The sequence below is a fragment of the Ascaphus truei genome, chromosome 2 (assembly GCF_040206685.1).
Source record: "Ascaphus truei isolate aAscTru1 chromosome 2, aAscTru1.hap1, whole genome shotgun sequence".
Taxonomy (NCBI): Eukaryota; Metazoa; Chordata; class Amphibia; order Anura; family Ascaphidae; genus Ascaphus; species Ascaphus truei.
In genome coordinates, this window is record NC_134484.1 from 489,238,450 (window position 1) to 489,346,945 (window position 108,496).

The 108,496-nt window shown below is 44.8% G+C and overlaps 1 protein-coding gene across 1 annotated transcript; it reads right to left on the reverse strand.

The window, feature by feature from the left end:
- Positions 1–4,875: 4,875 nt before the first annotated feature.
- Positions 4,876–60,335, reverse strand: LOC142488443 (uncharacterized). The gene is made up of 5 exons (XM_075588960.1): positions 60,081–60,335; positions 44,856–45,269; positions 24,504–24,617; positions 24,011–24,124; positions 4,876–9,314 (listed from the first exon to the last, which is right to left on the reverse strand). Exons 2-5 carry the CDS (start codon positions 44,872–44,874, stop codon positions 7,798–7,800), a joined length of 1,764 nt encoding a protein of 587 aa, XP_075445075.1. The 5' UTR covers positions 44,875–45,269; positions 60,081–60,335; the 3' UTR covers positions 4,876–7,797.
- Positions 60,336–108,496: the final 48,161 nt, after the last annotated feature.

A 108,496-nucleotide genomic window follows, 5' to 3' on the forward strand; every position in this document is an offset into this window, starting at 1 on the left:
CTGCGGCCCGCACGTTATGTGGGACGGAGGAGGAAGTACCAGCTCCTACTGCGGCTCGCTTCCCCCCGCGGCCAGCTTCCCAAGCTCACCTCCCGTGGCACCCCCTCCCGAGCCCACCTCCCGTGCCCCCAAGCCCATCTCCCGCAGCAGGAGATATCGGGGGCAGCAGGGGAAAGCGTCCGGCGGCAAGGTAAGTCACCCCACCCAGTCACTGTCACCCACTCACCCAGTCACTGTCACCCAGTGACTCTCTCCCACCCAGTCACTGTCACCCACCCACCATCTCCCACACACACACCCAGTCACTGCCTCCCACCCAAGTGTCCCTGACCCCCCCTCCCTCCCAGTCCCCCCCCCTCCCAGTCCCCCCCTCCCTCCCAGTCCCTGTCCCCCAGTCTCCTCTCCCTCCCAATCCCCCCCTCCCACCCACCCAGTCCCTGGCCCCCCTCCCACCCACCCAGAACCCAGTACCCCCCACCCACCCCCCCATCCAGTCACGAACTAGAAGTTAAAAAATAACCGGGTCACGGAAAAAAAAAGTTCGGGAAACCCTGTTCTAGAAGATGCTTACTCTAAAACAAGCAAACTAAACAGGAAAGATTTATTAACAAAGAAAGATAAACCATCAAGTGTAAATACCAATGCTGTAGTTCAGCTAGATGTCCCTTTCATTACCCAATATAACCCTCTCTCCGCCAAAATCAAACGTGTCATAAACAAACATTGGCACTTGGTTTTGCAAGATCCAATTCTTAATCCATATCTTCCGTCTAATTCAAAAGTTATTTTTAAAAAAGCCTAATCACTTAAAAAATCCATTGCCCCTAGTTGCCTCAAATCTACTAAACAAAAAAAAACACACAACAATCATTCTTTAATCTTAAAGGATTCCGCAAATGTTTAAAAAACAAAATGTGCAAATTGAATCTGCAGGAATCCAAAAATGTCAGAAGCTTCTCATCTACTCACACAAAAAAAGAAGTTGTCATCAGTCACTTTATTAATTGTGAATCTGTTAATGCAGTATATTTAATTCAATGTCCATGTCCGTAAACTCAAACTCAGATTTGCAGAACATATTACTAATATTCAGAAAGGATTCACATAACATAGTCTTTCAAGACACTTTAAAGAAGTACATAATCAGAATCCATCATTGTCTGTATAGGTGTAGCCAGGTCCCCTTTGCGCTCCCCGGTTCCCCGTTCCTCTTCCCCTTACCTTCACCAGTGAGAAGACAGTTGCGGGGGCGAGCGCGTCTCCCGGTGGCGTCGGAGGCAGGGTACCGCCATCTGTGTTATGCCTGTATGGGCGCGGAGGCTCGTGCATGCGCAGACGCGACGCGGCAGCCATTTTAGTGCGAAAGAACTGGCATGAAAGGCGCTCCATAGTGCAGGGACCCCTAGAAGTCGCATATGCGCAGTTAGGGCGATGCGGCGGCCATTACAGAATTGTGCATGCTCAGTGGAGAGTAGCGGTCGCCATTACAGTTCGGGCACGCGGCCCCAATGTTAAAGAGGGCCATAACGGACAACAACTCCCAGCAGCCTCTGGGGACTGCCCTTTCACCCCTATCACCTGCTGCATTGAAGCCAATAGTTTACAAATTCTCCTGCAGCAAAGGAGATACAATGTTGCGTGCTGAAGCCAGGAAGCTGACAGCGGAGCACGAGTGTGAGAGTGTCAGTAGGAGCTGGGACACAGAGAGGGGAGGGTGTGCTTGTGCAGGAAGGAAAGTAGCCTTCTACACCTGCCAGAAGTCTCCCCCAGGCCCCAGCTTGTGGTTTGCTGCAGGGACTCCCCTTAGGATAGGGACTGGGTCCTGTAGAACCAGCATAGTGAGGGTTACAGCCAGGAAGCGTTAAATCCTGACCCTTGGTGGCAAGAGTAAATCACTCTCTGCGGCTGCAGAGATAAGAGACTTTCCAAAGGTGGATCACTCCATGTGGGAGCCACCCACCGCCAGGCAGAGTTTCAGGACGCCGCAGAGGATATCGCAGAGTGCTGGATCCTTTGTGAAGAATCTACAGCCTCAGGTGCTGGAGCACTGGGGCAGGTATCGTATTATATGTGCACCAACCTGCCGGTACATCAAGCGCTGATCCCGCCTATAGGTTCTGGGTCTCTTAGTGGACTCGTGGGACTTTGGGTACACGGTGTTGGGGGAGGTATGTGTGGGGGTTAAGGCACAGTGAGAAGGCGGGTAGTTGTCCCTGTGAGTGTCATAGAAGGACACTGTCACTGCTATTATTGCTGATGTGTATTGTGTTATGTTTGATGCTGCATATAGTAAACTGTTATACTTATACTCCTGTGTATGTGGTTACTATATATGGGTCCTGTGTGGGGTACAATCTACACTCCTAGAATCCTACATAGGTGGAGGCGCTGTAAGTAAGATCGTTCCATAGGATTCACCCCAGGCTCTCACTAGCGGAGGCTCAGGCCTCCTGTGAGCCTAACAGGTACTCCACCACACCTGGTAACATATAGGTTCCCCCTCACATGCACTCTATCTGCGATTGGGGTAGGGGGAATACCCGTTACATTGGTATAGATATACTTGAACCTAATTGGAGAGGAGGAGACCTTGTAAACCAGATCTCTAGATTAGAAACTAAATGAATTCATCTGGTCAAAACATTAATTCCAATTGGACATAACGTAGATATAGATTTATGAGCATTTCTACAAGATTAACTCTATAGATCAATTCCTCTCCAGTTCTGTCCATTCCTATTCACTGTAAGAATATCTGTCTAAGAATGTACCACACCTGGTATCATATAGGTTCCTACTCACATGCACTCTGTGATTGCGCTAGGGGGAATACCCGTTACATTTGGAGGCGCTACTGAGATCAGATCTGGGGTGCCCTATTCTATTTTTGTGTCAAATTGTCCAATTTAATTCTTCACCATGGTTGTAAAGTCCGGACAAGTCTGTAAAGTCTTCACCATGATTGAGGTCCTCGCCTGGGCCTTGAGGTAATATCTTAACCCCTGCCGTGTGGTGGCCGTAGGAGGCCGTCCCGCAACTATGCCCATAGCAAAGGTCAGGGATTATATGTGTAAAATTCCTGGGTGGCCGTCCACACTGTTTATGCCAGGGGGCCCATCTGAGGGTTACTCCTTAGTCTAACGCTGACCTAGTAAAATGGCGTCTCCCGCCAAAGCAGGAGAGCGCACGTGCTGCTGATTACCAGGCTGCACCAAAATGTGTTGCAAAAATCTGTCCGGGACTGGCGGGAAAACCAGGGCCCCGCCCCCGCAATATGAGTGACTCAGTGCAGATCCAGAAACAATTTTTGAAAGAGTGTGCCGCCCGTCCTTTAAATTCCACCAGGGGGAGCAGGCACATTGAGCAGCAATCAGCAACTTCTGTTCACCTTACAAGATGCAGAAAACCCCACCCCCAGTTGTATGTATCCTGGCAATTACAAGGAATGACTGTACCCTTTCTTTTGTATCCGTGCTTACAGCAAAGTGAAGATATGTCTGTTAGCAAGCAGACAGACATCCCTGAGCTACCAATTAGATGCCATATGACAACCGTGAGCGGGGAGACGTGTGTACAATGCTACGATCTCATGTGTAACTGCCCAGTTGGACAGTTGACCTGGGGACCAGATTGTGCTCACTGCGGAGCACAGTTCCTGAGGCCTGTGTGGCAGCGGCCTACGGAACCTGCCAAGAAAGAAGAGGTCGACTTCAAAAGTGGACTGGTCAATGCAGGTAACCAATCTACCCGTCTCACAGAAATTTCGGAGGGCTTGAACACTCTAGCCACGGTTCCGGACCCGGTGCTAGAGTCGGTTCTTCCTACCAACCAATTTCATTGTAAGCTCTTTTGGAGCAGGGACTCCTTTTCCTAAATGTTACTTTTATGTCTGAAGCACTTCTTCCCACTATGTATTATTTGTTATTTATATGATTATAATGTGTATTACTGCTGTGAAGTGCTATGTACATTAATGGCACTATATAAATAAAGAGAAGGTGAATGATCCAGGGCAACTTCGGATTTATTTAAAGAAATTTAATCAGTACAAAACACAACGTTTCATCCTTCAAGAGGACTTTTTCAAGTGACTGGCTTGCAGATAGTATGGAAATGTCCAGTATATATAATTAAAACACCCATGTGAAAAGACTTTAGCACCAATTACCCCCAGTTATCACATGATAGTCAGCAGCTGGCTTCTTGATTTCCTTTGTGGTCTGACTCCCATTCCGGTCGCGCTGACGTCATCAGATGGCACCTGCGCGCTGACGTCATCAGATGGCTCCTCCATGCAGTGTGTTCCGGCTGCCTGGTCAGGCACAAAGTCGCGCTGTCATCTTCCTCATACTCCTTCTGTAGTTGTTCCCCCGTCGTACCGTAATCTCGCGATATCTCCTCTGCATGTGATGATGCCATCTTTGTTGTTGGCAGGCTCAGACCTTCTCCTCCAATGTGCTTGCCATTTCGCACATGCGCAGTGTAAGCGCTCTTCTGTGTGATACTACTGGCTTAAGTACCAGGGGGAAAGGGTTCATTCTGTCTTATCATGGGGACATCATTCCAGGGGGAGCAATAGAAATAAGGAGAGATGAAGAGATTTAATCAGTGAGAGTACATATATACATAGTGCCTGTAAGAGACGTGTTGAGAGGTACGCAATGGAGACTGTTTTAAGGTGAAATTAAAATAAGGCTTAATTGCGCCTGTCACTTTAAACACAGCAAACATGTAAATCAGCAAACAAAATCCGCTCCACTTTGGAGTATATATACTGTACACTTGTACAGTAGTACAGCTCTCTTTAACTGCGTGGTTACGATTCACCGGCCCAAATCATAGGGACATTTAGATATATTTATATATATATAAAGATATAGATAACAGTCTTATAAGAAAAGTCTTATCTGTCTCTTGTAGGGGAAGGCTTCTTTGTTCTCCTGGTGTCCACACCTTTGTGCGATAAGGCAATGTCAGGATCCAGGTTTAGAAGTACTTTCCCCTGTGTCTTGCTGGCAGCGTGCAGTCTCTTTTGGCAGGCTCAAGACGTCTGTGTGACTCAGGAACCTCTCCTCTGTCTCCTTGTTCAGGTCACGTGTGCACAGGAGTCTCACTTCCTGTCTCAAAGGCAGGCTTTTCTTTTTTTGTTTCAATTTTTTTATTGGCTTGTTTACATGTCATCACAGTTTACATTCTTATCCGTTTCACACGGTTGGTGTATCTCTATTTACATCTGTGATATTCCTCTTAACATAACTATAATTTTCCACAACACTTTTTTGCATCTGTAAATCTTTATACATTATTTTGTAGTGGATTACATTTATTCCCTTAGTTTTCTCATCTTTGGGTTTAGTCTTACTTGATGATAAAGGATAGGTCAAGACTAGGGATAGAAAAGAGAGGGGGTTCACAGGGAAAGATGGGAGGAGGGAGGGAGGAAGGGGGGGGGGGATTGAGGCCCATGTGGACTGAGCCCCGACATTTGATCGCCTATCTTCAGGGTAGAGAACATAGGTCCAAAACTTTATGATATTCCTCTAATTTTTGGTTGAGCTGGGCCATTAGTCGTTCCATTAATTTAATCGCTTTCAACCTTTTAATTACTGTCTGCTTAGACGGCACATTTATATTCTTCCAGGCAGCTGCTATTGAGCATCTAGCAGCAGTGAGAACAAAATTAATCATCTTCCTCATTGGGGTGGGTGCCTCTTCAACGGGCTTGGACAACAAGTATATCAGAGGATCCAGAGGGATTTCTGCCCCAGACATTTCAACTAGCATATTTTGGATCATAGCCAAAACTTTTGTATCTGTGGACACGTCCACTATATGTGTACCATATCTCCTCTCAGGCCGCACCCCCTCCAGCATAAATCCGGTGTGCCTGGGAAGATCTGGCTCAGCCTACTCAGGGTTAAGTACCATTGGAATAGAATTTTGTATATATTCTCTTTCGTTGTTGTGCAAATTGAGGTTTTGGCTGCCGATTCCCAGATATCCTCCCAGTCTTCCCTGTCTATCTCTATATTGAGGTCTTCAGCCCATTTCAACATATACTTATGGTTTTGGGGGGTTGTTTTTAAAGTTAGTTCCGTGTATATTCTCAAGATCAGTCCCTTCTGGTATATACCTGTTTTATATAATCTTTCAAATTTTGTTAAATTTGGAAAGCTCTTGTTCTGCGATATTATTAGCAGAAAGTGTCTGATCTGGAGGAAGCTGAAAATTTGGATGTCCTGCGTTTGGTATTTTGTTTGTACCTCTTGCAGTGTCATGAGTTTCCCTCCTATCACCAAGTCAAATATCCAAACCCACCAAACAGGGTGTCACGGTAGACCAGACTTAATTCACGCCGAATATACTGGGAACTGATTGAACAGGACAAAATTATAAAATAAACTGAAGATTTATTCCCTTTCGGGCAAACACAAACACTGTAACACATAACAATTGACAATAACACGTACGGGTAAATAACAGGGTGAAGTATCCAAGAATAACTGGCTAGCAATTCTCCCTTGCTGGATCAGAGTCACGAACGCCACAATCCTTCCCAGAGTGTCTCTCTGGAAGTAGAACTGATTCTCTGATCAGCAGCACTCCTTTATATATCCCTCTGTGGCTATAATTTACATGGGAGGGGGCTGCTGGACATTGATTAAGTTTGGGCCACAACAGCCAGGGGGCATGAAGAACCCATCCCTGATTAAATCAGAGTCTGTGAAATACAATGTGCTTACTCCCAGATCTGAATATCAGCCTTTCACCCCCCCCCCCCCCTCGGGAGTCCCGACACCTAGCTGTCCCTAATCCTATCAATTCTATAGAAAGCTTCAATTTAAGTGGCTTTCCTTCTCCATAGAAATGATAGTAAGAATGGAATATCTAATTTGCTTTCTGGCAGGGCTGACACCCAAGCACATTTACAGAAGAATAGTGATTCACTAAACTGTGGGATTGTATTTACAGGTAATAACAAATACAGACTTTGAAATACATTCTTACACACATAGAAATATATTTACACATCCCCTGTTCTTCCCCAGAGGTTAAATACATTTGGCCAAAATAAGCCTTACAAAGGTGGCCAAGTTAAATAGATTTAGGGGTAGCTAGCTGGAATTCATAACAGTTTGTGATGCCAGCAACCCCTATCGTCACACAGGGTAGACCGCTATTCGGTCACACAAGAGTACAAAAAGTAATAACGTTTTAATAAACAAAATAAAACCCAACAAAACACTAAAATAGTGATAAATATATATGAGATACAGACCCTTATAATTGTGGGGCTAATCCAGTTACCACCTGATTCAGCTTAATACATCACTGCCCCCCCCACCCAGCGCATGGGAATGTTATTATCACTATTTTAAGTGTTTCGTCGGGTTTTATTTTGTTTATTAAAACTTTATTATTTTTTGTACTCGTGTGACCGATTAGCGGTCGACCCTATTTGGTGGGTTTGGCTATTTAAGCCTTTATGGTGGCCATGCAAATCTTAGTGTGACCTATCTTGAGAGCAATTACTAGGGGTTTTGTGATCTCTTATGATCTTTTGTTTGTGTGTTTCTACCAGATTCCTTATAGCTGCAGCATGTGGAAGTCATGGAGCTTCCAAACCCGCGCCCACCTCTTGGTAAGTATTGAATTACCGGTTAGTTTTATTACTGTAGTATTACTATTCTACCGGTATATTGCCAAATCCTCCTCTGAAAAATGAAATGTTTCATCTCATGTATGAATCGTCATGTGTGTAAGGAGGCTGATCATATGTGAAAAGGTTTCCAGGCACTATGTACATGGAAATGGTTTCTTCCCTGTATGAATCCTATGGTGGGTGAGAAGCTCTGTCTTCCGAGAAAAGCTTTTACTACATTCTGCACATGTGAATGGTTTCTCCCCTGTATGAATCCGCTCATGTTTGAGGAGATCTGTCTTCTGAGAAAAGCTTTTACTACACTCTGCACATGTGAATGGTTTCTCTCCTGTATGAATCTGCTCATGTCTGAGGAGATGTGTCTTCAGAGAAAAGCTTTTACTACATTCTGCACATGTGAATGGTTTCTCTCCAGTATGAGTCATATGGTGTCTGAGGAGGTTTGTCTTAATACTGAATTGTTTCCCACACTCTGTACATGTGAATGGTTTCTCCCCTGTATGAATCCGCTCATGGTTGAGCAGCTCCGCCTTCTGAGAAAAGCTTTTACTACACTCTGCACATGTGAATGGTTTCTCCCCTGTATGAATCCGCTCATGGATGAGGAGCGTCGACTTCACAGAAAAGCTTTTACTACACTCTGTACATGTGAATGGTTTCTCCCCTGTATGAATCCGCTCATGTTTGAGGAGATCTCTCTTCTGGGAAAAGCTTTTACTACACTCTGCACATGTGAATGGTTTCTCTCCTGTATGAATCCAGTCATGTTTGAGGAGATCTGTCTTCCGAGAAAAGCTTTTACTACACTCTGCACATGTGAATGGTTTCTGCCCTGTATGAATCCGCTCATGTCTTAGGAGATTTGTCTTCTGAGAAAAGCTTATACTACACTCTGTACATGTGAATGGTTTCTGCCCTGTATGAGTCATCTGGTGCTTGAGGAGGATTGTTTTACTACTGAATTGTTTCCCACACTCTGAACATGTGAATGGTTTCTCCCCTGTATGAGTCATCTGGTGTATGAGAAGATTGAACTTAATTCTGAATTGTTTCCCACACTCTGAACATGTGAATGGTTTCTCCCCTGTATGAATCCGCTCATGGATGAGGAGATCTGTCTTCCGAGAAAAGCTTTTACTACACTCTGCACATGTGAATGGTTTATCCCCTGTATGAGTCATATGGTGTCTGAGGAGGTTTGTCTTAATACTGAATTGTTTCCCACACACTGTACAAGTAAAAGGCATCACTGCTGTCTGAATAATCTGGTGTGGAGGAAGTTTCCCCTTCAGTGAGAAACTGCTCCCACCATCTGTACATGTAAAGGTTTGCTCTTTAGTGGGGACACAAAGGTGTGTGAGCAGGTCCCTGTCCAGTGAGAAGCTTTTGCCACACTGACAACAGAGAAAAGGCTGAGCACCGCGGCTTCTTCTTAAATCTCTCGCATACCTCTTGCTGGACCCATATTTAGAGTCCGTCTCTGCTGTGTGCTGTATAAGGTCTGTAAGTTCACCATCATGTGGCACTGGTTCCTTGCACGTGTCTAAAATGTGGCAGGAATCATTGTTTTTTGGCACTTCTGGCCTGCGAGGAGTCGGGCAGCTTCTGGATGTATCAGAGTTCAAGTTCTGTTCCTCATTCAGGCCGTTCTCTAACAGAAGTAAACAAAAAATACAGAACAAATGTTTTCAATCTGTAAATCAAATTACTGAACGCAAATTACAAATCCAAAAAACACTGAAGAATGTATTTCACCAATACTTAATTAACTAAATGTTCTCTTCACCGAGGGTTTTAAACTTGTAGCACATGGACATCCAGTGACCCTCTATGACTTTGGTGGTGGTCCCGAAGGCCTGAAATGTATTTGTAGCAGCTCCCACAGTGAAATCATTTTGATACATATATAACGTGTATTTATTACTGTATTCATTATTTAACCCTTTGCGGTCCAATTAATTTTCTCTAAGTGCGCCAGCAGGTCTAATTTAATTTTCGGAAAAAAAACCACATACAGCTTTTTCTTTTTTTGCATACACACTGCGCACTGACACTCTCACAGCGCACATACACTCTCACAGCGCACTGCGCACACACTCACAGCGCACTGCGCACACACTCACTACACACTGCGCACACACACTCACGGCACAGTGCGCACACACTCACTACACACTGTGCACACACACGGCACACTGCGCACACACACTCACGGCACACACCTCACTGCGCTGCGCTCAGCACACACCTCACTGCGCACAGCACACACCTCACTGCGCACAGCACACACCTCACTGCGCACAGCACACACCTCACTGCGCACAGCACACACCTCACTGCGCACAGCACACACCTCACTGCGCACAGCACACACCTCACTGCGCACAGCACACACCTCACTGCGCACAGCACACACCTCACTGCGCACAGCACACACCTCACTGCGCACAGCACACACCTCACTGCGCACAGCACACACCTCACTGCGCACAGCACACACCTCACTGCGCACAGCACACACCTCACTGCGCACAGCACACACACCTCACTGAGCACAGCACACACACCTCACTGAGCACAGCACACACACCTCACTGAGCACAGCACACACCTCAATGAGCACAGCACACACTCACAACTCACTGCACACCACACTCAAAGCACCCCCCCCTACCCGCCTACCTACGGTGTCAGCTGCTGAGGCATCGTGGGGCCGCGGATCGGTGCAGGACTGGGGGGGTCAGTGAGACTGCTGGGGTGCGAGGCTGCTGATGGGGATCGGTGCCGGGCTGGGGGGTGGAGGGGTCAGAGAAACTGCTGGGGTGCGGGGCTGCTGATGGGGATCGGTGCCAGGCTTGGTCAGAGAAACTGCTGGGGTGCGGGGCTGCTGATGGGGATCGGTGCCGGGCAGGGGGGGAAGCAGTGAGACTGCTGGGGTGCGGGGCTGCTAATGGGGATCGGTGCTGGGCTGGGGGGCAGGTGCTGGGGTCAGTGAGACTTCTGGGGTGCGGGGCTGCTGATGGGAATCAGTGCCGGGCTAGGGGGAATTGGTGAGACTGCTGGGGTGCGGGGCTGCTAATGGGGATCGTGCCGGGCTGGGGGGAGGAGGGGGGTCAGTCATATTAGTGCGTTAATAATATCAACTAAACCAGACAGCAACCTATAGTGTAAAGATACTGTAGATGCCCATGTATGTATGTCTTTATTTATATAAATTAATTAATTAGTGTTAGGTACCCTTGAGATGTAGTCTGCCGTGTAGTGGCTCAAGGGATTACAACACTTTGGCCAAAATGTTAAACTAAAAGACCATTTTATTCAAAAGATATCTATACATATATATTTAGGCACTGTCCCGTGTATAAGTTTCACTGGATGTGCACTGAGCTCTGTTTGTGTTTCATGTTCTGTCTCTGGTTTTAAATATATATTGCCATGCTCAGTAGCACTCCTCTGTGACACATATATGCTTATATATATGTTGTGGTTATTTTGGGGGTTCAATATGAGCTTGTAGGTGTCCTGTATGTTTTATTTATATAAGGCCCGCAGTGTACTCAGCGCTTCACAGCAGAAACAATACAGTACAGGGAATTATATTACAATAAGTGCAACAACTAGTGGGGTGTGGGGCCGCTGATGGGGATCGGTGCCGGGCTGGGGGGGGGGGGGGGTCAGTGAGACTGCTGGGGTGCGGGGCTGCTGATGGCGATCGGTGCCGGATTCGGGGGGGGGGGGGGAGGTCAGTCATATTAGTACGTTAATAATATCAACTAAACCAGACAGCAATCTATAGTGTAAAGATACTGTAAATGCCCATGTATGTATGTCTTTATTTATATAAGGCCCGCAGTGTACTCAGCGCTTTACAGCAGAAACAATACAGTACAGGGAATTATAATACAATAAGTGCAACAAACAAAATCAGACAATAGGAATGGAAATCCCTGCCCTGGAGAGCTTACAATCTAAGTGATGCAGTGACTACACTGCCCATGTAATCTTCTGCCATAAGACCCACATAAACTAAACTGCTCCATTTTGTGTCATATTTTGTCAGTCACAAATACTATTCATATAATTTCAAAAGCACGCGGCCTTGGTGTAATATTTGACTCCTCTCTTTCCTTCTCTTACGTTCAAAACAAAGAAAAAATGAGCACTGCAGAAAAGAAGAACTGGAGGCAAAAGTAGAAAAAATAAAAGATGTATTGAGACACACAGCCTAAGTTAAAAGAGAAACCTCCAACGCGTTTCTCGCCATGGGCGCTTTATCAAAGAGTGGTTTCCTGAGTCTAGAGAGTGTCACGTTATAGGCGCTCCCCGCCGGAAAGACTGCCTACCTGTATCCCAGGTAAATAAGTCCCATGGGAACAAAACAGTCCGGGGAAAATGTAACCACGGAAAGAAGGCAGTATAACTGTGGGGGAGAAATCCAGCAAAAGGACACAATAAAGAATACAATAACAATAAACTTAAATAGACTCATAAGGACAATAAAAATTAAATGAAAAAGCATTAAATTTAAAAGTGGATAGGATGTGGAGAGAATAGCATTATCTTAGATTAATTCAATTAACTGTAACACCAAATAATATAATATAATAATATACATATAATAAATGTAAACTCAACTACCAAGGCAAAGAACAATTTGAATCTTGATAAGGGGAATATACATAATGAATAAGATGTAAATAAATAAACCGCACTGAGAAAATTGCCACAGTAAGGATACAATACTACTCATCAAATGTGACTAGAGAGAGACACATATGTATCTCAATGATATATATATGAAAAACACACACTACTATATAACCTGAGAATGGGCAAAGGAATAATATAGCTTAGAGAAAATGTTTTATGTCCCATTCTGTATTAATCCCAAAAGGGGATAGAGTATTAAGTGAGTGGATCCAAAACATCTCACGCTGATTAAGCTGTTTAATTCTATAACCCCCTTGTGTAGGAACAGGTATCGATTCAATCCCCTTGTGTAGGAACAGGTATAGATTCAATCCCCTCATGTAGAAACAGGTATAGATTCAATCCCCTCGTGTAGGGACAGGTAAAGATTCAATCCCCTCGTGTAGTAACAGGTATAGATTCAATCCCCTCGTGTAGGAACAGGTATAGATTCAATCCCCTCATGTAGAAACAGGTATAGATTCAATCCCCTCGTGTAGGGACAGGTATAGATTCAATCCCCTCGTGTAGGAACAGGTATAGATTCAATCCCCTCGTGTAGGAACAGGTATAGATTCAATCCCCTCGTGTAGGAACAGGTATAGATTCAATCGCTGAAAAATGAAAGGTGGACAAGTTTCCCAATGTACAATTTGTAAAATGTTTGGAAACTAGGAGAATCTGATCTAGTTTTTTAATAGAACGAATGTGCTCCATAATTCTGACCTTCACTGGTCTGATTGTCCGCCCAGCGAATCCTCGACCACAACCGCAGGTTAAGTAATAAATCACAAAATTACAATTACAATGAATAAAAACTGGAATTGTGTGTGTTTTTTTACTGTGTACAATATCAATAGATTTGATAGGATTGGCATAGCACCAAATACACATTTACCACATTTGAAAAAAAACATGTATTAAATTTGATTCATGAACACTGTCTGACCTAGAGGTAAATAAACTAGGCGAAAGATAGTTTGCCAAAGATATTTAGTCTTTCTAAATGCAAATTTTGGTCCTTGTTCAATGGGCTCTAAGGTCTTCCTCCAAGGTGAGCACTTCCCAATGTTTCTGGATGATTGAGCGGATTTGATCTATGCCGTGTAATAAACAGCGGATTGGACCCTTCAGGAGTGCCCTGGTCTCTCCTTGATTTAAAACCCCTGCCTAGAACCAGTCGAACCATAAGACAGTAACTCAGCATGAGTACAGAGTTTGGTATTCATGTAAGCCTCCTCTGTATCCCGTGTTCTACAGCCCCTGACAGAAAATCTGTTTGCCAATTCGGTGGCATGTTGATGAAAAGAATCCTCGTTAGAGCAAAGTCGCCTTAGGCGGAGGAATTGCCCCTTGGGTATACCACGGATGAGTGACCTGGGGTGATTGCTATCTGCTTTAAGAAAGGTATTTCTGGAATTTTGTTTCCTATAAATGTCAGTCTGTATTTCTCCTGTAATGTCAATAAATAAAGTGATATCTAAATAATTAATGTGATTAATATGGTGTTCATAAGTAAAGTTAAGATTCAACATATTGGAATTAAGTGTATTAATGAAAGTGTCCAGTGAATGTGAATCCTCTTCCCAAATCATAATCAGGTCATCAATATAACGCTTGTAAAAAACTAATATGATGCCGAAAAGGATTAGAATCACCAAAAATAAATGTGGACTACATAGTTACATAGTTACAAAGTAGATGAGGTTGAAAAAAAGACGTAGGTCCATCAAGTTCAACCTATGCTAAATTTAGACAACAGATACTTTATCCTATATCTATACTTACTTATTGATCCAGAGGAAGGCAAACATAAAACCCCATTAAGGGGAAAAATGAATTCCTTCCTGACTCCAATAATTGGCAATCAGATTAATCCCTGGATCAACATCCTTCCCATGTATACTTATTTGGTATATCCCTGTATACCTTTCCCATCTAAAAAGATGTCCAACCTTTTTTTGAACAAATCTATTGTATCTGCCATCACAGTCTCCATGGGTAATGAATTCCACATTTTAACTGCCCTTACTGTAAAGAACCCTTTCCTTTGTTGCTGGTGAAATTTCCTTTCCTCCAACCTAAAGGGATGGCCCGAGTCCTTTGTACTGCCCGTGGGATGAATAGTTCTTTTGAAAGCTCCTTGTATTGTCCCTGAATATATTTGTACATAGTTATCATATCCCCTCTTAGACGCCTCTTTTCTAATGTAAATAAATCTATTTTAGCTAGCCTCAACTCATAAGTTAGAATGTCCATCCCCTTTATTAATTTGGTGGCTCTTCTCTGCACACTCTCTAGTTCCATAATGTCTTTTCTTAGGATTGGTTCCCAAAATTGTACTCCATATTCAAGGTGTGGTCTTACTAATGCTTTGTAAAGGGGCATAATTATGTTTACTTCCCTTCCATCCATTGCCCGTTTGATGCAAGATAAGATCTTGTTTGCCTTTGCAGCTACTGCATGACATTGGGCACTATTGCTAAGCCTGCTGTCTACAAGCACTCCTAAATCCTTCTCCATCAAGGATTCCCCCAATATATCTCCATTTAATTTGTAAGTCGCCTTTTTATTCTTGCATCCCAAATGCATAACCTTACATTTATCTGTATTAAACCTCACCTGCCATTTGCCTGCCCACGTTTCCAGTCTCTCCAAGTCCTTCTGAAGAGAAATTACATCCTGCTCTGATTGTATTACCTTACACAATTTAGTATCATCAGCAAAGATGGAGACTTTGCTCTCGATCCCAATCTCAAGGTCATTAACAAATTAAAAAGCAGGGGTCCCAGTACCGATCCCTGAGGTACTCCACTCACGACTTTAGCCCAACCTGAAAAAGTTCCATTTATGACAACCCTCTCTTGTCTGTCCTTTAACCAGTTTTCAATCCAGGTGCATATATTATTACTGAGTCCAACTTTCTTTATTTTGTACACCAACCTCTTGTGTGAAACCGTATCAAAAGCCTTTGCAAAATCTAAGTAGACCACATCAACTGCATTACCCTGGTCTAAATTCCTACTTACCTCCTCAAAGAAACAAATAAGGTTAGTTTGGCAAGATCTATCCTTCATAAATCCATGCTGACTATTACTAATAATTTTGTTTTCCATTAGGTATTCCTGAATATTATCCCGTATTAAACCTTCAAGTATTTTCCCTACTATTGAAGTCAGGCTTACAGGTCTGTAATTTCCCGGTTGTGATCTAGCTCCCTTTTTAAATATAGGCACCACATTTGCTTTACGCCAATCTTGTGGTACTGAGCCTGTGGAAATGGAGTCCTTGAATATTAAATATAATGGTTTGGCTATTACTGAGCTTAACTCCTTGAGAACTCTTGGATGTATGCCATCGGGACAAAGAAGAAGAAGCAGGCACACGGTCTTACTCAAAAGAAGGTTTAATATGCCATAAAGTCCAACGTTTCGGCAGTCAAATACTGCCTTTCTCAAGGTGAAGGCTACCAAACACATGAAAACAGTCAAAATATATACCACCCCCCCTGATACTCACCCCTCCCCATTCTGCCACATAACCAGGATGTTGACGCCCACCTGATGACATCAGAGCTACCATATGGCGCCCCCTTAGTGACGTCAGACATCTAGGTCTAAATCCCTGGCTATACAGCATAGAGCTGTCTTGGAGGACTGCAGCCACAGCCACACCTCTCCCCAGACTGAACACTCCCCCATGATGACGTCAGCGTGACCCGGCCGTCATGGGGGGGGGGGGGGAAGAGGGGAGGGCGTGCACCAATCAAGACTGTACTCACAGGGCTGGACAAAGATGTATCCGTCGCCATGGGATCAGTGTCAGAGCAGGGAGGAGTGAGACACTCCTATAAATCACCCTGAAAGTGTAAATAAACCACACACCAAAATATTAATCAAGCATATGTGCACAAAACTAATACAGCAATATACTATTAAAAACATGTGACTGTATACTGCTGATGACATCAGTATAATCCTGCAAAGTTACAGTGAAATGCCACATAAGAATATGCAGTACATCAGTATTTAGAATATACTAGTGTGTATACCTAGGTCAGAAATGGGTACACACAGCCGGGGGGGGGGGAGGGAGGGAGGGGAAGGGAGGGAGGGAAAGGGAGGGAAAGGGAGAGGGAGTGAAAGGGAGTGGGAGGGGAAGGGGGAGGGAGAGGGAGGGGGAGGGAGGGGGGGGGGAAAGGGAAGAAAAAAAGGGGAAAAAACACACACAAAAAGGATAATCTTCCCAACAGGTAAGTGCAGAGTCCATGGATGGTGCAAGATCAAATATGCCTGTAGAAAGACAAAAAATGACCTTCTATTAAGGAAGCATTTTAAATTCTGTTGCTCATTAAGACCCATACCGTTGCTGGTATTTAAAGCATGTATCCAGAATGCTTCACGTCTCAATAAGAATGTCTCCCTATCTGGAGTGTCTTGTCTAGGTGCTACTGACTCAATACCCATGATGCGTAAAGAGGCAACATTATGATTGTGTTCCACACAGTGTTGCACAAGAATAGAGGGATCCGTACCTTTTCGAATTACACTTTTATGTTCAATGAACCTTGTTTTTAACATTCTTATGGTCTTACCCACATAAAGAAGACCACATGGACACTTTATTATGTACACTACATATTCAGATCTACATGTGATTCTATTTTTAATTTTTATGATCCTCCCGCTGTGGGGGTGACTGAATTGACTACCGGTAGTCAGACTGTTACAGACCGAGCAGCTCATGCATCTAAAGTTACCCGGTCTGCCGCCCTCCAGAAAATGAGGAGTTCTGTAGTTACCCTCATTATCTGCATGTATCAGGCTATCCGCCAGATTCCTCCCTCTTTTGAATGCCACCATTGATGGTACACAGCAACTTTCAGATAATATATCATCATTTTGCAGAATATGCCAATGTTTAAGAATGGTAGATTTAATAAAACCACCAGCTTGACTGTACGTAGTGGTAAATACAAGCCAAACAATGCAAGAACCAAAGAGAGAGAGCACCCCAGGGAGTCCAAGAAGCCCACACCAGTGACTCTGAAGCCCATTCCTCAACAGAACGTCAGAGAGGCCAAAATCCGGCTCCTTTTTTAGGCCAATCCAAGGACAAGGAGAAAGGAAAATTAGACGCGGGGGCCAGGGGAAAAGGAAGATCACCCTATCCCCTACGTATAACGGAGCAGAAATGAGTATGGACACCTTGGTTGTTAATCTGTCTGATTACACTCTTAATCAATGTGAAATGTCTGTCTTAGCTAGGGGGCCATCATATGTACCTACTACATTGTTTAATGATTTTGATTTGGAGGTTGACCTATTTAAATTCGAACGTGTATTAAACCTTAAATCGTTTTTTTCTAACAGGTCTACAGAATCGGGGCATTCTAATATCCAACCAGGGACAGGTAATCCTCCTATGGAACAACAAGGGACAGTTAGTTTGGCCACTGACCAGCAAGGGACAGATAATTCGGCTTCTTATCAAGGTACCAAAATGTGCAAGCTCAAATCTACTTTTGTCCCGCCCTTTAAAAATCAATCAGTCAGCACATATATACGACTGGTTAAGGCGGACATTGCAAGGTACAAAAAAAACAAACATAGGGCTACATACAATATGTCTGTTCAGGAAAAGGAAGCATTAAAAATTTTGACTAATAATAATGACATTATTATTAAGCGTGCAGATAAGGGGGGTGCCCTAGTAGTGCAGAATTACTCAGATTATAAGGCTGAAGCCATCAGACATGACATTGTGACATGAGTGACATTAAATGCTACATTAAATTGGATAGGGACCCTACTTTTAACTATGCGAGTGAAATTAAGGAAATTATCCAAATGGGGGTTAATAACCGGTGGATAACAGAGCCTGAATCTGAGTTTCTAACTATGTTGCATCCTAAATGCCCTATTTTCTATACCTTGCCCAAAATACACAAGAATTTAAACAATCCCCCGGGGCGGTCTATTATAGCTGCTATTAATTCATTAAATCAACCCCTTGGAAAATTTGTAGACATTTCTACAACCTATAGCACAGACAGCCAAGTCATACATCAAAGACACGTTTGATTTCCTTGATAAATTAAAAAAACTCACCTGGTGATGGGACTAATCATATTCTGGTTAGTTTAGACGTGTCTAGCCTTTATACAATAACCCCCCAATGTTGAAGGTCTTCAGATAATCAAGGCCGCCCTCATTCGCCATTATAGTGATACTGTTCCAATTGAATACATTATGCTAATTTTACATTTCATTCTCTATAAAAATTATTTTAGATTTGAGAGTGATTTCTTCCTGCAGATTAAGGGGACAGCAATGGGCAGTAATATGGCCCCTGCTTACGCCAACATATACATGACATATTTCGAAGAGCAGTACATCTACAAATCAGACTTTTTTGTGCATATTAAAAGCTATTACAGATATATTGATGATCTGTTTTTCATATGGACAGGTACGGAGGATCAGCTGTTATCTTTTTTTGAGTATCTTAATGGTCTCCATTCACCGGTCCGCCTCACTAATACATGGAGTACACAGCAACTCTCTTTTTTAGATGTCCTCATTACACAGACTAATGGGGAGTTACATACTGAACTTTATAGATACAGACAGAAATGCCATTTTAAGGGCAGATAGCCATCATCCTCCTTCTCTTATTGATGCATTACCTTTTTCACAGAAAGTCCAAGTCTGCAAAATCACGAGCAGAAAGGATAATATTGAACCAGCTATTGGAGAACTACGTAGTAGATTACTGGCTAGGGGATATCCTCCTGCTGTGTTAGACCGGGCACTGGATAAAGAGGTAAGTGCTACCAAAAATAAGAAGGAGGACAGGCTTGTATTTACCACTACGTACAGTCAAGCTGGTGGTTTTATTAAATCTACCATTCTTAAACATTGGCATATTCTGCAAAATGATGATATATTATCTGAAAGTTGCTGTGTACCACCAATGGTGGCATTCAAAAGAGGGAGGAATCTGGTGGATAGCCTGATACATGCAGATAATGAGGGTAACTACAGAACTCCTCATTTTCTGGAGAGTGGCAGACCGGGTAACTTTAGATGCATGAGCTGCTCGGTCTGTAACAGTCTGACTACCGGTAGTCAATTCAGTCACCCCCACAGCGGGAGGATCATAAAAATTAAAAATAGAATCACATGTAGATCTGAATATGTAGTGTACATAATAAAGTGTCCATGTGGTCTTCTGTATGTGGGTAAGACCATAAGAATGTTAAAAACAAGGTTCATTGAACATAAAAGTGTAATTCGAAAAGGTACGGATCCCTCTATTCTTGTGCAACACTGTGTGGAACACAATCATAATGTTGCATCTTTACGCATCATGGGTATTGAGTCAGTAGCACCTAGACAAGACACTCCAGATAGGGAGACTTTCTTATTGAGACGTGAAGCATTCTGGATACATGCTTTAAATACCAGCAACGGTATGGGTCTTAATGAGCAACAGAATTTAAAATGCTTCCTTAATAGAAGGTCATTTTTTGTTTTTCTACAGGCATATTTGATCTTGCACCATCCATGGACTCTGCACTTACCTGTTGGGAAGATTATCCTTTTTGTGTGTGTTTTTCCCCCCTCCCTCTTCCACCCCCTTCCCCTCCCTCCCTCTCCCTCCCCCCCCCCCCTGGCTGTGTGTACCCATTTCTGACCTAGGTATACACACTAGTATATGCTAAATACTGATGTACTGCATATTCTTATGTGGCATTTCACTGTAACTTTGCAGCATTATACTGATATCAGCAGTATACAGTCACATGTTTTAATAGTATATTGCTGTATTAGTTTTGTGCACATATGCTTTATTAATATTTTGGTGTGTGGTTTATTTACACTTTCAGGGTGATTTATAGGAGTGTCTCACTCCTCCCTGCTCTGACACTGATCCCATGGCGACGGATACATCTTTGTCCAGCCCTGTGAGTACAGTCTTGATTGGTGCACGTCCTCCCCTCTTCCCCACCCACCCCTGACGGCCGGGTCACGCTGACGTCATCATGGGGGAGTGTTCAGTCTGGGGAGAGGCGTGGCTGTGGCTGCAGTCCTCCAAGACAGCTCTATGCTGTATTGCCAGGGATTTAGACCTAGATGTCTGACGTCACTAGAGGGCGCCATATGGTAGCTCTGATGTCATCAGGTGGGCGTCAACATCCTGGTTATGTGGCAGAATGGGGAGGGGTGAGTATCAGGGGGGTGGTATATATTTTGACTGTTTTCATGTGTTTGGTAGCCTTCACCTTGAGAAAGGCAGTATTTGACTGCCGAAACGTTGGACTTTATGGCATATTAAACCTCCTTTTGAGTAAGACCGTGTGCCTGCTTCTTCTTTGTACTGGTACATTTGGGACTACAGGAGCTCCCCAGGACCAGCGCACCGGCAGCTAAGTACCCCACCTCTATTACCATTGATATTGAGTGCGTGTCTCATCCTCTGTCTATGTATGCCATCGGGGCCAGGTGCCTTATTTACTTTCATTTTTTCAAGTCGCTTATGAACTTCTTCCTCAGTTAACCAATTGTTCATTAATATGGAGGTTGTTGGATTCCCAGAGACCCATAAAAAGATTAGCATATGACGGGGCAAAGGAGGTACCCATAGCCGTACCCAGTGTCTGCAAGTAAAACTGTTAATCAAATAAAAAAATAATTGTGAGTCAATAAAAATGTGATGGAATCTAAAAGAAAAGTGCGAAGTGAAATAGATAATGAGGAGGACTGAAGGAAAAATGGAGTTGCCTTAATACCCTGGTCATGATCAATGATGGAGTATAACGACATAACGTCCATCGTAACCCATCTATAGTTCTTATGCCATTTAACAGCTTTTATAGCACATAACATATCTGTAGAGTCTCTCAAAAAGGATGGTACATTTTTAACTATCGGTTGTAACAAACCATCAACATATCGCGACAAACCATCTCCCAAAGATCCAATGCTAGCCACAATGGGTCGCTTTACTCTTTAATCTCCAGGACAACCACTGGGAAACCTGGCAACAAGAAAAGGAAAATCCATCATGTAAAGCTGGGAGTGGGGGCTCTTCATGTGATTTCACCTCCTCTGATATTGGTATAATATAATACCTCCTGTAAAGAAATGTATTACTAGCCCTTATGGCAGAAAATGATAGCGATTAAGATGTATTGTCTTCTTACCTGCTGATGGTCATGTGCAGTGTTCGACAAACTTATACATTTGCACGCCCCGGGCGAGTGGATTTAACATCGTGGCGAGCTCCTATTGGCCCAAGCAGTACACGTGTGGTACTAGGTGGCGAGTAGATTTTTTTGTTCGGCGAGTAGATTTTTTGGTGATTTGTCGACCACTGGTCATGTGATAGAAAATGGAAAAGGCGCTCCAAAAAGGAGGTGATAACAATAAATGTGTTAAATAATCTCAACTTAATAAAGTGAAAAACGTGATAAATACTGTGACTTAGTCCCAGGATATTAGGCAGCTTTCTGCCTGATTTAGGTCAGAAAGTGCAGTAATAGTGCAAAAGGATCCATCCCACAGCTTCACATTTACTCAGGCTGGTGGATGGAAAGTCCAGGCCACAGTTTACAATGGGTCTAGTTCTCCCTCACCTGCTATCCTAATTACAGAAACAGGTATATATGGCAGCTAGGGGTGCTGCTTCATTCTCTCTTCTAGAGCATGGAGGCTGGGGGCACGCTGCTCCCCTGTATCCAGTTCGGGGAGGACACCCCCATCATCACTTTCCCTGTTCGGAAGAATGGCCTGGACTCTTGGGACGCTGTTCCCATCTATAAGTTAAGCTATGTCTAAAGACTGGATATTATTGCTTATCTAGTGACACTAAATGAGAGGGTACCAGGTTAGTTGGCCCAGCAACCGTTAGAGAGGCTGATGCTACTTTATAGTTAGATCCCTAAAAAAGAGAGAAAGGTGTTACTTTTATGGTTTCTTTTGTTTCTTAAGGTGACGGTGTTTGAAATGTTTAGTGTCACTTATTTATTATTTATTTATAAAAACATTTTACCAGGAAGTAATGCATTGAGAGTTACATCTCGTTTTCAAGTATGTCCTGGGCATAGAGTTGAGACACTAATATGAGTAAACCGCTGAAGGTTAATGGCTGAGCGCCTCCAACATGTATCTATTGAATGTGCAGTCCCTTAGTGGGATGAAATAAAACAGGCAGAAGTCTAAGTTACACACATACTGCTACCTCTTATTCTTGTGTTTTTCCTAAATAAACCCTTGAAGACTGTGTCGGTAAGAGCCCAGACAGACGTCAGCGCTACGCAAGGGTGGCGTTTGTCACTTATGGTGGAGAATGTGGGTCGACACTAAAAAGTCTGTGGGTTTGGAAATAAATGCGGCGGTTTAAAATGGCCGCCAAGCCGAAGTAATGTACAGACTCTGTGAATAAAGTCTGTCTTACTGTGTATGACTGCCAGTTCTGCATACAGCATACACAGGGAAAAGTGTGAAAAGAATTGACGCAATAGCACCTCCAGAGGTCAGGGTGAAGAATACACCAGAGTGCAAAAATAGAGGAAACAAACGTGTTTAATGTGTCACGTGTCTGACCACACAAAGTGGTGTCCTTTCAGGAATGAGTGTCTGAGTACCCAGTGTGTCCGCGCAGAGCAGTATGAGAGGGAGCACAAGAAGGTCCCGAAACTGAAGCAAGAGCTTGAGGAACAGAGAAGTTGCTCCATTCCCAACAGTCAGGAGGACCAAGAGAAAGAAACCTGGGAAAGGCAAGCTGATGGGACCCTAGCAACGAGATTTGTAGAGACCCTAGACGTAATGAAGGCAGAGTTCCTAAACGTAATGAGGGATGCGTTCATGCACACAAAGCCAGCGCCAGAAAGAGATAGAGGCTCTGAGAGCAGAATTGCGAGATGTACGCAAGGAACAGGATTCTCTCACAAGTGGACTAAACGTATTGAAAAGGGAGAAAAACATTAAAATTATTCAGAAGCACTTCCAAGGAAGATGGGAAAAAGAAAATTATCTTCGTATACGCGCCACAACTATCATCCTACAAGCTGCCTACAGAGGAATGAAAACTCGTCAGTTTAATCATCTAGTTCTCCCTGACCTGCTATCCTAATTAAGGAACAGGTATTTATGGCAGCTAGGTTTGCTGCTTCATTTTCTCTCCTAGAGCCTGGAGGCTGGGGGCACGCTGCTCCCCTGTATCCAGTTCGGGGAGGGAAGACGCCCCCATCATGACTTTCACTTTTTGGAAGAATTGCCTGGACTCTTGGAACGCTGTCCCCATCTATCAGTTAAGCTATGTCTAAAGACTGGATATTATTGCGTATCTAATGACCCTAAATGAGAGGGTATTGTTTAAGCTGGGGAACCAGGTTAGTTAGGGAAGGGTCCCTTGAATTTGTTTTCCCAAATGCGTTTTATCGTATCATAACTCTGCATTTCCAACCTTTATACGTGTTTGAGAGCCATATTGCACTTCTAACTCTGCAGCATGTGGCTTGTCCCAGAACACCCAGCAGGCCTGGGGATTTCCTATGAGAGGCAATTAACCATGAATATTCGCTAAATGTGACCATGCTCCTTGTAACAAGATAACACCCCTTTGTGCAGACAAAGGTGAAAAGTTACTCACCAGAGACAGGAAATGGAACAGTTTCACTCTTTATTGTGGTCAGATGTTCCTCAGCGTTCGGTTCTTCCTTCTCTGATTTAATCTCTAAACTCTCCGGTACATCCACTGGGAAACCTGGCAATAAGAAAAGGGAAACCCATCATGTAAAGCTGGGAGTGGGGGCGCTTCTTGTGATATCAGTATATAGAAATACTCTATACTGATTCCTATGGGGGAGGGGTGAAGTGATTGATTTTACTTTGTTATTAACCCTTTCAGTGCTGAAGAAGTTTTTACCCCCGAGTGCTGAAAACATTTTGGAGCTACCAATGTTCAAACCTCAATAACAATAATATCCTCAATATAACCTTAGATAAATCCTTTTTTTTTTCATTAGGAAGGTATCTTATAATTGTATGCACGCTTTAATATTATTTCCCAAAATATTGTACGCATTTCAGTCCATGTTTTAAATATACTGAATAAAGACAAGTGAGGATGTAAGCGTACTTACCACAAACAGGAAATACATCAATTTCTTCCTTTATTGGTGTTAGATGTTCCTCAGTGTCTGTCTCTTCTTTCTCTGACTTAATCTCTAACCTCTCCAGCACAACCACTGGGAAACCTGGCAACCAGAAAAGAAAAATCATTCATGTAAAGCTGGGAGTGGGGGCGCTTCATGTGCTTTCACCTCCTCTGATATTTATTTAATTATAAAATGTGTTACCAGGAAGTAATACATTGAGTTACTTCTCGTTTTCAAGTATGACCTGGGCATAGAGTTAAAATGACAAATAATACATGGTTACCAATATGGTTACATAAATGAACAGGGTATACATTATATAGAAGACATTGCATGCACAGTTAGAGATAATATATATTATAGGCGTATGTAACAGTTACAGACCAGATTAAAATGTGAGACAGCTTTAGTTTTGAAAGTACTTAGACTGGTGGTGGATGTGAGAGTCTGCGGTAGGTTGTTCCAGTTTTGGGGTGCACGGTAAGAGAAAGAGGAGTGGCCGGATACTTTGCTGAACCTTGGGACCATGAACAGTTTTTTGGAGTCAGATCTCAGATGATAAGTGCTGCCTGTGGTAGGGGTGAATAGCTTGTTCAGATAGATGGGTAGCTTGCCCAGAAAGTATTTGAAGGCAAGACAGGAAGGATAAACTTTGCGCCTAGACTCGAGTGATGACCAATCTAGTTCTTTGAGCATTTCGCAGTGATGTGTGTTGTAGTTGCATTGGAGAACAAAACGGCTTATTGAATTGAAGAGGGTGTCAAGTTTGCTAAGGTGAGACTATGTCTCCATAGTCAATAATTGTCATTAGCATCTGCTGTGCGATACGCTTTCTGACCAGCAGGCTTAGGGAGTATTTGTTCCTGTAAAGTACACCTAGTTTGGCATAGATTTTGGAGGTCAGGGTATCAATGTGCATTTCGAATGTTAAGTGGGAGTCAAACCATATGCCCAGGTATTTAAAACAAAAACATTTTTATGTGTCCAAATCTTGCTCAAAGCTTGCACTTTTCTTTTAGAATCTATAAAAATTTTATTAACTCACAATTATTTAATGTTTGATTCACAATTTTATTTACAGTTGTTAGGCACTGCAATGGGCACGAGTTTTGCACCATCATATGCAAACTTATTTATGGGTTTATGGGAAGAACAATATATTTATCACAGTAATAATATTTATCGTTCACAAATAATCTATTTCAAAAGATTCATCGACGATCTCATCATAGTATGGGACGGCGATGAATCATCACTTCTTTCATTTATCAATTTACTTAATACTAATGACAGAAATATCAAATTTACTTATGAGCATAATATTAATTGTATAAATTATCTAGACCTGCTCCTGTACATCGACCATGATCAAAAAATCCAAACGGATATATTCCGTAAACCCAATTCTAGGAACACACTTCTGTCAGCTAAAAGTTGCCACCCCCAATCATTACTCAAAGGCATCCCCAAAGCTCAATTTATACGGTTAAGACGTATATGTTCAAATGATGAGAATTTTTATTCACAATCAAAAACATTGTTTCAAAGATTTCAGGCCAGAGGCTACAATAGTAGGGATATCCAAACGGCATTTGAACATGCAAGATCCTTGGATCGTTCTGTACTTCTGGAAAAATATAAGAAAAAGAAACGTTTTATGGATCAAACAAAACCTGTCCCAGAGTTAAGTGATTTGAGTCCATTTTTTGTTACCACATATAATCGACAATCTAAACAAATATGTGATATCATACATAAACATTGGCATACTCTGTCACTTGACAGGGATATTGAAGAATATATAAGAAATGGGCCAAGATTCACATTTAGGAAGGCTAAAACTTTAGCATCACACCTGGCACCTAGCCATTTTCAGTCAGACTCTAATAAAATAAAAGGGATCCCAAAGGGCTTTTTTGCATGTGGAAATTGCTCTATGTGTAGGTATGTCCACAGTACCAAATATGTAAAATCTGAATTTAATACAAAAAAACATTTTATTAAGAAGTTTCTAAATTGCAATACGTCTTTCACCATATATCTTCTAAGATGTGGTTGTAATAAAATGTATGTAGGACGCACAATTAGACCTGTCAAAACTCGCATAGCAGAGCATGTAAGGCTTATCAAAAGGAATGATACTACCCACCCTGTCCCTAGACACTTCTCTAGATGCCCCAAAGGAGGTATAGATAATTTCTCCTATACTGCTATTGAGCATATACCTTGTCATGCTAGAGGAGGACATAGGGAAGGTGTATTGAATAAACAAGAAATATACTGGGTGTACACCCTGAACACACTCCATCCGGCCGGAATCAACCAAGATTGGAAGCTCAAGCACTTCTTGGTGGGGTGATGGCCCAGTGTGGAGGGGTGTCAGGGTGTGCTTACTGTCTAAATTTTGTCCATTTAGGGATTATTACCCATTATGAAAAAATTACCAATTTAATGTTAATCTAATATCCACATTGTGTATTATAACATTTATTATGTTTTGAGAATATATTTTATGTTACATGAAATTCATTTATGATTATGTAAGTTATAATTCCTATCCACTTTCTTTCAGATCGAATGAATTAATTAATCATTATATAATTTATTTATACCAGTATTTGAACATAAGCCTTGTATGATTTTAATTATATTTTTATACAGCATTAGGCTGTCATTTTAACATTGTTAACAATGTATGCAATATTTGCATGTCTGTATGTCCCTCCATGTACTGAGTGAAGTGATGTAAACAGTCCTATAGTATAGCGAATCACCGAATTGATTTCCACAGTGGTAGATTAATTTGACCTTAGATATGATTGGCTGTTGATCTAGCTCTCTCCCTATATGAACTGGGACATTTTGCATGAATAGCACTCTTTGAAAAAGTCCTGACCCGGACGAAACGCGTCAGAGTGATCATGCTGTTGTACATTGCTGGTTACTAATAAAGTTTTTTACATTCAAACTACTGGCTGAGTGAAGGTGCTGTGAACCTCGGAAGCAATCTACATTTTTTTCACCTGTGACGTCACATCCGGTTGGAGCAAGCAGACGCCAGCAAGCAGAATCCCAGCCCACAGAGCCTCCAGGATCAAGCTTGCAGCCGCAAACAGGAACGGCTTTCAAGGGACCTCCACGCGGTACACAGGGGAGACAGGTGAGGATTTATTGGTAGCCGGGCCGTGATTTACTTGGGGGCGCCCCCTTGTGAGGTGTCCCCTTGTACCTCTAACCGGTTTTCCAGTACCCCACTCCCCTTGTTAGTATCGGAGACACCCTAATATTGCCTTATTACCTGCATCACCTTTATCCCGGCGTCAACCCTCTTTCCTAACACACTCCATAGTGCCTGGTAGTGGCCTCGATAATTGGGGTTACCCTATTTTTTCTACAGTCCCAGAATTAGGTGGTTCTAATTTTCAAGAAATGCTCCTAACTCAAAATCAACATTGAGTCCATTTGGAGAGAGGGTTTTCAGCTCATAGATCCAGTAAGCCTCACGCCTACTGATCTGATTGAGCCTATTACCCCCCCTCCAGTTGCATGATGCAACTTCTATTGCCTGACACTCCAAATCAGCTGGATTCTGGTTATGGTGAGTAAGGAAATCATGTGAAACACTATGTGTGGTAAGCCCCTTCCTGATATTATATACGTGCTCGTATATCCGTCTCTGGAAGGTCCTACCTGTTCTTCCCACATACAGTATTGCAGACAACACGGGCACTGCAACATGTGGAATGGCAATTAATAAAAGATTTTTCCGGATATACTTTAGATGTAACATTTGACTTAAAGGTTTTTCTAGTCACACTGAACGCACGTGCGGTGCAGGCAGTGCAAGTAAAGAAACCTTTAGTGGGATATATATATATATATAAATATATATATATATATATATATACATTTAGAGGTATCAGTACCGTGTTAGCCGAGCTTCAATAATCAAAAAATAAATAGATGATACCGTTCTGTGGCTAACGAAATGCTTTTATTTGTGCGAGCTTTCGAGATACACTGATCTCTTCTTCCGGCGATGTTACAATGAATGAAGCAAGGATAACTTAAAAACAGTGTCTCTTGGAATGTTATCTGTGCTTGTCCTTCCCCCAGTGTGGATGTGTTTTATGGCTAGAGGTGTCAAAGGGTAACTGAAACAAAGCCACCAGAATACCAAGATGTGATCTCCTTGAATACAAACAGAAGGAGACAAGCGACAGGGTTCCTTTGGTGGTCACATATAACCCACACCTAGGAGCCCTACGCAAGATCGCCAGGAAACTACAACCCATCCTCCAGGAAGATACAAGACTGCAACAGGTCTTCCCTGAAGCACCCTTATTATCATACAGACAACCCCATAATCTCAAGAATATTATGGTGAGGAGTAAAGTATTCAGCAGTACAACTGAATGCGGGACAAAACCATGCCAGGACCCAAGATGCAAAACCTGCGCAATGCTCTACACAGCGGACACAATACAAATACCACACAAGAATCGGGAATACAAAATCAGAGGAGGGTTCACCTGTTCCTCCAGCAATGTCGTGTACCTCATCATGTGCATGAAATGCCCAGGGGGCTGCTACTACATAGGTGAGACAGGACAGGGGCTAAACAAGAGAATGAACCTGCATCGCCACAGCATCACACGCGGAACAAGAGACAGTCCTGTTGGCGAACATTTCTCTGACTGGCCATAAGATGAACGATCTGAGGGTTGCCATACTCAAAGGTAATCTTAAAACCCCGAAAGAGAGACGGTTGCATGAATACAAATTTATGCAACTGTTCGGGACACTTAGCAGTGGCCTAAACAGAGATCGAAATTTTATGAGTCATTACTGACACTAGCGAACTCTCTTCCCATGAGCGCTAAAGGCCATGTCTGTACATACTGTGCTATATGTATGCACACACAGCTGTCTCTCACACATACTAATACTCCTTATTTTTCCATCCATATACACCAATAGGGACCACATAGTATCCACACACACTTTTAGTTGTGCTACAAACTCTCACATTTCCACACCCACCCACACCATTTATATCCCTCTCACTCCACACACACCTTGTGTAGAGCACTGTTTATACTGTGGGCTCTCCATTCATTTTTATTCACACTGATACACATACACACTCTTTCTTCACTTGCTTTCAGTTACCCTTTGACACCTCTAGCCATAAAACACATCCACACCGGGGGAAGGACAAGCACAGATAACATTCCAAGAGACACTGTTTTTTAAGTAACCTTTTGCTTCATTCATTGTAACATCGCCGGAAGAAGAGATCAGTGTATCTCGAAAGCTCGCACAAATAAAAGCATTTCGTTAGCCACAGAACGGTATCATCTATTTATTTTTTGATTGTTATATATATATATATATATAAACAAAAAAAGTAATGGGGATTGAGACCATTTCACCGTGTGCTCTAGGTGGCGACCGATTCAAGACTCTCTGCAGGCGGGAAACTTTCTGGATCCACCAATTGGGCACTTTAAGCCCGGATGGACTTAACGAATGCCTAGATGTCAGCACGTTTGTTTAATGGATCCTTGGACGTCTCTTCCTGTGAGACTCCCTCTGCTGTTCTGCGTAATCCATTGTTTGGATCTCCCCTTTCCCTTTCTCCCCCTCTGTCCGGATTTTTAGTTTTTAGTAGTTACTAGTAGTTCATATTAGGTTCTTTGGGTCTCAACACATCACACACTATTAAGCACACCCTCAATCACTCACATATATATCACTATTTTATGTTTACACTATTATAAATGTTAATTATATTATATAAATACCATAGTTAGTTATTAGTGATTGATAGTCTAGATATAGTTGTCATTTTTACACTGATTCATGTACACTCAAAATAAACATCACTGAACACACTACACTTTTTTTTATATATTTTCATATATTTCCCATTACAGGTGATATCATCACTTCACTGTTATTGCGGTACCCTCCAGATATATTTCTCATTACAGGTGATACCATCACCTCACTGTTATTGTGGTAATCATCATCATTTCTCGCCAGACACCTTGCTTTGTTCGTGGCATATAGACTCCCAATATTAATATCCCCAATTATTCCTACAGTCACACTTGGTTATCTATGGACTCATCATGTGTTCTTTCCTATGATTTTGATATCTGCATCAGATAAGAAATTATTGGTTTGATTTTATATCTCATATAAAGGGTTAAGAATTTGGTTTTTGATCATTTAGTTTATTGTGTTATTTTTTTCATCTATATATGTGCATATCCTTTCATTATATTTTCTCACATCTTTTCAGGTTTTCAGTTTTGATATATTTGCAACTGTCTATATATGTACAAGCCTCTTATGGGAATTACACTACTATACATGTATGTTATTAAGGGTTAATAATTTACCCATATTGTTTTATGTTACTAAATAGATATATAATATTTTAATTTCCTTATATGTGTTCAATGTAAGTTTTTTTTGCTTATATTCATTATATATAGGATGCGTATATTCCCCTTAGGTATAGCATTTTATAATCTGTGTTTATCATCTACACTCCATCTCCTCCAATTCAAATAGGTTTCTATTCTTATTACGTGTATTTTATATATATTCATTGGTGGTTATACTTGTATATAGCACGAAGCACTTTCCAGCTGAGTTGGGGCGTTCCATTTAATTAACATCATTGGATTTTGTATATAAATACCGGACCTTCCCCTTCACCACACTTCCCTTTGAAAAAGTTACCATTGAGTGACGAAACGCGTCAGGGAGCGTCATCACGTTGGACGCATTGACATTACGTCATTACTAAGCGCTGGAGTGGACCGATCCATGCGCTAGTGCTACAGAGGCATGAGTACACGGAGCCACTTTCTTGGACTCTTATACAGCATCCACTGGCCCTGGATACCTGCTGGGACGTCGATCCTTCATGCCTTGAGATTGGGATTGCCCCAAGATGATGCAGCAGTAACCGGATGGTGGTGATTATAATTACGCAATGCTCGTTTTTATTGTACTTTTGTAAGTGCATTTTTACCCCCCCTCCTCCCCTTCCCCTCAGTAATATATAATATATACAATATATAATACAATATACAATATACGGATTGCACTCACAGTGAGGAGGACTTCCGGGTCACCACGTGGAGACCTTTCCTGTATCCCCTGCTGGATGTCGGTTCGGAGGAGCTGATACTACATAGACTGAGAGAAGGCACACAATACAGGCACATCGTGGGCGTTTGGCGAATGAATATACTCATTATATGCTTTTATTTATCCTTTGTTTGTGAGTTCGCATTTGTTGGTTCATTTATTTTTATTAAATTGTATTTTTTCATGCTGCACTAGGATCGGGCGCTTTCTTTTCTTGTTGTTCTCATATATATATATATATATATATATATATATATATATAATTTATTACACAATACAACCAGATGGCTCCTAAAAATAGGCAAATTTAAAAAAAAACATTGGTCTATCTTGTTAAGAGATGACACTCTTGCACAAATTCTGTCACCCACTCCTAGTATTATATTCACGAAGGCCACAAATTTAAAATCCAGAGTAGCACCTAGCTGTCCATTTAATAAATCAAGATCGTCCTTGCCCAATCCCACTAAAGATTTCTTTACTTGCACTGCCTGCACCGCATGTGCGTTCAGTGTGACTAGAAAAACCTTTAAGTCAAATGTTACATCTAAAGTATATCCGGAAAAATCTTTTATTAATTGCCATTCCACATATGTGATTTACATGTTGCAGTGCCCATGTGGCCTGCAATATGTGGGAAGAACAGGTAGGACCTTCCAGAGACAGATACGAGCACGTATATAATATCAGGAAGGGGCTTACCACACATAGTGTTTCACATCATTTCCTTACTCACCATAGCTAGAATCCAGCTGGTTTGGAGTGTCAGGCAATAGAACTTGCACCATGCAACTGGAGGGGGGGTATTAGGCTCAATCAGATCAGTAGGTGTGAGGCTTACTGGATCTATGAGCTGAAGACCCTCTCTCCAAATGGACTCAATATTTATTTTGAGTTAGGAGCATTTCTTGAAAATTAGAACCACCTAATTCTGGGACTGGTTTTCTCTCTCCGAATCTCCTGCTGTTTAAGAATATGTTAGCAAATAGGGTTTATAATTGTATTACTATATATGTATATGTTTGTATATATATGCATCTGTTATGCATATGTATGCCCATATGGATTACATGCATATCTCTCTCTACTGGCTCCTGTTTGACATAACCTATAGCTGTTAGCTTTTCAACCAATATAAGATTATATAGTGAGGATATACATACATATGTCTATGGTTTTATATATATGTAGGTGTGTAGCCCTTGTACCCCTGGGGTATGGTATCTACTGATGCTGCTGTCACCTGTGAGGCTAACAAGAGGCCTGAGCCTCCGCCACTGGGAGCCTGGGGTATACTTACACTGGGTGCAGCGCCTCCACTGATGAGGGATCCCAACTTGGTGGGAGTGTTCCCTTATCACAGGGCTGCACAACATACGGCCCGCGGGCAGCATGCGGCCCCCCTGGCCTCTCTGTGTGGCCCGCGGTGACTCCGGCGGGCGCCAGTTAATTAATTAAATAAATTTAAAAAATATATATATATATTTTTTAAAAGTTTAAAAAAATGGCGGCGATTCATCCCCTCCTCCACCGCCCCCCCTCCCCGCCCCCGGGTTTTGCAGTGCGCGGGGGCAGAAGCAGCATGAGGAGGATGCAGGATGCCGGGGAGGTCAGAGCATGCTGGGGGCGGGGCTTAGTGCCGGGGAGAGGATGTGCTGATCTAAAAGAGGTAGAGGTGTGTGTGTGTGTGTCTCTGTGTCTGTGTGTGAGAGAAAAACGGGCTGGTGGGGGGTGGGATGCTGACATGTGAGAGGGGGGGGTGCTGACATGTGAGGGGGAGTGGGCTGCTGACATGTGAGGGGGGGTGGGCTGCTGACATGTGAGGGGGGGGTGGGCTGCTGACATGTGAGGGGGAGTGGGCTGCTGACATGTGAGGGGGAGTGGGCTGCTGACATGTGAGGGGGTGGGCTGCTGACATGTGAGGGGGGGTGGGCTGCTGACATGTGAGGGGGTGGGCTGCTGACATGTGAGGGGGGTGGGCTGCTGACATGTGAGGGGGGGGTGGGCTGCTGGCATGTGAGGGGGGGCTGCTGACATGTGAGGTGCAGGGGGGGGGGAGTGATGTGAGGTGCAGGGGGTGTATGATGTGAGTTGCAGGGGGGGAGAGAGTGTCATATTGAGGAGGGGGAAAGAGTGTCATTGAGAGGAGGGGGAGAGAGTGTCATTTAGGGGAGGGGGAGAGTGTCATATTGAAGAGAGGGAGAGAGAGAGTGTCATATTGAGGAGAGAGAGTGTCATATTGAGGGGAGGGGGAGAGAGTGTTATATTGAGGGGAGGGGGAGAGTGTGTTATATTGAGGGGAGGGGGAGAGTGTGTCATCTTGAGGGGAGGGGGGGAGTGTCATATTGAGGGGAGGGGGAGAGTGTCATATTGAGGGGGGAGGGGGAGTGTGCCATATTGAGGGGGGAGGGGGAGTGTGTCATATTGAGGGGAGGGGGAGAGTGTCATATTGAGGGGAGGGGGAGAGTGTGTCATATTGAGGGGGGAGGGGGAGTGTGTCATATTGAGGGGAGGGAGAGAGTGTCATATTGAGGGGAGGAAGAGAGAGAGTGTCATATTGAGGGGAGGGAGAGAGAGAATGTCATATTGAGGGGAGGGGGAGAGAGTGCCATATTGAGGGGAGGGGAAGAGTGTCATATTGAGGGAAGGGGGAGTGTGTGTCATATTGAGGGGAGGGGGAGTGTCATATTGAGGGGAGGGGGAGAGAGTCATATTGAGAGGAGGGGGAGAGGGTGTGATTTAGGGGAGGGGGAGAGTGTCATATTGAGGGGAGGGGGAGAGTGTTATATTTAGGGGAGGGGGAGAGTGTCATATTGAGTGGAGGGGGAGAGAGTGTCATATTGAGGGGAGGGGGAGAGTGTGTCATATTGAGGGGAGGGGGAGAGTGTCATTGAGAGGAGGGGGAGAGGGTGTGATTTAGGGGAGGGGGAGAGAGTGTTATATTGAGGGAAGAGAGACATGGGGGGGATGCTGACATGGGATGCTGACTTGGGGGGGGGGCTGCTGACATGGAATGGGCTGGGGGGATGTGGAGGGGGTATTGTGTTTTTGATGTGGAGGGTGGTATTGTGTGGGTGAGGGGGAGAGATGGGGGTATGAGAGATAGATGATGATGATGATGATGATGGAGAGGTGCTAGAGGAGAGATGATGATGATGATAATTTAACCCGTGCGGCCCAATTTTTTTTTCCTTGGAGCAGTTCGGCCCTTCTCACTTTACGAGTTGGGCAGGCCTGCCTTATCAGAACCAACATATGCAGTAACCACACGCAGTTGGATAAAACAGTATTTACTTAGCATAATAATAATAACCTCTGCATAACGTTTCCTACATAAACAGCATGACATTCCCCTGCATGAATATCATCACATCACCCCACACATGTAAATGGTTGCACCACTTTAGTGTCAGTCTTTATATCACCCTAGTCCTTGGTGTACCAATGTGCCAGGTCACTTAACCTTAGTGTCCACCAGCTATAGATTGGAGTGTGTGTGTGAGGGACAGCGCTTCCCTGTGTTGGGGCCCGTTGGTGCACTTTAATATAATACCTTCCTGGTTATGGTCCTAACCAGGAGAATCCTTGAGGAGTCTGCAATACCGCAACGTGATCCCACGTAGCACTGCACTGCTCTCTGCAGAAATGAAGGCACACGCTGACTCCACAGGGGAGGGATTCCCAGCCGGATTATCCCTTTGCAAACAGTCTCTGTTATGCAATCAGTCTCTTCCTGCTACACACTGTGCTCACAGCCAGGCTCTGTCCTGCAATCTCTTTCTCACTAGAAGTACAGTGAAGGAGTCCCTGTCTTAAGGCAGTTCCCTACACAATACAGTTACTTCTCTACAGTGACTCAGGGAATTAACTGGGCTCTGGGGTTTAACATTCTGGCCTAATCCTTGGAGCACTGCTCTTTGGATTTAACCTGCAGCTTCAGGCTCCTGGTCTTCACTGGCTGCTTCCTGTTCCAGCATGCAATAGTCTTTCCTGCCATTCAGCAGAATCCTGCAGCCCTACTGGCTCCCTGGTGTCAGGTGGTGTCACTGCCCCTGAGCATCATGGGGATTGTAGTTCTATCTGCAGCTTTTAACATAGGGAGCCTCATGCGCTCCCTCTAATGGCAGCCGCTCTGCAGCTTCCACTCGTGCGCCCCCCTGAAATGGCCGCCGCGGAGTTACCCTGCTTATGCGCAACCTCTAATGGTAAGGAGAGGGGGGGGGGAACCTGGGAGCACGAGGAGACCGGAGGGTACCTGGCTACATCCTCCCCCTGGTGAAAACATCAACGTCCCCGCTTGAACCAAAACAGGCATACAACGTTATATAATAAAAATGCAGGTTTCAGGGTACAACTTACGATCACTTTAAACGAGATTGTACATTTCAACAAACATATTTATAACTGAGGCTAGCTTGGCTTTAGCTTGCTGCTGAGACTCATAGTGAGGTGCCCCTAATGAATCATAAGCCACTCTAGTGGGAGGGCGTCTCACTCGCTGACTCCTGCGCGTCTCAGTCTCCATTTCTTCATCTTGAGAGAGACCATCGTAGGCTTGAGGTCTAGACTCTCTGGCAGAGGGTGAACCAGTTTGGGGAAAGTCTCTTTGTAACTGAACATTGTCTCTTTGAGGCACACAACTTGGAGTGGTAGGATCTAACGGTTGGTTACTTGGTGATTGTCCTGATGAAGGTACTTGAATAGCAGGCCCATTACCCGTTGCTCCTTCGGGAGGTGCCCACCAATCTCTGTTGGATGTTCCCTCCAAAGGATCTTGAATTGTTTCATCTGTGGACCCTGAATTCTCAGAAGACTCTTCAGGCTCACTGTCGTTTATTACTGTTTCTGTTTCTCCCAGTTGTGGGATAGGTAACAAGTGGTTTCGGTGCCAGACCTTTACCCTGCCATTCACGTCATGTATGCGATAAACAGGGAGGCCCGGCATTTGGGACTCTACTTGAAACGGCCCCTGTCTCCAGCGATCAGCTAACTTGTGCTTGCCGGGAATCCCTAAGTTGCGTAGGAGAACTGCGTCTCCCGGTTGGAGCTCTCTATAGCGTACTTTGTGGTCGTACCTTCTTTTATTATTGGCATTCAGTCTAGCGGTGGCTCTTTCAGCTAACTGATAGCCACGGTGCAGACTGTTCTGGAGTCTCTGCACATATCGATAATGAGCCATGTTGGGTACCCCGTCGGTAGATACCCGTAGGCGGATGTCGATTGGCAGTCTGGCTTCTCTCCCGAACATCATGAAGTATGGGGTGTACCCTGTGGACTCGTGCCTAGTGCAGTTGTAGGCATGCACCAAGGCCTCAACATGTTTACTCCATTCTCCTTTTTGTAAATCTTTCAGAGTGCCTAGCATGTCCAGCAATGTCCGATTAAATCTTTCAGAGAGCGCATCTCCCTCTGGATGGTAGGGAGTAGTCCTTGACTTCTGAATATTCAACAGGGTTAGCAACTCTTTGATCAGCTTGCTCTCGAAATCTCGTCCCTGGTCTGAGTGCATCCTGCTGGGCAGACCATAATGCACAAAATACTTCTCCCACAGCACTTTAGCCATGGTGGTAGCCTTCTGGTCTTTTCGTGGGAAAGCCTTGAGCGGATCGAGTGTAGTGATCTGTCACTACTAGCACATTTCTTATACCCTTTGAATCTGGCTCTATGTACAAAAAGTCCATAAAAACTAAATCCATAGGCCCGGAGCTTTTGAGATGGCCCATTGGGGCAGCACGGGTGGGAAGTGTCCGTATGAATGCACCGTAGACATTTCCTGCAGTGTTGTTCAATTGGCTCCCGCATTCTAGGCCAGAAGAACCGGTCTCGCACTAAACCCAAGGTCTTATCCACTCCCAAATGTCCATGATCATCATGTAGTGATCTTAAAACGAGACTTTGCATACGCCGGGGTAGAAATAGTTGTCGACGGTCAGGATGATTGTGGAATTGAACAACCCTATAGAGTAGGCCATTATCCATCTCAAACTTATCCCATTCTCATGAGGAGGCTCACATCATCGGGAGGAGCCCGTTTCACCAGTGAAGAGTCATTTTTGTGTAGAGCCTCTCGGACAGCCTTAGCCGCAGGATCATGTATCTGTGCCAGTACCAGTTCTTTCCAAGAGAAGATAACGTTTTGGGTTAGACCCATGCCATCGGGGTGGCAGTAAGCTTCTGGAAGGGCTTGAGGTCGACACCCTAAAGAATCCGCTACTCGTAGCTCGGAGAATGCCACTCGATCGTTTACAATAGCAGCAGTGGAACACATAGCTCTCATTCCTGGCCCTGGAATTTCTACCCAAAGGACCATCGTCGGCGGTCTCATCCAGTCCCGATCTCCTAGATAGAGCATCGGCCCCTATATTGAGAGGTCCAGGCTTATATTTCAAAGAAAACTGGTAATTGGCGAGGGTGGCCAACCATCTATGACCGGTCGCATCTAACTTGGCCGTGGTTTGTACATAGGTCAGCGGATTGTTGTCTGTTTGGACCTCGAAGGTGACCCCATATAGGTAGTCTCGTAGTTTTTCAGATATGGCCCACTTTAGGGCAAGGAACTCCAATTTGTGAACTGGATAGTTCTTTTCACTGGGAGTCAAACTTCTACTGGCATAGGCCACAGGGCGAAGTCCAGTGGGGTATTTCTGGTGTAGTACAGCTCCCAATCCGTTGAGGCTGGCATCCACGTGCAGAATGTAAGGCTTCTCCGGGTCAGCATAGGCTAGAACGGGAGCCTCCGTCAGACTATTCTTCAGCCCCTTAAACGCTTCTTCACAAGCGGACGTCCACCGATCCCCGAAGGGAGTTCTTGGGTGGTCTTCTTCTGCTTGGGTTCCTCTGGATAGACCTTCAGCAGATTGTTCAGCACAGCCGCCTTCTTGGAGTATCCATCCACAAACCGTCTGTAATATCCACAGAACCCGAGAAAGGACCCCAGCTCCATCACATTCTCTGGTCTTGGCCAATTCACCACCGCCTCCACCTTGGCCGGGTCAGTGGCCACTCCATCTGCAGACACTATATGACCCACATAAGTGACCGATGTTCGACAGAAGCGGCACTTATCCAAGGAGAGCTTCAGGCCTTCTTTCTCTAAGCGATCCAGCACTTTCATCAGCCTAGTCTCGTGTTCTTCAAGTGTGGTTCCGAACACAATTATGTCGTCTAGGTAGACCAGACATTCACGAGGACACATATCTCCAATCGTCTTCTCCATAAGCCGTTGGAAAGTGGCCGGAGCACCGCAGATACCTTGGGGCACATGGGTGAACTGATAAAATCCTAGAGGACAGACGAACGCCGTCTTCTCTTGATCAGCTGGGCTCATAGGAACCTGGTAATACCCAGATCGAAGGTCCAACACGCTAAACCACTGGCTTCCGGATAGTGCGCTGAGGATCTCCTCTATTCGTGGTAGCGTGTATTGGTCAGGCACAGTACGTCTGTTCAATGTTCTGTAGTTCACGCACAATCGAACAGACCCATTTTTCTTTCGTACCACCACAATCGGTGAAGCATAGGGACTTCGAGATTCGGTCACTATACCAGCCGTTTCCATCTTGTTCAGGACACCACGCACATTCTCCACGTCTCTGGGAGCTATACGGCGAGACCTTTCCCTAAACGGTGTGGCATCATTCAGACGAATCGTGTGCTGAGCGCTTCTGCTGCATCCCACGTCCATCTCACTAGTAGAGAACACATCTCGTCTCTCTCTCTCAACTGAGCACGTAGTCTCTCCTTCCATTCTTCCTCTAGGGGGGACTCTCCGAAGTCGAATTGTAGTGCCTCGGGCTCTTCTCCCACACGGGCAGTGTGAACGGTCACTGTGTCGTCCACAGGATCCACAGGATAAATTCTACCTAGCCTTTGTCCTACTTCAAGCGGCACGGTATATAGAGACATGTTCTGGATAGACACGGTAATCTTCCTGGGGACCTTAGATGGCCACTCCTGTACTTCAGGTATCATTCGGTATCCCCAATGACACTCAGACTCGGGAAGAGTCTCCAGCGAAAAGTATCTGTCGTTTTCATGCCGACTGGGGTACTTGATCAGCGCGGTCACATGCCTCGCTCCCCCTGGTGGAATCTCCAATAACCCTCGCTCTTGATTAAAGATTTCACCATACTCTTCTTCATACGCCACCCAATAGCATTCTTCCCGTAGGCCAGGGGCTATATTCAGGGATGACAATGGTAGCTCGCCGGCTTCCTGCAGGAATGAGCGAATCACCGACTTACTATATCTGCATTCGTGCCCAATATGATGGGGGCACTGGGATGTTCGAGCTTCCGGGCAGACCAAGGCTTCCACCAGCATGGGATGTGACTTGTTAGTGTTCAACTGCAAGATATCCAGCTTGACCGCCACTATTCCATCTATGGGGTAATCATCTTTACTCAGTCCCCACAACTTCATCTTTTCGGCTGACTGCAAAGGAAGCTGGCTGAGGTGCTGGTCGTAGAATGGACGGTAGATGATCAAACAAACAAATCAATATAAGCCCTCTAAAAAGCGCTGGCCTACACACTAATTAAAGTGAAGGTGGTTATATCAAAAAATGTGATTGACAATAATGTGATAAAATATAAATATAAAGCAGCCTAAGGAACAAAAAAACAGCAGATTATTCCAAATCTGTACAAACAATGCTAATACACAAATTAATCGTTCCTGGCGCTGTGAATAAAGTCCAAAAATACCGTGAACCAACAAGGCAGTCTCTAGTATAGGCTTCCTTAGGCAGGTTGATGGTCTTGATGGTGATATTTCAGACAGGGGAGTTGTAGTCCTTATGAATGATGTTCAGCTGTTTCTGAAATAACAGAAAAGACAACAGGGCACACCAATTGCGTAGTGTGTTTCTTCAATTGTCTCCCTATCTAAAATCCTAGAATCCTACTTACAGGATATGGGCTAGCAACATTCAGTTGAGAGAATCTGTGACATCCGTCCCTTTCCTTCAGATCATCTCACGGATCCCACGTGGTCTGGTCTGCTGGAATCTCCCTCACTCAGTGTCGATTTTTCACTCCAACACTCCCACAGGTTCAAGAGTGGGAGGGGGGGGAGGGGGTGGAAATTAAACAATACTAGTGTGATATCGTACAGGATTTAATAGCTCAAGAAAAAACGTTAAAATCACACTTACATAAATACAGGGTATCAAATACCGCACAAACTGCCGTCCGCAACCTGCACTGCTCCTATAGACTGCCGAGGAGAGAATCGCCGCACGCTACACTCGATACCGGAACCTCGAGTGACGTCAGCGATGCCGCAAACCGGAAACTGGAAACCGGAACTCTCCTCGCGTCAGGAACTACGGGTGCTCAGACGTTCCAAATCACTAAGCTCCTCCTCCCTACGCGTTTCGTGACCCGTTGTCACTTCGTCAGGGGATAATGGAGCTTAGTGGATAGGTTTTTTATATACAATCCTAAATGGAAGGACCTTCCTATAAAGGGATGGGCTAGGCATTTAAAGCTGTACACTATATGATTCTACAATTGATTGAAAAGTAAAACGGGATCAAATAATGGTGCCTACAACTACTATACCTAAAATTCATCAATAGTATAAACAAAAGGGGGAAGAATATTAAGGAGGGATACCTTAAATTACTCCTGTGGCCTTAAAATAAGTAATTAAAAAGTTGTACTTAATTTGGACAAATATATCAACTAAATTAAAACATTACATATATAGAAAAATTTAAAATTAATTGATAATATTGAATGTAGATATGGAGAATTGTACATTACTGTCAATAACATTTAAACAATTCAAAAACAGTTATATGGAATTGTACACTATTACCTATATGCTAAGACTTTTACAAAGGTTATTGAAAAAGGTTAAAAGACACCAGTAAATCCCAAAAACATTATTAATGGCCTGGTTTTAGGAATCTTTTAAAAAGGCCGCTAAGTCAAAATCGATATTCAGGCCGTGGGGGGACAATGTTTTAAGGACATAAATCCAATAACTTTCTTTTTTGGATACCAGATTTAGTCTGTCTCCCCCACGCCAGCTACCTTTAGGATTGTCGATTCCTACACATACCAGACCTTCTGGATTCTGACCATGGTGTATTTTAAAATGATTAGAGACACTGTGGGTCTCGAGGCCCCTCTTGATGTTATAGACGTGTTCTGCGAACCGTCTTTTGAGGGGTCTCCCTGTCCGGCCTACATATTACATATTTTGTTTATACTATTGATGAATTTTAGGTATAGTAGTTGTAGGCACCATTATTTGATCCCGTTTTACTTTTCAATCAATTGTAGAATCATATAGTGTACAGCTTTAAATGCCTAGCCCATCCCTTTATCTATCTACTATCTATCTATCCCAGTCTACTATCTTCAGATCATCAATAAAGATGCCCTTGTTAAAGATACCCCCACTGTGTGAGTGTGAGATTACTCTACAGTGGCACTCACCACCGAGAAGGAGTTCCTCACCAGGACCATCTCCCTGCAGAAGCATAGATCCTGATGAGGTGGAGGCGCTGCACATGATGTAAGTTGGACTCGCACCCACTACCTCAGCTACCTGTCCTGATGACATCCCCTAATACCATCAAGCGGGAGACTCAGGAGTCCTGTTACTTGCAGGTGCACCACCATACACGATCACGTAATGGGGACCGGTCAGACCACACGGGCCAATGTGAGATTGGGTGGGTCAGACAGGAGGGAATACCCGTTACACATATATCTCGGATCCCTTCCACGAAGTTACAAGGTTGATCTGGATGAACAGGACTGTCCCACAAGGAGCACAGCTCTTGCCAGTGTATCTGGATATTTGTTGGACTTTATTTTCCAAGGCGCCGATCTGTATTTATGTTTTCTTTGTATGTTTCCTGACTTTGTTCAGTCAGTGTTATCAGACTGCCTACCTCGCACATACATGTGAGCTTCTTTGTACTCTTGTTTTAGATTAATGTTATTTTTATCACATTGAGTACTGTATACACATATTTTATGCCTTATATTTGAGCGCTTTTTCCAGCACATTTTCTTTTTTCTGGCCCCAGAACAGAGCCTTGCGGGACCCCACAGGTGATATCTAGGGGATTGGAGTTAGAGCCTGAGATGGACACATGTTGGGATCTTCCTGATAGGTAAGACTGAAACCAGTTTAAAGCATGCTTCCCTATACCAGAGCACTGGAGTTTGTTAAGCAGGATAGCATGATCAACAGTATCAAAAGCCTTTGCAAACTCGAGGAATATTGCACTAGTGAGTTGTCCCCGTTCCATTCCACACTGGATTTCATTGCAAACTTTTAGCAGGGTAGTTACGGTGGAGTGTTTGGGGGGAATGCCAGATTGGAATTGGCTAGGGAAATTTGTCTTGGTATAGTAATGCTTTATTGGGAGTAGACACATTTTTCCATGACTTTGGATAGAATTGGGAGAAGGTAGATTGGTCTGTAGTTTGAGACAGTGTTTTTGTCCCCACTTTTGAAAATTGGGACAACTCTGGCAGTTTTCCAGGTCTTAGGGATATGGCCTGCAGACAGGATAGAGTTGACTATGGAAGCAATTGGTTTGGCAATGGCACCAAGTCTTAGGAACCTAGATTGTAGTAAGCCAGGTCCATATTGGCTGCTTAGTTTTAATTTGAGGAGCGCTTGTATAATCTCCTCTTCGGATACTGGGCTAAATTGAAAATTGTGGGCAGTGCTGGGAGGGGGTGAGGTTATATGGGTACTCCCAGGATGAGATTCAGGTTTGTGGTTTGGGTTGCGTTTCGCTAATAAGTTAGTAGCACACCCCACAAAGTAACCATTGAATGCATTTGCAATGTCAGTGAGGTTTGTCAGAGTAATATCCCCCTTAGTGATATTACTTGGTTGTTGATGGTTAGAAGGCTGGAATATGTTGTTGATAACCTTCCAGAAGTTAGCTGTGTTTGATGTATTCTGGTGGAGATCGTCAGACTAATATTGTGCTTTTGCATGCCTCGTTTGCCTTGGCACATGTTCCGCAAGCATCTGCAGTGATAGAGATCCTTGGTAGTGCCAGTTACTTTGTAGCTTTTCCACAAGGTATCCCTGAACTGGTAGTGCTATAAGGTCAGTTGTAACCCATGGAAGGTGAACCCCCGTACCCTTATTCTGCGTAGTGGAGCATGGGTATCACAGAGTTTTAAGAACGTGGATTGGAAATAGTCGAGCGCAGAATCAGGGTCAGGAATTAAATCGATTCTGTGCCAAGGGCAGTTGGTAAGGTCAGCCAGAAACTTTTGTGGGTTAAAGTTTCTAAATGTTCTAGTGAGGAGAACGTTGGGCTTGATTGGGGCGGTTTAATTTTCCTTACACAGTACACTATTGCATGGTCACTGAAAATGTCAGGAAGGATGCCAGAGGATTTGATTCTGCTGGGATTTGAGGAGAGAATCCAGTCTAGCAAGGAATGGTTGTGCGATTTCAGGTTTGTCCGTGTGGGTTGGTAGATGAGTTGCATTAGGTTAAGTGACTTGATTTGTATCTGGATTTTGTGGTTTTTAGGGTCAAGCCAATTGAAGTTGAAATCCCCAAGAACTAGCAGCTCACTCTTCTCATTCAGAGAGGAAATGGAGCCAAGAAACTGGGTGATATCAGTCAGGGATTGAAGAGGGGCTTTAGGGGGGCGGTAGATGCCAGCAAGCAAGATGGGCTTAGAAAAGGGGAGGCAGATTCTGCCAACTAGGATTTCAAAAGAGGGTGGGCTTGGGGGCAATTTAACAGTGTAAATTGTAAGGTGTCTGCAATATAAAATAACACCCCTCCTCCGCTCTTTGACCTATCTCTCCTAGAAATGGAGTATCCCTTAATGGCAATATTTGCATCGGGAGTTTTAGGGGTTAGCCATGTTTCTGTGAGAACGATGGCTTTTGGTTTATGCTTAAGGCACCATGCCCTTAGTTCATCCAGTTTGGGCAGCAGGCTCCGGATATTTATATTGGTATAATATAATACCTCTTGTAAAGAAATGTATTACTAGTCCTTCTGGCAGAAAATGACAGCGTTTAAGATATATTATCTTCTTACCTGCTGGTGGTTCTATAAGAAAACAAGAATAGTTTGGGTGTTTGACTCACATAACTGCAAAATAACCAGATATTCCCTCCTTGCAGATTTCAAAGACACCAAAATATCTCCTTTACTCACTTAACAAGCGTGGATCCATGCTGGTAGTGGGCAGTGCTGCTCTGGAGGTGCTGGCAGTGGGTAGTGCTGCTCTGGAGGTGCTGACAGTGGGCAGTGCTGCTCTGGAGGTGCTGACAGTGGGTAGTGCTGCTGGCAGTAAGCAGTGGTCCTCCTGGAGGTGCTGGCAGTAGGCAGTGGTCCTCCTGGAGGTGCTGGCAGTAGGCAGTGGTCCTCCTGGAGGTGCTGGCAGTAGGCAGTGGTCCTCCTGGAGGAGCTGGCAGTGGGCAGTGTTGCTCTGGAGGTGCTGGCAGTGGGCAGTGCTGCTCTGGAGGTGCTGGCAGTGGTCCTCTGGGAGGTGCTGGCAGTGGGCAGTGCTGCTCTGGAGGTGCTGACCGGAGGTTACTTAATCTATATGTGTTGGGTTTTAGAATGTGCCTGTATATAAGAGAAAACAGAATTGGAAGGATCAGATTTTGGACAAATATACAGCATTTAGTATCAGCTTTTTCAAACCTAAATCATTAACGCCAAAGGAGTCGGAGAAGACAGGGGCACCAAAAAACACATATGGTCCATCCGCAAACAGCCACTTAATTTCAAACACTGCAAAACTTTAATGGCTCAGGATTGTGTCACAACATAACCATCTAGAAAAGTGTAAAGAGAGTCTTAGATTAAGGCTGCGTCCAGGGTGAGGGGAAGCGCGGAGCAGTGACGTCATGCGCATGTAAGCAGGAGACAAATCTCGTCCTGCTAGAGGAAATTTGCTAGATGTGAATGGGACGCGGGGGGGGTGTCAATGGGACGCGGGGGGGGGAGTGTCAATGGGACGTGGGGGGCGTGTCAATGGGACGCGGGGGCGTGTCAATGGGACGCGGGGGCGTGTCAATGGGACGCGGGGGCGTGTCAAGGGGACGCGGGGGCGTGTCAATGGGACGCGGGGGCGTGTCAATGGGATGCGGGGGCGTGTCAATGGGATGCGGGGGCGTGTCAATGGGATGCGGGGGCGTGCCAATGGGACGCGAGGGCGTGTCAATGGGGCGGGGGCGTGTCAATGGGACGGGGGGCGTGTGACAAAGTGAGAATATGATGTAAGGAGGGGGGAGGTCTGACATAACAGCACTGGGATCTAAGCTGCCATTTTAAGTCAGCATCCATCTTAGGTGCTTGATATTGTCTATTGTCTGTATGAAAGTTGGTATGGAAGTTAGTTTAAAGACACATTTTTTTTCTTTTTCTGCTCCTGAAGTCTTAAATGATATTGAGCTGTTTCATCTAAGCCACAAGACCTTGAAGAGGGGAGTAAAAGCGCAAATGTTATGAAAATAAAAGATAGATAACACCATGTCTCGCATTCCGAGGGAGGTGCCCATGAAGTCCCGAATGTAGAGAAAAGGTCAACGGCTTTTATAAGGAATATTAGCTGAGTCATTTCATTTCTAATATGAATCCCATAATAATGTTATTAACTCGATGTCTATGTTCATATTTTGTTTATCTTATATGCTAACGTAGTGACGCACAAGCAACCTCGTTTAGGGGGTGTGGGCTTAGTATTTTGTGTATAAATAAGGCATGTATGCCACAATGTCGTTGGGGGAGTTTTATTTTGAAACTGCCTCCAGCGTGTGCACCGCACAATTCAATAAACTTATCTGTTATTCTGCAAAATAATCCTCAGATGACTCTTATTTATTCACGCTTTTCACAGTGTCAATGGGACGTGGGGGGGCAGGTCAATGGGACGCGGGGGGCATGTCAATGGGACGCGGGGGGCGTGTCAATGGGACGCGGGGGGCGTGTCAATGGGACGCGGGGGCGTGTCAATGGGACGCGGGGGGTGTGTCAATGGGACGCGGGGGGCGTGTCAATGGGACGCGGGGGCGTGTCAATGGGACGCGGGGGCGTGTCAATGGGACGCGGGGGGCGTGTCAATGGGACGCGGGGGGCGTGTCAATGGGACGCGGGGGGCGTGTCAATGGGACGCGGGGGGCGTGTCAATGGGACACGGGGGGCGTGTCAATGGGACGCGGGGGGCGTGTCAATGGGACGCGGGGGGCGTGTCAATGGGACGCGGGGGCGTGTCAATGGGACGCGGGGGGCGTGTCAATGAGACGCGGGGGGTGTCAATGGGACGCGGGGGGTGTGCCAATGGGACACGGGGGGGAAGGTGCCAAAACGGTGTGTTTGGAGGGGAAAAAAATAGGAGGGTTTTCAAAATGGCTGCGCTGAAGCAGGGAAACTAATAGACAGTTACCCATGAGCGGTACTGATTCTGGACGTAAAGACTGCCAACCACATAGAACTACCAGATGTTATTGGAGTATATGCAGGAAAATTGGTGCGAAGCTGCGCTGAAGCAGAGAAACGAATACAGAGTGTGACCTATGTGAGGTACTGATTCTGGAAGAAAAGGTGGATGAAACGTTTTAACTGATGGTTTGCTGGAGTCCAGGCTGCACAGTGACAGTGAGACGCAAAAGCAAAATGCCAATAGGATGTATGGAGTGCGAGGACCCAGGGCACTCGGAAGAGGCGCGTCCATACGTTCCAGTATGAACAGTACCGGCAGTATGAGGAAGATTGTCTACAGCGACAGCGAGCAACGTGTGGTGGGCGAGGAGAAAATACAGAAGTTTTGAGCAAAGAAAGTGAGTTCAGTACTGCTCATGCCTCAGAGCTACCAAAACAAAGAAAGAAAAGAAAAGAAGTTCGCAACAGACAGCGGAAGTTACGGAAATGGTTAATGATGCGCCTGCGACATCAGGAACTCGCAATTCCGAAGGGAGCCGAGATGTTCTGCAGCCTCTAGGGACTGGCGAATCCTCCTGGGAATGGCAGAATATCCAGTGGTGAAGGCGTGGGTTCAAAAGGAAACAGCAAAGGAAACAGGTGAGTCAGGTTAAAGCTGCATTGCGAGGTGCCAAGCATGACTATGATCTCCTCCACGAACAGTTTGTTAAGGAGCAAGAAGCTACGACAGAGATACAGAGCGTCTGTCCGTAGCGATCGCCAAGTATGTATATCTTTGGAGAAGACAAAGCGTCATTTGCAGAGCGAGTTCCAGGACATGAGGACTAACCTTGAGCGGTCAAATGCAGCTGCTGCCATCAGGGATGAAGAGGCAAAGGCTGAATTGGAAGTCTCTGGGAAGGAGATTCACCGTCTCACCGCAGCGCTGAATTTATATGATTACGCCCTTGAAGAAGAGGTCAGGCAAAGTATAGAGACTGTAAGAGAAGAGAAGAAAAACCTGCAAGAGAAGGTTTCAGAGTTGACTAACCAGGTCAGTGAACGAAATGAGAAGCTTCACCAAGCAGAAAAAAAGTGAAGAAACAATTGGCCCTGGAAAAGCTAGAAGTGCAGCAAGCACTGCAGAATACAGAGAGCATGCTGCAAGGAGAACGTGTCTTCTTGGAACAGTGCACAGAAGCAGAAAACAAGCTTCAGAGCCAACTGCAAGGTCTGTGCTCAAGTCTGCAGGAGGCCAAGGAGAAACAGGCGGATGCTGAGGAGAAGCAGTAAGTGCTACTGGAGGGTCTGAGTACCCAGTTTGTACCAACAGAGCAGCATGAGGAGCTGAAGGCCACACTGAGCAGAACCAGAGCATTGCTGGAGGAGGACCTTAGAGGCCAGGTAACTCTGTATGAGAGGGAGTACGAGGCACTCGAGATATTAGAGCTGGAGCAGCAGAGAGGCTGCTCCATCCCCAATTCAGTAAGCCCAGGAGAAAGAGGCGTAGAAAATTGAAGCTGCTGCGGAAGAAAAAAAAATAAATTGGCAGAACTGCAAAATATGATGGAGGCATTGATGCAAAATCAGAGCAAGCACAGGAAAGAGGTGGAAGATCTAAATGGAAAAATTGCAGGATCAAGCTGAATTTTTCACAAATAAAATGGAGCAAGCTCTGAAGTCATTTGAAGTCAAAGATAGAGATTACAAAACTAAGAGACACTTGGGGGACTCACCACTAGGACATCACCAGGGATGGAAGCCAATCGATGGAGCTCCTGGGACCCTCACAAGAATAATAATAATACAAGTTTTCCACAACAAAAAAAGGCACAAGAAGCATCACAAAACCCCAGAACCAAACCACAATGTCAGTAAAGTATAATAAATCCACAGCAAAGGAACTTACATGCTTCTTTGGAGGCTCTCAGCGTGCAGCCAACCATGAGGGAGTAGATCGGGGGGCAGATAAAGTATGTGAGCAGGAAGATCAGGCTGGGGAGGGTGGCAAATTCACAAAAGGGTCACTTGCAGAGGGTTAATCGAGGAGCTCTTTAAAAAGATAACACAATCATTTCAATCGGAAAAGAAGACATTGCCGTTTTGAGCCAGCGGACCACAGACCTAGAATCCAAAATGGAGGACTCCCTCCAGCTGCAAGCACAAACAGATGACACAATTCTGAAACTGATTTCATAGTTCAAACCCCTCTAAGCCCAAGAAAATAGGGTGGGGAAACAGAATGTTAGAATCTGGAATATACCGGAAACTATCCCAATGGATGACCAACGCCCCTATCTCAACATATTATTTAAAAACATTGATCAATCGCTGGAAGAAAAGGAGATTGAGATGGACAGGGCCCACAGGGCCTTATGCCCTAGATCAGAAGAGCCCAAGATATGCAGGGACGTGATTGTCAAGATGCACCACTACACCACAAAAGAAAGAATCATCAGATGTTGCAGGGAAAGAGCGGACATCCACTTCGAGAACAACCTCCAAATATTCAACGATCTTGCTAAAGAAACAGTGACCAAACTGAGAGACCTAAAACCACTGACTTCCCTCATGAGAGAGAGGGGAATCAAATACAGATGGGGCTTCCCATTCAAACTAAAGGTCATAAAAACGGAAAACAATTCGTCCTGTGATATCCAGAAGTCAAAAATTCCTAAATACACTCGGGAATACATCACCTACGGACAGCACAAGTCCAGGGCCGAAACATCAGAGACCAGAGCGGCAAGTGGTCCCCCACGCGATTAAGAGTTGTTAGCCTCACAGAATCACCAAAGTCCCGCAAGAAATAGGAGCTGACCCCAGCCCCCCATCCCCTGCTCAGCGACCTACCAGACTCCAGCATCAATAAAAGAAAAGAACCAGAACCACAACGAAAGAAGAAACATCCAATAAACCCCCCCACCCCCCACAAACAAGCTAAAGGTCCAAATAGAAACATAAGAACCAAATGCCTACCTATCCACTCAGGCTGACGAGATACCATGGGAGCCACCCGGTCCTGGGGATCAGAAGATCACCGCAGAGTACACCCAGTCCCACAAGCTGTGGGCCTGGCAGAAAGCGCAACAAGGGAGATCCGTCTTGGAGAGAAACACGTGGGCTCCAGAGCTCAGAGCGTGGCTGGAGTCCCAAGTGCTGCAGGAGATCGGGCGCAACACGTGGGTTCCGGGGGGACATTGATGTTGGACATGCTTTCTCCCCCCCCCTTCAGTGCCCTGTGCCAAGAACCCCCCTCCATATTCCGCTCCCCGACCCCCTCATCCATGCCCAAAACTGCGGGAGGAGACTGCAACCGACCAAGGCCTGGACCGAGGGGGATACGGACGGGAGAGAGAGATGGGAGAGACCGGGGTGTCCGTTCAGAGGAGAGCCAGCGATCCAGGAGAGGAAGCGGCGAGGGGGACATGGAAGATCGGGGGTGGGACTGGGAGAGCAGCGCAAGGGCTCTGAAGCTCTGCTAGAGATCCGGATGCTCCCTCCTCCTCCACGCTGGTGCTTGAGCTCTGCAGTAGAGCCGGACGCTTACCCCCCCTCCATGCCCTGCGCCCGACCCCCTCGCCCAGATCTGCGGGAGGGGGCCGCGACCATCCGAAGTCAGGGCGAGGGACCAGAGGAAGGGGTAAGAGACAAGTACCTGGTCTGAGGCTAGCCAGGAGTGGAGGCAGCATAGCACAGACGCCCGACCCAACCAACAACCCCAGCTACAACACCGGATGAAACGCCGCGGACACGCACAACCAGGTTTCATACCCCTGATAGGTATCCAGCCGAGCGCCGATCTGGGGTCCGTGGTGGATAATCGGCGCCGCACAAATGGCTGGGCAGGACTTGATATGGAGCAGAGCTTCGCCCCCCCCCTCCTCGAAAGTTAAGATGGCCAACCAGCTGTATCATTCGCGTTAGCATAAATGAGGACCTAGAGGATCTTCGGAGGGGCCCAAAAGTAAAAATAATGCTAAACAATGTCAAATGCAGTGGAAAATATAATGTGAAACGCGATGCAATTAAACCGATGTTTCCGTCCCCCCCCCCCCCGTGGAGATCGCCCTGTCACCCCGTTAACTAGAAGTAATCTCTATTTTTCGAGGTTAAACGAGTCACTGTTTAACCACGCAGAAATAGTAGACAAAATTAAGTTATCATTGAACGACTATTTAAATTTAAATGGGGGTTCAGTAGAGTCCCCCTCAATGCTGTGGGAAGCACACAAGGCCACGATCAGAGGGGTGTTCATCTCTGTGGCCTCCCACAAGAAGAAAGCCAAACAGAAACTCCACAAGGAATTGGTGGATAAAATTACAAAATAAGAACGAAAGCAAATCTAACCCATCTAAGAATGTATACAAATCTCTCTAATGGTGACCAGACTGGAGCTAAAAAAAAGATACAACTAGAGGAAGTAGAGAAAGCATTAAAATGGTCTAGATTAGGGGAGCGCAATACATAAAAGAGAAAAGAATGCACAGACAATAATCAGTAGCAATTCTGTTATATCAAAATAGTGACAAAGTGCAGGTGCAATGTTACATGCAACTAGGTGCACGGACGTAGGGAAGTGGAATAAATCTGATACTATGTATGTGTAACGGACGTGCTCGCCACAAACCGGGGCCGGACCGCGGGGCTGAGGTGGGGATATATAAGCACCAACCTTAGGCCACGGAGTCAGGTGCGGAGTGCGGTTCCATGGTCAGACATAGCCAGGTCAGGATAGGAGACAGCAGCGTAAACGTTATCCAGGCTGGGGTCAAGGCAGGCGGCACAGGAGCGGTGGTAGAGGATACAAGCGAGGGTCGGCAACGGGAAGACAGGTGCGTGGCACTTCAGTGTAGAAACCAGGAACGGAGCCGCTTCAGCGTAGGAAAACAGGAACTTGGACCAGAGCCGCTACAGCATAGGAAAAGGGCCCCAGTACGGAGGACAGGGGTAGGACAGCACGAAGGCCTCTGCAAGGGGAATATGCAGCAGGCCACAGGAACTAGAAGCTTAGCACTGAGGATCCAGCGCTTCAGCACAGGAACAGAATGGCCAGATAGACTTGCTTGTAGCAAGCACAGTTACATCCAAACAGACTTGGATTATACTTAGCCCTTCCCCCCAGGAAGGGGCTAACTCTAAATAGCATGTATAGCCAATAGGGATAGAGCTGCATAGCAAGCAGCATGAAGGAGACTGCAGAGTGAGTCCAGAACAGGTGATTCTTGATTGCAGCAGCAGGGAGGGGTTGTCTGCAAACTCACCAGCTCTGCAAGGAGGAGTTCCAGCCAAAACCCAGGATCAGATTCCTCACAGTATGGACTTACACGGCCATGTGTAAGCCTGTACAAAACAGGGTTTCTTTGTCCTCTCCGAGTGAATTCCTTGGTGTGACGCGTAGCTCACCACAAATGAGACGTGACCGCGAGGCTGAGGTAGGGAATTATTGCAAGACACCTCCCCCAGCCGCGAAGGCACGTCCAGAGTATAGAGTAATCTTGCAAGCCGGTTCTTGGGGTACAGAGTTCAGAGTAATCGTTATGGTAAGCCAGGTCAGGGTAGGAGAGAGCAGGATCGTTGGGGTACTTAGCTGAAGTCAGGAGTGGAGATATCAACGTAGTCGTATAACGGATAGCCAGGGTCAGCGCAGGAGATTCCAGAGTAGTCGTACAAGCCAGGGTCAGAGCAGGAGAAACAGCGGAGTCCAGGTACAAAGCAAGGGTCAGATACAAGGCAGGCAAACAGACAGGGTCGTGGAGAAGTAAGTGTCACACAAGGAATTATGCTCGGCAAGGAGTGGATGCCGAAGGAAATACTTAAGGGAACCTCCCACCAATGGGAGGCCCACAGACAGCAGCGAGATGCCCTGATAGGCTATTCTATAGGGCCTTACTCAGTAGCCTAATAGGAGGGAGAGGCGGAGTCCCGGAAACGCAAACGCTTGCGGGCCGGCTGCGCGCGCTAAGATTCCCCCGGTATACCGATGACAGAGGTCGGAGGCGAGACCAGAAGAGAGACAGGCAGAGTTCGAGCCAGTGATGCGCTGGGGACTGCCCCTGTGTTGCGCGTCACTTCGATCGGAGAGAGGACCGGCGGCAGGGAAGCGAGGAGCCCGCGCACCACGGAACGGGGGGGGGGAGGGGGTCGAGCGCGCCACCCGCGCACGCACCAGTGCCGCGACACCCGTCCTTTTTGCGGCCAGGCACCAGAGGTGAGCTGCCCTTGGGGGCAGGACGATGGATCCTCACACTTTGGTGGTACTGGTAATGTAGACGTAGTGATCGCAAAACGGTGACCAATATAAAAATATATATAATATATAATGACTCACACGGCCATGTCGTTGCCCGACAAACGTGGAGCTTTCTGGACCTCTCAGGCTTCCGAAGTTATTGGCTTACTTCAACTCCACCTCTGGACGTGGCGAACAGCAGAGTTTCAGACAGCTAAAAGACCGGAATAGCTATTGGACTTGTTCTATCCACAATGTGAGTGGTCAACCTTCCTGTTTTTATTGTGTGTTCAATAAATTCTCGTATTTTAACACTTATTATCCTGGATGTTTGTGGGACACGTGGGTAACCGGCAACCTGCATTTTCTACGAGCCTAAGAATACGCGGGGAGAACCCAGATGACACAGACACCGGAAAAAGATACCTTTTGGGGCAGTGACTCACACACGGCTGTGTGAGTCATTATATATTATATATATTTTTATAATGACCACCGTCACTATTTTGCGATCACTACGTCTACATTACCAGTACCACCCAGGGAATTCACTCGTAGAGGACAAAGAAACCCTGTTTGGTACAGGCGTACACATGGCCGTGTAAGTCCATACTGTACACAGTATCAGATTTATTCCACTTCCCTATGTTAGTGCACCTAGTTGCATGTTACATTGCACCTGCACTGTCACTATTTTGATATAACAGAATTGCTACCTTCTGTGCATTCTTTTCTATGTATTGCGCTCCCCTAATCTGTTTCAACATTTACCTAAGGATCCTGGGAGATTCACTACCGGGTTGAGCTGCTACAGAATACTTCGGGCCAGTATTATAAATTATTTTTACGGCATTCTTGCGTTCAAATAGAACTATTTATTGCTTGGGAAGTGCCCCAGTTCTTTCTTCTATTAAAATGGTCCAACCAACTATATTATGCTAAAGTGAATAAAGCAGACAGGATCCTGGCCAACAAGCTCAGAGGCATAAAAACCAAAGCACAAATCACGCTGACCTATATGACCTAAATCAGTCAGAAGGGCTCCCTCACCTCTCAAACTCTGAGACCATATTAAAATACCGAGACTCCTGTAATCTCCGGCAGATAACCGAAATATAAAGAACTAACCCAAACAGCAAAATAACACAACTCGAATTAGTAAAAGTGATAAAGGACCTTAAATCAGGAAAATCACCAGGACCTGGCGGCCTTTCAAACATATATTACAAACAAATTCTAGAAGGAAAAAAACTGCTATATTAGCTGTAGTCATGTTCTCTGGGATCAAAACATTCATAAACCAGGCCGAGACCCCCTCTAATGTGGCAGTTACCATCCTATATCACTAATAAACTCAGACATTAAAATATACACAAAGATCTTAGCCAATAGCTTAAACCCAATATTACCAAGGCTTAACAGATCAGGTGGGCTTTGTCTCAGGCCGACAGGCTTCGGACAATACAAGAAAAATAGTCAATATCATAGAACATGTCCACTCCACTAAAACAAAGGCAATCCTACTGGGCCTCGACGCAGTGAAGGCGTTCAACAGAATAAAGTGGAAATTCCTGGACAAGACCATGCAGTCCTTTGGTTTCTCTGGACCATTTCTAGAAGGGGGTCTGAGCCCTCTATCACTCCCCTAGAGCCCTAGTTAAAATACCAAGTAATAAATTAGACAATAAATATTCATAATGGCAAAAGGCAGGGCTACCCCCTATCTTATCTCCCCTTCTCTTTGTCCTATCAATTGAGCCTCTGGCCTCAAAGATAAGAACGCACCCAGTTATTCAAGGAATAAACATAGGTGACAATAATTACAAGATATCGCTGTTCGCAGAAGATGTCATCCTAACCTTAGCCAACCCACTGATCTCTCTACCAAATCTGCAGAAGTCACTAGAGAAATTTGATGGGCTATCAGGATACAAAATCAACAAAGGACAAATCAGAAGCCTTGAACCTGTCCCTCCCACACCCAGACATCAAAATTTTACAAAAAAATTTCAAATTTAAATGGCGACCAACTCATTAAATATCTAGGGGTCAACATCTCTAGAAACTACAAATTGCTCTATCAAAACAACTTTATAACCCCCACTGTCACATTATTTGTCAACATTAAAAAAGGACCTATTGAAGTGGAGCAAGCATCAGATATCATAGATCGGTAGGATAAACTCCATAAAAATGAATATCCTCCCCAGACTGCTATATTATTTCCAGACCCTTCCAATTTATGTGCCAAGAAGTGAACTAAGAGTCCTACAGAACCAAATCTTTCAATTCATCTGACAAGGGAAAAGACCAAGGGTGGCTAGGTCCGTGCTGATGGCCTCCAGATCGAGGGGCGGCATGCTGGTCCAGATATACTTCAGTACTTCCATGCAGCACAACTACGCCAAATAGTCGGCTGGAACGCTGTTCTGCTGGGTAGCAATCGAATCGAGCTACTCAGAGGATTGCCCGTTACCAAAATCGCTCTGGACAACAGGGAAAAAAGACCAGGGACATATAAATATATACCGCGGGAAAGGGTTGGGGAGGGAAGAATGAGAAAAACCCTGTTCAGCTAAATAATACCAAGTAATAAATGAGTAGATAAGGTGCTGGACTGAGAAATGTGTCAACAAAAGTACCAAAGAGAAAGAACTCCGTTCAAAATAGCAAAATAGCACTCATTCATCCAAATATGTGAGAATAATTAAAAATAATCTTTATTCAGTTATTTTAATCTACTAAGTGGTGCATCAAAATACTCCAAACAAGGCAATGTACAGAAGGGCGGTGTGGCTCCGTAATTAGAGGCAGTAATTATACTAGTGTACAGGTGTGTACAGTTATAGTCGATATTGATGATAACCTCCATCATTAAGGAGGTATAGGTATAGCTATTGCGTTAGAACAGCTTATTCAGTTCAGTCCTGACATAGTTAGGATTAAATCTGAGTCCCCTTCATACAAATGTAATTCACATGCAAATCCCATTACAAGTCTGCTATTATAGAAATGAGTACATACAGTCACATAATCCAATTAAAACTTTACAGGGCTGACTCCCAAATTACATCACAGTGCTTACACATAGATCACAAAACACTTTACTTCATTTGCCTGCTTAACTAGACTTGGGAATTGAATTCACAGGGAATAAAACTGCTTGGGAATACACATACATAGTTCATTATACAGTAACCCTTTCTCTCCCCACACGAATTAGGGGTAACTAGCTGGGTATAACCCCTTTATTACAGGCCAGATTACCCTTTATCGTCACAGTGCTGTAGTATGGTACTGTGAGGGATTGGATACATTTCGCGCGCTTGGAGCCACGCTAGTCAGTTGAAGCCAGGACAGAAAAGGGGAAGGTAGGGTCTGAATGTCAGTGGCACTCAGACTAGGCCAGAGAATCCACTTAGGTCCCAGATAGGCCCCAATCACGTGTAGCTTGTGGCTGCACCAGGGAAGGCCCTTAGATAGGGACGCTTCCCCATTTTACTGTAGTGTCAGGGACACAAGGAAGACGCTGTGTGGTGATCTAGGCCTGTGGTCTGGGACCAGACCACCGCGGTGTTATCAAAGACTCTTAAAAAGGTGAGACCCACCTACCGGAATCCACCCAACGCAGAGGCAGACGGCCACGTCGCTGGATCAGATGGATCCTCATTGCCAAGTCGGCCGCACCGAGTACTGGAGTACTCGGCAGGACATCCAACAAAGTGCACCAACAGTTCACGGGATAGCGCTACTCCCTACACTTTTGGGTGGGCTGGACACTGAGAAAGGGACATCAGGGTATTGGTGCCTGGCACCCGATGTACTTTGGGACACTCGCTGGTGGTACTGGGCGGGGTGTTCATTATACTGTGCGGTTATGTTATATGTGCTGTCAGTAAAAGTTGTTATTATATACTGTGTGTGTTTACTATTACTATTGGTTCCTGTGAGGGTCTCCTCCCATTACGCTGGGATCCCTCGCAGGTGGAGGCGCTGCACTGAGATGATAATTATACCACCCCATGCTCCCTGTGGTGGAGGCTTGGGCCCTCTGTGAGCCAACAGGTAACGGCAGTATCTTTATTTCGGGGGAAAGAGGGACACGGACACACACACTGTAGCAAATCACATGTCCAGTACATATTAGTGGGTGTATGTTTACATATTTATAGATGTTTGTTTATGTATGTACATGTGCCACTTTACATGCATGTACGGTATATAGCTGTGTATGTACACTGCTTGTTATGTGTATGTATTAATATGTAAGTGCATATGTGTGTACTGTACACATGCACATTTGCACTATTCCCTGATAATATTCTTTATATAGATCACCAGATAAAATAGTTATAGTAGTTTTAATAGTGATAGATATTTTAACACATTCACTGCCTTGTCCCACACACGTCTCCTTAATGTCTAGGCTGCCTTTTCATATCAAAGAGAATACCCTTCTACAGTATGTATCTGCTGTTTATTTTCACACCAGCATACCTGCTTCTACCTCCTTATTTCACACGTCCGATCGACATCTATTGTAACCACATATCCCTCTTACATATGTACCCCCGTGTCTAGGGAGACCACCTGTGCTGCGTTACCTGAGTGGCTTACAGGAGGCCTGATCCTCCGCCGCTGGGAGCCTGGGGTGATCACAATCGTGGTACACAGCGCCTCCACCTGGGAGAGATACTAACGCAGTAGGATAGCCTCTCTCAGGAATCCAATGTAGACAGTAATTACACACAACCGGTATATAACAACAGTATTTACTGACACAAAACAAGACAACAATATATCAATGGTCATACAATATTCTGCCACTCACAGTAACACCTCCCCGGCGGAACCCCCAAAGTACTGGAGGGCCTAGGCACTTAACCCATTTGTGTTCAGAGACCAGTCCATCCCCAAAGAGCGTGTGTGGGATTGCGCTACCCACAGTGTGTATTGCCGTTGGTGCATATGGCTGTAATACCTCCCTGGTCTCAGTCCAGATTAGGCCAACCGAGCAGCTGAGTCCGTGGATCCACGACGTGGTCCCACACCGCGATCTGCCGAATCCTCTTCCGCTCTGATCCACAGGCGGATGCCTCTGGAGGGGTATCCCGCTGAAGTGTGCCCCGTAAAATGGTCTCTAATGGGGTCATTGCAGGCTATACCTCACCACGTGGCGTGATCATTGTGTCCCTGACACTATACAGTAATGGGGAAGCGTCCCTACCTATGGGCCTTCCCTTGCAGCACACACACAACTACAGTCAGTCTGGCCTAGCTGGGACCTGGGGGAAATCTGGCCCAGTCCAGCGGAGCACAGCTCCCTGGACATTACCTTCTTCCTCTCCATCCTGCTCCTGACTGGCGTGATGAGCGCACCAAATGTATCTCTTTTGGGGCTCCGTGGGTCCAGCAGCCTTAATGGCTATGCTGGCCAATGTGACCAGCAGCCCCTGAGGCTGCTGGGATATGTAGTTCCACACGGAGCCTTATTCTAAAAATGGCCGCCGCAACCTTTTCTATTGCGCATGCGCAATTTGCCATCTGCGCATGCACAGGCAATTTAAGATGGCGGTGTCCCGCCGCAGAGCTCCGGATCGCCAGTCTCAACACTCGCGCAGCCTGCCGATGGTGTCCCTACTTCCCGGCGGGTCTGCCAGCCACACCAGCTGCAGCACCCGGTAGCCCAGCGGTATCCTCCCCCGCAGCTGAAACGGAGGTAAGGGGGATCAGGGGGTGAACCCGGTTACACACTATATTATATTGTATTTCTGTATTTCTGCCAGACCTGATGAAGGATCCTGAGAGGTTAGAAAGCTTGTAACATTTCAACTACTCGTTGGTCCAATAAAAGGCATCATATCCCCTCCTCCTTCTCCCTCCTGTTACTGCAAGCAATGTTTCATGGATTCCTACAGCTAATAGTTCTGTATCACTGGATCTTGTACCGTTCTGTTATCTTTGTATATTTGCACCATTTAGAAAATGAGGGGTTAACCCCTTGTATGCTACAGACATGAGGCTACCACATGCTTGGGTTTCTATATGGCGGCGCATACACAGAGACCCAGACACAGCACCCACCTCTATGCCTGGGGTCACCCTGCTCCCCCTCAGCTGTAGTTCTGTGTTTCACTCCTAAATCTCCAGCTATGCCCCTATGTCTGTCTGTGTCTCTCTCTCTTCTGATCTCAGAGCCGGTCATGTTGCTCCCCCAACAACATCCCCCCCAAAATATCTCTCTGATATTTGGGACATCAGAACATACTGTCAGACCACTTCTACATCTCCAGCTCTGCACAGACTGTCCTCCTCCCCCCCTGTACCAGACACGTTCTTTAAAACTGGGACATGAGAGAATGCAGCAGATATTTGGGACATCAGAACGTACTGTCAGACCAGGACTGTCCCCGGGCAAACGTGTCAGCCTCACACAGAGAAGCTATAGCCCATAACACACACATGATGCTGCCCCTGTTGTAATGAAGGAGTTAAACTCCAACCAATACTCCCTCAATCTAATTACTTTCTAACTCTATTTAATAACTTTCCCAATCTTATCCTCACTGATTCCTAATGTTAATTCCCAATGTAAAATAACCCCCATTATCTCCCAGTCCCTGTGATACAGGAGGAGTAACCCCCCCAGTGCCAGAGGCTCCCCCTCACTATCAGAGGCTCAGCCTCTCAGGCTCCTGTGTGTAAGGAAGCTCAGAGCAGCACTGGGATAATGTGCACAGGTCACACAAGGGAGGGGAAGGGAGGAGGAGGAAAGCACTTACCCAATAACACAGGCTGAAGGTCTCTGTGCAGCAGGGGGTGGGCAATGTGAGGGGGGCACAGGAAAAGGGACTTAGAGGCTTCAGAGCCTATTCCTCAGTGTGTCCCCCCCCCCCTCAGTGCCTGAGATGTGCACTTTATCCCCCCCTCACTGTGTGTGTACTTCCTATGGAGGGTGGGGGTAGCCCCTGTGATCTCTCAGTCCTTCCCTGTGGGAGTGACCTGGATTCCCCCCTCAGGATGTGGGACAGTCTGTGCTCAGGGTCAGTGTTTCCTGCCGGAATCAAACCTCACACACCAGGACATCCGGCTGCAGCAGCGGGACCATAGAGAGGGAAGAGGAGGGGCCAGAGCGCCTCCAACCAGCTCCTCCTGAGCTCATATGGAACAGTGACCCCTGGTGGGCTCCCAAGCAAGGTGCGGTGAGTGCCCCCTGGTGAGAGCTGCACGTGGTGCTGGCTGAAGAAAGTCTCCTAAAATGTACGCACCATATGAATGATAATTGCCTGAACCTTAAGTTCACATGTGAATACAGCAAAAGTCAAATTAAGTTTTTAGATCTCGTCATTTTTATGGACAATGGTATGATTAAAACAAAAACGCACTTTAAGGAGGTGAACACAAATAATTACCTGTTGCAATCTAGTTGCCATCATGAGAGATGGATAAGAAATGTGCCCTATGGGCAATTTAGACGGGTAAGAAGAACCTGTGCTAGTCTAGCGGATTATGATGAGCAATCCAAAGTTCTTGAAAAAAGATTTCTTGATTGACAGTATAAAAAAGAAAATGTAAAAGATGCAATGGGAAAGGCCAGAGGTTTAGAAAGAGGTGATCTTTTAAAGGACAATGTGCCAAAACCAGAATCTGAAAAGATCGGATTTAACTTTGCGTTTTTAACTAATTACAACAGACAAGCGGAAAAGATCAAAAGCATTGTCAAAAACATTGGCACATTGTCAAAAATGATCCTATTTCAGGTGATATTGTCCCGGATAAACCATCAATCGTTTTTAGAAGAGCAAATATTTTTTTTAAATAAACTAGCGCCAAGTGCGCTAATGAAAGTCAGAAAAGAATAAAATAGATGGCCCCCACAAATCAAAGGGTTTTTTGGTTGCACAACATGCAAAGCGTGTACATTCAGGAATTCTGACAAATTTACATTTTCTTCTAATGTCACCAAAGAAAAATTTGATATAAAAACGTGGTATAACGTGTAGGACAAACCACGTGATTTACCTAATCGAATGCCCATGTGGGCTACAATACGTGTGTAAAACTACAAGAAGTGTAAAGATAAGGATCCTAGAACATATAGGAAATATCAGAAAAAGGTTGACCACGCATCTACTTTCACATCATTTTATTACACATCACCAAGGAGACCCGTCTGGCCTAAAATTTACGGTAATAGACGAAGTTATGCCTCATTGGAGAGGAGGAAATAGGGACATAGAACACGTGAAACATTTTGGATTTTTATGTTAAAGACAATAGCTCCAGGTAGACTCAATGTAAATATTCAGTTAGGGGTTTTTTTTTGTGATGTCTGTTTTATCAAGTTTCCTTTTATAAAGTGTTTAGAAAGATTGGGATTTTATATAATTATTTATAAATTTAGTACATATATGATGATTGTCTGGTTTCTAACACTAATATCCCTCCTTTTTATCTTCTTCTTTGCAAAACAGCCTTTGCCACTCCCATGGGTTTATACCAATTTGTAACAATGCCATTTGGACTGCATGGAGCCCCAGCCACATTTCAGAGACTCATGGATAAGGTACTGAGGCCCCATAGGACTTATGCCGCAGCCTACCTAGATGACATTGTCATTTATAGTAAACACTGGCGGGCCCCTCTAAATAGGCTGAAAGCGGTCCTCAAATCTCTAAGAGAGGCAGGGCTCACAGCCAACCCTAAGAAACGTGCCCTGGGTAAGGCAGAAACCAAATACTTAGGATATGCAGTGGGAGGTGGAAAAGTAAGGCCACTAGCCGACAAGGTATTTGCCCTGAAAGAAGTTCCGACCCCCCAAACAAAAACGCAGGTACACTCTCTGCTGGGTTTAGCAGGGTACTACCGGTGGTTCATCCCCAACTATTCGAAAGTGGCAGCCCCTTTAACGGACCTCACAAAAAAGTGTGCCCCTACACAAGTGGTATGGTCAAGGGATTGTCAGAGAGCCTTTGAGGACATAAAAAGGTGTCTATCAGAGGGTCCCATCCTTAGAAGCCCGGACTTCAACAGCCCGTTTATAGTGCAAACAGATGCATCAGAGATAGGGCTAGGGGCAGTGTTGTCACAACAGTTTGAGGGAGTTGAACACCCTATCCTTTTCCTGAGTAGGAAATTGTTCCCGAGGGAAAAAAACTACTCAGTGATTGAGAAAGAGTGCCTCGCAGTAAAATGGGCAATCGAGGCTTTGAGGCATTACCTGGCAGGAGTCCATTTTACTTTGGTGACGCACCATGCTCCACTGAAGTGGTTAAATATTATGAAGGATTCCAATGCTAGATTGACTAGGTGGTATATGGCCCTCCAATCCTTCTCATTTGAGATTCAGCACAGGCCGGGAAAAGAGAACGCAAATGCGGACTTCTTTTCTAGAGAAGGGGTGGATGGTCGGGCTTCAGCCGTGCGTAGCCCCAGCCACACACTAACAGGGGAGGAATGTGACAGGGTAAATAAAAGTCACCAGCTATATGCCTGGAAAACCTATGTCTAGTCTGCAGTGCAGCACTGACTAGGTTAACTTCAGCTGGGAACCTCAGGACAATTAGTTAGATCCCAGCTGCCTAATCAAGGTATGTTAAAACCCAGGCTGTAGACACATGGAGGCTGGCTGTTGAGGAGAGAGAAGTAAGCTGCTGAACAGATTACTGATACAAGGTCTGTTAAACAAAGTATATGAATTATAACTGTCTGTCTCCTGCATAGAAGAGGTTAACTGCCTGAGTTATACACTGTCTGCTAAAGAGAAACTGTTTTGTTTTGTCTGCTGAAGAAAAGCCATTTTCTTTTTGTTGCTGAAGAAAAGCTATTTTTGTTTTGTGTGCTGTATATCTTTTAAGGCTTAACCCGCGTGTGTAGTTGCATGTACCCTGCAACAATTCCTATAACAAGAAAAGAAAAGTGCTCAAAAAACTGCACACTAGTACAGTACAGTGCATAAAGCAAAATTATATTTTATATATTTTACCTTCAAAGATGACAATGCATCCTGGTCCACGACTAGAGATGGCACCCCACACATGCAGCTTCACGGGGTGTTTTGGCCACGGCTTCATAGATATGCAACCTTTTTTGTGGAATGCAAAGGTAGCAAATCTCTCCAGCGATACAGTAGACTCGTCAGTGAAGATGCAATCCTGCAAAGTTTCTCCACTGTCGATCCATGCCTGGGCCTGGACCACTCTCTTGATCTTGTTAACGTACCTTATCATAGGGTACGCTCTGTAATGACAAGGAATAATATTATAGCTACAGTACAGTTTCTTAAACAACACTTTTACCTCCTGTACTGTCCAGTACTAACCTCACACGTCCATATTTCCATCCAATGCTGCGTCTCATCTTCTTTATGCTGGCCTCGGATACAGTGAGATTGTGATTTTCCTGCAGAGTGTATTTGACCCATAAGGCACTCTGCTCATCATTCTCCTCACTTATTTTGTCGACCAGAAGAGTTGTCTCCCTACGGGAGAGAGTCAGAGAGGGAGAGGGTCAGAGAGGGAGAGGGTCAGAGAGGGAGAGGGTCAGAGAGGGAGAGAGTCGGAGAGGGAGAGAGTCGGAGAGGGAGAGAGTCGGAGAGGGAGAGAGTCGGAGAGGGAGAGAGTCGGAGAGGGAGAGAGTTGGAGAGGGAGAGAGTCGGAGAGGGAGAGTGTGTGTGAGTCTGTGAATGAATACAGACACCAACCCACTCGTCAGTCACCCACCCAAGTGTCAGTCAGTCACCCACCCAAGTGTCAGTCAGTCACCCACCCAAGTGTCAGTCAGTCACCCACCCAAGTGTCAGTCACCCAAAGAAAAGCAGTTCCAGCCATCACATTAGGGGGGAGTTAATGAAATGTTTGACCGTATATAGCAGGCTAATTTTTAAGTTGATAATTTTGTATGGCCCTCGAATTATATAAATATCCAAATGGCCCTTGGCAGTATAAAGGTTCCCCACCCCTGCCCTACAGTGTACAGAAACAAACAACAATACGGTAAGTAAACAATTATAGATGCAGAAATATAAACAATAAAAGATATACTGTATTATATACTGTCGTTATATAAATATACCGAAATAACTATAAAATTAGATAGGTTTTTCCGTGTGCATGATAGCACACGGTGGTTGATGGCACAACGTGGCCAGAAGTAGCTAACCAGCGTTGGATATCTGCAATTCGTTGTCCGCTCGTGTACATCTCCTTAATTCTCATGCTGAGTGTGGCAGGACGGCCTGTAGCCGAGGTCAGGGAACAGTCCACACGTGTAGTTTCAGGATAAATGAAAACGTTCAGTGGCTTTATTTCTCCACAGCAACATAACATGCGGGTACACTGTCCCTTTAAGCAAATAAATCCTGCTCCTCGTTGGGAGAAAACTGACTAACACAGCATTCCTAGCTAGCAGGCTGGCTGGCTAAACCATAACCAAACCTTAAGAGTCTTTTTAAGCAGTCATGCAAACAAATGAAACAAATCTTACTTTGGCTGCAGTAAGTAGTGTGCTGTATCCTTCTGGCTAGCAGCACATCTATCCATGTGCTCTCATCTGAGACAGGCAGCTACTGCTGGTAACAAGATCCTTATCTACCTTCCTGGCTCTCAGGTGTCAGCTTACTTCCTGATTACCTAACTTCCACCTGAGTTAACCCTTATGAGTACTGGATGAAGCACTCAGACATATGTTTCCCATGCATAATTGATAGGGGTTGACTTCACCCTGTCACATACCTCCCCTGTTTGTGTGTGGCTAGTGTCCCACACGGCTGAAGCCCGACCCTCCACTCCTTCTCTTGACAAAAAATCAGCATTTCCATGGTCCTTTCCAGGTCTATGCTGAATATCAAAAGAGAAGGGTTGGAGGGCCATATACCACCTGGTCAACCTTGGATTTGTGTCTTTCATGGTGTTTAACCACTTCAAGGGCGCATGGTCAGTGACCAGGGTGAAGTGTACTCCGGCGACATAATGTCTCAAGGCCTCAATTGCCCATTTTACAGCGAGGCACTCCTTCTCAATAATGAATTACCTCACTTCCCTTGGGAACAGCTTCCGGCTGATGAACAGTATGGGGTGTTCAACACCATCAAATTGCTGAGACAGCACTGCTCCCAGTCCTACCTCTGAGGCATCCGTCTGGATGATGAAGGGCTCTTTAAAATCTGGGCTCCGAAGAGCGGGGCCCTCTGACAGGCACCTTTTTAGCATGTCAAAGGCGTCTTGGCACTCCCAAGACCATTTAACTTGGGTCGGGGCACTCTTTTTTGTCAGATCTGTTAGGGGTGCAGATATTTCTAAAAAATTGGGGATAAACCGCCGGTAATACCCTGCTAACCCCAAAAGGGAGCGGACCTGTGTCTTTGTCTGTGGGGTGGGGACTTCCTTTATGGCGGCCACCTTGCTAGCTAGTGGCCTTACTATCCCTCCCCCAACGGCATGGCCCAAGTACTTTGTAGTGGATTTACCCAGGGCACATTTTTTGGGATTTGCAGTGAGCCCTGCTTCTCTTAAGGATGTTAGGACTGCCCTTAACCTTTTTATATGAGACTGCCAGTGTCTGCTATAGATGACAATGTCATCCAAGTAGGCCGCGGCATATGCCCTATGGGGTCGTAGTACCTTGTCCATTAACCTTTGGAACGTGGCTGGAGCCCCATGTAACCCAAATGGCATAGTGACGAATTGGTATAACCCGAGAGGGGTGGCGAAGGCAGTTTTGCATTTGGATTCTTCCGCTAGAGGTATCTGCCAATATCTTTTCGTGAGATCTAGGGTAGAGATATACTCTGCTTTACCAAGCGAGTCAAGCAATTCATCCACCCTAGGCATTGGATATGCATCAAATCTGGATACATCATTTACCTTTCGCAGATCCACGCAAAACCTCACCTTCCCAACTGGTTTAGGAACCAACACGATAGGGCTACACCATTCGCTGTGGGACTCCTCGATCACGCTCAATTCCAACATGTCTATTATCTCCCTCTCTACCAGGTCTTTTCGGCCCTCTGGCAATCTATAGGGACGGGACCGTACTTTTACGCCAGGTTCTGTCTCAATCCTATGGGACACTAAATTAGTCTGCCCTGGCAGCTCCGAAAAAACATCTGGGAACTGGTCACATAATTCTAGTAGGTCTGACCTTTGTTCCGTTGTTAACTGCCCCCCATGGGAACCTGATGGTCATTGTACGTACTACCCTTTGGAAGCTGCGGACCCAAATCCGTCTCTCCTTCCCGAGGGTGGATGAACAGCGATCTCATCGTTTTCCAGGGTTTCAGGAGGTTCACGTGGTAGATTTGTTTACCCTTCCTGGACCCTGGTTGAGAGATCTCATAGTTCACCTCCCCGGTGCGGCAGAGAACTTGGAAAGGACCCTGCCACTTCGCAAGGAGTTTACTCTCTGATGTCGGTAGTAGTAGCATCACTTGGTCCCCAGGTTGGAAGACCCTCAAGCGAGCATTTTGGTTATACTGCCTTTCTTGACGTTCTTGAGCAGATTTGAGGTTTTCCTTAGCAAACCGACCTATCATGTCTAGGCGATTTCTAAGGTCTATGACATACTGAAGGGTATTCTTGGAGGGGGAGGGCTCCTCCTCCCAGGATTCCTTCAGTAGGTCGAGAATACCCCGAGGTTGGCGTCCATATAGGAGCTCAAACGGGGAGAAGCCTGTGGATGATTGGGGAACTTCTCGTACCGCAAACAACAGGAAAGGGAGAAGTTCATCCCAAGCTCGCTTTTCAGTGTCCACAAACTTCCTAAGCATGGTTTTTAAAGTACGGTTAAACCTCTCTACCAATCCATCAGTCTGAGGATGGTAGACTGAGGTCCGGACGGATTTTACCTCCAATAACTTCAGGACATCCTGCATTAACTTTGCCATGAAATTTGTTCCCTGGTCAGTTAACATTACTTGGGGAAGTCCTACCCTAGAGAACAGTTCTAACAGCCTGTGAGCAACCTGTTTAGCAGTGGCTGATCTCAGAGGGAAGGCCTCAGGATATCTGGTGGCATAATCAACAACAACGAGTATAAATTTATGTCCCTTCGCGGAGGGTTCTAAAGGTCCGACCAGATCTACCCCAATTCTCTCGAATGGGACAGCTACCAAGGGCAAAGGAACCAAGGGAGCCGGCTTCTGTCCTTTTTGGCTAGTTAACTGGCATTCAGGACATGTCTCACATAGTTTCATGATGTCACCATGTATGCCTGGCCAGTAAAACCGGGACGAGATGCGGTCCGTGGTTTTATCTCTGCCCAAATGACCACCCCATGGGAGAGTATGGGCTAGGGTGAACACCGTTTTAATCAACCCTTTAGGGACAAGCATCTGTCGAATGATCTCCCCTGTTTGTGTAACCTTATTCACACGAAAAAGAATGTCATTCAACAGTTCAAAATGTGGAAACACTTTTACACCCTGTTCATCCATTATCTTGTTGTTGACCTGTACCACCTTCTCATATTGTCAAGCAAGAGCTGGGTCCTACATCTGCCTCTGACAGAAGTCAGGAAGATCCAGGTCTGGCAAAATTCCAGTGTCTATCTGTTCCCCACCCTGGTCATCCCCGGCCATGACCTACAGTCCTTTGGGCTGACTAATGTTACCAAGAGTCCCAGCCTTTCTTAACCAGTCCTCTTTTTCCGCACGTCTCTGTTTATGTGTCTTTGGGACATGGTGTCTACGGGGAAAAATCTCTGGGGAAAAAGGAAACAAGTCTCCGGGCTTCTCCGGTACCAGAGAAGTAGGCTCCGTAGGAGTAGGGGCCAACAATGTTTCGAGATAGGGCCAGTCTCGGCCAAGTAAAACAGGAGCAGGTAGCCAGGGAGCAACTCCCACTAGTAGGCTAGCCTCTTGATCCTGGATACGCAGTAGAACGTTCGCCGTCGGGTATCTCTTTGTATCCCCATGGATACACTCGATATTCCAAGGAGAGTCATAAGATAGTCTATTGCTTGGAATTAGGCCCTCTAGGATCAGGGTTTTTCCAGAGCCCGAGTCCAGCATGGCGTTTACTTTTGTCCCCTCCAGAGATGCTGGGACTAACCATGGATTGTGGTCCCCTCGGAGACAAGCTGTGGCACTGGTTCTGCCATATGAACAGTCCATCTCATCATCTCCTGAATCCGCAACCTCGGTCATCAGCGGAAGCTCTCGACGGGGCTCGGTGTTTGGACCTCTCCGCTGTTGGATGGGGTCCTCCCTTCTGATTGGTGGGGTTATCCTCTCCACCGGGTGGGTGACAGGAGTCCAGGTTCTCAGGGAATACTGTGGGTGGCGGCCTCCCTTGAGTGATCCAGTGGCCTCGGACCCAGGATGGGCGTCTCTGCGGGAGTTTGTACCAGGAACCCTCTGAGATGGGAAAGGGTCTTCCGATCGGGTTGACTGGATCTCCCGAGCTGGCGGGTTGTAGCCCCCTCGATTGTCTGCTCTCCTGCCTCTAGCATCACTGGAAGCAACTGGTGTTTGCACCGGCCGTTCCCAGCTATCCTGTTGGGTGTCGTCGCCCAGGAAGTTTTCCACCAAGCAGACCGCTGAATCCAGGGAAAATGCAGCGTGTCTTTTTACCCAGGAGCGGGAGGAGGGTGGCAGTATCTGTATGAACTGCTCGAGCACAAACTGTTCAAGGATCTCTGCCTTGTCATGTTTTTCCGGTTGTATCCACCTGGAACATAAGTCTACTAAGCGGTGGGCTACGACCCGGGGTCTGTCTCTGTTTGTATATTTGACTGTCCGGAACCGCTGTCGGTAGGTCTCTGGAGTGAGGCCTAGGCGATCCAGAATAGCCGCCTTTAGTTGCTGATAGTCCATGGCCTCATCGCCTGGAAGAGCCTGGTATGCTGCCTGAGCTTCCCCTATGAGGAGTGGAGCCAGAGTCATTACCCAGCGATCAACTGTCCAGCCGTGGGCCGTGGCTACCCTTTCAAAAGTGAGGAGAAATGCCTCTGGGTCTTCGTTTGGCTTCATTTTATGCAGCATCACCGGTGGGTTATTTGGAATCCCTGGTCTGCCTGGGGCTGGGCCTTCGGCCAGCAATTGGAGTAGCTTTTCCTCTCGCCGGGCCTATCGCTCATCTTGCTGGGCCTGTCGCTCATCTTGCTGGGCCTGTCGCTCAGCTTGCTGGGCCTGTTGCTCAGCTTGTTTCTCTGCTAGCTGGAGCTGTTGCTCAAGGAACTGAGAAAAAATTGTCTCCATTTTTTTTTTCCGTCTGTGTGTGTTTGTGGCCCTTCAGATACAGGGCCCGTCCAACATCCCACTTCTGACACCAACCGTGGCAGGACGGCCTGTAGCTGAGGTCAGGGAACAGTCCACACGTGTAGTTTCAGGATAAATGAAAATGTTCAGTGGCTTTATTTCTCCACAGCAACATAACATGCGGGTACACTGTCCCTTTAAGCAAATAAATCCTGCTCCTCGTTGGGAGAAAACTGACTAACACAGCATTCCTAGCTAGCAGGCTGGCTGGCTAAACCATAACCAAACCTTAAGAGTCTTTTTAAGCAGTCATGCAAACAAATGAAACAAATCTTACTTTGGCTGCAGTAAGTAGTGTGCTGTATCCTTCTGGCTAGCAGCACATCTATCCATGTGCTCTCATCTGAGACAGGCAGCTACTGTTGGTAACAAGATCCTTATCTACCTTCCTGGCTCTCAGGTGTCAGCTTACTTCCTGATTACCTAACTTCCACCTGAGTTAACCCTTATGAGTGCTGGATGAAGCACTCAGACATATGTTTCCCATGCATAATTGATAGGGGTTGACTTCACCCTGTCACACTGAGATCCTTTGAAATCTTTTTAACAGGCATTGCTGTGAGTAGAATGAAATGCAAGCACAAGAATGTATATTCGATGTTTAGTCGATGTGTATTCAATGTGCAGTTAATCCACAAAATGGATGGTGTATTTATACGGTAATGACTCACATTAGAGTACGCCCACTTTTAACACCTGTACCTAGGCGCCATGCATAAAAGGTTACACACTTTGCATAGCCCACCACTCGATGATCTGTATCTGAACTTGCCCTTGTCCAGATACTGCATTGTGCCATCTGCTTCCATGGATCAACCCTGATTCTACGGACGCAGGAAGCCACTCGCCTCTGCCGTGCCTGTCACACAGAAAAAGTGAAAGGCGGCAGTCGTTTCCAAGCCAAGGCCAAAGCGACAGGCTAAGGCTAATAAAGAAAACCTTCTGCTAACCCCAAAGGCTAAGGGTTTTAATACACGTATGCCTTATTATGTCAAGAAGAAATTCGGTGATGTACACTCAAGGCAAAACAAATGGCAGCCAACCCATCGAACCCGCAGGCCACTTCCTCGATTACGCTTCGATGTCTCTGCTGCTGCTCTCCCGGAAATCTACAGCCCATCTTCTCCATTACTCTTCGACGACGCTGCCGCTGGTCTCCCGGAAATTCATGGGTCACTTTCTCCATTACGCTTAGACGACTCTGCCGCTTCTCACCCGGAAATCCACAGGTCACTTTCTCCTTCACTCTTCGACGACGCTGCCGCTTCTCTCCCGGAAATCCACAGGTCACCTCCTCCATCCTTCGTTGACGATGCTGCCGCTTCTCTCCAGGGAACCCCCATCTCATCCTCTGTAGCACCCATCCACCCAGATGTCCACAGCACCCCATGCACAAGAACCAGCTCGTTAGACCACATGCTGAATGGGTTAAGTGTCGATATCCCCGAGAACTCTACTATGCTGGTAAAGGTAGATCTTCTTTTAGAGACCATGCTAAATATGGATCAACGGATGGCGAAGATGGATCAATGGATGGAGAAGATGGATCAACGGTTGGAGAAGATAGAGACTGACATAGTGGGGATACATAATTTGCTCGGTGTGCATGCCCCTGTATCCCCGACGCCGGAGCAGGAGGGTGGCATGGATGTGATGAATGGGACCTTCGACCACCTTCCAACACCAAGCGCACCCCCTCCACCAGAAGAATTTGTGTACATGTATGCCGTTGACGAAGAGGATAACATGATAACACCGTCAAGGAGACAACACAGCGACCAAGACAGGAGGAAAGCTTCCTCCCAGACAACCTACCCTCGCCCGCCGCCACAAGCACACCCGCTCCCAGAAGCACACCCACTCCCAGAATCCAACCTACATACGCTTGCATCGATAAGGTGCCCGACATCATCCTGCGCGAGCTGCCACCGGCACTCAGGGAGAAGTATAGGGTGATGAGTGCTGGTTTACCCCAGAAGTATGGCATGTTAATTTTTAAGAACCACGTGGCCTACTAGGTGTACTGCGGGTGGGCCAAAAATGTAAACTACAAAGGAAATCGCGAAAAAAGGGTACTTCCTGAAAATTTAAGAAGGACTACTGTGGAGGAATTGCGGCGCTATTTTTCAATTTCAGATCCTTTAATGAAAGACGTTCAAAATTCCATTAATGGCATTTTGCGTCATACAAGGCATCGGCCCTGGAAGGACAATCTGGTGGGGATCGAATTTGCGTGACTGTTCAACTGTTGTTTATTTTTTGACTTGTTGCTTGTTTTAACTTGTATTAATAAAGAAATGTTTTTACTTACACAAGACCTGCACAATTCCAGTCCTCGAGGGCCGCAAACAGGCCCGGTTTTCAGGATAAAACCGGGCCTGTTTGCGGCCCTCGAGGACTGGAGTTGTGCAGGCCTGACTTACTGTACACCATCCTACTGTAAATATTTTGACTTTCTGTACTTTAATAAAGGAGATGTTGCGTGTTTTAACTTGTATTAATAAAGAAATGTTTTTACTTACACAAGACCTGCTGTACACTTTAAATGTTTTTAAATTGTATTTGTAAATAAATGTTTTTGTACTTACTCCACCAATAAAAGAAAATGTTGATTTGTTTTAAATTGTTCCATTTTCTCCTTTTATACTGTAACAAAATACAGTGTTTCTAGAACATACAGTACTGTCCAGGCATACTGTACAGTACGGTACTGTATACTGTAGCCATTCTCAGTACTGTACATCACAAGAGTATTAAAACAATACATGCTGTACGGGTATAGAATACACATATGTACTGGAATACATGTAGAATAAATGCATACTTTTTATTTTTCGGGTTTATTATACAGTACAGTATATATATATAAAAAAGTATTGTATACGGTCTGAAAACAACAGCATACTGTTTCAGGTTTTCTATGAAGCTCTCAGTTACAGTATTCTATCCTAATTAATAACAACGGCCACTAAACTGTAGACTCCGGTACGTGGTTTTTTAAATCCGATTCAGCAATGTGCAGGCATTGTTACACAAAGCGATATTATCCATCGAAATCCCTCCATTTGCCGTTTTCCGCATGAGATGACAAAGTTTTCTTTTCTGAGGAAAAACAAAAGTACAAGTTTTACTGTAATGGTCAGTCAGCCCCCTAAAGAAGTTCCCACAGTCAGTCCCACCAATAATTTTCTCGGGGGGCGTCTCCTGTTCACATGCGCCTACTGTAGATGTGATGACACGCATATCCGTTTCAAGAACGTTCCAATTCGCATGCGGCTAGCTTTCCACCAATTGTGCAGAAGTTGCTCAGCCAATGATATTGCTTACAGGAGAATCGCTTGACTGTGCATTGATATTGATATTTCAAAATCAGAATAAAATACGGCAACATTACTCACCATAGACTTTGCCAATCAGCTGACGCCGAGCCACTGCCAGTCCCGTATTCTCGATCATAAATGTATTTGACAGGTGACAGCGGGACTACTACACCTGTTGTTGACAGCTGATGAGGCTGGAAATTGCTTTGGTACATGCAAGCTTGCTGGAATCTGTACGCGAAATCCGTCTCAGGCTGCAGGTATCCGGGTGGGGACAGACAGCAAGGGTTGTCAGTCACCAGGTTTTCACTGACGGTCGGGCCGTTATTGGATGCTGGCGCAGTCCCTGGCATTGCTTGCCAGCGACTGACGTTTCTTAGTTGGTTTTAACATGACCTTTTGCCTTTTGAAGTCTCCATGATAGATACGGCAAAAATCCGGTGATACACACCAATCCCCTACTATAACACCGGTATCAATACGAAAAAAACACGGATCGGTACATAACTTTTTCCTTATTGCACGCTTCCACACATGATCATCTGGTGAAAATTTGTAAAAGTCAAAGTTTTCGATAAAATACTGATAAATTTGACCAACTGTTGCCATCTCATCATCTGTTGCATTTATTGCGGCCCATATTAAATAAGCGTACGTTCTGTTGGGTTTTTGGAACACGGACTGCAGTTGTGCACTCATGTCGGGACTCTCAGGACAATAAAACAAGACCAGACACTGTACATTTATTTTTTAATATGAAAAGCCAAAATTGATACATTATTGTGACTTCTTCAGTACCAAGGCCAATTTACAATGGACCACTGTGGTATTTTTTTAAACACCTGCAAGTCGACACATTACTGAAGTGCATGCGCATTACAATTCATGAATATCTGCCACCTGGCGGATACACGAAGAATTGCAACCAATTACAGGCATACCCCGCTTTAAGGACACTCACTTAAAGTACACTCGCGAGTAAGGACATATCGCCCAATAGTCAAACGGCAGCTCACGCATACGCTTGTCAGCACGTCCTGAACAGCAAAAACGTCTCCCTACTTGCACCGAAGCTGTGCACAAGCGGGGAGACTATAGAGCCTGTTACAAATGCGTTATTTACATCAGTTATGCACGTATATGACGATTGCAGTACAGTACATACATCAATAAGTGGAGAAAAGGTAGTGCTTCACTTTAAGTACATTTTCGCTTTACATACATGCTCCGGTCCCATTGCGTATGTTAATGCGGGGTATGCCTGTAAATCCGAACCACTATCAATAAACACATTAATAAACACATCAACAGCGGGTGACGCCGGCATGAATGCGGTATGAATGCGGCGTGAACATGGTGAAGTGCGGTGAAGTGCGTGGCATTCGGAAAAAATCCCCGAAAAATTCGGAGATGTTGGAGAATAAAAGGGGCCGCGGCTGTATTTAGTGAATATATTACTACCTAATCAATGAATAGTACATCAGATTGGTGAATAAATATTCTTAAATCTAACTAAAGAGCTGTGAACTAAATATTAAGGTAGTGATAACCAATCTAATAAGTGATATGTGTGTAAGTGAGTGGTAAAGTGATAATGAACTAAGATATAAGATGTGATGTAAGTGTGAAATATAATAAATGTTGGGGATAATGTGCAATAACTAATACTATTATATGTAATGGAGATGTTCAATTAATCTGTCAGAAAGGATTTGAGATCAAAGTCTATATTGAGACCAGACGGTGCTAGTGTCTGGAGCTCATAGATCCAAAAGAATTCTCTATGCCCCAAAAGACTAGTGATGTTTCCTCCTCGCCAATGTGGCATGAGGACTTCTACAGCCATACATTTACGACCCTTAGGGTCCTTGCTGTGCACTTGGAGAAAATTACTAGATACACTATGTGTGACCAAGCCTTTTTTGATATTATAGATGTGCTCATATAGTCGACGTTTAATGGACCTAGTGGTCATACCCACATACTGCAGACCACAGGGACATTCGAGGAGATTGATGGCATTAGTGCTATTACATGTGATATGTTGTTGAATAGTGTACAGTACGTCCTAGATATGTTGGTAGAAGTAAAAGAAGAATTTTTCGCACTGTACTTGCGAGCTGTACATGTATTACAATTGTAATACCCCTTAATGACATTAATGGTGCGATGCTTCGTTCTCATCAGAAGGCAGCTAGGAGCTAATTTTTGCCCTATGTTTGCTGCTTTTGTGAATATAATTTGTGGATTAATGGGTAATATATCTACCAACTCTTTGTCCTTTCTTAGAATTGGCCAGTACAGGCAGTCCTCGGTTATCCGACACAATGCGTTACTCAAAATGGCGTTGTAAAGCAAAACGTTGTAAAGCGAAACACGTTTTCCCATAGGAACACTGTTTAAATGAAAGGTTCCGTTCCTGAAGGCATTTTTAACACTAAAATACACCACATATTTTATGCAGGCAATAAGATATGCAGCACACACATAAATTATATAGTGTATATACTGTATTATATATATAAAAGAACATAATAAATAATATATTAGATAGTATAATATAATATTATATAGTATAATATTATATATATACGCTCTTACGACGCTTCGCAACGTTGTTTATGTGAATGTGTATATATATATATATACACATACACAACGTTGCAAAGCGTCGTAAGAGCGTTGGATAAGCCATTTTGGCGTTGTAAAAATGAATATAGGTATGCATTGCATAGCGTTGGATAAGCCATTCGTTGTAAAGCGAAGCGTTGTAAAACGAGGACTGCCTGTACTTAGTACTTAGTTCACAGCTCCTTAGTTAGATTTAAGAATATGTATTCACCAATCTGATGTACTATTCATTGATTAGGTAGTAATATATTCACGTAAGGATGGCTATAGGGCCACCACCCAGCCATCTTATATTGTCACTCACACAGACTTTGATAAATCATGTTAAAACATTCACTTAGGAAGTGTTTTATTCATGCAGCATAGGGATTGCATATTACACACATTGGACTTCCACTGCTCTGCATATTTCTACTAAGACTGCACATTTAGTACTCTTCATGATGCTATTTGTTTGAGTCCTCAAAGGCTTTCTACTGACACCACCTATATACTACATTTATTAGGGGTCTATCAATTATGTTCTAAAGATTATTACATTAGTTTATATGTTTATATGTTACATGGTTGTTTAATGTTTTTTGTTATATGTATTCGTTCATGTATTTTGTTTGTGTACTGCTGAGACATCTAATAGATTGGACATTTACACTGTGCATGTCCGGGACTATTAATAGGTTACTGCACCTTTAAACTGGAACTTTATTACACGGACAATGCAGGGACTGATTCATTACTATTACACCCCTGAGGAAGGAAGCTGGGTCTTCCGAAACGCGTAGGGTTGTCCCACGCATTCACTGCTGACTATCTGCTGATATTCCTGCTGATCACCAATTTGGGTCGTATTCGATCTGAATATGTGTGAATCTGCCACCACCATCTGCATACTACAGTTGGGCAAGCCCCCGGCGAATCTGCAGGTTTGAATCTGCAGTTGTAATTACCCTCCCACAGGCTGTCTGAGAAACGGAGGTTGAAGCTACAATATCACAGAGGTCTGTCTCCGCGAGAGCAGGGGAGGTCTCTGTCCGGAAGCTGACGCCAGCAAGCTGCAGACACCAGAGAAGAACACATGGAGCAAACTGGCCACAGATGAGAGGGGATAATCTCTAAATATCCACTGCCGATTAAGATTCTTTTTCCTGGTAAGCAGGTACTTCAGCCACAGCAGGAGTACATCAGTGGGACCTATTCATTTTAACTTATTCAATTGTGTTTTAAATTGTGTTTATTAAATGTGTTTGGTATAACTATCAGTCACCTGTTTGTTCTCAGCATTTGTTGTTTGTGTTGTGAGTGTACCATTTTAGGTTATCATACAGTACTATACTATGTATTTTTATTTATTTCCATTTCATGTCTGATAATCCTGGATATAATACAAATTACCGGTTCAGAAAATGACTGAGATTCCACTCAATATTGAGACCACAGGGAGCCCTGGTTTGTAACATAAAAATCCAATATGCTTCCATGCGGTCCAAATAATTGAGCATATCTCCCCCTCTCTCATGAGCGAACACTTTTTCAATCCCTCTGACTGTTAATCCTTTTGTCCCTCCTTTCTCACATTGTGAGAAATGTTTAGAAACTGGATGTGAACAATCTTGTTTTTTAATTAGCCTTACATGTTCTAATACCCTAATTTTTATAGATCTAGTAGTCCCCCCACGTAATTAGCTCCACATCCACATGTCAAAAGATATACAGTATGACATATTTTGTGTCGCAATTTATAAAGGATTTAATTGAAAATATTTTATTAAAGGAAGAGCCCATAAAATGAGCTGAGGGTAGCATGTATTGACATATTTTGCATCCTCCGCATTTAAAAGAACCCTTAGTAACACATTTCCTTGTAGTTATTTTAGGTGAAGCTAGGGGACACATAGGAGGCAATCGTCTTGGCTTTTCTATAGACGAAGCGTGGACCTTTAGTTACATAGTCTGTCAAACTAGAATCCATATGTAAAATTCCCCAATGCCTACGGATAATTTGTTGAAAAAGAAAGAGGAGATGGGGGAGCACAATGTGGGAGGAATAAGCTTTCTTTCACTGATGGTCAATGTGGTGTTTAAACCTCCATTGATCCCTCAGAGGAAGATCGGAAAACTCCTTGGATGAGGAGCTTGCGTATATGTGTATGATCACAGGGATGAATAAGTAAATAAATAACTTACACGGCCTTGTGTACGTTGTATCCCATCAAGGTTTCTTTCTTTCTTGCTTCTGGATGGTAGTACTTCTTCCTTCCTGGTCCTTTTTCTTTCTTTACTTCTCTCTGCGTCCTTGATGCTTCTCGTTTCGATAGGTGGACTCTTCACTGTGGTTCGCCTCTCATGTGGATGTAGATATAAACAATAAAGGAAGGCAGTTAGGCATATACAAACACAGGTCAGCTGCGGTAAAGGGATAAAGCAATATAATACTGCATGTGTCAAATACTGATGGGTAATGTTCCACTCACATGGCCTAATGTGAGTGATCTCCTATCTCCGTATCTTTTCAACGCCCGTATGGATAACAGGTCTTCAGGTAGGTAAGCATATAACCACTAACCAGAGATCAAACATACAAAACTGGTAGAAGGGAAAATGGTGAGAGATACCAAAATACTCACACGGGCCAGTGTGAGTACACACTCGTAGAGGTATCTTTGATGCTCCAGTGGCTAAGGGCTGATAACAATCTAAAATTAAGTGACACTAAGCACTATGGGTGATGATAACTTTATTTAGAACTAGCATACATAGAAATCAGCAGTAAACACTAATAAAACGGTAAGGGGATGGGAAATAAAAACAAAGAAGCCAATGATGCTTCTAAAGGGGAAGATATAACAGCAAAAGGAATCTCTTGGTGGTTGGTGGGCACAAAGTCTCTTATCTCCGCGTCCGGATGAAGAGTGTTTCCACAGCACCTCTGGTTCCTCTCTCAATGCTGCACAGTTCCAGTGACAAAGAGCTACGCGTTTCGCCCTAATCAGGGCTTCCTCAGGCTCATGGAAAGTAGAATGGCTGGGTTCTAGTCCCTTTAAATAGACCCAATTCGGTCCTCCGTGATTTCTAATTGATTTCAGGCTCCCTGCACGTCGGAGAGCCGCCATCTTGATTGTTGCTCGCGCTTCCTGAGTTGGGCGCCTGGTATCACGTCAGCGGCTTGCGCCTACTTGGTTGAAAGTGTTTCAGCATGAGTTACTGCGCATACGCGCTGCAAATCGTTCCGTAGTCCCTTAGTCATTAAAATGATCTTTCTCATATTTTTACTGTGGGTGGCCATGATAATGGATCCTTATCATTCTCGTGCTGAGATAGGTCCCTCATGGTATTCTAAAATACATAGACAGGTATTTGTGCACATCCGTCATTGAGGTGCATACAGTGCATATCTTGATGGTAGCAAAATACATCATGCATGATACAGAATACATATTAATTAATAAATGAGTGATCCTAATAAAGTGTAGCTTAATATGTTATGTTGCATATTTTTATGGTATAGATATCAATCCAACTATTTTACAATTTGATCTGACTGATGTACTGTTATGACAGTCTTAAAACATATCATTTACATATTGTTAAAAATGAGATTTCGTATAGGATCAATACATGGTAGGGTAAAAACAATATATCAATAAAAGTTGATGCTATATTAGCATTTTCATGTTTATTCAATTGCCAAGGTGGCTTTAGATGTCATAAATAGAGTACATATTAATCACAATAAATTTTTAATCACAATAAATTTTTTAAATAAATATTTAAAACATTTTAAAATATATATAGAAATGTTTAAAAAAGTTTAAAAATGGTCAAAAAAGGTTATAGACAGAAAGTACAGTGATTCCAGGAGTAGAAAATGGGTATATCCCGACTCTATATACATCCCTACTGGTGTCAGCTTTTTAGATAGAGAATTCCCTAATATAACCGGCCTGTCATGCCTGATTTCAGGTATGTGGAGTGGTTCCCACAATGACTATATATATATATTCTGAGGCGAGAAAAAGCCATTACATAAAAGCCCCCATATCTATATCAATGTTCATCCCCCTTGGTGTTAATGTTTTTAATTTGTAAATCCAGAACGTTTCCCGTTGGCATAATTTACGCAGCCTGTCCCCCCCTCTCCAGTGGGCATCCACTCTCTCAATCCCTTTATAGGTTAAAGCTCCTGGCTTACCCCCATGGGCTAGGCTGAAGTGTCTGGAAACGCTATGTGTCATTAGTTGCTTTCGGATATTGCCCATGTGTTCCAGCACGCGGACTCGCAAAGGTCTTGTTGTATGCCCCACGTACTGGAGACCACATGGGCATGACAGGAGGTATACAATGTGATCTGTGCGGCAGTTTAGGTTTTGTTTAATTTTGAAAACCTCTTTCGTGATGTTGGAGGTAAATTCCGTTTTCTCCCCTTTAGTGACTTGTTTACAAGCCTTACAGCCGAAGCAACTGAAAAAACCCATTGGCGAAGGTAGCCAATTTTGGGTTTTAGTCACTTCCCCTTTCTTGAAGACACTAGGAGCTAATTTTGATTTTATACAAGGGGCTTTTCTGAAGATTACTCTTGGGACGTCTGGTATGTGGTTTTTCAGAACAGGGTCTGTTTGTACCACATGTCAGTGTCGTTTGATGATATGTTGTATCCTGTTGGCATCCGAATTATATGTGGTGATAAACGGTGTGTTAAAATCAGTACTTTTAACTTTAACATTTGTTCTCAATAGATCACTACGTGTTAAATTATTCGTTTTTTCTATTGCTGATTTTATAAGTTCTGGCTCATAGCCTCTATCTTTGAATCTCCCTTCTAATACCTGGGCTTGCTCCTTAAATGTACTGTCGTCTGTGCAGTTCCTTTTTATACGCCTAAATTGGCCATAGGGTATATTCTGAAGCCATTTCTTATGGTGGCAACTTGTTGTAAGTAAAAAATTATTGGTATCAGTGGGTTTAAAAAAGGTTTTGGTCTTAATAGCTGAATGGTCTGTGTAAATAGTTAGGTCTAAGAAGTTAATATTCGTTTTGCTGTGTTCAGAGGTAAACTCCAAATTTACGTTGTTATCGTTTATGTACTTAATAAAATTTAATAGTTCTGTCTCTTCCCCCTTCCAGATAAAAAGTACGTCGTCTATATACCTGTGCCAGGAGACCAGGTTTGCGCTATAAGGATGCGTGGACCAAATATTCGCTTCCTCCCAGTCCGCCAAAAACATGTTGGCGTAACTGGGTGCAAACCTGGTCCCCATCGCGGTTCCGCACAGTTGGAGGTAAAAAAGACCGTTGAACCAGAAAGCGTTATGGGTTAAAATAAACTTAATACTATCGGTTATAAAATTGCGCTGTTCTTCTAAAATTGAGCTGTCCTTCATAATGATTCTATCGACTGCCTCGAGACCGTCCCTGTGTCTAATACTTGTGTACAGGGATTTAACGTCGCATGTTGCTAATATGAAATCATCTTGCCACTGTGTGTCTTTGAGTATGTTTATTACTTGGGTTGTGTCCTTGAGGTATGACTGGCCCTCCGTCGCATATTTTTGTAGGAAATGATCTAGGTACTCTGACAGGTTCTGTGTTAGGGATCCGATGCCCGATATAATAGGCCTGCCTGGCGGGGTTTCTAAACACTTATGTACCTTTGGCAGGAAATAAAATACAGGTAGGATAGGGTTATCCTGATGGATATACTCCCACTCCTTATCGTTGAGGATCCCCAAATCCTTACCTTTGCCTAAGATAATGTCTAATTCATACTTGTGGGCCCTTGTTGGATTCTGAGTCAATTCCTTGTATGTGGACGTATCCCCCAAAATTCTGTTCGCCTCTAAGAGGTAATAGTCCGTGTCCATCACTACCACGCCGCCGCCCTTGTCTGCTGGCTTGATAGTGATGGACCTGTTCTCTGATAATTCTTCAAGTGCTTGTTTCTCATCTTTACTTAGATTATCTCTAAATTTCCTTTTATTTGTTGTTAATTTTTCGAGGTCTTCTAGTATCAACTGATGGTAGACCTCTAGCTGATGTCCCTTGCTACCGGTGGGGTTAAACTTTGATTTTGCTCTTAACTTTGAGTGTGTGAAATTGTCTGTCTCCTTCTCTGTTGTTCCCACTGGGGTAGTATTGATCGTATCTCTAGTCTGAGCGTCTTTGTTTATAAAAAACCTCTTCATGGTCAGTTGCCTCAAAAATTTGTTCGTGTCCATAAACATGCTAAAACCACTTGGTCTGGTTGCTGGTGCGAAGTTGAGGCCCCGTGCTATTAGACTTAGTTGTGTGTCTGTTAATTGAGTTTTGCTAATGTTAAAGACCCCTTTTACTTCGTTTGCTTCTTTTGTGGGCCTCCTTCTACCTCTCTTTCCTCTCTTTCTCTTTTTTTCCCTTGTTTCCTTTCCTCCGTCCCTGGGTCTGCTGAAATGAATGGTTTGTGTTTCGACATGTGGGGGTGTGGTGAGCCCTGTTCTAAAAAAGCCACCGTAGCCCCCTTCTTTGTGCGTTCCCATACTGGACTTCTGTTTGGTGATCTGCTTGGACGCCTAACCCTCTCTGTTTCCCTTTCTCTCCGTCTTGAATGTTCCCTCCTATCCCTGTGTCCCTCCCTCCCTCCTCTCCATTCTTGTCTTTCCCCTCTCGCTTCCCTATCCTAATGGGATCTGTTGCCCCAACCGTAACGTCCCTCTCGACCCTGATAGTCTCTACGGTGATAGTCCCCTCTATCTCTATAGTCAGATCTTCTCTCCCCTTCCCAATAATGTTGGGGCCTCTCCTGATGGTAATATCTATGGGTGTCGTTTACCTCTTGCTCCTTAGGTGGTCTTCTATCTTTTCCTTGTTTTCTATCTGTGTGTTTTTCTGGACTCCCTTTGCTAGTCCTGTTTGGTGGGGGGTCGTTAATTTTGGTTTCTGTCCCCACATGATCTGTTGGTTTACTGTCTGTGGAGTTGAATCTGGGTCTTCTCGGTGTATGTGTGCTGCCATCCCTACTTTTTTCATTAGGTTTATTTTGGCCACTCTTGTCCCATTTCTTATTAAGGCCCTCTTTGTAATCTTCTTCATCTCTTTTAAATTTTAAGTTTTTTGAAATTTCGAGGCTTCTCTCTAGGGTGTCTATTTCTCCTGAGAGTTTTTTGTTCCTATCTTTGAATGTGGGACAATGTTTCAGTGGTTCTAGCTTTACTCTTATTTCGTTAAACTCCTCATCTAGTGTTTTGAGGGTGGATTGATGATGTTCTATTAAAAGTTTCATAAGGTCATTACCGCACGTGTCTAATATGGTTTTCCACCTCACTGTGAACTCTATCTCGTGTAAATCGAAGGAGGGTTTTTTGCTTACTCGTAATCCCCGTGGCACCCTTTTAACTTTAATGTATTCTTCTAAGTATGCCATGTCCAATACTTTCCTGATTTCTTTTTTTAGTAGTTTGTCTAATAAATCAAATTCTTCATTGACAATTTCTGAATCCTTTTTCTTCTCCGTAATTTTCATTCTGTTGGCCATGTCTTTACCTCTTAGCAATCTTTTCTCGAAGATGCTGAGGGTGATTTCTGTGGTGTCAGTTTCTATTTCTGTAGTGTCTACTTCGATTTCTACGGTGTCCATCTCTGGTTCTAAATCTCTTAGTTCTGAGTCCATAATGAATGGCTCAGATAATGTCTGATAGGCCAGAGAGTGAGAGGAGCTGGCTACGAGTGGTGTGGATAATAGAGAAGTTGTAGTGTAGTGTAGTGGATAATTTGTTGAACCTGCTGACTACATTTATTATACTGAGTAATCATGAGAGGTATGTCATCTCCTGTATAGCCTTATTTCCCCTTTTGACCTTTATTTTTGTACCCATAATTGGTTAAATTACTGGATTTAGAAATCACTTTTTCTGTTGCCTCATTCGTCCTGAGGCCCACCTCTTTAGGATTGCGTAGAGTCTCTCTATCCAAGACCGAAACTTCTTGATAAGTTTGAAGCAGATCTTTGCAATTATAACCTCTCTGTTGGAACCGGTTGCTCAATTCCTCAGATTGTCGGATGAAACCCTCCTCTGTGGAGCAGTTCCTCCTCAATCTGAGGAATTGGCCTTTGGGGATACCCCTAATGACCGTACGAGGGTGGCAACTGTCTGCTCTAAGTAACATGTTCCTAGAATTTGGCTTTCTATATACATCTGTTTGGATATTTCTACTAATTTATTTATTTATAAAATATTTTACCAGGAAGTAATACAGTAGTACTAATGTCTATAAATAACCAAAGGTCCAGATAGTGAATGTGGTGCCAATTGTAATTATATGTGAACTTTAAATTGTTAGTATTTTGATTAATAAAATAAAAAAATGCGTGCAATGTGACTAAATCCCCTTCCCAAATCATAATCGTGTCGTCAATAAACCTTTTATAAAAAGTGATGTGTTTTCTAAATGGATTAGTGCTCGTGAAAATAAATTGTGACTCCCACCACCCCATAAATAAATTTGCATACGAGGGTGCAAAACTCATGCCCATAGCTGTGCCCTGTTGTTGTAAATAAAATTTGTGATCAAATAAAAAATAGTTGTGCGTGAGTAAAAAATTAATTGAATCTAAAATAAATGCCGTGTGAAATTGGTTACTATCTGGACCCTCCAGAAAATGGCCTACAGCCGTCACCCCTGGTCGTGTTTAATGATTGAGTATAATGAAGTCACGTCCAGGGTTACCCATAATGACTGGGGTCCCCACTTGACCTGACCAAGTTTGCCAATCAGATCCCCGGAATCCAACAGAAAGGAAGGTAGGCCCCTAACGAAGGGCTGCAGATATTGGTCAATATACTTGGAGAGACCATCTCCCAAAGATCCAATAGACAGGGAATTAACACATGAGCCCAATAGTAAGCCCACTAATGATAAATATTTTGCTCTATAACAAAGGAATTGCCACTGGTAGAGAAATACACCCTATACACAATGGTTAAAAAGTTGTCTAAAGCCGCGGCCCCTTTTATTCTCCGACATCACCGCATTTTTCCGGGATTTTTTTTCGAATGCCACGCACTTCACCGCACTTCACCACGTTCATGCCACATTCTGACCGCATTCATACCACATTCATGTTGCATTCACAGCCGCGGTTGATTCGCGGTTGATGTGTTTATTGGTAATGGGTCGGATTTAATTGGTTGCAATTCTTCACGTATCCGCCAGATGGCAGATATTCATGAATTGTAATGCGCATGCGCTTCAGTAACGTGTCGACTTGCAGGTGTTTCGTTTAAAAAGATACCACAGTGGTCTATTGTAAATTGGCCTTGGGACTGAAGGAAGAGGTGACAAACAAAAAAAGGGAGGGGGGCGAGGTCCCCCTTAGTTCATCTCCTCGTTCCGGTTTTTCGCCTTATCCCGTTATCTCGGGCCCTGGGGGCCTATCCATGGATCCCATGTGTTCCAGAACTGCAGCATTTTTTTGTGTAACATGGCAGTTAGTTTTTCCATTGACATACCCTCGTCCACCCGTCTTTTGACCGTGTTTCTTGCAGGAGCTTTGACCTGCTTCCAGGCTGCTGCTATTGAGCATCTGGCCACCGTCAATATTGCAGAGACTAGTCTACTCATTGGAGTGGGTAGGTCGTCGAACGGTTTACTCAGCACCAGGGACAGTGGATCCAGGGGGAGAGGGATCCCCGTTGTCTCATAGAGCAGCGTCTGAATCTTTACCCAGAACCTCTGAATCTCCGGACACGACCACCAAATATGGGCCATGTCTCCCTTTTGACCACATACCCTCCAGCACAGGTCAGGTGTGCCGGGGAAGATCTTGCTCAGTCTAGCCGGGGTCAGGTACCACTGAAATAAAATTTTAGAGATATTTTCTTTTGTTACTGTACAGATTGAGGTTTTAGCCGCCATCTCCCAGATATCCTCCCAGTCCTCTTTGTCAATTTGTATGTTTAGGTCCGCAGACCATTTTTGCATGTAGTGATGGGTCGGGGATTCTGCTGCTGACTCTATCCCCCTGTAAATCTCAGAGATTATGCCTCGTTGATACCTGTCTATACTGCATAGTGTTTCGAATCTGGTGGGTGGGGGAAATTTGGAGTTCTGAGCGAGAGACATCAGAAAATGTCTAATTTGTAGGTATTTGAATAGATGGAGGTGTTGTGATTGGTACTTGTCTCGTACTTCTTTGAAGGTTAAGATCTCTCCATTTTTCAGCAGATCGGCCACCAGCCTTATTCCCAACATCTCCTTTATTAAAGTACAGAAAGTCAAAACATTTACAGTAGGATGGTGTGCAGAACAGTCAGTCAGGCCTGCACATCTCCAGTCCTCGAGGGCCACAAACAGGCCCGGTTTTCAGGATAACCTTGAAAACCGGGCCTGTTTGCGGCCCTCGGGGACTGGAATTGTGCAGGTCCTGTGTGTACAGTAAGTAAAAACATTTCTTTATTAATACAAGTTAAAACCCGCAACATCTCCTTTATTAAAGTACAGAAAGTCAAAACATTTACAGTAGGATGGTGTACAGTACAGTAAGTCAGGCCTGCACAACTCCAGTCCTCGAGGGCCGCAAACAGGATAACCTTGAAAACCGGGCCTGTTTGCGGCCCTCGGGGACTGGAATTGTGCAGGTCCTGTGTGTACAGTAAGTAAAAACATTTCTTTATTAATACAAGTTAAAACCCGCAACATCTCCTTTATTAAAGTACAGAAAGTCAAAACATTTACAGTAGGATGGTGTACAGAACAGTCAGTCCGGCCTGCACAACTCCAGTCCTCGAGGGCCGCAAACAGGATAACCTTGAAAACCGGGCCTGTTTGTGGCCCACGAGGACTGGAAGTGTGCCGGTCTTATGTAAGTAAAAACATTTCTTTATTAATACAAGTTAAAACACACAACATTTCCTTTATTACAGTACAGAAAGTCAAAACATTTACAAAAACATTTACAAAAAATAAACAACAGTTGAACAGTCACGCAAATGCGAGGATGAGTAGTGGAGAAGATGGGCTGTAGATTTCCGGGAGAGCGGCAGCAGCGTCGTGGATGAGTAGTGAAGAAGATCGGCTGTATTTCCGGGAGAGCGGTGGCAGAGTCGTGGAAGTGTATTGGAGGAAGTGGTCTGCGGGTTCGATGGGTTGTCTGCCATTTGTTTTGCGTTGAGTGTACATCACCGTATTTCTTCTTGACATAATAAGGCTTACGTGTTTTAAAACCCTTAGCCTTTGGGGTCAGCAGAAGGTTTTCTTTATTAGCCTTAGCCTGTCTCTTTGGCCTTGGCTTGGAAACGGCTGCCGCCGCCGCCGCCTTTCGCTTTTTCTGTGTGACAGGCACGGCAGAGGCGAGTGGCTTCCTGCGTCCATAGAATCGGGGTTGCTCCATAGAAGCAGATGGCACAATGCAGTATCTGGACAAGGGCAAGTTCAGATACAGATCATTGAGTGGGAGGCTATGCAAAGTGTGTAACCTTTTATGTATGGCGACCAGGTACAGGTGTTGAAAGTATCCGTACTCTAATTTGAGTCATTAAGGTATAAATAAACCATCCATTTTGTGGATTCACTGCACATTGAATACACATCGACTAAACATCGAATATACATTCTAGTGTTTGTATTTCTTTCTACTTGCAGCAATGCCTGTTAAAAAGATTTCAAATGATCTCAGCATGAGAATTAAGGAGATGTACACGAGCGGACACCGAATTGCAGATATCCAACGCTGGTTAGCTCCTTCTGGCCTCGTTGTGCCATTAATCACTGTGTGCTATCATGCACACGGAAAAACCAAACAACGCACGAGGACACCAACGGTAACTAACGCGTAAGTTTATTTATATAACTATATAATACAGTATATATATTGTTTATATTGCTGCATATTAATAGAACAATATATTGTGTAGATCTCTCTAATTTTATAGTTATTTCGGTATATTTATATAACTACAGTATATATATTGTTTATATTGCTGCATATTAATAGAACAATATATTGTGTAGATCGCTCTAATTTTATAGTTATTTCTGTATACTTATATAACTACAGTATATATATATTGTTTATATTGCTGCATATTAATAGAACTATATATTGTGTAGATCTATCTCATTGTATACTATTTTTACTGCAAATGATGTGCTGTGCTTGTGGCCTTCTGCACTGTAACTTACCGGATTGTTGTTTTTCTGTACATTGTAGGGAGACAACTCTTCTGGTCAACAAGTGAAGAGAATGATGAGAAGAGTGCATTATGGGTCAAATACACTCTGCAGCAAAATCACAATCTCACTGTATCCGAGACCAGCATAAAGAAGATGAGACGCAGAATTGGTTGGAAATATGGACGTGTGAGGTTAGTACTGGACTGTACAGGAGGTAAAAGTGTTGTTTAAGAATCTGTACTGTACCTCTAAAATTATTTATTCTTTGTCATTGCAGAGCGTACCCTATGATAAGGGACGTTAACAAAATCAAGAGAGTGGTCCAGGCCCAGGCATGGATCGACAGTGGAGAAACTTTACAGGATTGCATCTTCACTGACGAGTCTACTGTTTCGCTGGAGAGATTTGCCACCTTTGCATTCCACAAAAAAGGTCGCATATCTATGAAGCCATGGCCAAAACACCCTGTGAAGCTGCATGTGTGGGGTGCCATCTCCAGGCGTGGACCAGGATGCATCGTCATCTTTGAAGGTACAGTAAAATGTATGTCACACGCTTTTGCCTTACGCACTGTACTGTACTAGTGTGCAGTTTTTTGAGCACTTTTCTTTTCTTGTTATAGGAATCATGAATAAAGCTTTCTTCCAAGAGAAAATTGTGCTTGAGATTGTGGAATACATCACACATGAGTTCCCGGATGGTCACCGTTTCTACCAGGACAACGATCCGAAGCATACCGTGTCAACAGCGCATATCCTTGAGCGCGGTATCAACTGGGTGAAGACGCCAGCGGAGTAAGTGCGGTAAACGTGTCTCATGTTTTAGCACTGTTTTTACTGTGTACTGTATCTCTTAAACTAATTGTCCTTTTTTTCCCCCTTCAATGACAGATCGCCAGACTTCAATCCTATCGAAATGGTCTGGCATCAGCTGAAGGACCATATCCGAAAAGTCGTGAAACCCTCCAAAAAGGATGAGTTGGCGCAAGGCATACTGAGTTTTTGGAACGATGTAATCACCGTGGAACGATGTAATAAATATATTGACTATATTGCGACTGTGTTGCCCATTGTGATTGCGCGTAATGGGCAAGCATCAGGAAGCTAGTATGGTATAGTACTGTATTGTAGTATTGTAAGTACAGTATGATACAGGTAAGTATGGCACAGATTTTTTCTTTCCTAGTAGTCAGAGTACTGTAGTTCCAGTATTGACTAATTTGACAGTACTAACTGCATACTGTAGTCCAATATGGAGTAGCTATACAGTACACAATGCCATAATACAGTATGCACCTAACTGCTCAATTTTTTTCTTTCCAGAGAGAGCAGCACCAGCCATCTGGTTACAAAGTATTTAACAGTAGTCACAGTATACAGTAGTTCCAGTATAGAATAGTTTGACAGTACTACACAGCATACAATGCCATAATACAGTATGCACATAATTGCACTAATTTTTTGTTTTCTTGTCTTTTCAGAAAAAAAGGATGGCCTGGGAGAGAGGGGGGAAGGGTATCGTGTAAAGTCTGTGAACTGTTTGTACAGTTAAGTGTACAGTATCTAAACTGCAGTCATGATGTACACAAAACCTCTCCTCTCTCAATTAACTACTGTACTGTACACAGAATGAGGAAGAAGATAAAGACGGAAACAATTATATTACTATATATATATTATTATATATTATATATTATTAATTAATATTATTATCAATGTGCATTATTCATGATTATCCACCGGCCCTCAATTTCCATCTGACAGAAGAACTTAATAAAGACCGCATTTTGTATTATTCCTGATTATTTTTATATTGTTTTTTTTTGTTCCTGATAAAATAAAATAAATATTTATTTACATTCATGATGATCATAATCATTGACAACAACCCCCCCCCCACCTACTGTGCACCAAAGAAAAAGAAAGAATGACAAAAAGTGGTAATTTACTGCATCAACAACATGAATCAGATAATGGTTATTTTAACTCTCAATTCTCACAGTGCTGTGCAAATCAGATTTACATATCAAATTCGAGAAGGATTTTCAAAAGCATTACCGTAAACAAAGCCACAAAGGGTTGGGGGGGGATTGGTGAGTCATGCGCAGTAATCATCAACTAGCTCCCATCCCAAAGAGGATTATACGCAGGCGCAAGATGGTTTAGGCAGGCTTGTGTGGGGAAAATAAAAATAAAAAATGAGGAGAAAAAAAATATTATTTTTTTTTGGTCACTTACTCTTGAACTTCGCAAGCAAGCAGTGGTGATTTTACAGACGCATGCGCAGTAATCATCAGCTATCAAGCAGGAATGTGATTGAAACCAGAAAGACACACATTCAAAGCAATGGTGTGGGAGAGGTGTACTGCACTTTGGATAAGATAAGAAGTTGAAATACTGCAGTGCAGTAAATTATACCGTGTGTGTGCAGGAGCGAGCGAGGGGAGAGCGCTATATATGCCGAAATGTGATACTGTAACAGCACACGCCTATGCGTTTCAACAATTTTCAAATGAGACATACAGTACAGCACTGCAAATGCATGTATAAATATGCAAATTTACAATTACTGCGAGCGCACACGCACGCAGACTGTGTACTGACGTAGGTTGAACTGCTAAAGTATTAGACTTTGAAGACAACACCTCGCGAACGCCCCCTTGAGTTTTTAGACGGTATTGCAGTATTGCACACAGCGATAATAAAATGCTAATACATTATGAGTGCTAAAATACCACAATACACTCCAGATAAAAAAAAACATACTGCATCTGCCTGCGGTTATCAGAATTGCGCCGCTACGGCCGCACGAGGCTAAAGGCAGCCGCCACTGTATGCAAAGAACAAGTTTCAGTGAGCTTATTGTCAAATGAAGGAGTTGGTGAATACAACCATACAATCATACAACCACAGCCATTAACTCCCTTAACCAAGAACAGGTTCAGATGAGACTAATAGCCCTACAGAATAGAATGGCTCTAGACTATATTTTAGCCTCAAAGGGAGGTGTATGTATGCACCCTGGTTAGAGAGCAATGTTGTGTATTTATCCAAGATTCAGGATCCGTTGGGAGTTGGTGGTTGGATTGGTTCACTGGGAGCGAGGCTAGCGAATGCTTTTGTATGTGTGCCTGTCCTACTCATTACTCTCTATGTATGTGTTACGTGCAGCAAACTTTGATCCAGAAGTGCATTGCACCCTCCACCGACGCTATGCCTCTTTTGTGTGATGCGGCAGTCTCCCAGAAGAAGAGAATGAAGAAAAAGGCAATTGGGCCGATATAATGGCCGGAAAGAAATGAAGTTCTGCACAATTGGACAACTTCTTTGTCCAGCAGGACTATGAAATGGTTAACCGTTCCTTAAATAGACTGTTTCTTAAGAAAAAGAAGGGACTGAGAAGATTGGTTAAGAGGATATGAGGAAAGTCGGAGGTTACCCAGGGGCATGATTCAACCACAAGGAAAAGATCACAAGTCAGCCATTTTTGACCATAGCAGCCATTTTGGCTGTTTTGTTTACAGTTTTGAAGGCTAAATGGAAAGTCTCCATTAAAATGTTATTTAGTAATATGCTAATATTGTTACGCCTCTAATTAACACTTTATTTCCCTGTATAAAAAGCATTGCTCTTCCGCAATAAAGTTGAGATGAAGAATCAGAATCACTCTCTTGTCTCTTTCTTCATTTTCCAAGCGCTCGAACGTCATCAGGGCGTGGTTAAGTCTTCACGAGTCGAGCAACACTGCTTCCAGTCACGGCTGGCTAACCAAGGTTGTCCCCAAGCCAATTTTAATTAGCAAGAACCTTAAAGTCCTGTTAGAATAACACTGTTTAAGCTAGGTTTTTAAAGTATAGGGGTTAGTGTGCGGACTGAGGAAATTTGTTTTATTAAAATGGGGCCACAAGGGGTACAAATATATCTGCAGGTATAGCAGGGATTCCCCAGTATAGCAGAGGTATCCACATAAATGCCCAGGTATACTGAACCTAGTTTAGGGGTTCAGGGAATAAGCCAGTTAGGTGATAAAAGCTGAGAGTTTATTGGTGGGTAAAGAAATATGTTTAAGGATCCAGTTGCTGTGTGTAAGAGATGAAGGTGAGTGTAAGGGGAACCATTTAGGTTACACTCTATTTCATGCATCAAAAAACTGTAACACATTGTAGCAGCAGAATGTGTATATTTTACCACACATAACACAGGCAACAATATATTACAGTGATGTGAAAAAAAAAGTACACCCTCTTTGAATTGTATAGTTTTACATATCAGGACATAATAACAATCATCTGTTCATTAGCAGGTCTTAAAATTAGGTAAATACAACCTCAGATGAACACCAACACATGACATATTACACTGTGTCATGATTTATTTAACAAAAATAAAGCCAAAATGGAGAAGCCATGTGTGAAAAACTAAGTATATCTTATGATTCAATAGCATGTAGAACCACCTTTAGCAGCAATAACTTGAAGTAATTGTATTCTGTATGACTTTATCAGTCTCTCACATCGTTGTGGTGGAATTTTGGCCCTTTCTTCTTTACCACGTTGCTTCAGTTCATTGAGGTTTGTGGGCATTTGTTTATGCACAGCCCTCTTAAGGTCCAGCCACAGCATTTCAATCGGGTTGAGGTCTGGACTTTGACTGGGCCATTGCAACACCTTGATTCTTTTATTTTTCATTCATTCTGTTGTAGATTTGCTGGTGTGCTTGGGATCATTGTCCTGTTGCATGACCCAATTTCGGCCAAGCTTTAGCTGTCGGACAAATGGCCTAACATTTGACTCTAGAATACTTTGGTATACAGAGGAGTTCATGGTCGCCTCAATGACTGCAAGGTTCCCAGGACCTGTGGCTGCAAAACAAACCCAAATCATCACCCGTCCACCACCATGCTTGACAGTTGGTATGAGGTGTTAGTGCTGATTAGCTGTGTTTGGTTTTCGCCAAACATGGCGCTGTGCATTATGGCCAAACATCTCCACTTTGGTCTCATCTGTCCAAAGGACATTGTTCCAGAAGTCTTGTGGTTTGTTCAGATGCAACTTTGCAAACCTAAGCCATGCTGCCATGTTCTTTTTAGAGAGAAGAAGCTTTCTCCTGGCAACCCTTCCAAACAAACCATACTTGTTCAATCTTTTTCTAATTGTACTGTCATGAACTTTAACATTTAACATGCTAACTGAGGCCTGTAGAGTCTGAGATGTAACTCTTGGGTTTTTTGCAATATCTCTGAGCATTGCACGGTCTGACCTTGGGGTGAATTTGCTGGGACATCCACTCCTGGTAAGATTGGCAACTGTCTTGAATGTTTTCCACTTTTGAATAATCTTTCTCACTGTAGAATGATGTACTTCAAATTGTTTGGAAATGGCCTTATAACCCTACCCAGATTGATGGGCAGCAACAATTGCTTCTCTAAGATCATTGCTGATGTCTTTCCTCCTTGGCAGTGTGTTAACACACACCTGAATGCTCCAGACCAGCAAACTGCTAACATTTTGGCTTTTATAGAGGTGGTCACACTTGCTGATGATCAATTAATCAAGGGCATTTGATTAGCAGCACATGTCTGCTACTTAGCATCTTAATTCCTATGGAAGCAGTAAGGGTGTACTTAGTTTTTCACACACAGCTTCTCCATTTTGGCTTTAATTTTGTTAAATAAATCAAGACATGGTGTAATATGCCATGTGTTGTTGTTCATCTGAGGTTGTATTTACCTAATTTTAAGACCTGCTAATGCACAGATGATTGTTATTATGTCCTGATTTGTAAAACTATAGAATTCAAAGAGGGTGTACTTTCTTTTTCACACCACTGTATATTACATACTGTACAGATGCAGCAACGAGTATTAGAACTCTGCCTGGGTAGATTCTGGGACAGTCTCACAGTAAATGCCTCAACATTGCCTCAACATTTCTGTGAGATTCTTAATGGCCCATAGGATTAACACAGTAGGGAGTCCCTGCAAACTGAATGGGACTGCAGGACCCCCTGCTGTGTTAATCCGATGGGCCATTAAGAATTTTACAGAAATGTTGAGGCAATTTCTGTGAGACTGCCCCAGAATCTCAAAAACAAAAAGAGAAACAGCGCAAAAAACCTCATGGTGTAGTATAATAAAATATTTTTGTATTAGTGAAACAGGGGACTATTGCACGTACATCAATTATCTGTATAATTAGCATGACATGTATATGGACATGTTACCACTCTGTGCTCTGCAACCGTGGATATGATGGTATCGGTCACCAGATCAATTCTCCTCCTGCACTTCCGTATGGTAGTCTTTAAATGTCCTCTGCTCAAATGGATCAAGACCCTTAGCCGCAGGGTGTAAGCGCGGTCACCGCCACCACGGAGAGAAGGGCTTTCCTCCAGTTCCGCGGCGTCGAGTCAGCAAACGCACGCCAGTGACATCATCAAGCGGTGCCAATGGAGTGACACAAGTCGTGTCTTTAGCAGGTCACCAGCAAGGGTAGCCAGAAATGCAACCGGAGAATGTCCCGTATAAAAGAGAATAATGGCAATATACAAAATAAACCTCAGTGGGTGATATTAGGAATGCACCCTCTTCAGTCCAACGCGTTTCGTATATAGGATATACTTCATCTGGGAATGTTGGAGGTATCAAAAAGGGCGCTCTATATACCTATACTCCTCCTGTGATTTGCTGTTGATGGAAAGTCCAGCCCCTCACTTAGGGAAGGCATATCATAACAATGTAGGTTACAAACAACTCTAATTACAACAAATTACATTTAAAATGCAGAAAATTTATTCAAACCACTATGTAAAAAACGTAAAAAGATGATGCTAAAAAATAAAGAGACATACATTAGTACAAAATAAAAACGGTAGAAGAATACTATCAAATACTCAGTGACTAATGAAAAGGAGTAGAAGTATAAACCAGAGTAATACCTTACACCATAGTGAACCATAGAGAGAAGGAACAGAAATGTGCATTCATACACATATTGCTATTATATCATAGATAAAAATAACTAATGTCATTCAAATGCATTAGGTCAGTACAAGGACCAGACATAAATTTCCTCATTTAATCCTAATGGGGACAAAGTTTGCATCTTGTAAATCCATAGACACTCTTGCTTTGAGAGCATCTTGTCTCTATCTCCACCGCGTCTCCCCATCGGGACAATCTGGATACCAATATAGAATCACAATTATGTTTATTTTTAAAAGGTCTGGAAACACTATGGTGTTCCAGACCTAGTCTAATATTTCTGGCGTGCTCAAGAATTCTAATTCTGAGGTATCTTTTTGTGCGCCCAACATATTGGTATCCACATGGACACTGTAGGAGATAGATTACGTGTGTGGACTGACATGATATACAATCTTTAACCACAAAACTTTCCTTCGTGGTATTAGAAACAAATTGTTTACGATCTGGATTGAGCATTTTACAAGCTTTACATTTGCCACAACTAAAATTCCCGTTGGGTTTCTTTGGCAACCATGTGATCCCCGACATAGAATTAATTGGAGGTCCGATATCACTTGGTGCCAGATAGTGTTTTAAATTTTTGGACCTACGGTAAATGAAGCTTGGTTGTGACTGGAGGGAAGGGCCAAGGACAGGGTCATTACATAAAATGTTCCAGTTTTTGCTAATCATTTTCTGAATATGCATACTAACTGAATTATATTATGTAATAAATGGAACTTTGATCTTATTATCACTTATGTTATCCTCATTATTTTGTTTTTGGTTGTTCTGTAACAAAAGAGATTCCCTATCCATATTATTAACTTTTTCTAATGATTTAATTAGAAGAGCCCTATCATACCCTCGTTCGATACATTTTTCAAACGGAGTTACAGATTGGATATCAAAATCAGTTTGTTGGCTACAATTGCGTCTAATGCGTATGAACTGACTTATAGGTATATTGTCAATCCAGGATCTTTTGTGGTTACTGGAAGACAATAGAAAACTGTTAGTGTCCACTTTTTAAAAAAAAGTTTTGGTGTTAATGTTCAGACCAATTCTAGATTCCAAGTTGAGATCTAAAAAAATTATTTCATTAGCATTGGTTTCTGCAGTGAATCTCAAATTGAAATCATTTTCATAAAGATATATTTTGAATAGGTCTAAGGTGCACTCATCACCCTCCCAAATACACAAGATATCATCAATATATCTTTGCCAAATGATGACATGGTTGTAAAAGGGATTATTATTCCAAATAAATCAATCTTCCCATGTTCCCATATAAATATTGGCTTAGCTAAAGGCAAAATGTGTCCCCATAGCTGTGCCACATAACTGAATAACAAATTGATTCATAAAAAGAAAGTAGTTATGTGACAGTATATATTTTATGGCATCGACAATAAAATCACAGTTCAATGGATGCAAATCGGGATCCTGCATTAGTCTCACTGACAGCTTCTATACCTTTATTCTGGGGAATACAGGTGTATAACGACTGGACGTCGAAAGTAGCCCATCTGTAATTTTCTTGCCATATAATTGTTTTAACTAGATTTAAAACGGCCGTTGTATCTTTTGTATATGATGGTGTGGCAGGACGGCCTGTAGCCGAGGTCAGGGAACAGTCCACACGTATAGTTCCAGAATAAATAAAAACGTTCAGTGGCTTTATTTCTCCACAGTAACATAACATGCGGGTACACTGTCCCTTTAACAAAATAAATCCTGCTCCACTTTGGGAGAAAAACTGACTAATAACACAGCAGACCTATCTAGCAGGCTGGCTGGCTAAACCAGAACCAAACCATAAGGGTACTTTAAGCAGTCAGTAAACAAATGAATAATCCTAACTTTAGTTGAAGTAGTCTTTGGTGAAATCCCTCTGGCTCAGGGCTCACGCAGCAGTGTGCTCCTCTCTAAGGCAGCTACTGCCAGTCACATGATCCTTTTTCTACCTTGCTGGCTCTCAGGTGTCAGCTAAAGAATTCTGATTTCCTAACTTCCACCTGAGTTAACCCTTATGAGTGCTGGATGAAGCACTCAGACATATGTCTCCCAGGCGTAACTGATAGGAGTTGACTTCACTCTGTCACATACCTCCCCTGTTTGTGTGTGGCTAGTGTCCCACACGGCTGAAGCCCGACCCTCCACTCCTTCTCTTGACAAAAAATCAGCATTTCCATGGTCCTTTCCAGGTCTATGCTGAATATCAAAAGAGAAGGGTTGGAGGGCAATATACCACCTGGTCAACCTTGGATTTGTGTCCTTCATGGTGTTTAACTACTTCAAGGGCGCATGGTCAGTGACCAGGGTGAAGTGTACTCAGGCGACTTAATGTCTCAAGGCCTCAATTGCCCATTTTACAGCGAGGCACTCCTTCTCAATAACGGAATACCTCACTTCCCTTGGGAACAGCTTCCGGCTGATGAACAGTATGGGGTGTTCAACACCATCAAATTGCTGAGACAGCACTGCTCCCAGTCCTACCTCTGAGGCATCCGTCTGGATGATGAAGGGCTCTTTAAAATCTGGGCTCTGAAGAGCGGGGCCCTCTGACAGGCACTTTTGTAGCATGTCAAAGGTGTCTTGGCACTCCCAAGACCATTTAACTTGGGTCAGGGCACTCTTTTTTGTCAGATCTGTTAGGGGTGCAGATATTTCTGAAAAATTGGGGATAAACCTCCGGTAATACCCTGCTAACCCCAAAAGGGAGCTGACTTGTGTCTTTGTCTGTGGGGTGGGGACTTCCTTTATGGCGGCCACCTTGCTAGCTAGTGGCCTTACTATCCCTCCCCCAACGGCATAGCCCAAGTACTTTGTAGTGGATTTACCCAGGGCACATTTTTTTGGATTTGCAGTGAGCCCTGCTTCTCTTAAGGACGTTAGGACTGCCCTTAACCTTTTTATATGAGACTGCCAGTGTCTGCTATAGATGACAATGTCATCCAAGTAGGCCGCGGCATATGCCCTATGGGGTCGTAGTACCTTGTCCATTAACCTTTGGAACGTGGCTGGAGCCCCATGTAACCCAAATGGCATAGTGACGAATTGGTATAAACCGAGAGGGGTGGCGAAGGCAGTTTTGCATTTGGATTCTTCCGCTAGAGGTATCTGCCAATATCCTTTCGTGAGATCTAGGGTGGAGATATACTCTGCTTTACCAAGCGAGTCAAGCAATTCATCCACCCTAGGCATTGGATATGCATCAAATCTGGATACAGCATTTACCTTTCGCAGATCCACACAAAACCTCACCTTCCAATCTGGTTTAGGGACCAACACGATAGGGCTACACCATTCGCTGTGGGACTCCTCGATCACGCCCAATTCCAACATGTCTATTATCTCCCTCTCACCAAGGTCTTTTCGGCCCTCTGGCAATCTATAGGGACGGGGCCGTACTTTTACGCCAGGTTCTGTCTCAATCCTATGGGACACTAAATCAGTCTGCCCTGGCAGCTCAGAAAAAACATCTGGGAACTGGTCACATACATCAAGTAGGTCTGACCTTTGTTCCGTTGTTAACTGCCCTCCCATGGGAACCTGATGGTCATTGTACGTACTATCCTTTGGAAGCTTTGGACCCAAATCCGTCTCTCCTTCCCGAGGGTGAATGAACAGCGATCTCATCGTTTTCCAGGGTTTCAGGAGGTTCACGTGGTAGATTTGTTTACCCTTCCTGGACCCTGGTTGAGAGATCTCATAGTTCACCTCCCCGGTGCAGCGGAGAACTTGGAAAGGACCCTGCCACTTCGCAAGGAGTTTACTCTCTGATGTCGGTAGTAGTAACATCACTTGGCCCCAAGTTGGAAGACCCTCAAGCGAGCATTTTGGTTGTACTGCCTCTCTTGACGTTCTTGAGCAGATTTGAGGTTTTCCTTAGCAAACCGACCTATCATGTCTAGGCGGTTTCTAAGGTCTATGACATACTGAAGGGTATTCTTGGAGGGGGAGGGCTCCTCCTCCCAGGATTCCTTCAGTAGGTCGAGAATACCCCGAGGTTGGCGTCCATATAGGAGCTCAAACGGGGAGAAGCCTGTGGATGATTGGGGAACTTCTCGTACCGCAAACAACAGGAAAGGGAGAAGTTCATCCCAAGCTCGCTTTTCAGTGTCCACAAACTTCCTAAGCATGGTTTTTAAAGTACGGTTAAACCTCTCTACCAATCCATCAGTCTGAGGATGGTAGACCGAGGTCCGGACGGATTTTACCTCCAATAACTTCAGGACATCCTGCATTAACTTTGCCATGAAATTTGTTCCCTGGTCAGTTAACATTACTTGGGGAAGTCCTACCCTAGAAAACAGTTCTAACAGCCTGTGAGCAACCTGTTTAGCAGTGGCTGATCTCAGAGGGAAGGCCTCAGGATATCTGGTGGCATAATCTACCACAACGAGTATAAATTTATGTTCCTTCGCAGAGGGTTCTAATGGTCCGACCAAATCTACCCCAATTCTCTCGAATGGGACGGCTACCAAGGGCAGAGGAACCAAGGGAGCCGGCTTCTGTCCTTTTTGGCTAGTTAACTGGCATTCAGGACATGTCTCACATAGTTTCATGATGTCACCATGTATGCCTGGCCAGTAAAACCGGGACGAGATGCGGTCCGTGGTCTTATCTCTGCCCAAATGACCACCCCATGGGAGAGTATGGGCTAGGGTGAACACTGTTTTAATCAACCCTTTAGGGACTAGCATCTGTCGAATGACCTCCCCTGTTTGTGTAACCTTATTCACACGATATAGAATGTCATTCAACAGTTCAAAATGTGGAAACACTTTTACACCTTGTTCATCCATTATCTTGTTGTTGACCTGTACCACCTTCTCATATTGTCTAGCCAGAGCTGGGTCCTTCCTCTGCCTCTGACGGAAGTCAGGAAGATCCAGGTCTGACAACACTCCCGTATCTATCTGTTCCCCACCTTGGTCATCCCCGGCCATGACCTGCAGTCCTTTGGGCTGACTAATGTTACCAAGAGTCCCAGCCTTTCTTAACCAGTCCTCTTTTTCTGGACGTCTCTATTTACGTGTCTTTGGGATATGGTGTTTATGGGGAAAAATCTCTGGGGAAAAAGGGAACAAGTCTCCGGGCTTCTCCGGTACCAGAGAAGTAGGCTCCATAGGAGTAGGGGCCAACAATGTTTCGAGTTAGGGCCAGTCTCGGCCAAGTACAACAGGAGCAGGTAGCCAGGGAGCAACTCCCACTAGTAGGCTAGCCTCTTGATCCTGGATACGCAGTAGAACGTTCGCCGTCGGGTATCTCTTTGTATCCCCATGGATACACTCGATATTCCAAGGAGAATCTATTGCTTGGAATTAGGCCCTCTAGGATCAGGGTTTTTCCAGAGCCCGAGTCCAGCATGGCGTTTACTTTTGACCCCTCCAGAGATGCTGGGACTAACCACGGATTGTGGTCCCCTCGGAGACAAGCTGTGGCAGTGGTTCTGCCATATGAACAGTCCATCTCATCATCTCCTGAATCCGCAACCTCAGTCGTCAGCGGAAGCTCTCGACGGGGCTCGGTGTTTGGACCTCTCCGCTGTTGGCTGGGATCCTCCCTTCTGGTTGGTGGGGTTATCCTCTCCACCGGGTGGGTGACAGGAGTCCAGGTTCTCGGGGAATACTGTGGGTGGCGGCCTCCCTTGAGTGATCCAGTGGCCTCGGACCCGGGACGGGCGTCTCTGCGGGAGTTTGTACCAGGAACCCTCCGAGATGGGAAAGGGTCTTCCGATCGGGTTGACTGGATCTCCCGAGCTGGCGGGTTGTAGACCCCTCAATTGTCTGCTCTCCTGCCTCTAGCATCACTGGAAGCAACTGGTGTTTGTACCGGCCATTCCCAGCTATACTGTTGGGTGTTGTCGCCCAGGAAGTTTTCCACCAAGCGGACCGCTGAATCCAGGGAAAATGCAGCGTGTCTTTTTACCCAGGAGCGGGAGGAGGGTGGCAGTATCTGTATGAACTGCTCGAGCACAAACTGTTCAAGGATCTCTGCCTTGTCATGTTTTTCCGGTTGTATCCACCTGGTACATAAGTCTACTAAGCGGTGGGCTACGACCCGGGGTCTGTCTCTGTTTGTATATTTGACTGTCCGGAACAGCTGTCGGTAGGTCTCTGGAGTGAGGCCTAGGCGATCCAGAATAGCAGCCTTTAGTTGCTGATATTCCATGGCCTCGTCTGCTGGAAGAGCCTGGTAGGCTGCCTGAGCTTCCCCTATGAGGAGTGGAGCCAGAATCGTTACCCAGTGATCAACTGTCCAGCCGTGGGCAGTGGCTACCCTTTCAAAAGTGAGGAGAAATGCCTCTGGGTCTTCGTTTGGCTTCATTTTATGCAGCATAACCGGTGGGTTATTTGGAATCCCTGGTCTGCCTGGGGCTGGGCCTTCGGCCAGCAATTGGAGTAGCTTTTCCTCTCGCCGGACCTGTTGCTCATCTTGCTGGGCCTGTCGCTCAGCTTGCTTCTCTGCTAGCTGGAGCTATTGCTCAAGGAACTGAGAAAAAATTGTCTCCATTTTTTTTCTTTTGTGTGTGTGTGGCCCTTCAGATACAGGGCCCGTCCAGTATCCCACTTCTGACACCACCTGTGGCAGGACGGCCTGTAGCCGAGGTCAGGGAACAGTCCACACGTGTAGTTTCAGGATAAATAAAAACGTTCAGTGGCTTTATTTCTCCACAGTAACATAACATGCGGGTACACTGTCCCTTTAACAAAATAAATCCTGCTCCACTTTGGAAGAAAAACTGACTAACACAGCAGACCTAAATAGCAGGCTGGCTGGCTAAACCAGAACCAAACCATAAGGGTACTTTAAGCAGTCAGTAAACAAATGAATAATCCTTACTTTGGTTGAAGTAGTCTTTGGTGAAATCCTTCTGGCTAAGGGCTCACGCAGCAGTGTGCTCCTCTCTAAGGCAGGGCAGCTACTGCCAGTCACATGATCCTTTTTCTACCTTGCTGGCTCTCAGGTGTCAGCTTACCTCCTGATTTCCTAACTTCCACCTGAGTTAACCCTTATGAGTGCTGGATGAAGCACTCAGACATATGTCTCCCAGGCGTAACTGATAGGAGTTGACTTCACTCTGTCACACACCTTGAATATGGAGTACAATTTTGGGCACCAATCCTAAGAAAAGACATTATGGAACTAGAGAGAGTGCAGAGAAGAGCCACCAAATTAATAAAGGGGATGGACATTCTAACTTATGAGGAGAGGCTAGCTATATTGGATTTATTTACATTAGAAAAGAGGCGTCTAAGAGGGGATATGATAACTATATACAAATATATTCAGGGACAAAACAAGGAGCTTTCAAAAGAACTACTGTATTCATCCCACGGGCAGTACAAAGGACTCGGGGCCATCCCTTAAGGTTGGAGGAAAGGAAATTTCACCAGAAACAAAGGAAAGGGTTCTTTACAATAAGGGCAGTTAAAATGTGGAATTCATTACCCATGGAGACTGTGATGGCAGATACAATAGATTTGTTCAAAAAAAGGTTGGACATCTTTTTAGATGGGAAAGGTATACAGGGATATACCAAATAAGTATACATGGGAAGGATGTTGATCCAGGGATTAATCCGATTGCCAATTCTTGGAGTCAGGAAGGAATTAATTTTTCCCCTTAATGGGGTTTTTTGTTTGCCTTCCTCTGGATCAATAAGTAAGTATAGATATAGAATAAAGTATCTGTTGTCTAAATTTAGCATAGGTTGAACTTGATGGACGTACGTCTTTTTTCAACCTCATCTACTATGTAACTATGTAAGATTGGCTTTACATTATGGAAATAGGACATGTGAAGTTTTTAAAAGTTTGTGCAGTTAGTGGGGAGGTCAGTTCCATCAGTTCTATCATGTAAAGAATTACATCAGTTCCATCTAAATTCCATCTTGTGTGATTCAGCTGACATTAAGTTCTTGTGAGATTCCAGGTGTGGTTCAAGGATTCCCAGCTCTGAGTAAATCGTCTAAATTTCTCAGAGGCTAAGTGATCAGACTCCTAAGCAAAAGGCTACGGGAATGAAAAGCGTCCTGGATTATTTTGGCTGTGTGTTTGCAACTAGAAAAGATTCATTTTGTACCCCAGTTCCCAAAGTAAGTGTGTTTTTTTCTTGTAATTTGTGTAACATAGTTGTGTACGTTCTTCATGTAAATAAATCACAATTTATTTTATCTCTCTGCTTTGCTCAATGATCCCGGTTATTAAGGTGTTAATAAGCTTGGTCTACCGTGACCAGGCTCCCGCACGCGGTGCTCAGGATTGTCTCCCAAGGGCATTATGCCCGAACTTCTCATCCTTATGGTGATGAAGGATTCCACTTTATGGTGTTAACACTACTTTCCCCCCAAATACTTTTGGAAAGATGTATCTCCAGGCATATGCCTGTGCGGGGCAGGAGATTGGCGCAGGGGTGGGGAGTGGGGTGGTGGTGCGGGGAGGGGGGGAGTTCCTTCCCCCCGGTCCTCGGATCTCCCTTGGCTGCCCGCGCGGGGCGTGAGATTGGTGGCAGGCGGGAGCGGGCAGTGGTGGAGGTGCGGGGGTGTTCCTTTCCCCCAGTCCCCGGCGCTCCCTTGGCTGCCCGCGCCGGGTGGGAGATTTGTGTTGGGGGGTTGGGGGGAGCGGGCAGTGGTGGTGGTGCATGGTCGTGGCTAGCTCCTGGTGGGGATCCGCCTGCTTCGTCGCCGGCCTATACTCTCTTCCTCCTCCCCCCCTGTCCCATGTGTGTATGGGAGAGAGAGTGTCTGTATGGGAGAGACAGTGTGTGTATGGGAGAGAGTGTGTGTATGAGAGAAAGAGAGTGTGTGTGTATGAGAGAGAGAGAGAGAGAGAGAGAGAGAGTGTGTGTGTGTGTGTGTGTGTGTGTGTAGGACAACAGAAGTACCCCCCAATCAATCACCCCCCCACCCAATCACCCAGTCAGTCACCCCACCCAATCACCCAGTCTGTCACCCCCCCACCCAATCAGTCACTCCCCACCCAATCACCCAGTCAGTCACCCCCCCCACCCAATCACCCAGTCAGTCCCCCCACCCCCCGCCCAGTCACCCAGTTTGGTTCGGCAATGACATTTTTGGGTGATTTGTCAACCACTGATCATAATTATATGTTAAAATGGGCAGAAGACCTCAATATGGAAATAGATAGAGACGACTGGGAGGATATCTGGGAATCGGCAGCTAAACCGTCAATTTGTACAACAACAAAAGAAAACATATACAAAATTCTATTTCACTGGTACTTAACTCCAAGTGGGCTGAGCCAGATCTTCCCTGGAACCCCTGATCTCTGCTGGAGGGGGTGTGGCCAGAGAGGAGATATGGCTCATATCTGGTGGACTTGTCCACAGATTCAAAAGTTCTGGCTTATGATTCAGGACATGATCCAGGAACTCACAGAAGTAAAATACAGATAAATCCGCTGACTTGTTTTTACTGGCCAGGCCTACTGAAGACCTTCAAACACCCATGAGAATATTAGTCTCATTTATCCTTACTGCGGCTCGTTGTTCCATAGCTGCAGCTTGGAAGAAAATGAATGCCCCATCCAAGCGAACTGTAGTCAGAAGAGTGAATGAGGAGAGACTCATGGAGAAACTCTCAGCACAACTCAGTCACAAAATGGAAACATTTTTATATAACATGGGCGCCATGGCCACAGAGCTAAGAATTGGGAGTTAACTGAAAAAAAACCAAGGAACAGGTTTCTAATACAGGGATAGTAGTGGCTGGGGACCTGGTTGGGAGGGGGGGGCGGTAAGGAGAAGCCCCCCCCTCTACCCTCTCTATCCCCGTCCCATGAATATCCTCCCCCCACCACCCTCTTTCCCACATATCTCTTCTCCTTCTGTCCTTTCCTCCCTCCTCTCCATCTTCTTCCCCTGCCTCATCTCTTCTCCTTCTGTCCTTTCCTCCCTTCCCTTCCCTCCCTCCCCTCCATCCTCTCCCCCTGCCTCATCTCTTCTCCTTCTGTCCTTTCCTCCCTCCCCTCCATCCTCTTCCCCTGCCTCATCTCTTAGCCTTCTGTCCTTTCCTTCCTCCCCTTCCCCCCCTCCCCTCCATCCTCTCCCCCTGCCTCATCTCTTCTCCTTCTGTCCTTTCCTCCCTCTATTCTTTCATTTGTCTCTACAGGGACATGCACGGGGACTCTGCCGTGCAAAGACAAATTGAAAAAGGGTTCATGGTTTAAGGAATCCCTGGAATTAGAACAGATACAGCTGGTTCTGTTTGTGTACAAGTTTCTGGTTCTTTGTATAGAAAAAATGCTGTAAAGATACCCCCTTGAAACGCTATTATAGTACTAATGTGTTTATCCCTGTGAAAACCAATAAAAAAGTTTGAAACAAAAAACACACTTGTGTAGGTATAACAGTTTTACTGCACAGACTACTACTAATAACACTCCAAAACATACAAGCATGGCAGGGTCGTACCCCTTCACCGTGCTCCCCTTTGCACCGTGTCGTCACCCTCGTGGGGTTTACCCCCAAATACTAAAATGCCCCTGAGCACCCAACACTCTGGTGTCCAAGAAGTCAATCACCCTCCGACGTGTGTGACAGCGATGCCCCACTAGCCCATGTATGGTTGGTGCACGTGGTGAGATGAGATACCAGCTGGGTGTGTCCACACCTGGGCGCGCAAGAATGAATATGGGATCCACGGATCTGAAGCGATGAACCACAGCGCCCCCGCCTCTACATTGGGTGGGCCCCGCGTTGATTGTACAAACTTAGAGTCTCTGTGGGCATAGATGGATGATCTGGTCCCAGATCAACCTGGTCCACGATGCAGTCACGTCCTGGCTTTGTCCTTATGCTCTGGTTCTACAGGGCAGTGTCCCTGCAGCAACCACAAGCTACACAGGGGAGCCGGGGCCTAGCTGGGGCCTAATAGGGGATATCTGGCCTATTGCAGGTTCCACAGACACCTGCACATACCTCTTACCCCTTCCTTGTCCCAGCTCCAACTGGCGTAACTTGCAGCGCACAAAAATTATCTATCTGTAGAGCAGGAGGATTCAGGATCCCTATTGGCTGATACACACTATGTGACTCTGTTCCAGAGGCTCATGGGATATGTAGTTCCTGCTTGGTGCCTCTTCCTATTGGCCGCCATTCGCACGCTTGACCACATTATATTACCAAAGAGGAAGGAATCACCTGTTGTCACTGGGTCTCTTGATATTCCATTTGTGACTACCTTTAATTCTGTGAATGTTAAAATTGAGGAAATTTTTAAAAAACATTGGGCAATATTAAATAGGGATGTGTTTTTAGGGGGCTACATCCCACCAGCACCAAAATTCATCTACAGGAGAGCTAAGAATTTTAAAAATACCTTGGCTCCTAGTGATATTTTTCCGCCAATCCATAGTAGGGATAAGTTATGGCTAAATAAATCTGTAGGTAATTATGCATGTGGTAAGTGCTCTGTTTGCCACTATCTACATAAAGAGAGGAAACCTTTTAAATCATTAATCATGAGGAGTTTAAAATTGAAGAATTTATAAACTGCAATACCACCCATGTGGTTTACTTGATTGAATGTTCCTGCAATATCCAATATGTTGGTCGCACTAAAAGGTGTTTGAAAGTGCGCATCCAGGAACACATTAGGAACATTAAAAATGGTTATGATAAGCACAGTTTGTCTCGGCATTTCTCTGTACACCAAGCATGTCAAACTCAAATGCTAACAAGGGCCAAATAAACAAGGTTTAAGTCTAGGTGGGCCGCAAAAAAAAAAAATCTTACATTTTCATAGAATTGTAGGTTTATTTCGAAAAGTACTGTGTGTGTGTGTGTGTGTGTGTGTGTGTGTTGACCTCACTTACCGAACCAAAAAAAAAGCCAGATGTGAATGACCTCTGAACCCATTAACCAGTGTCAGGATGCCCCCAATTTCCAAAGCAGCAATCCCGCCTGGGATCTTACCTGATCCGCAGTCCCTCAAGGTACTATACTAGAGGGGAGGTGTTCCCTACCTGTCTTCCGATGTCTCCCGTGTGAAACTTGAGTCAGATCTGGAAGAAAGCAGAATAGGTTATTTCGGTGTAGGTATTGTGCAGTTAAGATAAAACAGAGAGAGTGGGTGAGGGTGACAGACAGAGGGTGGGAGAGAGAGAGAGGGTGGGAGAGAGAGAGAGGGTGGGAGAGAGAGAGAGAGAGGGTGGGAGAGAGAGAGACAGAGGGTGGGGGAGAGAGAGAGAGAGAGTGGAGGAAAGAGAGAGAGGGTGGGAAAGAGAGAGAGGGTGGGAGAGAGAGAGGGTGGGAGAGAGAGGGTGGGAGAGAGGGTGGGAGAGATAGAGGGTGGGAGAGAGAGGGTGAGAGAGAGAGGGTGGGAGAGAGAGAGGGTGGGAGAGAGAGGGTGAGAGAGAGAGGGTGGGAGAGAGAGGGTGAGAGAGGGTGGGAGAGAGAGAGAGGGGTGGGAGAGAGAGAGAGAGTGGGAGAGAGAGAGTGGAGAGAGAGTGGGAGAGAGAGGGTGGGGGGAGAGAGAGAGGGTGGGGGAGAGAGAGAGGGTGGGGGAGAGAGAGAGGGTGGGAGAGATATGGTGGGGGAGAGAGGGTGGGGGGAAAGAGGGTGGGGGGAGAGAGAGAGAGAGGGTGGGAGAGAGAGAGAGAGAGAGAGGGTGGGAGAGAGAGAGAGAGAGGGGTGGGAGGGTGGGAAATAGAGAGAGAGGGTGGGAGGGTGAGAGAGAGAGAGAGGTTGGTGGATAGAGAGAGGTTGGGGGAGAGAGAGAGAGGTTGGGGGAGAGAGAGAGGTTGGGGGGAGAGAGAGGGTGGGGGAGAGAGAGAGAGGGTGGGGGAGAGAGAGGGTGGGGGGGAGGAGAGAGAGAGGGTGGGGGGGAGAGAGAGAGAGGGTGGGGGGGAGAGAGAGGGTGGGGGGGAGAGAGAGAGGGTGGGGGGGAGAGAGAGAGGGTGGGGGGAGAGAGAGAGGGTGGGGGGGAGAGAGAGAGAGAGGGGGGGGGGAGAGAGAGAGGGGTGGGGGGAGAGAGAGAGAGGGTGGGGGGGAGAGAGAGAGGGTGGGGGGGAGAGAGAGAGAGGGGGTGGGGAGGAGAGAGAGAGAGGAGGGGGGAGGAGAGAGAGAGAGAGGGGCGGGGGAGAGAGGAGGGGGGGAGAGAGAGGGGCGGGGAGAGAGAGGGGTGGGGGAGAGAGAGAGAGGGTGGGGGAGAGAGAGAGAGGGTGGGGGAGAGAGAGGGGGGGGAGAGAGAGGTGGGGGAGAGAGAGGGTGGGGGGAGAGAGAGGGTGGGGGAGAGATAGAGGTGGGGGGGAGAGAGGTGGGGAGGAGGGGGTGGGGGAGAGAGAGAGGGTGGGGGGGAGAGAGAGAGGGTGGGGGAGAGAGAGGGGGGAGAGAGGGGTGGGGGGAGAGAGAGAGGGGGGTGGGAGAGAGAGAGGGGTGGGGGGAGAGAGGGTAGGGGGGGAGAGGAGAGAGGGTGGGGGGGGAGTGAGGGTGGGGGAGAAGAGAGAGGGTGGGGGGAGGGAGTGTGAGGAGGGGGTGGTGGGAGGGAAGAGAGAGGGTGGGGGGGAGAGAGAGAGGGTGGGGGGGAGAGAGAGGGTGGGGGGAGTGAGAGAGAGGGTGGGGGGGAGAGAGAGGGGAGAGAGAGCGAGAGGGGGGAGAGAGGGTGGGGAGAGAGAGGGTGGGGAGTGAGAGAGAGGGTGGGGGTAGAGAGGGTGGGGGAGAGAGAGAGAGGGTGGGGGAGTCAGAGGGTGGGGGAGAGAGAGGGTGGGGGAGAGAGAGGGGTGGGGGGAGAGAGAGGGTGGGGGAGAGAGAGGGTGGGGGAGAGAGGAGAGAGGGGTGGGGGAGAGAGAGAGAGAGGGTGGGGGAGAGAGAGAGGGTGGGGGAGAGGGTGGGGGGGAGAGAGAGAGGGTGGGGG

Bases quoted from the DNA above. Each gene is read 5' to 3' on its own strand.
- LOC142488443 (XM_075588960.1), bottom strand. The intron at 24,125-24,503 runs GTAAGTACGCTT...TCTTATTGCCAG, and splicing joins TGATGTATTTCCTGTTTGTG to GTTTCCCAGTGGATGTACCG. The intron at 9,315-24,010 runs GTGAGTAACTTT...TACTTCTGTTAG, and splicing joins TGTTCCATTTCCTGTCTCTG to AGAACGGCCTGAATGAGGAA.